This window comes from Balaenoptera borealis, assembly GCF_965194805.1.
Source record: "Balaenoptera borealis genome assembly, chromosome: X".
NCBI classification, from domain to species: Eukaryota; Metazoa; Chordata; class Mammalia; order Artiodactyla; family Balaenopteridae; genus Balaenoptera; species Balaenoptera borealis.
Genome location: NC_138881.1, coordinates 1,351,884 through 1,496,062, shown reverse-complemented (window position 1 = coordinate 1,496,062; position 144,179 = coordinate 1,351,884). Strand labels below are relative to the sequence as shown.

Sequence of the window (144,179 nt, the reverse complement as noted above, 5' to 3'; positions counted from 1 at the left end):
CAGAGCAGTTAGGTCCTAAATTAGTTCCTATTTACGAGGTAAAAAGAAAGGAGAAAACAAAGGAAATGGGGCCAGGAACAGAGCTTGGGATGGATGTCCCACGGCGGCCCATCTTAATCCTAATTTTAAAGTCGGATATTAGGGCCCCTTTCCCACACTTAGCTGCTGACTCTCGGCCTGTAGATCTATGATTTCAAGACATAGAATCACAGAAGGGCGAATTCCTGTAGATCATCTCAGGCAGGACTCGCTGTGGAGGGGAAGAGCCTGACGCTCTTAGAGAGAGACCGGGACTTGGTCCAGGTGAGGGAGGGTGGGTGCCGCTCTCCCGACCCCATACACATAGACACAGTGTTTTTCTGGTACCCCACCTTGCTCTTCTGACAGCCCCCCTGCTTCACAGTCATCCCTGGCATTTTCTTCCTGGCCGTGCCATGCGGCAAGCGGGATCCTACTTCCCCGACCAGGGATCGAACCCGAGCCCCCTGCAGTGGAAGTGCGGAGACCTAACCACTGGACCTCCAGGGAAGTCGGTCCATGGCATTTTTCTCTCTTCCCTTTCAATCTGTCTGCCTTCTGTTCATCCCTCTAATCACTGAACATTGGCTAGGATCTCCCGTACGATGTGGGGAAACTGTAGCGGTGAGAGTGGGCATCTTTTTCCCCAGGATGAAGCAACCCCCTTCTAATCCTAGGTGGCGGAGGGTCACGGATGGATCTTGAATTTTGTCAAAGGCCTTTTCTGCATTTATCAAGATGAGCGAATGGGTTTTTCTTCTCTCGCCTGTTCAGATGGAGAAGTACATTGATTGATGTTCAAATAATGAAGGATCTGGAAATGCCCACTATAAACTCCACTTGGTCAGGATCTGTCATCCTTCTAAAATACTTCTAGATTTGGATTTGCTCATATTTTGTTAAGGATTTTTGTAGCTATGTCCACAAAGCATATCCATCTGTAGTTCACTGTCGTTGTAAGGTCTTGGTGGGGTTTTTTTGTAACCAAGTAATCCTGGCATCTAAATGAACCGTAAAGTGTTTCATACCCTTCCATATATGTTTTGTAGAACTGATACTGTTTCTCCCTTAAACGTCTGAGAGAATTCACCATTAAAGCCATCCACGCCTTCAGTTTTCTTGTTTGGATGTTTTTAACAAAGAATTCAATTTGTTTAATAAATAAAGAATAAAAAAAATAAATATAGAGCAATTCAAGTCATCTATTTCTTCTTGGGTGAGTTTTGGTAATATGTGAAGAACTGCTCCATTTCATGGAAACTGTTGAATATATGAGTCAAGTTTTTTTGTTATTTCCTTATTATCATTTTAATGTCTCTCAGGTCTGTAATGATGTCCTTTCTTTTATTCCCGATGTTTTTATTGTATTATTTCTGTCTCTCTGTCTCTCTATGTGCATCTCTCTGTGTCTCTCTCTCTTATCTATCAATCATCTATCTATATTATATAGAGAGAGAATATATCTATATCTGTATCTATATCCATATCTTGTTTTCCTTGGTCAGCCTGGGTAAAAGTTTCTCAATTGTACTGATGTTTGCAAAGAACTAGCTTTTGCCTTTATTTATTTTCTCTGTTGTCTTTCCTTTTTTTTTTTTTTAATGGAGGAAGGGCAGGTTTTTGGTTTTTTGTTTTGTTTTTATAAATTTATTTATTATTTATTTATTTTTGGCTGCATTGGGTCTTCATTGCTGCACGTGGGCTTCCTCTAGTTGCGGCGAGCGGGGGCTACTCTTCGTTGCGGTGCGTGGGCTTCTCATAGCAGTGGCTTCTCTTGTTGCGGAGCACAGGCTCTAGGCGCACGGGCTTCAGTAGTTGTGGCACGCGGGATCAGTAGTTGTGGCTCGCAGGCTCTAGAGCACAGGCTCAGTAGTTGTCGCACATGGGCTTAGTTGCTCTGTGGCATGTGGGATCTTCCCGGACCAGGGCTCAAACCTGTGTCCCCTGCATTGGCAGGTGGATTCTTAACCACTGCGCCACCAGGGAAGTCCCCCTCTGTTGTCCTTCCCTGTTCGATTTCAATGACTTCTTCTCTCACCTCATTATTTCCTTCTTTCTGATTGTTTTGGGTTTCATTTGATCACCTCTTTCTAATTTCTTAAGGGAGAACCTTAGATGAATGATTTGAGAAGTTTCTTTTTTCTTCTACTATAAGCATTTAATGCCCCAAATTTCAAAGTACTGCTTTAGCTGCATTCCAGAAATGTTTATTATTTTTTTCCTTGAGTTCAAAACATTTTCTAGTTTTCCTTGAGAATTTACCTTTGAGCCATGGTTATTTAGCAGTGTATTATTTAATTCCCAAACATTTGGTCATTTTCTAGCTGTCTTTCAGTGACCTATTTCAAGGTCAACTCCATTTTGGTTAGACAACATATCCTGTGAGATTTAAATTCTGTAACATTATTTAAGGTATGGCTTCTGGTCCAGCAGAGGGTCTGTATTCCATGTGACCCTGAAAAAACATGTCCTCTGCCGTTATTCTGTGAAGTGCTCTGTAAATGTCAACTGGGTCCTCTATATTCTCTCCAATTTCCTGTTTACTTATTCTATTGACTACTGAGAAAGGAGTGTGGAGGTCTCCAGTGATTACTGCAAATTTGTTTGCTTTTCCTTTTTGTTCTATCACTGCTTGCTTTGCATATTTTGGATCCCTACTTTCAGGTGCAGACACAAATAGCATTTTTATGACTCTTGGCAAACTGTTCAGCATTGTGTAATTTTCCTCTATCATGGGTATGCCTCCTTTTTCCAAAGATTCCTCTGTCTGATTCTTAATCTACCCACTCCAGCTTTCTTTTGATTACTGCTTGCATGGTTTATCTTTCTCCATCCTGATACATTATATCTGTTTGTATCTTTCTATTTAAAGTGGGTTTGGGGGACCTTCCCTGCTGGTGCAGTGGTTAAGAATCTGTGTGCCAAGGCAGAACACGGGTTCAAGCCCTGGTCTGGGAAGATCCCACATGCCGCAGAGCAACTAAGCCCGTACGCCACAACTACTGAGCCTGTGCTCTAGAGCCTGCGAGCCACAACTACTGAGCCTGCAAGCCACAACTACTGAAGCCTGTGCACCTAGAGCCCGTGCTCCACAACAAGAGAAGCCACCGCAATGAGAAGCCTGCGCACCGCAACAAAGAGTAGCCCCCGCTCGCCGCAACTAGAGAAAGCCCACGCGCAGCAATGAAGACCCAACACAGCCAAAAGTAAATAAATAAAAATAAATTTCAAAGAAAAATAATAAAGTGGGTTCAGGACTTCCCTGGTGGTCCAGTGGTTAAGACTCCACACTTCCACTTCAGGGGACGTGGGTTTGATCCCTGGTTGGGAAACCAAGATCCCACATGCCGCACAGTGTGGCCAAAAATAAAATAAAATAAAATAAAAATAAAAAATAAAGTGGGTTCCTTTTAGGTGATGGGTCACTGGGTCTTGATTTTTACCCAATGACAATCTTTGTCCTTTCCTTGGTATGTTGACAACATTCACTTCGAATAGCAGCGTGAAGTGGCTTCAAGAAGAGAAGAGGAAAAATACTGGGGCCCCTATATTTTTCACTCCATGAAAAATCCCCCTTTTCTGGCTTTTGTACCCAGAGTTGGGGATCTACTTGGTGTTTGGGGTGCCCTTGACACTGTCACCTTGGTCGTGTAATTTCACAACCGGAGCCGGCCTTGGGGCTGAGCCAGAAGAGGAAAAACAGATTAAAAAACAGAATCTTCGCATCTGTTCTGACTCAGACTCCCTTCTCACAGCTGTCTGTTCAGCTGGGTGGGCTTATCTCTTGGAGTTTTTGCTGCCCATGCCTGCTGCCCACTTTCCACCTATTCAGGGGTGAAACCCAGAATAGAAAGGAGACTAGAAATTCCAAGAAATTCAACCCCACATTATTGACCGTTGTATTAGCTTGCTAGGGTGGCCATAACAAATGCCCACAAACTGTGCAGCTTACCTGATGGAAATTGATTCTCTCTCCGTTCTGGAGACCGGAAGTCTGACGTCAAGGTGTCTACAGGGGTGTTTCCTTCTGGAGGCCCCAGGGGGATCTGAGCCTAGCCCGTCTCCCAGTTCGCCGTATTTGCTGGGGATCGTTGGTGTCCCTCGGCCGGTGGATGCACCACTCCAACCTCTGTCATCCCAGGACTCTCTCCTCTTCTGTTTCCGTGTCCAGATTTTCCCTTTCTTAAAAAGCTTAAGCACCAACCCTACTTCAGTAGGACCTCGTCTTAACTAATAACGTCTACAAAGACCCTATTTCCAAATAAGGTGAGATTCCAGATGGACACGGATATTAGGGAGAAACACTCTTCAACCCGGTGGTGTCATTCCTTAAGTCCTGACTTTCCACCCAATCCAGGGTACTCAGGCCACTGCATTCTGTGTCTTCTCCGATGTTTCCTGGTGTAATCCGTCGAAGAAACAGGCTACTGTGGGCTCTCTCCACTGAGGCCAGTGCTAGGGGTCTCTTCATTCTGCTTTAAAATGGTTTTGAGATTTTATAATAACTTTAAATGGAGTATAATCTATACAAATATTGAATCACTATGTTGTACAACCTGAAAATGATATAATATTGTAAATCACATATGACCCAGCAATCCCACTCCTGGGCATATATCCAGACAAAACTCTAATTCAAAAAGATACATGCACCCCTATGTTCATTGCAGCACTATTCACAATAGCCAGGACATGGAAGCAACCTAAGTGTCCATCAAGAGAGGAATGGATAAAGAAGATGTGGTACATATATACAATGGAATGTTACTCAGCCATAAAAAAGAACAAAATAATGCCATTTGCAGCAACATGGAGGGACCTAGAGATTATCATACTACATGAAATAAGTCAGAGAAAGACAAATATCATATGATATCACTTATATGTGGAACCTATTAAAAAATGATACAAATATTTACAAAACAGAAGCAGACTCATAGACATAGAAAACACAGTTATGGTTACCAAAGGGGAAAGGGGGGGAGGGATAAATTAGGAGTTCGGGATTAACATATACACACTGGTATGTATAAAACAGATAATCAACAAGGACCTACTGTATAGCACAGGGAACTATATTCAATATCTTGTAATAACCTATAAGGGAAAAGAATCTGAAAAAAATATATATGTATAACTGAATCACTTTGCTATACACCTGAAACTAACACAATATTGTAAATCAACTATACCTCAGTAAAAAGTCATTTTGATTTTTCTGGTTGTTAGGCTTCTATTGCCTCAAAAACAACATTTTTATCAGGAGAAAAATAACAGAAGATGTACCATATTTGTACGTTGAATTATAGCAATAAAAGCATAGCAGTGGCATCTCTGCAAGCCAACATAAACGATCCACCAACTCTGCAGACATTCTCAGTGACTTGACCACTATGTGCTGATGAAGAGGCCCTGGCATTCAACAGATGCATCTTTCCACACCCCCACCTCCCCTCCAGCCGGGACAGGTGACCCCAGCAGGTAGAACGTACACAGGGCTGTTTGGATGAGGCTGAATTAACCCTCAGGGCACAGCCTGGGCGTTCTTGTCCTGAACTTTCCGCAGGCAGCACACACACAGTCACCGGGCCACGAAGGGACCTCAGGGCACGGCCCCAGGTGGCCACATACAGTGGCATGTATCTCAGTGTAAACCCAGGTGGCAGAGCTCAGAAACACACAGGAGCCATTTCAGCTTGCCCCCTGCTGCTCCCCGACCCTGGTCAACGGGGCACCCATGGCTGCCTCACCCTGCTGTGGTCCCGCCCCTCCCCTCCATGTTCAAGCCCATCTCCAGGCTTCTGCAAAGATGAGTCACAGCTCCCTCCTGGCCGGGCCCTGACTCGTCCAAGGCTCACCGTCCCCAAAGGGCCCAGGGCTCAGCAGTGGGCCACAGGCACGGCAGCACCCCTAAGCCCAGGAGGGAGAGCAAGACACCCAGGGCCACAGGGAGAACGTGGGCAGCCTGCACGAATCACCCTTCCATTTGGTACCACAGCTGTAAAGGCAGGTGAGCGTGTTGTACGAGCATCACTGCCAGGGCCAGAGGCTATGATTCCTCCTAATGGGGCAGCCTTGTACCTGAGTCTACTCAACCCGCCCCCGATCCTGCACTCACAGGTGCACACACCCTGCACCCAGCTCTCACACACTCACACACACACACTCACGTTATCACACTGCCCACCCCCCAACTCCATAATTACAGCTTTCCTTCCTGTCACCCCAGGCTCGGAACAACTGGATTCTCTGCTCCTGGAGAGGCTTCTCATTAACGATACTACCCATTAGTTATGCTAATACACATTATTGATACAATAAGATTTATTTTACTTCTTCTCAATATTATTTTTTTAATAAATTTATTTATTTGGCTGCATGGGGTCTTTCCCTTTTTTTTTTTTTAATGGAGGAAGGGCAGGTTTTTGTTTGTTTTGTTTTTATAAATTTATTTTTTATTTATTTATTTTTGGCTGCAATGGGTCTTCGTTGCTGCGTGCGGGCTTTCTCTAGTTGCGGCAAGCGGGGGCTACTCTTCATTGCGGTGCGTGGGCTTCTCACTGCTGTGGCTTCTCTTGCTGCAGAGCATGGGCTCTAGGCGCACGGGCTTCAGTAGTTGTGGCACGCGGGCTCAGTCGTTGTGGCACACGGAATTAGTTGCTCCATGGCATGTGGGATCCTCCCGGACCAGGACTCAAACCCCTGTTCCCTGTATTGGCAGATGGATTCTTAACCACTGCACCACCAGAGAAGTTCCATCGATGAATATTATTTTTAACAGAAATAAATCATTTATGTTTATTATGTGAATAATAAATAATATGTAATATGATAATATAAAATTATATGTAAAAGTTAAATAATAGATATTATTATCATTCTGGTAGCAGTGTTATTATTTTTTAAATTTTTATTATAACTGGTCACGGTAGCAGTATATTATTATTATCATCATCATCATGGCTGCACTATTGTTTCTGTCATTATTATCATGGTAGCAGTATAATTACTCCTCCTCCTCTCATGGTGGCAGTATTACTATTATAATATCATGGTAGCACGATTTCCATTATAATATCATGGTGGCAGCATAATTATCACAATATGGTGGACATATTATTATTATTACTATCATGGCAGCTGTGTTAATATTATAGTATCATGGTGTTAGGATTACAATTATAACATCATGATGGCTGTATAACTATTATACTATTGTGGTGGTCATATTTTTATTATTACTATCATGGTAGCTGTATTACTATTATACTATCATGGTGGCCATATTATTACTACTACTATCATGGTAGCAGTATTACTATTATAATATCATGGTGGCCATATCATTATTATTACCATCACGGTAGCTGTGTTAATATTATAATATCATGGTGTCAGGATTACGATTATAACATCATGATGGCTGTATAACTATTATACTATTGTGATAACCATATTACTATTATTACTATCATGGTAGCTGTATTACTATTATACTATCATGGTGGCCATATTATTACTACTACTATCATGGTAGCAGTATTACTATTATAATATCATGGTGGCCATATCATTATTATTACCATCACGGTAGCTGTGTTAATATTATAATATCATGGTGTCAGGATTACGATTGTAACATCATGATGGCTGTATAACTATTATACTATTGTGATGACCATATTACTATTATTACTAGCATGGTAGCTGTATTACTATTACATATTGTGGTGGCCGTATCATTATCATCACCATCATGGTAGCTGTGTTACCATTATGTATCATGGTGGGTGTATCATTATTATTACCATCACGGTAGCTGTATTACCACTGCATATCGTGATGGCCGTATCATTATCACCATCATGGTAGCTGCATTACCATTAAGTATCGTGGTGGCCGTATCACTATTATTACCATCACGGTAGCTGTATTACTTTCCTCCCATGGTAGGAGGATCACTCCCCCTCCTCCCCCTCTCGTGGCAGTGGTATTATCAGCCTCACGGTAGCAGAATGACCATGACTCTCACCGCAGCACCAGCTAATGTTGGTCGAGCTCTCGCCACAGCCTAGACACCGCTGTACATGTTGTATCTGTGATAACTCACTTCACGCTCAGAATCCCAGAGAGGCATTTCTTATCCTCATCCTCCTTTACATATTGAGACGCTGGGGCACAGAGAGGTTAAGGAACTTCCCCAAGGTCCCCCAGCGAGGAGGCGGTGCAGCCGGATCACACCCTGGCATGTTCTTTTCAGAGCTGGCACTAACCCCCCCACCCCGCAGCTTGGATTAACCCAAATAGAGAATCCCGTCCCCCAAACAATCTGGCACCTGCTTTCTTTTCCATCCATCTCCCTATCTTTCTTTTCTTCCACCTGTCCTCACAGCCTCGCCTCCCACTTACTCCTTAATTTATTCCTTTTCTGAAGGGGTAGGTAGATCTTCATCTTCCCAGAACTTCACCCCCTGGAGTCACACCTGTGAATGTAAGTTACTTACCTCTGCAAAGGAGCCTTTGCAGATGTAATGAAGGTCACTACTCTGCTGGCCTCAGGGAGATTGTCCTGGATGACCCAGGTCACCCCCACGTGATCACGTGAGCTCTTGGGATCAGAGCTTTCTACCTACTGAGGGCAGAAGAGGAATTCAATGGTTCAAAGCATGAGAAGGTCTTGACTGCTGTTGCTGGCTTTGAGGATGGAAGGGGCCACGCGGAAAACTTGGGAAGGAACTGAATTCTTCCAACAACCAGTGAACTTAGAGGAGGGTCCTGAAACCCTCATGAAATTACAGTCCCAACCTGTGACTTGATTTCAGCCCCATGAGGCTCTGACCAGAGAACACACATCCTTCCAGACTTCCGATCTACGGAAACTACGAGATAATGAATGGGTTTTTTTAAAGCCGATAAACTTGTAGTTGTTTGTTACACAGCACAGCAAACTGATACAGCCTCTCTGTCCACTAAGCCTGCTCTCGCTTTGCCTCAGACGAACTTAGGCTGCCTTTCCTTCCCTCCTCCGATGTGAATCTCAGCAGAATCGGGGACCACCTTCTTCTGAGATGCTCCCTGTCCTAATTTCCCATCTCTCTCTTCCACAACTCCTTATTCATCCTTCTGGAAGACCCAGTTTCCTCTCTCTGACTTTTAATTTTCTTCATTATTTTTTTAAGATTTATTAATTAATTATTTATTTTCTGCTGTATGGGGTCTTAGTTACGGCACGCAGGATCTTTCACTGCAGCACGCAGGCTTCTCTCTAGTTGTGGCGTGCGGGTTTTCTCTTCTCTAGTTGTGGTGCGTGGGTACCAGAGCGGGTGGGCTCTGTAGTTTGCGGCACACAGCCTCTAGTTGAGGTACACGAGCTCAATAGTTGTGGTGCGGGGGCTTAGTTGCCCCGCGACATGTGGGATCTTACTTAGTTCCTCGACCAGGGATCGAACCCACGTCCCCTGCGTTGCAAGGCGGATTCTTTACCACTGGACCACCAGGGAAGTCCCAATTTTCTTCATTACTTCAGAATGAAGTTCTTACATTTTCCATTCTCCAGCCCTACATCCTCCTCCCTGTCTCTTTACTAGACAATCTCGTCTTTGCTCACTAACCACTCTCCAATGGGCATCTCTACTCAGATGTCTCTCATCTCTACCTCCATATAAACCCAGCATCTTCTCAACAGCTCAGGAAGATGGGTTGAGTCTCCTCAGTGGGTCTCTAAACAACCCCCTGATCCCTTCCTGAACCTGACCTGTCCTGTAATACCTCTTTCAGAAAGTCCCACTGGGTAAACCAGAACCTAGGAGGCAAGACTTCTAGATGCCATCACATTGAGAGGAAAAAGAAGACGATCTTGCTTTCTGGTCTTCTCTTAGGAGGGAGAACACATACCCCAGAAGCCAAACCCGTGGGAGAAACCTTCTCCCATAGGATTGCACAGTTGGGTTGCATGCCCCTTCTTCAAACAATCCCTATCAAGGGACCAGTCCTGGAGGGCAGGTGGAGGCGGTTGTCCTGGGGTATGGGCTCGGGGGGAGGGGAGCAGAGGAAGGCTGAACAAATCAGACATCTCCGAAGAAGGAGCTGGGGTGGGGATTGGGGGGGGGATTCCAAAGGCAACCAGCAACCTTCTGCCCAGACATACAGCTTCATCCGCTACAGAGGGATACTGCTGAAATTAAGTTTCTTTTCTCTAGCAGATGTATCACCAAAACAGAGATTTCTGCATTTACAAAATGAATGTTTCCAAATGCATAACTAATTGGACCCTTTTAAGGCATTTAAGGTTTAACTCTGATTTCCACAAGTCTTTCTTCAGACCTTAATTATAAATGTACACAGCAGGATTTATTTTCAAAACGTCTCATTTTTTTTCTTCATCCAAATATCCAGAAAGTCAAAAACAAACAAACAGAGCTGTGTGCACAGCTTGGATGGTGCCAGCCTCTAAATCAAGTCACTTGTTTGGTTTTAATTAGTGGAAGTCTGGCTTTAGCAGGAAAAACATCGTTTTGGAAAACAACTTCGTTCTGGAGTTGGAAAATTGTCATCCGTTAAGGAGACATAAACGCCTCAAATTTCCCGCATGGAAAAGCACGTTGTGGTAAATTTAGTCTATTTTTATTTCAGCCGATAAAAATGCTATTTATCAAATAGGCATTTGGAAAGTGTGGGAATCATAGCGACAGTTTCAGGAAAGGCAAAAATATTTTGAATTATTATCTCTGATATCTAGTCAGTATATAAAAGAACAGATTGCCATATTTGTGGGTTCTTTGTGCAATAAATTTGATTATATTTGTAGAGATATGTACATATATAAAGAGAAAGCCAATAAATGCACAGATGTGAAGGATGAATTCTAACTTCACAGTAGTCATGACCCCTAAAGAGAGGAGGGGCAAGGGAGGATTGGGGGCTTTAAATATCTTACACACACACACATTCCTATCTCATCCATCCAACTATTAGTGGCAACAGAACATTAAAATTTAACCATCCACTAGGCACCAAAATAGATTTGAAACTTCAAGGGGAGATACACATTGTCCTATGCTTGATTACAAAGAAAAGTATAGGAACTACTTCCCTAACTCTTGATCCCATCTCCCTTTGACAATATGAAAGGATCTAGACAATTTGCTGGAGATTTTCTTAAAATAGAGGTAGTGCTGAGAAACTTTTCCCACCCTAGAAGATGCTTGTTTTCTGTATCAGTCAGCTCTGACTTAAGCTGTGCTGCATAACAAACAGTCCTAGATCACAAAGCCCTACCACAATAAAGAGTTCCTTTTCAGACCTATGAGTCTGTGAGTCAGTGACTGTCGGGTTGATCTAGACTGGGCTCCCACACACACACACACCATGCTGAGCAGAACCCAATGTATCGACTTAGATTCATGTCTGCTCTACATGGTTTCATTATTTTGGAACTAGTGGTTATCCTGGGCATATTTCTGTAATGTTGGAATGTAGGTGGGCAACATCGTACAGAGGGCAACTCAAACCATTTGGGTTTGCAGCATTTTCTGCTGACATCCCATAAGATAAAGCAAAATGGATGCAAACTCCAAAGTCCATGGAGAAGGGAGGTATGTCCTCCCATGAAAGATGAGCCAGGCCAAAGGCAGGAAGGAAGAAAGAACTTGTGGGCAACTCATGCCATCAACCACACCTTCTAACCTGAAGCCTGGTAAGAGGGGACTTACTTCCCATTTCCCTCTTCGGATCCAAACTCCATCCTTTCCTTCCCAACTCTGCACCCTGAGACGCCGATGGACATGGTGTGCATTGCTCAGGGTCTCTGGTCCTCTGGATCCCAGGTGAGTTCAGACAGTGGGAGGCGCTGGCAGGAGATGGGAGGGAGGGACACAAGAGTCTAGGATCGTTTTCCTTGGAAACTTCCCTGTTTGGGTGCTGCCCGTTTAGCTGTGTTCTCCATCAGCTCCATCTGTTGTAGGGCAGCCTCTCTGCCACAGCTCTTGAGCTGAACTCCAGCAGCATCTTGACCTTACTCTCTCTTGACCCACAGGCTCAGGGTGGTAACGGTTTCTCTTCTATGTTGATAGGGTCTGGGAGCCTCTGCATCCTTTAGGACTTTCCTTAACCCTTCCCATTCATCTCTGCAGACTCTTAAAAACCCTAAGTGGACGCACTTTCCATTTTCTGCTAGAACCCTGACTGAGACAATGCACATGCCCTCCACTTGGAAGACATTGTAGACTTGCACCTGGCAACAAAATGTTGATGGTGAGAAGCCAGCCAAGGATCAAACTTGGTGGTGGAACCAGGACAGAAAACAGGGCACATTTGCAGAGTTTCTGAAAATCAGTCCATTCTATTTCATTTTTAGACCCTTACATCCTCTTACCCTATTCTGGAGGGACTGCTGTCCAGACTTCTTTTTCTGGGAATCTCCTTCACCGTCATCTTTGGAATCCCTGTGTGTGTCCCTCAGAGCTGACTGTAGGCAACAGCAAAGCTTTCCCTAGCAGGTTTCCCGGGGAAGCTGTCCCCACCCCCTGCACCAGACTTGGTGCCGGGCCAGTGCAGTCCCGGGGGCGGGGCAAGTTGCAGTCAAGGACTCGGTCCCGCAAGCTGGCCACACTTTTATGTGTCTCTGCATTTCCAGCCCAGGCACCTCTTCCAGACATCTCTCTAATGGGGGACCTTAGACCAGGCATATCCTGGCATCTCTGTCCAGACCACCTTCTCGGGGGGAAGAGGGGAGACCCTGAACACAGTTTTCTCCCCTCTGACTCAATACTCAGCACTCTTCCATCTGGCCCAAGGTATAATATTATAACTATTATAGATAATAAAATATACAGCAGAATATAAGCATAACTATATGGAAAGTGGGAAAATCCTATGTGACCAAATTGCACTGTTACATATTGTTATATAATACAATATATACCGTACATTATTTACATAATATAATTTATTATGTATAATATTACATGTATTATTATAACAATATTATAGCTATTGTATACAATTTAATAATACAGCATAGACTATTGTATCTATATTGCAAGGTGGGAAAAATCCTATGTTTCATACAAATTGCACTATGATATTTGCAAGCACATATCATATCATACATTATATATAACATGTGGCATGTATAATGCTATATATGCCACATGTTTTAGATAATATATAATACAACACATGCACATCTACAAGCAAGGTAAGAAAATAGCTCTACTGTCTACACCGCATATAATATGTATTATACAATGTATACCATATGATATAAAGTATTCTGATATATGTATATTACAGAACGGCAGGCTGCAGAATGCTCTTGCTGGAATGACCTTCAGAAATCACCCTGCTGTTCAGACACACACAAGAGTGAAATCATGCCATTTGCAGCAACACGGATGGACCTACAGATGACCATACTAAGTGAAGTCAGTCAGACAGAGAAAGACAAATACCGTACGATGTCACTTATATGTGGAATCTAAAATATGACACAAATGAACTTATTTCCAAAACAGAAACAGACTCACAGACACAGAAAACAGACTTATGGTTAACAAACGGGAAAAGGGGGGAGGAATAAATTAGGAGTTTGGGATTAACATATACACACGACTATGTATAAAATATATAAACAACAAGGACCTACTGTATAGCACAGGGAAGTCTATTCAATATTTGATAATAACCTATAAGGGAAAAAAATCTGAAAAAAATGAACATAACTGAATCACTTTGCTGTACACCTGAAACAAATCAAATATACTTTAATTTTAGAAAAGGGAAAAAGAAGAAATCACCTTGTTGCCCTCCTTGCCCCGTCTCCTTGCTGAGTCTCTGTCGGTGGGGGTCCCCTGAGACAGACGTGTCTCGGGGCCCCACTGTCGAAGCCAGGGTGACCAGGGCTCGGGCAACAAAGCCTCGTATTCCTGAGGGCTCCTGGGGGCAGCCCCCAAGCTACCAGGACAGACTGTGAGGTGAGGAATGCCCACCTAGCTCAGGGGTTCCTCTTTGCACTTCACCACCCCCTGGGGAGAATTTAGCATTCCTTTGCCCAGCTCCCACCTCAGATCAAATAAATCTGAGTGTCTGGGGCTGAGCCCTGGCATCAGTCATTTTTAAAGCTCCCAGGGGTCTGGGTGTTGAGATTCAGCCAGAGTTGAGAGTCACTGCCCCGGAGTGACAGGCCAGGGTCACACTCGGCCAGTTCACAGCAGTGGTTAAGCACACATTCCAAAGAAAGCAGAACCAAAGAACGCCAGCCCAGGGACATTCTTGCGTGTTCCATGCAAAGAAACCCAAGACTCAGAACCCGAAATGGGTAAATGCAAAGCGGAAGCAGCTCTGTCTGTAAAGCTGGGCAGTTGCAGAAGACAGGACAAAAGGTATTTATATACCTAAGCCCTAGGCAATCTGTGGAACGTGAGTGGCCAGCTCCTGCAGGGACACTGGAAACGCTGAGATCAAAGCAAGGGCCGGAATTCCTGGGAAGGACCTGGATCCACTGTGGGAAGAACAATCACACGTCCACGTAGTGTGAACCTGGACCATTTCTTCCGAGATTTGCTCAGAGGTCAAGAAATGGTGACTCTCTCATGAGACTCACCCCCGGCGTCAGGCGGTACCCAGCCCCAGGCGCCGCCCACCTCCCTTCCCTAACCAGCCAAGGGCAGCAGCATTGGAATTTCCAGATGCAGCCAGCCGGCCCAGGTGAACAAACGTGCGTCTGACGGATGTGAAGGCAGCTCAGCATCTAACTATCATCAGGTCCCCCAGCGCCAGCGCCAGTGCCTTGCGTCCTGTTACGGATAGGTTTATCCAGGCTTGAAATACGTTACAGGCAGAGAGGATGACGCCAGAGCAGCCTCAGGGCCTGCTGAGTCAGGGAGTGGAGACTTCTTTGCAACTTTTTATTTTATATTGGAACATAGCGGATGTACAATGTTGTGTTAGTTTCAGGTGTACAGCAAAGCGATTCAGTTATACAGATAATATGTATCACTTCGTTTTCAAGTTCTTTTCCCCTTTAGGCTGTTGTATAATATCGAGCAGAGTTCCCTGTGCTCTACAGTAGGTCCTTGTTGGTTATCCATTTAAAATATAGCAGTGTGTGCATGTCACTCCCAGTTTTATTAGGGAGTGGAGACTTTATAAAAAGCTCAAAGCACATGGCTGGGGTGTGTGATGCTCCAAGAAAGAATGCAACCCGAATGGGAGGAGAGAGAGGACGCCCCATGGCAAGGGCTCCCTGGACAGAGGTGGAGTAGGGCCGCGACAGAGCTCCACACACGGGGTGGCTTAAACCACACTTACTGTCTCCCAGTCCTGGAGGCTGGAGTCTGAGACCCAGGTGTGGGCAGGGCTGGTTCCTCCTGAGGCCTCTCTGCTTGGTGTGTAGACAGCCGTCTCTTCCCTGTGTCCTCACGGGGTCGTCCCTCTATGTCTGTGTTCTGATCTCCTCCTCTTATAAGGACACCACTCCTATGGGATCAGGGCCCACCCTAGTGACCTCATTTTACCTTCATCCCCTCTTTAAAGACCCCATCTCCAAATACAGTCACATCCAGAGGTCCTCGGGGTCAGGGCGTCAACATATACGTTTGGGGGACACACAATTCACTCCATAACAGGAGGTAACCAGAGAATCCGTTTATACAAACAGCATCCCACGGCTGCGAAAACCAAGCCACGTCCATGGCCCCTGAGCAGTTCTCCCTGCTGAGTCGTCACAATTCCCACCCCCTCATCTCCCTCCCCAGGACGGGGCACAGGTCCATTCCTCAACCAAGCAGTAGCAGCAAATGGAGTCACCACTATCACAGGACAAAACGAAGTCCAGCCCTTCCCAGGGGCTGGGGAGGCGGCCAGCCTCCCCACTAGAACTACCAGGGTTCCAGGGGCAAAGAAAAAGACGCGCAGGTTATTGGCTGGACCCTACCTGTGCCAGCCCCAGAGTAATTTTTACTAAAAGGAGATGAAATGAGGGTCCTTCCCATCTATCCCAGAGAATGCAAGGAAAAAAAAAAAAGAGCCATCCCCCTCGTAGAGATTTTAGAGGCTGACAGTCATTTCAAGTTTCTAAATATAAATTTCAGAGCAGAACTACATTGCAGAAAAGTCAGCCTGTCACCAATGGTCCTTCCTGCTCTATGCTAATCTTTCTTCAGTTCCCAGGGACCCCTTTACAGACCCCACAGCGGCCTCTCAAACTGTCCCCACCTTCACCCCAGCACCCCCCGAGACCTCTCCACTGTCCCTTCTTGGAGAACAGGTGTTCATCCAAACAAAACACACATTTCAATCGAGCACTTAGTAGGTGGCGTGTCTTTTCCAGGAAGGCACACTGCCTGCATCCACGTGGCTTCTGTTCCGGCTGAAGGGTTAACAAGGAATCATACTCGCCACAAACCATAATAATACATTTATTTATTATTTTTTATTGATGCATAGTTGATTTACACTCTATGACTTTCAGGCGTACAACATAGTGATTCAATCTTTTTATAGATTATACTCTGTTTAAAGTTATTACAAAATAGTGGCTCTATTCCCTGTGCTGTGCAATATATCTTTGTAGCTTATTTATTTTATACCTAGTAGTTTGTACCTTACTCCCCTCCCCCTATCTTGCCCCTCCCCCTTCCCTCTCCCCACTGCGAACCACTAGTTTGTTCTCTGTATCTGTGAGTCTGCTTCTGTTTTGTTATATTCACTAGTCTGTTTTATTTTTTAGATTCCTTTTTTTAATTAATTTTTATTGGAGTATGGCTGCTTTACAATATTGTGTTAGTTTCTGCTGTACAGCAAAGTGAATCAGCTGTATGTATACATCTATCCCCTTTTTTGGATTTCCTTCCCATTTAGGTCACCACAGAGCGTTGAGTAGAGTTCCCTGTGCTATGCAGTAGGTTCTCATTAGTTATCTATTTTATATATAGTAGTGTAGAGATGTCAATCCCAATCGCCCAATTCATCCCACCCCCCTTCCCCCCTTGGTATCCATACGTTTGTTCTCTGCGTATGTGTCTCTATTTCTGCTCTGCAAAGAAGTTCATCTGTATCATTTTTTTAGATTCCACATATAAGTGATATCCTATGGTATTTGTCTTTCTCTGTCTGACTTACTTCACTTAGTATGATCATCTCTAGGTCCATCCATGTTGCTGCAAATGGCTTTATTTCCTTCTTCTTATGGCTGAGTAATATTCCATTGTATACATGTACCACATCTTCTTTATCCTTTCCTCTCCTGATGGACACTTAGGTTGCTTCCATGTCTTGGCTACTGTAAATAGTGCTGCTATGAACGTTGGGGGTGCGTGTATCTTTGCAGATTAGGGTTTTCACTTTCTTTGAATAGATGCCCACGAGTGGAACTGCTGTATCATGTGGCAGTTCTACTGCAAATCATAGTGATAAATAGTTAGCACTGAATGAGATCTACCAAGTATCTCACTAGGATTTACTCATTTCATCCTCTTGACAACGTTACACGGTAGGTGTGGTGAACACTCCCACTTTCTATGGGGAAACTGAGGCACAGAGAGGTTAAGTGACTTTCCCAAGGTCACTCAGCTCAGAGTGACCCAACTTTCCCCAGCACCTGAGGTTCAAAATTTTGGAAGCATGACTGATTGCTCTTTCTATAGTTCTTCCTACATCCCCAGAGTTGAGAGGATGGACTGAAGAATGTCCGATCTCCTCATCCTAAAACTATCCAAACTACCCATCAGCACAGAGGGAAAAAGAAACATGCCTCCAGGAAAACGAAAGGGCGTGTGTCCCAGCTGTGCCCTGATACCCACAGTCCTCCTGGGAAGGGCGGCCGCATCTCATTCATTTGTCTGCACCTCCCACTGCAGGTGACTGACCTGCAGGTGGGCCCCTGAGCTGAAGGACGACAATCCACATCTCACAGTGGCCCCCGGCGTCTCCCCCTGTGGCACGCAGAGCAGGACGGATTCTCTCCCTTGCAAATGCTCGACTGTCTTAGTCTGCGTGAGCTGCTGTAACAAAATACCACGAACTGGGGGCTTATCAACAGCACACATGTATTTCCCACAGCTCTGGAGGCTGGAGATCCCGGCGAGGGCTGATTGAGTGTCCGGTGAGCCTGCTTCCTGGCTCCTAGAAGGATGTCTTCTCGCTGTGTCCTCACCTGGCAGAAGGGGCGAGGGAGCTCTCTGGGGTATAAGGTATGTATAAGGACACTAATCCCATCATGGGGGCTCCACCCTCATGACCTCATCACCTCCCAAAGACCCCAACCTCCTAACACCATCGCCTTGCGGAGTTAGGGCTTCAACATCTGAATTTGTGGGGGGATACACGCATGCAGTCCACAGCAAGAACTCTTGAGAGAATCAGAGCATTCAGTGAGGCCAGATGCTCAAAGATCATGAGGTAGAGAAACACATTTGAGGGAATGATGGCCACATACAAGACCCCCCTGCTACAGCCCTCCAGACCCCGCTCCCCCGGAAGCCCGTCACCCACTTCTGCTTCCGCCCTGCACACGTGAACACAACCCATAAACCCCACAAATCTAGGTGCCTCAGGGACCCTCTGCTTCTTCTTTGCAAACGCACCTGATTAAAAATATGCGGAATGACCAGTTGCCCCTCGCAAGATGTCCCAAAATAGCACAGATCTGAGGCTGCCACCCCCCAGCCCCGGGGTGAGGCTATTTTGAGAGTTTTGTTTTGTTTTGTTTTTCCTAACCAGTGCATTTAATGACACATTATCACACCAACTCAACAAGGAGCAATTTCATTGCAAGGGTGGATAATGGAGGTTTGTTGTTATTTTAAGGGCTCTGCATAAGACCCTAAGAGTCTCAGTTTTCAAACATATTTTTGGTGGCTTATTAAAGGGTCAACATCAAAGTGTCTGTGAAGGAGGTAGAAAAATAGATGCTGATGACGAAGGGGGGAGGGGGAGAAGGAGGGAGGGGAAGGAAAAAGAGAGAGAAAGACATGCATGTGTGTGTGTTTTGTGTGTCTGTGTGTGTCTGTATCTCTAAGTTACTATCTGGGAGGACAGAAGATACAAAATCTGAGAACTTAACAAATGTTTACAGAAAGTCATTTAAATTTCACTAATATGAGTTATATATCTATATAGAGAGATATATATTTATAAAACTGAATCACTTTGCTGTACACCTGAAATTAACACAACATTGTAAATCAACCATACTCCAATATAAAATAAAAAGTAAAAAATAAATAAAGAATATCAATGGCATCAAAAATAAATAAATTTCACTAATACGGAAGCTAAGAAGACAACAGTATTTAGATTGTATTTTGTGCCACGGAGGGTGTTATAAGGCTGTTGACTTGCCTCCAGGTTTGGTCTAAAATGTACTGTTTCAATCCAGCTAGAGAAATCTTTCTGGATCACCAAAACCTAATCATGTATTTTAACAGCAATGCTTTTCACCATAAACATTCCTTTTTTTTTTTTTTTTTAAAGGTTTTCTACTATTTTCTTTTCTTTTTTTTTTTTTTTTGGCCACGATGCATGGCTTGAGGAATCTTAGTTCCCCAACCAGGGAGTGAACCCGGCCCCTCGGCAATGAAAACGCAGAGTCCTAACCACTGGACCACCAGGGAATTCCCACAAACCTTCCTTTTTAAAAAAAATTCTCTGTATATTTATTGTTGAGTAACTTATCTTTACAGAATACAGAACAATTAAAGCTGACCAAGTACAACAAACAAGCCTGACGATTATACACAGAGCTTTAACACCAACCATATAATGCAGCCAGCCGTCAACATTCCAAAAACAAAGCATCCAAACTTCCAAGAGTTCTCAAATATCTAACGCCTTTTGCTTACTGTAAATTCAGATGATTCAAGGTTACCATCACTAATGATGCTCTAGAAAAGCAGGATAACTACAGCAATGATTGTCCCTATTATAAATAGTTCCAGATGGCAGACACACATCTCACTTTCACACGCTTCATGGGTGTAAAGATGCTGGGAGAAGGCAGAGCCATTTTCCCTTCGTCCCGACAACAGGGAGGATGGTCCAGCCCCACCCATTCCTGGTTGGATGGAGTCGTAGCACGAGTTTTGAATAGCAAGTTGTGAGTGGACTTCACATGTTTCCCGTTTGAGCTAACCATTCAATGCTAAAGCAAGACCCTCCCGGACACTCTTTTTCTTTCCTCTCATTCAGACTCACAGCTGCCTCGCCAGCCTGAGTGTTGGACAGTCCCGATGACGTGGAGCAGAGCCCCCAGCTGACACCCCGTCAATGGACGTGCAATGTGAACAGGAAGTAAACCCCCATTTGGGACTTCCCTGGCGGTCCAGTGGTTAGGACTCTGTGCTTCCACCACAGGGGGTACGGGTTCGATCCCGGGTCGGGGAACTAAGATCCCACGTGCCATGCAGTGTGGCCAACAAAACATAATAATAATAATAAGCCGTTGCTTTAGACCACGCCGACATTGGTGCTACTTCTTACTGCAGCAAGCGTCTTCCACCCTGACTGATACTGAGCACGTGAGTAGGAGCAGGAAGACCGCCTGGAGGGAGACTGCTACCTGAGTGCACGCAGCACAGAGACAAGAAACACTGTGACAAGTGTTCAGATCGCGTGTAACATGTAGGTGAATGACCAGCGGGTTTGGGGACGTTTGGCCGGAGCAGGTAGCAGAACAGATGTGGTATTATCCACTGCGCCCCTGAGGAGGATTTCCTGAATCCCAACCCTTCATCCTTTGCCCGCACACAAGATTTCACCTCCTCCCCACAAACTTCATACATGGCCCATGTGGAACCCTCTGACACTCTCAGAATGGCCATCATCAAAAAGTCTACAAATAACAAATCCTGGAGAAGGTGTGGAGAAAAGGGAACCCTCTTGCACTGTTGGTGGGAATGTAAATTGATGCAGCCACTATGGAGAACAGTATGGAGGTTCCTTAAAAAACTAAAAATAGAACTACCATATGACCCAGCAATCCCACTCCTGGGCATATATCCAGACAAAACTATAATTCTAAAAGACACATGCACCCAGATGTTCACTGCAGCACTATTTACAACAGCCAGGTCATGGAAGCAACCTAAATGTCCATCGACAGAGGAATGGATAAAGAAGATGTGGTGCATATATACAATGGAATACGACTCAGCCATAAAAAAGAATGAAATAATGCCATTTGCAGCAACATGGATGGACCCAGAGATTATCATACTAAGTGGAGTCAGAGAAAGACAAATAGCATATGATATCACCACATGTGGCATCTAAAAAAATGATACAAATGAAGTTATTTACAAAACAGAAACAGACTCACAGACATAGAAAGCAAACTTAGGGCTACCAAAGGAGAAAGGGAGGAATAAATTAGGAGTTTGGGATTAACATATACACACGACTATATATAAAATAGATAAAGAAGGACCTTCCGTATAGCACAGGGAACTCTACTCAATATTCTGTAATAACCTATAAGGGAAAAGAATCTGAAAAAAAGTGTGTATATATATATGTGTGTGTATATATATATATATATGGCTGAATCACTTTGCAGTACACCTGAAACTAACACAACATTGTAAGTCAGCTCTACTTCAGTATAAAATAAAATTTAAAAAGAAACATGCCGCGTCTGTTTTCACCATTACACACCCCTCTCAGCTGACTGGAGTGAACCCGTTCCCCACAAAGCCCATTTCTCCTCTCTCGGTTCCCCAAGAGCACCCAGCTACTGGTGTCGCGCCCACATCCTTCTGCCCATCTCTCTCCGCTGCCCCTCGTCCCAGGGCTTTCCCTGACCACAGTGCCCGCCAGGTCCCCCCCCTCCTGCCACCAGCACAGGGAACTGGGCGAGCATCCATTCACCTCGTTTCCAGAGGCAAGCTCCGGAGGGGATGGTGTTAGAGCATCACATTTAATTTCTTGGTTTTCCAATTCAATCCATCGATTAAGAACCTGTGCATCATATATGGAATCTAAAAAAAAAAGGTTCTGATGAACCTAGGGGCAGGGCAGGAATAAAGACGCAGATGTAGAGAATGGACTTGAGGACACAGGGAGGGGTAAGGGTAAGCTGGGACGAAGTGAGAGAGTGGCATGGACATATATACACTACCAAATGTAAAATAGATAGCTAGTGGGAAGCAGCCGCATAGCACAGGGAGATCAGCTCGGTGCTTTGTGACGACCTAGAGGGGTGGGATAGGGAGGGTGGGAGGGAGACGCAAGAGGGAGGGGATATGGGGATATATGTATATGTATAGCTGATTCACTTTGTTATACAGCAGAAACTAACACACCATTGTAAAGCAATTATACTCCAATAAAGATATTTTTAAAAAAAGAAAAGAACCTGTGCATATCCCAGCTCAGCTGCCTACCAGCTGTGTGACCTGGGGCAGGTACCGTCACCTCTCTGTGCTTCGGTCCCTTCATCTCCAAGTGGGAATCACCACGGTGGCTTCTACAAGGCAAGGAAGAAAGGAGTAACAAAAATGTTCGTAGCTAGGATGTGCCTTAGATTCACACCTGGAACTCATAACGGCTTAAGAAAGGTGGGTACCATTTTTAATGCCAACCCCAGCTGTTCCTTTTTGACCTTCCCCCCTCTTTCCATCCTCTTTATCACAGCATTTTTGAGAGAATAATTGATACTCATGGCATCACTTCGTTACACAGCATCGATCCCTTCCTGTCTATGCACAGCTTTAATCCCCTCCTCTTTGCCAAAAAAATCATCATTAAGAAAGTCACCTTCTAGTATGGAGAAAAGGGAACCCTCCTACACTGTTGGTGGGAATGTAAGTTGGTGCAACCTCTATGGAGAACAGTACGGAGGTTCCTCAAAAATCTAAAAATAGAGCTACCATATGATCCAGCAATCCCACTCCTGGGCATATATCCAAAGAAAACTCTAATTCAAAAAGATCCATGCACCCCAGTATTCACAGCAGCAGTATTTACAATAGCCAAGACATGGAAGCAACCTAACTGTCCATCGATGGAGAAATGCATAAAGAAGATGTGGTACGTATATACAATGGAATACTACTCAGCCATAAAAAAGAATGAAATAATGTTATTTGCAGCAACATGGATGGACCGAGAGATTATCATACTAAGTGAAGTAAGTCAGACAAAGACAAATATCATATGATGTCACCACATGTGGCATCTAAAAAAAATGATACAAATAAAGTTATTTACAAAACAGAAACAGACTCACAGACAGAGAGAACAGACTTGTGGTTGACAAGGGGAAGGGATGGAGGAGGGATGGATTGGGAGTTTGGGGTGAGCAGATACAAACTATTATATATAGGATGGATATACAACAAGGTCCTACTGTAGAGCCCAGGGAACTCTAGTCAATATCCTGTGATAAACCATCATGGAAATGAATATAAAAAAGAATGTCTGTATATGTATAACTGGGCCACTTTGCTGTACAGTAGAGATTGGCACAATACTGTAAATCAATTCTACTTCAATAAAAAAATGGGCAAAGAACTTGAATAGACATTTCTCCAAATAAAATACACAAATGGCCCATAAGCACAGGAGAGGATGCTAAAAAAGTCAACTTCTCATTTTGGAGCCGGGGTTGCTTCTTTAGTTCTGGTCCATGTGTCACCAACCCCAGCATCTGACGATTCTGACCCCCACCCATCTGCTGAAACTCTTTCCTCTTTCTACTTCCGCGAAGCTCTGCGTCCTGAACGGCCTTCTGATGTTCTCACCACTTCTGTTTCTCGTGTTCCTCACCCTTCCTTTACCCGCCCATTAATTTCAGTTTTCATCTGATGGATTTTAGTTTTCATCTGATGGATTGCACGTTTCCGTGAACATGTGTTCCGCGATCTACGTGCTGCTCTTGGGAGACTCTCATTTGAGGCTCTTAAGCAATCCTCCATTTACCAACTGCGTTTAAATCCAATCTTCCGAGGGAGGGAGACGCAAGAGGGAAGAGATATGGGGGTGTATGTATATGTATAGCTGATTCACTTTGTTATAAAGTGGAAACTAACACACCATTGTAAAGCAATTATACTCCAGTAAAGATGTTAAAAAAAAAAAATCCAATCTGCCCAGGGGCTGCCCTGGCAGAGCAGAGCTCTCCGTCTGGATGTTCTTTAACATCTTAAATCCAACCAATTTAAAGCCGAAACCTCCCCTGCACACTTACCAACCCGTGATCTTTCCCGCGTTCTCTCTGTCACCACAAATGTTGTCAGGCATCCCACCTCCCAAGCTCTGAGCTTTCCGAGTGAGCACAATAAACTCTTCCCACATGTTTAGGAGAAGAGGAAATCCTCTGTCGCCGTGGCAACAAGTCACCACCAGAACCAGGTTTCGACGCTGCGCAATTCATCCGTGTACGTGCTTTGGCAGCTCCCCGACCAGGTGTGCCCTCGCATCGGAACACCAGCCCATCAAGAACACACTTAATGTAATATGCCCACCTCTGCGCGCCAACCCACGAGCCACAGTGTCACCAAACAACTGGCTTCTACAGATGCTGTCCACGCCGTCTTCACTCTGAGAATCCATGCTGTTAACAGATCCCTACTCTGCATCGGGAGCTGGTAGCCGACAAGCCCAACTCCCGGCTCCTGGAGCAGGCGATGCACCTTTCCATCTCAGACGGTGAGTGCGGGACCCACCCCGGTGGACACACACCTTCCACCTCCTCTGGCAGCCACGGCTCACCAAGTCCGGTGTGTCTCCTGTTCCATCCATCCCTGAAGTAGCACCCGCCCCCCCCCCCAGTTCATACCACTGTCTCCCTGCCTCACATCCTGCCCATCCGAGATGGACACAGCGCGAAGACTGGGGTGGGAGACACAAAGTGATGGCCCCATATGATGTGCTTCCTTGAGACGTGCTAAAATCGGGAGGTCTCTGTGGCCCCAAACCGCCAGGTCTCCCTACGCTGCCCCTGAAATTAAGGTCCCCGAGCCAAATAATCCCAGAGACCAGGCACAGGGCCTGCTTGGTGCTGCCAGAGCTTGGAAGGGTCACGCAAACAGGCCAACCACATCCTCCCAGGGGAACATTCATACTGTGGTGCATCCACCCCCAGGTCTCACTGTCCCAAACTGAGACTCTGCCCCCATTAAACACTCTCTCCCCATCCCCCTCCCGCAGCCCCTGGCCCCCACCACCTTACTCTTAGTCTCTATGAATTTGATAACTCCAGGGACCTCCTATACATGGAATCACACAGTATTTGTCTTTTTGTGACTTTCTTTTATCACTGAGCATCACGACCTCAAGGTCCATCCACGCTGTAGCCTGTGTCACAATGTCCTTCCCTCTCATGGCTGCCATATCCCACTGAGTGGATGGACCATATTCTGTTTATCCAGCCATCCATCCATCCATCCAGCCATCCAGCCACCCATGGACACTTGGGTTGCTGCTACGTCTTGGCTGTTGTGAATAGCTCTGCGGTGAACATGGGTGCGCAAGAATCTCTTGGAGACCCTGCTTCTAATTCTTTCCATCTCACTCTTTTGACCTGTTTTCATCAACATAGGACTATCCACTCAGGGCTGTTTAATAATCCAAAGTCACGGCAAACTCTCCTACATTTAATTTTCCTGCAATGCCACCGGCTAGGCAGACAGAGTATTTCAACCAAGCAAGTGACAGACAAGTGACACGGTGCTTCCCTGCCACCAAAGCCTGATGAGAAATGTAGTAATTGCACAGTTCATCCGAATATTAGGATCCCTGCCGGGCCCGGCCCTGCCTGTGTCTAGGTTTGTTAATTACTGAAATCCCTCCGGGTTCCCCTGATGGGCTTCCCCATAACTGAAAACATACAGGGGATCCTGACCACCAGTACCAGGCCCAGGAGTTCACCCATTTTTCTCGGAAAGGCGGCCTTCATGTCTGTGTAGCCAAGAGGGGCGCCCCGGGCAGCCCCGTGCTGATGCCAGCCGCCATCCCACTGCCACACCCGCGGCTGGCTGGAAATGGGAACCTGTCCGGAGGTGGCAGGAGCCGGCCAGCAGGACACAGGGGCCGTGGCCAGCCCGGCTCACAAGCTCTTTTTGCCTGAGTGGTGGTGACGGAAGCCACATGGGTACAGTACTGAGCATTACTTGCGGAGAACCTTGGGTGCACTGATGTTCCCGGGGTCCTGGGGTGTGGGGTGCAGGTTCCTTTGCTGTAGAGCTGAATGTGAAAGGATGGATTTCAGAAGCCCGAGAGCAAGGGCGCAGGGTCTGAGGGCCGTCCCGCTGCAGCTGGCACGGTTGTGCCGCCCCTGAAACGTGCCCCCGACTATTTAAAGGTGCTGAGCATGGGGCCTCACAGGCTGGGGCATCAGACTCGGAAAGGGGGGGGGGGGCGCTGAAGTGCCTCCTGGCTCTCCGCCTGGACGTGCCCAGCCTGCCTCTAGGTCATTCCCGGAAAACACCCCCCGTCAGCCTAACGCTTCTCCTCCCCCAGATGCCAGAGTCACTCACACTTCGCATGTTTGGTATGTTTTGTTCCAGACCGGGAATCTTAAATGAGTCCCCACTCACTGGCCAGCATGGTCCACGGGTGAAGGCTGCCTGCATCACACAGTGGAGAGGAGTCTGGAGTGACCCCTGGGCTGGGTGGGAAGGGAGTTCTGCAATGGATTAGTAATGTCTGCACAGGATGGGAAAAGGGGTGGGCAGCCTGCGTGCCGAACACTTGTTTGGCTGGACGCTGGCACTCACGTGTCCTCTATTAGATTGGTATTTTCTCCACCCTGTACCACCAAGTAGAGAAGAGTCTGGAGTGACCCCTGGGCTGGGTGGGAAGGGAGTTCTGCAATGGATTAGTAATGTCTGCACAGGATGGGAAAAGGGGTGGGCAGCCTGCGTGCCGAACACTTGTTTGGCTGGATGCTGGCACTCACGTGTCCTCTATTAGATTGGCATTTTCTCTGCCCTATATCACCGAGTGGAGAAGAGTCTGGAGTGACCCTTGGGCTGGGCAGGAAGTTCTGCAATGGATTAGTAATGTCTGCACAGGATGGGAAAAGGGGTGGGCAGCCTGTATGCTGAATGCTGGTTTGGCTGGACGCTGACACTCATGTTTCCTTTATTAGATTAGCATTTTCTCTGCTCTGTTTTATCTACCTAGTGGCAAACCACAGATATCAGTGCAATAGGAGAGCTTGGACTCAGGGCTCCTCCCATGACAAGACCCCAAACTGCAAACTCAAGGGGATTTCCTGGCCAAAAGGTCCACCCTCTGGACGTGGTCATCCCTCACCACGAAGACACGGGTCTTGAACCTGGCAGACCTTGAAGTGAAAATTCCTCCAGCATGAATACCAGGACTGGCCCCTAAGATCTTGCTGCCATGTCCTGGGTCCTCAGACAGGAACAATTCTGGCCTCAGGTAAACACACCCAAAGATGCACAGAGGCACCGGATAAAATAAGCCTTTGAATTCATCCAAGGCCCTAAATCAGATCTGCTGGGGTGGGGGTGGGAGTTCCTAATGTAGGGCAGAAAACATGTGACATCCGTCCACGGGCCAACTTGTGCAAACCAACCAGGGTGTCCTGATCCTGCAGTTCCCAAACACTGTGCCAAGGCACCCCCAGCTACCACAGGGAACTCACAGAGGTGCTGGGCTTGTTTTAAATTTTCAAGGGAAACCCAGCAGAATCTGTCCAAGCATTATTATGCCATCTGGGGCCCAGATAATTGGTCGATAGAAATATTGAGTACTTCTCTTGGCTCCATGGGAGCCGTGAAAAAAAGGCCAAGGCACCAAGGGTAACATGAACAGAGGAAGGGTGGGAATCTCTGTGTTAATCTGCACCTATGACGTCCTGGGTTAGACAATTGATGACCTTTGCATCAGGCTACCTCCAGAGCAGTGCTTTTCAAGTTGCTTCTGGGAGACACTGGCGCCCCCGAAAGGTGCCTTGGACTCACGGCAGGAAGGGGAGAAAAGAAGGCGCCATGCTTGTCTTCCAACACCATCAGATCCATGCCACGCGAATGTGATGCCCCAGGGGGGTCCATGGTCCTGAGAATCCACTGGCAGCCCCTTGAGGACAGATTCCTGTCCTTACAGATGGGAAAATACACAAGAGGTGCTGGGGAAAAAACCACCTACTGATCCAATAATTAGACCAGAAATGGATGCCAACCTGTGGTCCCAAATGCTAGGACACCCATCATAACCCAGTGCAGAAACTTCTGCAAAAGAAACAAAGAAATGCCCGTCCGAGAGCGGATCACAAATTCTGGTCACGCAGGTGGCTCCGGGGACAGTGTGTTTAATCCGGGAACATCTCAATATTGAAACTTCTCAACTGTAAAAGAATTAAGGCCCTGAAATGATTGGTTCCGATGAAAGAAATGTCACCGACACTAAGGGTTACTTTAATGGCCTGCCTCTGCCCTGGAGCTTTGCCCGATTCCTCAATTAAAGAGGGTTTTGCATTTTTCCCTGAGTCACTCCCTCTGCTTTGTCCAGAAAATATTGCACGAATACTGCACCATGCCCCCTGGTTGGAGCAAAGTGTCTGGTCTTTGCTATCGACTGGCAGTTCTCAAATGGGGCGATTTTATTCCCCAAGGGACATCTGGCAATGCCTGGAGACATTTATTACAACTCAGAGGTGGGGAGAGATGCTGCTGGCATGTGGCGGGTGGAGACCAGGGAAGCTGCTCCACAGCCCGCAGTGCCCAGGACGCCCCGCATCAGAGGGTCCTCCAGCCCCAGATGCCAGTCGTGCTGAGGTGGAGAAACCCTGACCGAGCGTGGAGACGTAATATCAATCATCTGTCTCTCTATCCACCCATCCATCCATCTATTTGTCTACCTATGGCTGTGGTTTGCAACCTGGGATGACTTGGTCCCCCAGGGGGACATATGACAATGTCTGGGGACGTTTCTGGTTGTCACTGGGGGGAGGGGAGCTCCTGGCATGTGGCGGGTGGAGACCAGGGAAGCTGCTCCACACCCCGCAGTGCCCAGGACGCCCCGCATCAGAGGGTCCTCCAGCCCCAGGTGTCAGTCGTGCTGAGGTGGAGAAAACCTCCTACATAAAATGTTAACCTGTGAAACGGTGAACAGCAAGCTCCGGAGGAGAGCGCCCAGAGCCTGACCCTTCTCTGGCCTAAACCCCAAAATCAGCTTTGAAACTCTCGTCTTCAGATTCTGAGCAGACCCTGGAACCATCACTCTCTAGGTCAGTAAAACATCTGCCAAGGTCCTGATATCAGGCACGACCCTGAAAAGTCAAAACTGTGGTCACTCAAAGTGCAAGTGGGGGGACTTCCCTGGCGGTCCAGTGGTTAAGACCATGTGCTTCCACTGCAGGGGGCGTGGGTTCCATCCCTGGTTGGGGAAGTTTTGCATGCCGTGAGGTACAGCCAAAAAAAAAAAAAAAGTGCAAGTGGGTGACTGGAAATGACAGAGTCATAAACCCCTGGAAAAGACCACATAGAGAGTGTGGCAAGAAGACAAGAAAGTCTTCCTCGAGGTTCAGAAACAGAAAGTCCAATGGAAATATTTATCCTCCCCTGTGGCGGTTTGGATGAGGGAAGGTGATGGCCTCGGGAGATGATGCTTGGCTGGGGGCAGGGGACCACGGGGAAAGGTCCTACCCTGAAATTCACCCTCACTGCCAGTCGGAGGAGGAGTAGGGACTTGTATGAGTTTCCTGGAGCTGCCACAGCCGTAACCCCAAACCAGATGGCTTATGGCAACAGGCAACCATCCTCCCCCATCCTGGGGACCAGACGTCTGAGGTCAAGGTGTCCCAGGGCCGCGCTCCCTCCGGAGGCTCCAGGGGAGGGTCCTTCCTGCCTCTTCCAGCTTCTGGGGGCTCCAGGCGTCCCTGGGCTCGTGGCCCCATCCCTCCCATCTCTGCCTCCTTCTTCACGGGGCTTCTCCTCTGTGTCTGTGTCTCTCCTCTTCTGTGTCTTAGAAGGACCCTCATCCAGGAGGACCTCAACTCAGGCCCCTCAATGCATCACATCTGCAAAGACCTTTTGTCCAAATAAGGTCCTGTTCTGAGGTCAAGGTGTCCCAGGGCTGCGCTCCCTCCAGAGGCTCCAGGGGAGGGTCCTTCCTGCCTCTTCCAGCTTCTGGGGGCTCCAGGCGTCCCTGGGCTCGTGGCTGCCTCCCTCCTGTCTCTGCTCCCCTAAAGCCGCCGACACTTGGAAATCAGACTTCTGGTCTGCAGAGCTGAGAGAGCATAAATCTCTGTTGTTTTAAGGTCCCCGGTTTGTGGACATTCGTTATGTCAGGACATGGATACACTGGGAGAAGGTTTGTGATGCTGCCTGATCCTCACTGTTCTGAGCCTGGAAACAAAACGCATCGTCAGCTTGCCTTTTTCGGTCTCTTCCGGGCTCTGCATCCCCGCCTGAGTGACTCCCGGGGCCTCTAGCCGCCGGGACGCCGTGCCTCGCAGCCTGTCCTGCACCCTTGGTGACCACCCCCGAGGCCCACCGCCCGCCTGAGTCTGGGCTTGAAGACGCAGGGGAAAGGACCGAATGAAAGAAGTTCCAGCAAAGGCAGCGGTGTGTCGGCACCTCCCGCAAATAGGGGAGGACAGACAGTGAAGTGCCGTTGGCGTGACTGCCCGCAGGGTCTCTCCCCTTCCCCGTGGCTGCTTCTTCCTGTAAGTCGGCTCCATTCCCCGCAGTAATTGCGCCCCGTCCATCAGGGGACACAGAGGCCCTCTACCCACCGCCAGGGAGAAAGGACTGCTGGTCCTTCTGTGTCCACTTCTCTGGACTCTAGTCCCCAGTTGTTTAATCAAACATGAGCCTAGATGTCACCGTTGGACGTACTGTGTAGACGTGATGGATATCTACAAGCAGCCGGCTTCATGTAAAGGACGGCACCCTTCATGGGGCGGCTGGCCCTCGTCCAATCAGTCGAAGGCATTCAGAGCAAAGACGGAGGTTCCCCAGAGGAAAAAGGAATTCTATCCCCAGACCACAGCCTCCGCCTGAGTGTCCAGCCTGCCCACCCGCCCTGCAGGTTCTCAGACCTGCCAGCCCCCATCACTACGTTAGCCAATTCCTTGAGATAAACATCTTAATAAATCTCTTACTGCAGCCAGGAGGCGAATCAGTCGTGGAGATCTAATGCACAGTATAGTGAATGCAGACAGCAATGTTGTATTAGAAACACCACACTTGCTAAGGGCCCTGATCTTAATCATTCCCACCACAAAAAGGAAATGGTAATTATGGGACGTCGTAGAGGGATTGACTGTTGCTACAATGGTAATTATGTTACGATAAATAAATGAAACCAATCAACATGTATGCCTTAAATTTACACAATGTTATATGTCCATGTAGGTAAATTCAAAAATAAATAAATCTCTATATAGTGCTATATAAAATATATTGTGTATTACATATTATATATGTGTATATATATATGTATTATAGGTTGTAAATATAGATACTATAGTCGTTTGATATATAGTACATATCTGTATACACTATGTATATAACCAGTATATTTATATGTATGTACGTGTGTATGTATATATATAACGAGACCGGGGTTCTGTTTTGCTGGCAGAACACTGACTAATACAAACCTCACTCAGGAAAATTGCCAAAAATCTCTGGTCCAGCCTGAGTAATCAGCCCATTGTTTCTCCCAGAATTTCTCAGCCTCAGCAGAACTGACACTTGGGGCTGGAGGACTCTCTGATGTGAAGCGTCCTGGGCCCTGTGGGGTGCGGAGCAGCTCCCCTGGTCTCCACCGGCCAGGTGCCAGGAGCTCCCCTCCCCCATAGCTGTCACAGCTAGAATGTCTCCAGACATTGCTATTTGTCCCCTGGGGGCAAAGTCATCTCTTGTTATTTGTCCCCTGGGGGCAAAGTCATCTCTGGTTTGGAACCACTGCCACAGACAGACAGATAGAGAATTGATAGCCTGATAAATGGGCAGATGCATGATCGATAGAGATGAGAGATGAATGATGGCTAGATGATGGATAGACAGATACACAGATAGATAGACGATAAAGTCTCTGATGCTAAGTCAGGGCTCTAAGGCTCGGCCCTACTGGCATCTGAGGCTGGGTGACTCTCTGATGAGGGGCGTCCTGGGCCCTGTGGGGTGTGGAGCAGCTTCCTTGGTCTCCACCCACCACGTGCCAGGAGCACCCCCTCCCCGAGTTGTGACAAACAGGCCCCCAGACATCGCCAAGTGTCCCCTGGGGGGCAGAATCACCCCAGATTGGGAACGAGCGGTTTAAGCTCATCTGTTTGTGCAGGGATTTCGTTGGTCCTGCTGGGAGAATCTCCTCCTCCTTTAGGGATAAGCCGGGATGGGATGCTGGAGGGAAATCTAAATACATACCTAATCCGTTGCTTCTGTGGCAAGCCCATCACCCAGTACGACCTAACTGATATTTATAACACTTGGCACCAACAAGCGCAGAATAATTTTCAAGTGCCCACAAAACATTCATCAGAATCAACCGATTCTGAACCACAAAGCAAAAGCCAACATATTTTAAAGAAGTGCAATTCTGCAGTATATGTTCTCTGACCACAATGGAACTAAACTGGTAATCAGTAACAGAAAGTTACGTAAAATCTGCCAGTATTGGTAAGTTAAACAGCACATTTCAAAATAACCCACAGACCAAAGGGGAGTGGGAGGGGAAACTGGAAAATATTTTGAATTGGATAAAAATGCAAACACAGCACAAGAAAATTTGTGGGGTGCAGCTTAGACAGTGTTTAAAGGAGTGTTTGCAGTCCTCATTGCTTGTAGGAGGAAAGAAGAGGGGTTTTGAATCAATAGTTTATGCTCTTACCTTAAGAAAGTGAAGAAAACCATAGTAAACACAAAGCAAGTATCAACAGAAGCAAGGAAACAGTAAAGAGTGTAAATCAGTGAAATTGAAAGCAGAAAATCAATAGAGATAATCAACTGAATCATACACTGGTTCTCTGAGCAATCAGTAAAATTGACAAACCTCTAGCTAAGTAGATCCAGGAAATAAAAGAGAGAAAAATAACATACCAGGTATGAAGGATGGACATCCCTCAGACATGATGGATTATATTAAAAGATTAATAAGAAAACATTATAAACAAATTCATGCTCACCAACTTCACTACTTAGATAAATATATCCAAATTCCTCAAAATACACAAATGGCCAAAGTTCACTCAAGAAGAAATGAATAACTCTCATATATCTACTAAAGGAATTACATTTATGGTTAAATGCTTCAGACAAAAAACTCTCCAAACACAGATGGCTTCACAGGCAAATTCTACCAAATATTTAAGGAGGTAAAAAAGAAAAAAATCTCTATTCGGTATAAACACTCCCAGAAAATAGAAGTACAGGAAATACTTCTCAATTCATTATGCTAAGAGTTTTGGCGTATTTGCCGTTGACGAACTTTTGCCAAGAGTTTTAATTGCTCGTAATGTCTTAGTCTGTTTTTCAAAATTTTAATCAGAGTAATGCTGGCCTCATCAGATGTTTAAAAAGCAAAATCATCAGTATGAAGAGAAAAATTTCCATGAGCAAGGGTAGAAGGAAGCAGGACTTTCTCCCAGAAATGGGATATTGGTTCAACATTTGAGATAAATCAAGGTAGTTCACCATGACAACAGAAGAAAATGTTAAAAGTCTATGATCTCAGTAGATGCAAGAAAAGACATCTGGCAAATGCCAACATTCATTTCTGTTTAAAAAAAAAAAAAAAAAAACTCTTCTCAAATTAGGAATAGAGAAAACGTCTGAAACCTATAAAGAGCATCTACCAGAACTGACAGCTATAATCCTTCATGGTGAAGGATTGCTTCCCTCATCCAAATGAACATCCTACAGTGAAACTAGGGAAGACAAAGAAAGAGAATGCAGACTGCAAGGAAGAAAGCAAACTTTATTTAAAAAAATGACTGTCTACATGGAAAACCTCAAAGTGCCTAGAAAAAGCCTATTGAAAGATGTAATGTGAGCTTGGCAAGAATGTGTCACAAAACAAGATCAATTTACAAAAGTCAATGGTATTTTTTATAGACTATCAGTGAACGATTAAAGTTTTTAAAAATACTATTTAGGGTAAAAAAGATGTGAGATATATACATGTATGTATCATATATGTCATATATATATATATTTACACACACACACACACACACACACAGAGTGGAATACTACTCAGCCATAAAAAGAATAAAATAATGCCATTTGCAGCAACATGGATGGACCTAGAGATTATCATACTAAGTGAAGTCAGAGAAAGACAAATAATACCATATGACATCAGGTATATGTGGAATCTAAAATATGATACAAATGAACTGATTTACAAAACAGAAATAGAGTCACAGACAAAGAAAATAAACTTATGGTCACCAAAGGGGAAGCAGGGGAGAGATAAATTAGGAGTTTGTGATTGACAGATACACACTACTCTATATAAAATAAACAACCAGGGCCTACTGTAGAGCACAGGGAAGTAATCTATAAGTAATCTATAAATTCAATTCAAACTCAATCAAAGTCCTAGCAGGTATTTTTGTAGAAATAGATACACTGACCTGACTGTAAAATTAATATGGAAACTCAAAGGATTCAGAATAGCCCAAACAGTCATATAAAAGAAGAAGCAAGTTGGAGGAATTACACTTGATGATGTGAAGACTGACGATAAAGCTACAGGAATCAAAACAGTGTGGGACTAACATCAGGGTGGACATGAATTAACAAGAGAAGAGGCCGTCTGAAAACACACCATGCTTGTACGGTAAATTGCAGGGCAAAGACACCAAGGTAATTCAAAGGAGGAAGGATCATCTTTTTAACAAATGGTGCTAGAACCCTGGGACTATCCGTCTGCAGAAACAGGAACATGCGTCTATACCTCACCTCAGCAGAAGATTAACTCAAAACAGCTTATAGACCTATGGGTAAATCCTAAATGTGTAAAACCTGCACAGGAAAAACAGGAAAAGATCTTTGTGACCCTGGGTTAGGCAAATACTTATTAGGCAGGACACCAAAATACATGGTCCATAGAAGAAAAAACTGGTGATAATTTGGACTTCATCAAAATTAAAATCTTCTATGCTTTGAGAAGCAGACTCACAGATACAGATACCAAACTAGTGGTTACCGGTCGGGGGAGGGGCAAGACGGGGGAGGGGATTAAGAGGTACAAACTACTACATATAAAATAAATAAGTTAAGAGATATATTGTATAACCCAGGAAATAGAGCCAATATTTTTACAATAACTATAAATGGAGTATAACCTTTACAAATGGTGAATGATTATACTGCACATCTGTAACTTATAATTGTATAGCAAGTGTACTGCAATTAAAAAATGAAAAGAAGGGCTTCCCTGGTGGCACAGTGGTTGAGAATCTGCCTGCCAATGCAGGGGACATGGGTTCGAGCCCTGGTCTGGGAGGATCCCACATGCCGCGGAGCAACTAGGCCCGTGAGCCACAACTACTGAGCCTGCGCGTCTGGAGCCTGTGCTCCGCAACAAGAGAGGCCGCGATAGTGAGAGGCCTGCGCATCGCGATGAAGAGTGGCCCCCACTTGCCGCAACTAGAGAAAGCCCTCGCACAGAAACGAAGACCCAACACAGCCAAAAATAAATAAATAAATTTTTTTTAAAAAATGAAAAGAAAAAAATTAAAATCTTCTATGCTTTGAAAAACACAATTAAGAAAATGAAAAGACATGGCCTAGACTGAAAAATAAAAATTTAAACACACAGCTGATTTTATGCATATATGAATCCATCCTATAATCTATACAAATAGAAATATATACATATATATACATCTTAACATCTATTCATCTGAATATAGGTTTACATAGGATAAGAGACAATATAAAAGTCTATAAATGATAACAGACTAGGATATACACCAAGTCTCCCCAGTTCAGTGATAAAACAAAACATTGCTTTTAAAGATTTCCCCGTATACATCACCACTTCATCAAAGAAGAGACGCACAAAGATGACAAATGAGCTCATGAAAAGAGGCCTGAAGGTGGAAGGGTAGGAAAAGTAACTTTCCCTCTACCCTTCTAGGTTCTTGGTTGAGACCCTTCTGCCCCATAACAAAAAAGACAGATTAACAGGAGAAAAGCGAATGTAATTACGTACGGGAGCCCCGCTAATCCATGACCCCGGCACTAGAGGAGGGAGCTTTTATATTTTTATATAGTTTTAAGAAACGATACATTTGTGAAGAATTAAGACAAAAAGGCTAGGAGTGTATAATGGTGCCAAAGTAACAAACTTTGTGCCCACAGCACTCTCAGCCCTAAATTCCCTGCGTCTGGTGATGAAAATTGGTGGGACTGATCAACCACGAGGACAGGAGAGCATTTGGGGGTGATGGATGGATTCTGTAGGTTGGTCATGGTGCGTGTTATACCACTGTATACATGTGTGGTCGAAATGCACAGAACTAGGCATCTAAGAACTGGAGAATTTTACCATCTTTCAATAAACCCGATTTAAGAAAAAGTAAAAGCTCAGAGATCTCACTGAACATTTTAGACAAGCAAACATGCTTTGGATTTTAGCCCCTCACTGGCTGAAGGGATAAGGTGCGTCCAAGACAAGCAACGCTCCTGAATTCTGAATTTCGAGCGATGGCTTCACAGTGGGATTCCAGTAGAAAGCAATTCCTTTATACAGACAAGGACCTCCAGACACGTTTAAAAGTACACGAACAGGTGATGGGATGGTTCCCGGCAAAACTATGATTGAAAAGATTAAAATGTATCTATCACTCTTGCAAACACCTTTGAAAGTATGAAGAAGGAAGAAATGAAGTGTCTATGTATCAATTATCAGCAGATGAAAAGATTTTGGAAACCAGCTTTGCATGATAATAGGAAAGAAATGCAGTTGCTCCAAGCAAGGACCTTCATCAATGAAAAATACCTTGAATTACGCTCCCATAGGAATAAAACAGATGTGTCAGAGCTTATAGGAAACAGTTACTTATGTTTTCACATCCAAGTAAACATGAAAACTGCACCATTTGGGGCACTGTTGTTGGTGTGTGTGTGTGTGTGTGTGTGTGTGTCACCCCAAAGCAGCACTCCGCGTGTACAATACCCTCACGCTCCCCTCGCCCCAGAAGGAAGAAGCAAGGCTGACATCCAGGCTGGCTCAGGCTTGGCTGGGGACCAGAGGCTCGGAAAGGGAGCTGAGGGTCTCAGGGGACCCCAGCCAGGTCCCCAGGATGGAGGATCCCTCATGGGAGGCACAACCCCAGGTGGTACGTGACTTGATATGATTGCCCCCATCATCCCGTTCCTTTAATTCCCACACTTGGGCAGCTGAGCTCTCTGGGAGAACCTCTGTGTGCACATAGAGATCTCTTATAATGGATGTGCGTTTGTACATCCGAGTCACGCACCCACATGTAGAGAGCTGTGCTCTATGGAAATGACAGCTGTGTCAACACCGCTGGCTTAGGATCAGGTCCCAGCCTCCGCGTTGTGAAATACCAAACTTCTCCAAGTTCCTGACTGGCTTATTTATTTTATAACTGGACGGGGATCTCCTATACAGCTTTAGGATTGTGGTCAATAAGATTGTAATCATTTTGTACGGGAACTGCTGGTGACTAGACCCATCATGGGGATCATTTCATAACATAGGCAAATGTCCAGTCACTGTGTAGTATGGCTGAAGCTAACATAACATAATACGTCAACTCTATTCAAATTTTAAAAACTTCTTGATCACCCTTGATTTGCTTTGGTACATTTTAACTGTCAAACATCCCACCCCATAATGTTGCAAATGCTGAAAGACCCTGAGGCTGGGGAATGCAAGGGTGAACGTCACAGGTGCAAAGCCCGCCGACCAAGGAACAGATGCCCACAGGTGTCTGGCTGGAAACCAATAATGTGGTAAGACCATTATATTGTATTTCTTCTGCAGGAACACAAGCTTTTCAAACCATCCTTCTTTGTCTATGCTGTGTCGGTTAACTTCTTCAGAAAAAGTTTACACACACTCTAACCGGAAGAGTTAGAAGCGGAAAGTCAGACACTGAGAAGAAACCTTTTTTTTCCCTCAAATGTCACGTTTAGACCTATGTCTTCTATAACTGAGGGAACACCGGTAAGGGGCAAATGGTGCCCCACTGGGACCCTCTCACTCTTTTTTCAAACTGTATTTTTTTGAGTAGAGTTGATTTACAATGTTGTGTTAATTTCTGCTGTACAGCAAAGTGATTCAATTATACATACATATATAAGTATAAACATGTATATACATATACATTCTTTTTCATATTCTTTTCCATTATGGTTTATCACAGGATATTGAATATGGTTCCCTGTGCTGTACAGTAGGACCTTGTTGTTTATCCATCCTGTATATACTAGTTTGCATCTGCTAATCCCAAACTCCTAACCCTTCCCTCCTCCACCCCCTCCCCCTTTGGCAACCACAAGTCTGTTCTCTTTGTCTGTGAGTCTGTTTCTGTTCTGTATAAGTTCATCTGTGTCATATTTTAGAGTCCACATATAAGTGACATCATATGGTATTTGTCTTTCTCTGCCTGACTTACGTCACTTAGTACGATAACTTCCAGGTCCATCCATGTTGCTGCAAATGGCATTACTTCATTCCTTTTTTATGGCTGACTAGTATCCCATTGTGTATATGGACCACGTCTTCTTCATCCATTCCTCTGTCGCTGGACACTGAGGTTGCTTCCACGTCTTGGCTGCTGTAAATACTGGGACGCGTGGATCCCTCTCACTCTTTAGATGACGAGATTCGCCTCTCAAATTTGGGGGCTACAGTTAAGAAAAACCTTCTTGCCCCAAATGGGTTTCGACCATCATCTTCCAGAATCTGTTTCTGCAAATATATTGTGTGCATGTGTGTGTCTGGTTTAATGGACATCACTGGCAATTAACTCTCAAAGGTGGAAAGACCCCAAAATGGATATATTTGGAAACACTTAATGTACTTAAATGTGCTGTAAGAATTAACCATTCAAGTCCTTCCCCCATGAAAGAAATATTCCATTTTATATGCTGTCTGCCACTTGGTTCTAAATTCCCACGCATTTCTGACATGAGTAGCATAACCTCTTTTTATTCCTCGGGATAACAGGTTTATCTGAGTGCATCTCTCTCTCAGCTCTGTGCCTTTCAGCAAAAGCTTTCCGAACCTGAAAGGCGTACTTGTGTTTTAAAACAGCATTTTTTAAAGACTCGATCATTAAAGGAAAGAGCCTTTCTACCTGACAACCCAGAGGTGTGTTGCAATCATCCTAACAGCCAATTTGCGGAAGAGTTTCTACGCCTGTGCCACCAGGTGATGTTAGCAGCTGGGTTCAGAGGCTTCTGTTACATCCACTGTAAACAGCTAATGCCCCAGACTGGGCAGTTTCGTGTCTATCCCCAAAGAAGCCGATGCCGTGTCTGACTGTCTCCCTTATGTTTTCTTTGGAAACAAGCTGATTTTGAAATCCAACAATTAACCGTCACTTACAAAGGAAAACAAGGAAGGGGGTGTGTTTGCAAGGGTCCTTATAGAAGTGTGTCCCTTGGCTAAGTAGATGGTGAAGTTACAGTAGGTTCAGAGGGGGAGGAGGCAAGTGGGGGTCCCATTCAACATCATTCTCAGGAACCCCCATTCCATGGGGACCTCTGCAGAGCTTCTCCACCCTGGCTATAGAAGAGACATCTCCCAGGAAGTTATTAACAGTCCCAGGGGTACCATCCTCAGAGATCTGGATTGAACAGGTCCCACCAGGTGGTTCCCAAGTGAATCGTACGTGTCTACTTGATGGCCACGGGAGTCTCAGACAGCTGGTGAAACGTGATTCTGGGTGTGTCTGGGTGGGTGTTTCTGGATGAGATGAGCATTTGAATTGGTGGGCTGAACAAAGCAGATTGCTCTCCCCAGGGTGGGTGGGCCTCGTCTAATCAGGTGAAGGTCTGTCTAGCACGGAAACGCAGACCTTCCTCAAGTGAGAGAGAACTCCTCCTGCCTGACTGCTTAGCTGGGACATCAGTCTCCTCCCGCCTGCGGACCTGAATGGGAACGTCGGCTCTTCCTGGGTCTCCAGCTTGCTGCCTCACCTGCAGATCTTGGGATTTTTCAGCCTCCAAGGCCCCATGAGCCAATTTCTTATAATAAATATCTATCAATCATCTGTCTATCTACCTACCTACCTACCTACCTATCCATCCACCCACCCACCCACCCACCTGTCTAAATCTTATCAATCTAGGTATCTACCTATTTACCTGTCTACCTATTTATCTACCTGTTTGTCCATCTATCTATCCATCCACCCATCTAACTATCTTATCTATCTATCAATCTAGGTATCTACCCATCTACCTATCTTATCTATCATCTATCTGTCCATCTATTATCTATCATCTATCATCCATCCATTCTTCTTTTTATCTACCTATCCATCTATTATCTATCCATCCATCAATAGTCTCATATATCTTTTATCTATCCATCCATCCATTCATCCATCTATCAATCATCTATCTACCTACCTACCAATCTTCTATCAGCTATCTACATATCTAATCTATGTATCTATCTATATCATCTATGTATCTAATCTATGTATCTACCACTTATCATTATTATCTGTCATCATGTATCCTCAATCTATCTAATTTATATATATCTATGCATCTACTTTCTCTCTGTGTATATACATACACACATACACACACTCACACTCGCAAACGCACACACCATCCCTCAACAAATTCTCATGTTAATTTTAGAACACATGTGAGAAGAAAATCCTTATTTGCTCCTGAAACCAGAAGTCCCTGTGCGACGGTGTTTCACAAACACAAACTTCAGATCCCCGATCACATCACACCAGCAGCATCCGCCCGGGCAGCGTGAACTCCGCAAGAGAGAGTCCCAGCCTCAGGCCGGGTCCTGGAGGTGCAATCCACCCAGAAAAGAGCATCGGCTGGGGGGCGGGCTCCGCACTTGTGCCCACCAATACAATTAAGCAGCCAGGGCTGCTCAGGTCAGCAAGAAGCAGATCACTGCCTGGCCCTGGGGGGTCCCATCAGGACCACCCTTTGATTGGATTCATTGCCCTGGGGCGTCTGTGCACGGGCTTGGAATTAAAGTGTATTTAGCTACCAGAGTTCTGCAAACGCCAAATGCAGGGAAGCCCCAGCCCGAGCAGCCCCCTGCACGGGGGACGTTTCTGGTTCGTGCAGAAATACTCCAGTCCCCCGCCGGGCTGAGTGCACTTTGTAGCCCCTGGTGCACTGAGGGCTCTGTGCTCCCCTCCCACGCTCAGCCGTGAGCCAGCGGTCCTTCCCCCACCCCTACACTGGGCTCAGCCTTATTCATCCCTGTCCTCCCCTCCCACGCTCAGCCGTGAGCCAGCGGTCCTCCCCCCACCCCGACACTGGGCTCAGCCTTATTCATCCCTGTGGGGCACCCAGAGCCCCAGCTGTGCTCAAGCAAACAGAACCCAAGCATCCGTCCAGACACTGAGTCCCCTTCAGGGGATCCCGGCCAGGACCGCGGATCTGCCCTCACACGGAGGTGAACGCAGGGGACGCCTCTCTGAGGAGATCTTGGGAGCCCCCCTAAACCCTCTGCACCAGGCAGTTCCCCCACACACAATTTGACCACGACAGAGTGAATGTTTCAGGAAGGCACCGTGGTCTCACAGAATCAGGTTCTTAAATACACGTCCTCCTGGGAGAGGTCACCCCTGACGCTGTCATAAGGGCTTGAGACTTTTAACGAAAGCAGGTGTCATCATAGCAGTTTCTCCTGTCGGGCGACCAGAAGCCAGAACATGTGATGGACCATCCCTGTGAGGGACACGTGTGTCCTGTGTGGACTCCCGAGTGGGTCCCCCGAGGGCAGGCCATGGAGAACGTCACCGTGAATTCAACAGCTGATGAGGGTCCCAGATATATGGGAAGGAGAGGGGTGTGTGGACTCACCTCCAGGGACTGCCCAGCTGTGCCCAGAATCTGACCAATGAGGAGAACCCCCATCCCCCCACATCCCAAAAGATGGGTTAGAAACTCATGAAACTGGTCCACGATGGCCTCGCCATGTCAGATCGCTAACCCCCTCACCCACTAGGATGGGTAATCCAAAAAATGGAAACTAGCAAGTTGACCAGGATCTGGAGAGATGGGGACTCTTGTACAACCATTGGTGTGAATGTAAAGGGTGGTGCCAATGTGGAAACAGTTTGGCACTTCGACTCGATTTTGAAACCCAGCAATTCTACTCCCAGATATAGACCCAAAAGAAAGGAAAATTAGGGTTCAAACAAAAATACATGCCTGAATGCTCACAGCAGCACTAGTCACAATCGCCAAAAGGTGGAAGCAGCTCAAGTGTCCATCAAGGGATGATGGATAAACAGAAGGTCCATCCACACAGTGGAATATCACTCAGCCATGAAAAGGAGTGAAGCTGTGACACAGGCTACAACATGAACGGACCTTGAATACACGATGCTCAGTGAGAGAAGCCAGACACAGAAGGACACACGGACACACAGTGTGTGATTCCATTGACAGGAAACGTCCAGAATAGGCAAATCCAGAGAGACACAAAGCGGGTTCACTGTGGCCAAGGGGAGGGGGGTGGAGGGAATTGCAAATGATTGTTAAATGGGCACATGGTTTCCATCTGGGGGGATGAAAATATTCTGGAACTCAACGATGGGGATGGTGGTACCACATTGAGAATATTCTCAATATCACTAATGGTAAATGCTATGTGATGTGTATTTTACCATAATTTAAAACTAAATTTAAAAATAAATAAAACCCTAACCCCCAGGCTCAATGTCGCTAAGGTTAGGTAAGCAGGAGGGCAGGGTCATCATAACCAGTGCATTTCTATGTGTTGTTTTAAACACAATTTTAGCATCAAACACTGTGTATCCCATTTAATGATAATGCTTGAGGATTTCTAGCAGTTTCCATGAAGTTTCCATTTAGAAAATCGTGGTCAATTCTTGGCCCTACACCTGTCCTTCTCTGCAGGTCAACCCAAAAGGAATCCAGGCACATGGCACCTCCTGATGGCGGGAGAGCCTAACTGCAGGCACATTTCCACGTTCAGATCGATAGCTCACCCAAGACTCTCCTACAGTGAGGTCTCAAACGTCTGCAACAAGGGTGCAATAGGAAGGGGATTTTTAAAAGCAGGGCACTTTTTGGGCACCCTGAAAACAAAGCTTAAAAACAGGATTGCTGGGTGCACTCAGCAACAGACATACCTCGTTTTATTGTGCTTCACAGATATTGCATTTTTTTTTTTTTTTTTTACAGATTGAAGGTTTGTGGCAACCCTGCATCCAGCAAGTCTATCGGCACCATCTTTCCAACAGCCTTTGCTCACTTCGTATCTGTGTCACGTTCTCGTAATTCTCTCAGTATTTCAAACTTTTTCATCACGATTATATTTGTTATGGTATCTGTTTATCAGTGATCTTTGATTTTACACCTATGACGTGCTGAAGGCGCAGAGAATGGTGAGCATTTTTTAGCAATAAAGTATTTTTAAGTTAAGGCACGTACATATCTTTTTATAGAGATAATGCTATTGCACGCTTAATAGCATACAGCCTAGTGTAAACATAACTTTTATATGCAGTGGGAAAACAAAACATTCATGTGATACTGCGATATACTGCTGTGGTCTGGAACCGAGCCTGCAATAATCGCAGAGGTATGACTGTATGTTAAGCATCCAGACCGACGTTTATTATCGAAGAGCTAAGGTTTGCTTCTACTGCAAGTGAAATAAAATAATGATATCAAGTCAGACTGACTTTCCTCCACTCCAACTAATAACACGCCCTCATTATGCATACAGGCTATGGATCTAGGCTCTTAATCCTGGCCTATACTTTGGGGAAAACAATGAGAGAAACTTACTCTTTTTTTTTTTTTCCAACCAAATACCAGGAAAGAATGAAGATCTCAGGAATTTCAATGAGAATGAGCTGCCTCGCTCTGTTTTCATTCATATGAGGATAATGATGACGATGATTATGCTTCCAGAGGGAGAACAGAGTTCCTATCTCATGAAAACAGGTGTTCTCAGGATTTTCTGTTTTACTTTCTTTTTATAACACCCCCCCCTCACTTTTCTTCTTTCACTGTCAGTAAACAAAGCACAGAAAACAGCAGCACCTTTGTTAACAAAGTCTGTGCAATGAGATGGGACATTTCTGAAAATCCACCTTTCGTGTCCCCTATTGCAAAGAAGTAATTGTGATGCATTTCGACAAAACGCATAGTTCATTTTCATTCCTGCCTATGACGTGGCGTGCGTGAAGGAAAAGTTCATACATCTGAACTTCTCACGGAGGTGTGTCTTAGGTCAAAGGCACTTGAACCCTTTTGAAAGCGTTGACTCAGGTAATGAGTCCTATGATGGCATAACTCACATGGGTAAAGCGTGTTCAAGTTGACAAAGCACTGGTGTAAGCTTTGCCTCGTTGGAACTGTTCAACGGGAATCATCATCCAATACTTGTACAGGTGAGAAACCAAAGCTCGGAGAGGTCCAAGGCTTCCTGCGCCCCACCCTGACCCAAGGTCCTACAGCTTGTTCAACCCAGATGCTGTTCAGGAAAATCATACAGCTTTACAGTTTTTTTTGGTTTTTTTTAATTTTTATTTTATATTGGAGTATAGTTGATTAACAATGTTGGGTTAGTTTCAGGTGTACTGCAAAGTGAATCAGTTATACATACACATGCATTCATTCTTTTTCAGGTTCTTTTCCCTTATGGGTTATTACAGAGTATTGGGTGTAGTTCCCTGTGCTCTACAGTAGGTCCTATTAGTCATCTATTTTATATATAGTAGTGTGTATGTTAATCCCAATCTCCTAATTTATCTCTCCCCCTTTCCCCTTTGGTAACCATAATGTGTTTTCGAAATCTGTGAGTCTGTTTCCATTTTGTATACAGATTCATTTGTATCATGTTTTTAGATTCCACATATAAGGGATATATGGTATTTGTCTTTCTCTGTCTGACTTACTTCACTTAGTATGATCATCTCCAGGTCCATCCATGTTGCTGCAAATGGACAGCCCTGCAGTTGATAGAATTACTGGTGCTGACACATTTCCTGTGTTCAATGAACCCTTAAGGCAGCAGTGCCTCCTGAATTCAGCCCGGCTACGAGTCATCCGAGTGCCACGCCGCCACAGGGAGTGTGGCCCCGCCGTCCACTCAGAACTCGCCATCGATGCCAGCCCGGGGAACGACGCTGGTCAACATTCACAGAGAAAACTCTCTGCTCAAAGGCTCATTCTGCCTCTGGCGGGTGGCTGACTTCAGAGTGTTGACGCAGTGACCTTTCTGACTGTTTAGTTTTTTACTTAATGGTTGGACTCTCCAGAGGTGGCGTTTTGAATGCCGGGCCTCAGGATGGGATGCTTACGTGTCCGTTACACTCAATGCGTCAGCACTTTGTGATACATAAACGCCACCACCTGGAAGAACTCCAGAGCCCAGTTCAAGTTCCCAGTGCCTCTTTTTTTCCTCCTGATAGAGCCGGAAATGGTGTCTCTGGGTGGTCACAGAGAACACTCTATCCAGGGACAGTTCCATCACTTGTGTCTGTATGGACTCACTAATTAAGGGAGAGCTTCAGTATAAATGTGAATCAATACTAGACGCCTACGGGGTCTTCCCCTGAACCTGCTTAGACCCGTGTAGGTTTTGACTCTGCCATATTTGATGGATAGGACGAAAGGTCCCTAAGGGAGAGGGGACCCTAGTCTCCAGCATTTGTTCCATTCTGGCGGCACGTATAGGACGGCTCACTGCCAGCAGGGTTACGGCGTCAGGAGCCCAGGATTTCTTGGTCTCACAGAACAGTAGTGGAGGACCATGGCTCATGCTGTGTGGGCAAATGTCTCCGATCTGCCCACTGTGGGCACCTCTGGTCCCCCCGCTTTCAATGGTGGATATACAGGTCCATGTCAACAAACCACCTTGCATGAGCGTCCTAGGGTGGGTGTAGCAAAGCTCTGCAAACTGGGTGGCTTAGAGCAACAGGACGTTTATTGTCTCACAGCCCTGGAGCACTCAAGTCTGTAACGTGTCATCAGGGTCCGAGGGAAGGTCCTTTCTTCTCTTCCAGCTTCTGGTGGCCCCAGGCAATCCCTGGATTTCCTTAACATGTAGATACATCTCTCCCCTCTCTACCTCCCTTGTGACATGGCCATCTTCTCCCTGCCTGTGTCCAGATTTCCCCCTTTTATATGGACAAGGGTCCTAACTGGATTAGGGGCCAACCCTACTCTACTAGGACCTCCTCTTAACAAACGACATCTGCAATGACTCTATTTCCAAATTTGGAGATACTGGGGGTTAGGACTTCAACGTATCTTTTTGGGGGGACAATTCAACCCAGAACACACTGCAAACCATGCATCATCTTGTAGCGGGGGTCTGCCGCGGTCACTCCCTCTCTCACATCAGGAGGTGCCGGCTTGAATGATGTCATTTTGAGCGTTCTCTCCAGAATGGAGAATATTCTGCAGAATTAGGCTTAGAAGAGCTTCTGAAAGAGGGGTATGCAGTGAAGAATTGACTTTGCCCCCCCCCAGACGTTTACCTTCTCCCCACCTCTTGGAAGGTCACCTCTGAGCCCTTGGGATGTCCTGCTTGATAAGAGTGTCATTGTTTACATGGGGGCCTTGGGTCACTGCAGAGAGTCTATTCTACAACGTGATATACAGCGGGGGCCCTGGGTGATGTGGTCTCAGCTTGACCTCTGGAGGGGCTGGAGGCTAAGGTCAGCTATGTGGGTGGACAACCATTTCTACATAACCAACCCCCCAATAAAAAGGCTGGACGCCAAGGCTTCGGTAAGCTTCCCTGGCTGACAATGCTCCGTGAATGTCGGCACGATTAATCGCTCCAAGGCCACCAAGCAGAGGTGTGGTTAGTTAGCAACGTGGAACCGTTTTATGGCTTCTGGAGACAGGACTAATTAGCATCCTTGTAGGGCTAATGTCAGCAGGGAGATGATACAGCACTGGGGATCAAAAACAAGCTCAGGGTCCCATGACACAAGCTCCATCTGGAAGCAAAAAGTGTTCCTCCACTTTGATGAGCCCATGTGTAGATGGGGACATGTCCTATTCACTTCTCTGCTTCAAGGTCATTTATTAAGGTTTTACACTGATTGTAAAATGGGGGGAAATTGTATTATATCATTTAGAAAATATCGACCTCATTCTGTGAAGGCAAAATAAATTGCTTCATCAAAGAGAGACAGAAGAACAAAAAAATGAAAGAACCCTTAGCGAATCCAGCAGCCCCATCATCTGTGTAAATACGACCTTCGTCAGGCATCCACCACTTCGTCTGCTTTATGATCTTTTATGTTCTAGCTGAAGCCCTCCATGGCACCCTTTGGAATTGTTTCCATAAATCACGCAGGCACCGCTGGGGGTTAGAAATTGCATCGTAAACTATGGCACTCTTCATTATGCTAATCAACGCCCCGACCTCATAGTTTGGAAGCACTTCTGGTGATTCTCAAGGATTTCAAGCTGACACATGCCTGCAGAAAGGTTGATCAAAATGTCCTTGGGACAAAAACCTTGACAGGAGCTTTTATAACCAGTGTTAAGAGCATTGGGTGAAATATATTAATGTACGGTGATGGATTAACTTCACTGAGTTTCCAGCACAGCAAACGTTTTCAACTAAGATGGCTTTTTAAATGGTTCCCCAAGTAATTAAAGACCTGGCATCAACGGTGTCATTATCAACAATTGTTTCTGAGTGAACAAGGAATCGTTATGGAAAGCGGATGTGCAGGTGTATTGCCAACCCTATTCACTGAATGGCAACCTCTTTTTTCTTTAAAATTTTTATTGAAATAGGGTTGGGATAGTTGATTTACAGTGTTGTGTTAGTTTCAGGTGTATAGCAAAGTGATTCATTTATGTGTATACATACATATTCTTTTTCACATTCTTTTGCATTATAGGTTATTACAAGATATTGAATATAGTTCCCTGTGCTATACAGTAGGTCCTTGATGTTTATCTATTTTACACATAGTAGTCTGTATCTGTTAATCCCTAACTCCTAATTCATCCTTCTCCCCTCCTTTTCCCTGTGGTAACCACACGTGTGTTCTCTGCCCGTGACTCTGTTTCTGTTCTGTAGGTAAGTTCATTTGTATCATATTTTAGATTCCATGTATAAATGATATCATTTGATATGTGTCTTTTTCTGTCTGACTTACTTCACTTAGTATGATCATCTCTAGGTCCACCCATGTTGCTGCAAATGGCATTATTTCATTCTTCTTTATGGCTGAGTAGTATTCCATTGTATATATGTACCACAACTTCTTTATCCATTCATCTGTTGATGGACACTTAGGTTGCTTCCATGTCCTGGCTATTGTAACTAGTGCTGCTATGAACACCGGGGTGCATGTTATCTTTTTGAATTATAGTTTTGTTCAGATACATGCCCAGGAGTGGGATTGCTGGGTCGTATGGCAGCTCTATCTTTAGTTTTTTAAGGAACTTCCATACTCTTCTCCATAGTGGCTGCACCAACTTACATTCCCACCAACACTGTGGGAGGTTCACTGTCAACCTCTCTTGACAAGACCCCTTCTATCCAAAAGCATTCACAGCACCATGGAGCTAGCAATGACATCAAGATGTGATCTGCTACAGCTCTCGGCCTTGGCAACTCTGAACACATTCATTAAAGGAAGTTGCTTTAGTGCAGTATTCAGAAAGATCCAACTATTACTGAAACCCCATATGTAGCTGAATTAAGGTAAACATTCCTGTGCTATTTTGCATTTTCTCCTGGGCTGTCCTCTGTGGAGAGAACATTCTCTACACAAGGTGCGTCAAGCCCTCTTGTTCCTTTTAAACAAGTCTTGAAGACTCACCCAAGTCTCTCCACTGAACCCTACAAGTGGCCACAAATGTCCCTCCTTCACATCATGGCTTTAATAGTTCACCTTTGACTGGCACTTGTATTAGTCTCCTAGGCTGGCTGTAACAAATTATCATAAGTGAGGGGGCTCAAAATAAGAGATTCAGTTTCTACCGGTTCTGCAGACCAGACGTCTGAAGTCGAGGGGTTGTCAGGGTTTCTTCCTCTTGGAGACTCCAGGGGACACTGTTCCAGCCTCTCTCCCAGCTCATGGTGTCTGCTGGAGACCCTCGGTCCTCTTTGGCTTATAGAAGCATCATCTCCATCCTCACAGGGCTTCTCCTGTGTGTATCTCTGTGTCTCTTCTCTTCTTCCAAGGACGCCCATCATTGGATTAAAACCCACCCTACTCCATTATGGCTTCATCTTTTGTTTGTTTAGTATACGTCACCTCTTGAGTTTATTCTGGTATTTCCAATTCAAATATAGTACTGTGTGATATTACCAAACTTTTTCTAGATTACATCTTTCTGCTTTTCTACCCCAAGAATCTTGATTCCCATAAGCACACAGCATGGCCTAATTGGAATATCCCATAATTTCTCATTTGCTGGATTCAATACTACACACATAATATAGATATAATAGTGTTATGACCTCATCTTAACTTGGCAAATTACGGCTGCAAAGATCTTATTTCCAAACAAGGTCCCATTCACAGCTCACCAAGGGTTAGACTTGAACATAACATTTTGGGAAACACGTCCTAGATTGGGGTCCCTCAAAAACAGACATGGGAACTCACTCGGACGCCAGTACGTTTTTTGGGACGTGACTGCAGGAAGCAGAAACGAGGGAGTAGGGCGAGCCGTACGGGGAAACACAAGCTCCAACAGCAGGCGTGCTACAGGTGCTGGCTACTCTTATGAGCAACGGGCGTTCCATCTTGCTGGGGACCCACCGGGGGACCACAGCCCTTCTGAAGGATGGAGAGGCTGCGGACCTTTCTCCACCAACTCCTGTTCTCCCACTGAACTGATGGAATTAACTCCCCAGCGCTGACCTACCCCCTGTGCCTCCAAGAGAAGCCCATTTGAATGTATCTACCTTCACCCAGGACTCCCAGACACTAAAAACCATGAGGATTTGGGACCTAGCACCAGAGGTAGAGCAGGGGCCATGTATCAAGTCAACCCCCCGGGCTCAAGAAAGGCTGAGATTTAACATCCAAGACCCAGAATCCCACCACCTGGATGGGTGGTGGGCACAGCCGCCCAGGAAAGCGTAACTAGGAAGGCGTAAGAATCTGGTCTCAGGCATCCACTGGACCTACAGCCCAAGCCTGCCTTGTTCTGGCTGTGTGGCCTTCCAGTACCTTTGTTTTCTTATTCATGGAACAGGTATAAATATTCCTTGGAGGAACAGTGATTTCAAACTAGCTTCCTTTCCTCAGAGCTTAAAGAGATCCAGCCCTGGCTCTTCTGGGGACACAGAAGGTCATGTCATTGAGGTCCTCCTCCAAGCTCTCTAATCTGACTCAAACTCACATTTACCCTACTAGGTTGGGGCGTCCTCCAGACCACCCTCAGGCTCTATGATTCACTAGAGGGACGCACTGGACCCAAAGGTTGTTATACTCGTGGTTATGGTTTGTTACAGTAACAGGAGGCACAGCAAAGTCAACAAAGAGAAAGTGTGCAGGGGGTGAGGTCCAGTGGGACCCAGACGTAAGCGCTGAGGGTCTTCTCCCCATGAAGTCCTGCAGAACATGCTTAATTCCCCCAGCAATGATGTGACAACACACATGGGAGGTTATGGCAACCACAGGAAGCTCCCCTGAGCCTGGGTGTCTCGTGTGCAGTTATTTCGGGGCGGGGGGTGGTCTTTCACTAGGCAAAGAGTTATTTGGGGGGGGCGGGGTCTGTCACTCAGCAAACAGTACATATGTGACTGACCTCAATTACAGACACTCAAGACCCCCAGAAGAGGACTTCCCTGGTGGCACAGGGGTTAAGAATCCACCTGCCAGTGCAGGGGACATGGGTTCGAACCCTAGTCCAGGAAGATCCCACATGCCATGGAGCAACTAAGCCTGTGCGCCACAACTACTGAGCCTGCACTCTAGAGCCCGCGAGCCACCACAACTACTGAGCCCACGTGCCTAGAGCCTGCAAGCCACAACTACTGAAGCCCATGCGCCTAAAGTCCGTGCTCCGCAACAAGAGAAGCCACTGCAATGAAAAGCCCACGCACCGCAATGAGAAGCCCACGCTTGCCTCTACTAGAGAAAGCCCGCGCGCAGCAATGAAGACCCAACGCAGCCAAAATAAAGAAAATTAATTCAAAAAAATGAGTTATCATTTAAAAAAAAAAGAAATGACAGATTTCTGATTTATACGTAGGGAAGCCGCCTTCTTTGAACAACTTGAGATTTATTTACAGAAGAACCAAGAGTAAATTCAGTTTAAGGGGAAAAAACAGGACAAAAGAAAAGTGATAAAGACGAACCAACAAAATTGCTCTGGCACTGAAAATCAATTGTAACTAAATTGTTCCTGTCTTACCAAAAGGAGGAACTAACTCACTTCTATGAAAGATCACTTTTAAAGCAAACGTCGTTTCAGATAAAGACAAATACTGTTTGATATCACTTATATGTGGAATCTAAAAAATTAACAAACTAGTGAATATAACAAAAAAGAAGCAGACTCACAGATACAGAGAACAAACTAGTGGTTTCCAGTGGGGAGAGGGAAGGGGGGAGGGGCAACATAGGGGTAGGGGATTTTTAAAAAGGGTTATTATGAGATTATATGAAAGCACGTGTATGAAACTTTTGAAAACTGTAAAGCATTACAGAATTTAAAGAATCTTTCACTCAATAAAATATTTTTTAAATAAAATGCATATGAAAGATAAAGTAGTGACAACATTGTAAATTATACTTCAATTTTTAAAACATGAAAAAAAACAGGAAAAAATAAAGTGGACGTCACTCATAGGCCCTTGGGTTGTTTGGTGAGCTGGTAAATGAAGAATGGGTCGTATAATTACATTGGGAAAAGGATTCTGTCCCTCGCTGATTTCACACACATTACGGACAGCTGTGTAAAGAAGGTGAGAGGTATGTAAACCGCCACACAGGGCATGTGGAGAGCACACACGTTAACGAGAGGTGCCAGTTCAAAGCCGTCGTGGAGGAACGTTTCTGACATCTTACAGTTCTTGTAGAACAGAAAATGGATGGAGACCTTCCCAACAGTGACAACAATCCTAAGACAGTGGCCACACACGGTCAATAAGGAGTGATGATACTTGAAGGAACATTTCTTTTTTTTTTAAATTTCTTAATTAATTTATTTATTTTTGGTTGCATTGGGTCTTCATTGCTATGCGCGCGCTTTCTCTAGGTGCGGTGAGCGGGGGCTACTCTTTGTTGCGGTGCACGGGCTTCTCATTGCAGTGGCTTCTCTTGTTGCAGAGCACGGGCTCTAGGTGCGCGGGCTTCAGTAGTTGTGGCACACAGGCTCTAGAACACAGGCTCCGTAGTTGTGGCACGTGGGCTCAGTAGTTGTGGCTCATGGGCTCTAGAGCACAGGCTCAGTAGTTGTGGCGCACGGGCTTAGTTGCTCCGCGGCATGTGGGATCTTCCCGGACCAGGGCTCGAACCCGTGTCCCCTGCGTTGGCCGGTGGATTCTTAACCACTGCGCCACCAGGGAAGTCCCTGAAGGAACATTTCTAAACTCTCACGTCATAAACAAACAATCAGCGAGGCTGGAGGAATGACTGTCTATAGATCAAATGCGTTTTCCCATGAAGAGAAGATCACAGAGCACGCCACCAGAAATGGTAGGGACACAATGACGGTATCGAGCAGCTGTTTAATAAAAACAGTACCTTTCTGGATGCTTGGGAATAGTTGTCAGCTTTTCAAAAGTTGAAGTGTCTTATTTTATTCTAAAGAGGAAATTCCCTTTCATCCCAAAATTTGTGTCTGTAATGTTCTGTTCTTTCGGTAAAAAGGCTCCCTGAATGATATCAACGTCTTGCCTCTTCCATGGAAGAACTTTGCCTGAGTGCCCGGTGCCTAGAAACACAGAAGGTTCGAACGTCCCCCACTTTTCTGTGCTCGGGAAATGGCTTTTTGCAAAGAACCCCTTTCCCCATAGGATTAAGACTCAAGAATAACCACCCCGTAGGCGGGGCCCCCAACCCTGCAAATTCCCATTCTGTGCCAAACTCTTTATGAGCTACACTCCATTTCTGGGGCTTGCAGTCAAGAACCAGATCTTCTCCTGAACCAGCACCCTGTACATGGGATTCTGACTTGTTTCCGATGATTTGCAAATAAATCCTTTTTTGCAAGATCCCTTTACACGACTGTTTGTGTGTGTGTGTGTGTGTGTGTGTGTGTGTCTTCCAGCTGTTGGCCAGAGTCTTAGCAATTGAACTAGGACTCAACGGATTCGTGCGTTTTTTGTTTTGGTTTGTTTTTTGTTTTTTCTTAATTTTTGGCTGTGTTGGGTCTTCGTTTCTGTGTGAGGGCTTTCTCCAGTTGCGGTGAGTGGGGGTCACTCTTCATCGCGGTGCGCGGGCCTCTCACTATCGCGGCCTCTCTCGTTGCGGAGCACAGGCTCCAGATGCACAGGCTCAATAATTGTGGCTCACGGGCCTAGCTGCTCCGCGGCATGTGGGATCCTCCCAGACCAGGGCTTGAACCCGTGTCCCCTGCATTAGCAGGCGGATTCTCAACCACTGCGCCACCAGAGAAGCCCTCGTGTGTTTTTAATTTCACTGAAATTCCACCCCGAATGGAGAATACTTTTTCCTCATTCCCTCGAACCCGTGTGCATTATGACTCTTCTTCATGTGTTTGCCAAACTGTTCACAAACATAACAAGCAAGTCTATCAGCACCACTTTTCCAACAGCATTTGCTCACCGTTTCTCATTCTTATTCTGTTGACCGCAGGCTGTGGAAGACAGGTGTAAGGGGAAAACATTTGTTTTTTAGCAACAGAAGAAAAAGGGTTGTTTTTGAATGAAAAAGTGCGACAGCGCTGTGTCTCTAGAAGATTCTTCCCAGATCTCAGACAGCGCGTGGCCGTGCATCCAGACACTGTCCCTGGAGGCCACACCTCCCACGGCTGCCCCCCCAGGAGCCCGTAAGTAGGGACCAGAAGGCAGGTGCGTTCCTGGGAGCAGCAGGACCCCCTCGACCTCGGCTCTGGGGCCGCCTGGCAACCTCGGACGCTTGTCCACAAACAGCCCTGCCGAACTGACCTTCCTGCCCCATCTCCAAGGCGAGAGCTCCTGAGCAATCATTTCCTCTTCCCGATGACCCTTCCCAGGTTCACACCCACATGATGGCTCCTCAGGCAGCCCCTGCAGGCCCCTCCCCGTTCTCCCACATGGGCCCCATCCACAGTTAACCTGTCGTGCCGTCTGCTTCTCGCAGGACCCGTGGGACATATGCATCGTCTAAGATTCCCCTGTGGGGGCTGACCTGGTGGCGCAGTGGTTAGGAATCTGCCTGCCAGTGCAGGGGACACGGGTTCCAGCCCTGGTCTGGGAAGGTCCCACATGCCCGCAGAGCAACTAAGCCCCTGAGCCACAACTACTGAGCCTGCGCTCTAGAGCCCGCGAGCCACAACTACTGAGCCTGCAAGCCACAACTACTGAAGCCCACGTGCCATAAATACTGAGCCCGTGAGCCACAACTACTGAGCCCGTGCGCCACAACTACTGAAGCCTGCGCTCTAGCGCCCGTGAGCCACAACTACTGAGCCCACGTGCCACAACTACTGAGCCTGTGTGCCACACCTACTGAACCCGTGCGCCACAACTACTGAAGCCTGCACGCCTAGAACCCGTGCTCCGCAACAAGAGAAGCCACCGCAGTGAGAAGCCCGTGCACCACAACGAAGAGTAGCCCCCACTCGCCTCAACTAGAGAAAGCCCGTGTGCAGCAACAAAGACCCAACGCAGCCAAACATAAATAAATAAAATAAATAAATTAAAAAGACAAAGATTCCACTGTGCCGACTGCTCTACTAAACGTGAAATCGCACTGGCGGCAGGCGGCGCCCCGAGCCATCCCTCCCTGCGCTGGTGCTGGCCGCGTCACCTGTCGCCCCCCACACCCAGCCTGCTGCCAGCCCCTCGCGCAGCAGGAATGGGCTGAGCCAGGCGTCACGGTCTGGGGAGTGGAGTCCAGCTCAGCACCGGCGGCCTCTGCCCGGGTCCTGACTTGCCTTGTGGGGCTCAGTTCCTACCCACCCTTCATACCCTTCGGCTGGACCGCATCCTCCGTGGGGAAGCCCCCAGCCCTTTCAGATGACTTGATGGAATTCTACCAGTTTCAAAATGCACAAAATCGTGTCAAAAGGGATCTCAATCAAATGCCGATCCTTTACGTGGGCATTTATCTGAGCTTCTCTTACAACAGGTGACGTCGGGGACCAGGAGGGGGTCTCAGTTCCTGTATGTGTGACTTTGGGCAAGGGGACCTCTGCTTCCTGCCCCCCTCAAGTGTGTCGTATGGGTAGTGGGGCTGGGTTTGGGGGGGGGGCACCGGGAAACAGGATGGGAGTGTTTCCGACCAATCATTTTCTCTTTCCCCAGCATCCTTCTCCACATGGTCCCCCCACCTAGACAGGAAGGTACGCCCACCCCACAACCTGGCAACCCCACCTCTGGGTGGACGCCCCACAGAAATCCCAACCCAAGCACAGCCAAGGGCACGGACCAGAGCCCCGCGAGCTGCCTCAGTCACCCGTTCAGCAGGTGGGAGAATTCCTAAACGACCCTCAGCAGCGGAGTGGATAAATCAATCAGGAATCCCCATCACCAACGGTGACAACAAACCAGCTATGGTGACACACAGAGACTTGGAGGAATCTCAAAAAAGCAACGCTGACCAGGAGAAGCCAGCTTCCACCACCCCAAGAAGAAAAAAAATTACGATGTATTTATATAAAGCACAAAAATGCCCAAAACCATCAGTGGGTAGCAGTGAGAGCAGGGCGGCGGCAGGGACCTTCCACCAGCGTGAGTAGGACCACAGACGGAGTCGGTCAGCTCTGGTCTCCGTCTCGGAGCTGCTGCGTTTGTGGGTCGCTTCTGTCTGTGGACAGAAGACAGAAAATAATATCCCATTTTGGTGGCTCTGGCACCACTTAAACGAGTGCTCCCTTATATTTACGAGAACAATTTGCACAGCAGAACTTTAAAAAAGGGGGTATGTTAGTCTAAGTCCTCCCAAATGCAGACACCGAGATGGAATATTATTTCCCCTATTTCCAGCTAATTTCCACCATTAACTGTATGTGCTCCCCGGACCCGAGGACGTTCTCTGCACATGTTGCATGCTGATAACAAGTCATGAAAGAGCTCTCCAGGCAGCTCCCACCAATGGGTTATCACTGGTTTGCGAAATAAAGGAAGGACAGCTCCTGCATCCAAGGAGAAGATGACCCTAGTGGGCAACTAAATAAATGAAGCCAGAGACCAGCGTGATCCTATACGCGAGGGGGCTTGGCCCCGTCCCGCCTTCTACATCCACTGCCGCAGTGACCCCTCATCTGACGTCTACGTGGCCCCGAGAAGAAAGCCCACCCGCACTGCGTCTCCTCCAGCGCCTGCGGTGGACTTGACTGTGTACTTGGCGCTGGGTCCACTCAGGGGGGGACCAGAGTGGCTGGGCTGGCAGGACGCAGAGCAGAGGCGGACGAAGCATCAAGGCTCATTCTGCAGCCACCACCCAACAACAGCCACCCAACCTGAGACCCCTCCAGGTCCCCCGACGTCACCTGTTCTAACAGAAGCTCAGGTAAATGGCCACGTAAAGCATCGGCATTTGACTGAGATCCCTTTTGACAATAGCATTTATCACCAGGGCAGACACACCACACACACACACACACACACACACACACACACACACACACACACACACACACACACACACACACACACACACACACACACACCACGCGCATCTGTTGTGGCAGTTAGTAAATTCTATACTCTTATGTAGGATATTTTGACTCAAGGTTGGGGGTTGCCCCCTCCCCAAAATACTGCAGGAAAAGTCACTCTTCGATATAGATGCAGTGACTCAATTTATACCTGTCACATATTTCTACCAGTTCCTTTTGCCCAAAGACGTCATTAAAAGTAAATTGGGGGCTTCCCTGGTGGCGCAGTGGTTGAGAGTCTGCCTGCTAATGCAGGGGACGCGGGTTCGAGCCCTGGTCTGGGAAGATCCTACATGCCGCGGAGCAGCTGGGCCCGTGAGCCACAACTACTGAGCCTGCGCGTCTGGAGCCTGTGCTCCACAACAAGAGAGGCCACGATAGTGAGAGGCCCGCACACCGCGATGAAGAGTGGCCCCCGCTCGCCGCAACTAGAGAAAGCCCTCGCACAGAAACGAAGACCCAGCACAGCCATAAATAAATAAATAAAAAATAAATAAATAATTTAAAAAAAAAACAAACTAAATTGAAGGCGCCCATGTGCTATGACCTTAAGATTTGGCGATGCCCAAATTCTTCCTTGGCAGCGTGGAACTGCCACCAGTCTGAAAGCCGGGTCCCCCAGCCCTGACACGGGGTGGGGGGGGGGGCGGCCTGTCGGCTGGCATCACGGGGTGACCCTTGGACCGGGGCCAGGCTCACCGTGACCTCTGGGAACAGAGAAGCGTGTCTGCACACCGGGAAGAGATGCCATCTGACAGATGCCACAACTGCCCCCGACAAACACGCTGAACCTCCACATCTGACATTTCCAGGAGGGAAACAGAACCGGTCGAGCTGGCCGCACCCCCCAGAGCAGCTCTGAAGGTCTTAGCTGCCTGACTGGCAGACGGTGACTCAAGGTTTCCAACAACACAATCTATTTGCAGGGCTGCAAAGACACGGGTAAAAAGCTGAGCCCTACATCAGTATTAAAGCTGCCCCTCAGCCAGCCACGTGCGTGTTTAACTGCCCCTGAAGATGCGGAATCAGGATAATCCTTCAGCCCAGTCCCTGAATTCCAGGGGAAACCGTCATGCTTCCTTTACATGCCCGAAGCCTCAGGGACCACAGGCTCTCAGCCAAAAAGCCTGACGCTGGAACCTCAGCTCTGCTGTGCACTCTTCCAAGGTCACACAGCTAGTGATGAAACTCCAAGCCTCAGTCTGCACACCTGCAACCCTGGAGGGTCACAGCGTACCCACGATGGAGAGGTGGTAAAATTAGACAAGGCAATGCACCAAAATGAAACTCTTGGGATGGCCCTTTACGCCATGCAAGAGCTTGGTCAGCTACCGCTGTCATTCTTTTAGTTATTAACGAGAAGAGCTCGGCCACCAGCTCCCCAAGCCAGTCTGAAGTGCAAAATCCAGGGGCGTCTGGCATCCAAGTTCTGTCCACAAAGAGAATCAGCATCTCAGAATGATACTGGATACAACGGGGGGTCAACAGAAATTGGGACCACCCTTGCCTCTCCCCCTCTGTACCCCACGGCCTCCCTTCTCTTTAGCTCTTAGGACGTCAGGGCCCAGCCACCGAGATTGCTTGCCATGGCACCCACGAGGCCTGCCCCCTGGTGGCCGCCCCTGGGAGCTGCTTCCCTTTGATCACCTTTTCTGCTCAACCTTCCATCAGAAAGTACAGGTGTCTGGGGCTGCCAATACAAACAGCCAGCATGAAAGCATCCTGGAACGAGCTGCTTAACCTAATCCCCTCCAAAGCAGATGCTTTTCTTGCCCATGTGGCAAGACCCTGGGTCTCTCGGTGGGATGTTTTCCAACTGGAATTCTTGGAGGGGCCCTCAAGTCCCAGTGGTTTTCAGCTCCGATCTCTCTTGTCACATTCAACTTCAAAGTGGTCACGCGTGCGGCACCCCCAGAACACTCTGAACATCACCCCACCAGGGGGGTGGCTTTGCTCTGTCCACTCTGCTTCTAGACCACTCGAAGCGGAATGGTTGGGAAACACAAGTAAAATTGAGCTGTTGCCACCTTATGTAAATATCTTTGATACAAACGGCAATGGATTAGGTTAACCACCGCACGCAGAAATGCAAGTAGAAAGAGCAATGGAACCCAAAGTCCATTTTCTTTGTATTCCTGCACAAAGGGGCCCTTTCATCCTGTAAATACACAGCTGAGCAATACAGCCCAGGGGAAAGTGAACAACTGATGGAGGTATGGGTCACGATAGGCTAGGTGATGCTGCGGTAACAAACAGCCCTGGAATCTCAGGGGCTCACATACACTCAGGCTACCTGCCCATCAGTGGGGCTCCCGGTCTTCTGAGGACCAGGACCCAGGGTGATGGAGCAGCTCAGTTCTACAACATTGCCAGTCTCAGAGGGGAGAGAGAAAGAGAACAAGAGACACAGGGAACCAGAAGCCAGCTCACTGAACTTCAGAAACAACACACTTCATTTCTACCCAAGTTCAGGTGGTGCCTGAGGTCAACTCAGTGGAAGCCTGTGATCTTCCGCCACCGGGGCAGCTATATTTGTAAGTGATCACAGAATCTACCGTAAGAAGAAAACAAAAGAGTAATACTCTAGTACTCACTGTATCCGCCGACAGAAAGTAAAAGATGGGAGCTCCTAGGACGAATCCAGGAACACAAGCAAGGTGGCATCAGAAATTAATGGGCTCTGCACCCCAATGTTCACTGCAGCACTATTTACAATAGCCAAGACATGGAAACAACATAAATGTCCATCGACAGATGAATGGATAAAAAGGATGTGGTACATATATACAATGGAATATTACTCAGCCATAAAACAGAATGAAATAATGCCATTTGCAGCAACATGGATGGACCTAGAGATTGTCATACTAAGTGAAGTAAGTCAGACACAGAAAGACAAATATCATATGACACCACTTATATATGAAATCTAAAATATGGCACAGGGACTTCCCTGGTGGCTCAGTGGTTAAGAATCTGCCTGCCAATGCAGGGGACACGGGTTTGAGCCCTGGTCCGGGAGGATCCCACATGCTGCGGAGCAACTGACCCCGTGCGCCACAACTACTGAGCCTGCGCTCTAGAGCCCCCGAGCCACAACTACTGAGCCCACGCACCACAACTACTGAAGCCCGTGTGCCTAGAACCCGTGCTCCACAACAAGAGAAGCCACTGCAATGAGAAGCCCACGCACCACAACAAACAGTAGCCCCCGCTCGCCGCAACTAGTGAAAGCCCACAGGCAGCAATGAAGACCGAATGCAGCCAAAAAATAAATTTATAAAAAAAATAAATAAAATATGACACAAATGAACTTAGCTACACAACAGAAACAGACTCACAGATATAGAGAACAGACCTGTGGCTGCCAAGGGGGAGGAGAGAGGAGGGGTGGATTGGGAGTTTGGGATTAGCAGATGTAAACTATTATATATAGGATGGATAGACAACAAGGTCCTACTGTTTAGCACAGGGAACTATATTCAATATCCTGAGATAAACCATAATGGAAAAGAATATAAAAGGGAATGTATATATATACATATATATGTATAACTGAGTCACTCTGCTGTACAGCAGAAATTAACACAACATTGTAAATCAACTATACTTCAAGAATAAAAAAGAAAAACAAAGAAATTAACGGGCTCTTCATCAAGAATTTTCAAGGGTAGCTTTGTACCAGGAGAGGGCTATGAAAATTCAATCACTGGCTTCTACGGGGTTTGGGGGCAATAAAAATATTCCACTCCACATAGGACATAACATCCAAGGTCATCAATGTGTTTCCAAAGAATTCCCCACCACAGTTCCATGATAAAGAAACAACAGTCGCATAGGGAGAGTGGGAGGGAGGGAGACGCAAGAGGGAAGAGATATGGGGACATAAGTATAGCTGATTCACTTTGTTATAAAGCAGAAACTGACACACCATTGTAAAGCAATTATACTCTAATAAAGATGTTCAAAAAAATTCTTTTAATTAAAAAAATTTTTAAAAAAAGATCAATAGTCGCTAAACCCAACAGAGATCAATAGTATGTATGAGGAAACATCCCTCCTCAAAATCCCAAGTTGTTAACAATTTTAATGCCCCATATTTTAATTCTTTTCTACTAAAACGTCAGGAGGAACATGAATGTTTAATTAAACCAGCCTCATAAAAACTCCTCGAACTTTTTATATCCTTAGTCAAGAAATTCGTAGCTTAAAGACACGTGCTTGAAATTGATGACATTCACTTAAGGGAGAGTGGGTTCCCTGCCAATGAGCACCTTTAAACAGAAATATAAAATAATTGAGGTCCCGAATGCCAACCACACCCTCAAAATCTCCAACTGAGCTTTGGTACAGGGCTTTAAAGGAGTATATGACTTCCCTGGGGGCCACCATAACAAAGTACCCCAGAGTGGGTGGGCTTAAATAACAGACATTTATGTCTCCCAGTCCTGGAGGCTGGAAATTCAAAATCAAGGTATCTGCAGGGCTGGTTCCTCCTGAGGCCTCTCTCCCGGGCGTGTAGACGGCTGTCTCTTCCCTGTGTCCTCACAGGGTCAATCCTCTGTGTGTGTGTGTGTCCTAATCTCTTCTTATAAGGACACCAGTCCTATGGGATCAGGTCCCACCCTAATTTTAACTCAATCACCTCTTTAAAGACCCCACCTGCAAATACAGCCACATTCTGAGGTCCTGGAGGTTAGGACTTCAATATATGGATTTGGGCGGGGAACACATTTCAGCCCCAGGAGCCCCATAATGAGAGCATGTCACTGCAGAAAACCTACAAAACATGCAGAGCTGTTTCTGCCCCCTTCCCGCTGCCCTACAGTTCGTTGTCCTTAGTGACTCTCCCACACTGGCCCCCATTTTCTTCTGGCCTCCGGCCCCTTTAGAAGGCGTCAAGGGAGACCCTGAGTGTGAGTTTCGAAGACAAAACTGTCTGGGATGTTTGCATTGTCAGAGGTGGTTCCTGTACCCTCTTGAAAGGGAAAGACAAGTCCCCAGCATTTTTGTAAAGATCACACCGGGATTTACACAGAACTCCAAGCAGAGTTCCAGACGCCCGGGAGGCATGCACAAAAGGCAGCGACAACCAGGGACTCCTAAAGGTTAACACTTTATGAACAAATATTGACTTTCTCCCCAAGCCAGTGCCCTGCGTCAGCTCAGCGCATGCGATTCTCCCAAACACTAAATCAACACAGCCCTTGGTCAGCCTCGGATGAAACATCGGCACCTGCTCTGAGCACACAGAGGAGATGGCAGCAGCTGGTAAGCAGGATGTGGTCCTGAGAAGGCAGAGCTGGTCAGCGGTCAGCAGGGACCTGTGTTGTCCATCCCGCTGCAAGGGCAGCTCTGAGCCACTCGCGAAGGAAAGGACAGGAAGATGAACTCCGGGGAGGGATGGGGAGGTGCTGGCCAGAGGGTTTGAGAGAACTGACTCTTGTCTTTCCAGACAAAGGTGGTGCCCCCCAAAATATGCCCACATCCTAACCCCCAAACATGTGAATGGAACCTCATTTGGAAACAGGGTCTTTGCAGATGTGATGCAGTGAAGGGTCTGAGATGAGGTCCTCCTGGATGAAGTGGCCCTACATCCAATGACAGGGTCCTTCTAAGAGACAGAAGAGGAGAGACACAGACACAGAGGTGAAGCCCTGGGAAGACAGAGGCAGAGATGGGAGGGATGGGGCCCCAAGCCCAGGAACGCCTGGAGCCCCCAGAAGCTGGAAGAGGCGGGAAGGACCCTCCCCTGGAGCCTGGGGAGGGAGCGCAGCCCCGGGACACCTTGACCTCAGACGTCTGGTTTCCAGGACTGGGGAGGACGGATGCCTGTGGTTTGAAGCCTCCTGGTTTGGCTTATTTGCTCTGGCCACCCCAGGACACTCCTGCACGCTCCGTGTTGGTGGACTTTCTTGTCTTGTCCTGTTCTTTCTCTCATTATTGGGAAATCACTGTGACTATCATCGACATAAGTGCTTTTGAGGGCGTGCAGGATCTCCAAGCGGAAGAGTAAAACAAGCCATTTTAACAGTCATTTTGGCAAACCTGTTCTCGAATTTCATCCTTTTGCACACTTATGGACGTTCTCTGCAGGTTCCTATGGCTTCCGTAGCTCTGTGTTAGTTTCCTGCGGCCGCTGTAACAAACTACCACAAACTCAGCAGCTTAGAACACACGTGTGTCTTATACTCAGTGGAAGTGAGGAGTCTGATGTGGGTCTCATGGGGCTAAAATCCAGGTGTGGGCAGGGCTGGACCTTCTGGAGGCCCCAGGGGAGATCAGGTCCTCGCTTGTTCCAGCTTCTAGAGGCGCCTGCATCCTTGGCTGGTGGACACATCACTCTGACCTCTGCTTCCATTGTCACATCTGCTTCTCTGATGCTGACCCTCCTGGGTCCCTCTTATAAGGACCCTTGTGATGACATTCGGGGCCACCCCGATAATCAAGGGTCGTCTCCCATCTCAGGCTGCTTCTTCCCCCACATATGCAAAGTCCTTTTTTTCTTTACAAGGTAACCTATTCTCACGTTCTGGGGATTCGGATGTGGACATCCTCCTGGTGGGGCGCGTCATTCTGCCCAGTGTAACGTCTGTACATTTCTTTGCAACTGAATCATTCCAGGTCCTCATCATAACAATAGCAAGCTAGTGGGCCACTTAGTCTGTAAGGGACGGTTTTCTTAAAGCATCACCCTTTCTGCAATGGAACTGATATACCGTGTTTAGGAGGGAGAAGACAGAGTAAATATGAAATCATTTTTATTCATCTGTATTTGCATTTAATACTGTGACATTTTATATACTGTCTTTATTTGTCTATATTTGCATTTAATACTGTGACATCTTACTGCCTTTGTATTTGCATTTAATATTGTGACATTTTATATATTTTCTTTGTATTTGCATTTAATGTTGTGACATTTTACATACTGTCTTTGTCTATATTTGCACTTAATATTGTGACATCTTACATACTGTCTTTGTCTGTATTTGCATGTAATATCAAGACATTTTATATATTTTCTTTGTATTTGCATTTAATGTTGTGACATTTTACATACTGTCTTTGTCTATATTTGCATTTAATATTGTGACATTTTACATACTGTCTTTGTCTATATTTACATTTAATATTGTGACATTTTATATATTTTCTTTGTATTTGCATTGAATGTTGTGACATTTTATATATTGTCTTTGTCTATATTTGCATTTAATATTGTAACATTTTATATATTTTCTTCGTATTTTCATTTAATATTGTGATATTTTATATATTTTCTTTGTCTATATCTTCACTTAATACTGTGACATTTTATACTCGACTCACCCATTACCAGCACATTTCATTTATTTTTATATCAAAAACACTACAAATTTGTAAATAAATGCTAAATAATTCAAAACAATATGTCTCTTTTTTAATTCTTAAAGAAATGAGATATTTTCTTCCTTTTTGAGCTTTCTGGCTATATCCTGAACAAGTTCCCTGGCAAAAAAAAAATACTTAAATTTCTTCTTTGAAATAAACCCACTCATGCCTGTTCCTAGAAATCTGAAGAAAGAACTGCTAGTGTGTGAAGAACTTCCATCTGAAAGAGAATGCACACGATGGCGGCTTCCTCTCTTTCTCTGGGACAGACTTTGGCTGTTTAGGGGGCTTCAAGCGGGGTCCCCATGAATCCAGGAGGGGCGAGGCTTCTGTCTGTCCCGCCAGCTCTGTCCCAGGGCATCCCCGTGGGCTGCCGCCCCTGCCTGGGTGTCTCAGGAAAAAGCATCCATCAGGCAAGTTCGTGGAATGTTTCCCGGGAGGAAGGTGGAGTCCTGAGCTGGCAAGGCAGAGGATGGGACCCAGAGCCAGACAGGCCTCGTCTCGGGAGAAGGGTCTTTCCTTACTCCTCATGCCTTTGCCTAAGGATCCGGTGATGGCGGAGGAGAACAGAGAACCAATGACAGGGAGGAGGGGGGATCTGCCTGTGCCCCTGTCAGCTCTGTGACATTGAGATGACCTTGAATGAGGGAAGATGCACATCCCCATGGCCCTCTGCACCTCCTGTTATTCTAGGCTCCAGAACATCAAGATTGGAATAATAACCATAAAGCATCCTCAGCGAGTAGATTTGCATTTTAACTGCAACGACGGAGGCCAACCTGAGAAATTATGGGAAAGCACGCGCCCGGCAACAAGGTGGCTTTGAGTGGAGTGAGCTGATAAATGGACAGATGTCAACAGTTATTGTTTCCTTTTTCTCAACAATGGAAACATTTGATTCATAAGCAAAGGCTCTGTCATTGCATCCATCTCTGCCTCTCTGCAGGGAAGCGTTTGTGATACGGTGAACAGAACCGGAAACAGTAACTATTTTTGCTCTTGTTGCGTCTTCGCTCGTCTGAAAGGTACACTCGGTAGAAATACCCAGGGAGTCCTTTGGGAGTCCACCTTTCATAGAATAAAACAGTCCACCTGGAAACTTAGGGACCAACTGAAGAGATTTGGAGGACACTTAATTACACAGCAGGATAACCCATCAAGGGGCTCATTATCTGTGGTCAGAAGAGGAAACCACGTGGGTCGTTGGTATAAAATAATGACAGTTGTCTCTCAGAGTATGTACGTGTCACCTCCACATAAGTGTTCCTCTCCCCTTCAAAGGGCATATCAAACACATGCTCCTCGGGACCTGGGTTGGCCCAGACCTCATCCTTTTCCTGATGCCTTGGGGTGAAAGAAATGTTCTGTAAAACAAGAATCACCTTCTTTTTTCATACTCTTTTCCATGATGGTTTATCGCAGGACATTGAATATAGTTCCCTGTGCTCTACAGCAGGACCTTGTTGTTCATCCATCCTATATAGATAATAGTTTGCATCCGCTAATCGCAAACTCCCACTCCATCCCTCCCCCACCTCCCCTCCCCCTCAGCAATCACAAGTCTGTTGTCTCTGTCTGTGAGTCTGTTTCTGCTTCATAGATAAGTCCATTTATGCCATATTTTAGAATCCACACATAAGGGATATCATATGGTATTTGTTTTTCTCTGCCTTACTTCACTTCATATGATCATCTCTAATCGCAAAGAACCAGCTTCTGACTGAGGCAGCACATGACTGCAAGTTCACACACAGAGGACCCCATTCCATCCACACACTAGAGGCAGCAGAAAGAACAGGCAAAACGAGCTAATTTGGGGGCTGGGATTCCTAGATTTCTTGCATGCTTCTTCAACAGCACAGGGGGGAAGGGGGCTCCCCCAACCCAAAACGTTCCCCCAAAGCAGACCCTCCGACAAGGAGTAGGGGACAAGGAATTTGAGAGGTGGTCCAAAGAAGCGTGTTTTTTTGGGGGGGGGGCGCTTCTCTATTTATACATCATGTTACTCTCAATACCTCTGGCCACCACGTCGACCAATTCTCAACCAAATTTCAAGACACCAGCTGGGTGTCCTACCAAGCAACTCAGTCCAGATACTATCGTAGGGGGAGTGTCTGATGCCACAGGTTGAGGACTCGGCCCCACAAAACTGCCCCCACTTCAGACGCCCATCCAAAAGTCCCAGCACGTCACCTGTGCTCCTCACCGACCAGGTGTGCGTCGGAGGTTCCCATGATCTCATTTCCAGGTTCCGTAATCTGCTAGAGGGGCTCAGAGAACTCAGAAAAACAGTGCACTTGTTGGAGTACAGGTCTGTTACAGAATGACGCAACTCGGGAGCAGCCCCACGGAAGCTGTGCGTGGGAACCTGTTCACCGACCCGGAAGCTCGCTGACACCCACAGTTCAGGGATTTTTACGAAGGCTTCGAACTGTCGACTGAAAAAAATGCACAACCTAAAGATCGAGAATTATGTTTTATTCGGTGACCTTCCTGAGGACTTAGGCCTGAGAGGCAGCCTCTCACAGCTCTGAGGGACGGTTCCAAAGAGGTCAGGCAGAAGCCCGGCTATATAGGAGTTTTGCTGGAAGAAAAAAAACACGTCGTTGAACATCAAAAGACTACTGCTAATTACAAAACAAAGACGTCTCAAGTGAATGAATTTAGCGCTTTTCTATGTATGGGAAGATGCAAGAGCCTGGGCTCATCCAAATCATTCCTGTGATGTGCACCTTAGCCACCTAGGGCCAGGATCCTGTTTTTCTCCAACCTGAGTGCCCCCAGGGTGCACCGCTGGGGGCGGCTGCAGTCGTCGAGGGCTCGTCGTCCTCAACATCCTCTGTTTACTGATACGGCAGGTGTGAATGGAAAATGTCACCTGCCATATCAACAAACAAAGGATGCTGCCGCCATCAAGCCGTCCGCCGCTGCCTTGGCCCTGGAAGGTGAGCCCGGCGGGGACTCAGGATGGGGACACACAGGATGCCCAGACTCTTGCATCTTTCCACACAAAGAACAGCATTAAATTCATTACCTTGAGGTGCCTGATCTCTTTAACTAACAGTAATCTTCTGACGTTCAGACTCCCCGGGTTTTTTCGTTGCAGAAACTCTGATACATCCAGGCTCCTCCTGGACCTCTTTGCAGCCGTCCCTCCCAGCTATCCGAGAAGCTGTCTCCTGGGCTTAAGTCCTCAGTCTTCTCCACCAAATAAAACATAATTCTCAACTTTTAGGCTGTGCCTTTTTTTTTTTTTTTCCCAGTCGACACAGGTGACCTTTTTTGTCCACAGTACAGTAGGCATGACTGATTAAATTATTGTCGGCGGGGGGGGGGGGGGGGGGGTTAAACTCAACCCCCAGCCCCTCCCTTCTCCCCAGATGACGGTCAGGGGGCTGGCCTGAAAGTTCCAACTCTCTAGTCAGGGTTGGTCTCCATGGCAACGAGCGCCATCCTGAGGCCATCCAGGAGCCACCGGTTAGCCTACAAAAGACCTTATGGCTTCGGAGATTCCAAGGGTTTTCGGTGTCGTGTGCCAGAAGACAGGGGCAGAGGCTAAATGCATATATTTCTTATTATGTCACTGGAGTGGGGAGGGGCTTGCCCTTCTGGGGCTCACCAGTCCCTCTGGGGGTGGCTTCTGGAGCACACCCAGAATTTTCGCCCTGCAGGAGGACAAAGCAGGGTCCTTCGTCTCACCCTCCTGTTCCTCCTGGGTGTTCACCCGATGCTATTATGTCCCAGACTCTTGCTTCACCGCGCATGAGTTTAAACGGGTCGGAGGGACACAGGAACCCACAGCCCCAGTGGAAACTGTCTGCAGACGGCGTTTCAGGATACGGGCAGGGCAGTACATCCTCCTGACAGAGTCCCAGCGCTCTGGAAGAAACCTCACTCTTACAAATGACAGCCAAGAAAAAAGTCAGCAAAATTAAAGAGAGCCATCATCGAAAAAGAGATCAGATTTGTGGTCGCCAGAGGTGGAGGAATTGGATGATTGTTAAGACATATAAGATGTTCAGTTGTAAGCCCTAGGAATGTAAGGTACAACATGATAAATGTAATTAACACTGCTCTGTGTTATGGATGCAAGTTGTTAAGAAAGTATATCCTAAGAGTTCTCATCACAAGGAAAACAATTCCTATTGCTTTCATTCTGTATCTATACGGGATGACAGATGTTTACTAAACTTATTGTGATCATTTCATGATGTAGGTACTCAAATCATTATGCCGTGCACCTTCAACTTATGCAGTGCTGTGTGCCCAGTAGAGCTCGATAAAACTGGAAGGAAAATAACTGTTAATTAAATCTTTATTTATAAAAAGGCAATCCTATGTTTGCTTAGGTGATTCTTCTTTATGTATTCTTATGGGAAAACGACCAACTTCTAAGTTCCCATGCAATCATCAATGCAGAACAGCAAAAATGAAAGAGTTTCTCGCTGTTATTCTATTTTAGTATCTATCTTTGGCCAAACTACCATAAATACAAACTACAAAGTGCAAAAAAAAATAGAGTGCCATCGAAGTCAGGACACCAGTGACGGCGTGTTTGCTGGAGAAAGATAAAATCTCATGCTAAGAGCAACGATGAACTTTGGATAAAATAGAGAAATGTGTGTTGAAGGCACTGAGCTGGAACCAGCAAAAGCAGAAGCTGGTGGAGGAAGGGACCTTGGGGGAGAGGAATCACAAGGGTGAGACTGATATCCATCTACACTGCTGTCTGAGGGCAGCCCCCCGCCGTGGTCCACAGCTTCTGGGGGTCGGAGGTCAGGAAGCAAGGGACGGTCTTGCTGAGCGGCTTAGCGTGGGTGGAAACTGAGGAAGTAAAAGAAAAGAAAGGAACCGTGGAACACCAACATTTGCAGAACAAATTTCTGCTCACATCGTGGCCGACTCCCCCGTCACACGTTGTAGCGGGTGGGGACACAGCTGCAAAGACCCCGGGGCGTGCAGTCTGCGGCGGGGCATGCGGCCTGAAGCGGGGTGTGCGGCGTGAAGCGGGGCGTGCGGTCTGAAGCGGGAGCTGGAGTCTGAAGTCAGCAGCCGGCATTTCTGCACCTGCTCCCTGACGGCCAATAGAGTCTGCAGTTCTCACCCTCCCGTCAGACGGGCTTGACGGACATCGGAGACTTTCCGCGGAGCCCCCGGAATGACCAGGCCTGAGGAGTAAGGGCCACGACCCAGGTCGAGAGAATACGCCCCAGGACAAAGGGCAAAACGAAGATCAATCCACCCACAGAAACCCACAACCAGGTGTCTTCAAGCTCAAGGGGATGCTGCATCCGCTTCTTGAAACAAAACTAAGTACTCTTCAGAAGAAGATGACATAATAAAAGTCCCCAATACACTGTCCACAGTTTCACTTATATGTTTAACCTCTATTATCCACGTACCTACCTAACATCTATGTATCTACCTATCACTTTTCTCTCTGTCCATCCATCTATCTGTCCATCTATCTATCCATCTATCTACCTATATGTACATCAATATCTATCTATATCTATGTATCTACCTACCTACCTATCATCTCTGCCCCCCCTCAAAGAGGCTTAGCTAAAAAGCTTAAAAAACAAAACAGTAACAATAACATGTACGTTTCTCAGTGGAACCACAGAACAGAGACCCAGGCACTCAAGAAGCAGATCCCATATCAAGCACACAGCACTTACATCATCTGGGTTCTTTACAAAGTATACACCCTACACTTTGAGATCAGATGCAAAATTGCAGAGACACATGCATATGCAATTCCATGAAATCCAGGACATCAGACTCTGGGTCCTAAGAGTGGAGACTGGAGAAGGTGACTGAAGTGGACACATCAGAAAGGGGGGAGGGGGAGGGGAAGGAAGGCAAGGGAAATATGATGACGAGGAATGCACTGAAAAGGCAGAACATTTCATGAACTGGCCCCCGCCTGTGCCGCCCCCCAAAAAGGCATTAGGAAGCAGTGCATAGAAAAAGATGCGCTTATTTTAGTTTTGAAGGCTCCACCATTTATTCAACCAAGAAAGAGAAAGCTGACCACATAATCCAGCAATCCCACTCCTGGGCATATACCCAAACAAAACTCTACTTCAAAAAGATACATGCACCCCAATGTTCACAGCAGCACTATTCACGACAGCCAAAACATGGAAGCACCTAACGTCTATCGACAGAGGGATGGATAAAGAAGATGTGGTACATATATACAATGGAATACTACTCAGCCATAAAAAAGAATGAAGAAATAATGCCATTTGCAGCAACATGGATGGACCTAGGGATTATCATACTAAGTGAAGTAAGCCAGACAGAGAAAGACAAATACCCTATGATACCACTTATATGTGGAATCTAAAAAAAGACACAAGTGAACTTATTTACAAAACAGAAATAGACTCACAGGCATAAAAAGCAAACTTATGGTTACCTAAGGGGAAGCGGGGGAGGGATAAATTAGGAATTTGGAATTAACAGATACACACTACTGTATATAAAATAGATAAACAACAAGGACCTACTGTATAACAGAATGATATTCAATATCTTGTAATAACCTATAATGGAAAATAATCTGAAAAAGAATATATAAATGATATATATAAATAATATACATATTATATATACAACACATGTATAAAATCACTTTTGCTGTACACCTGAAACTGACACAACATTGTAAATCAACTATACTTCAATAAAAAAGTTTAAAAATTTTTTTAAATAATTAAATTCAATTTTAAAATAAAGAACACAGGTCCTTAATTCACTTGGCCCCTCGCACCAGAAGTGAGAGGAACAGAGGGAGAGTTTCTATCTCCCTCTCCGGGAGGCTTCCAAAAACACACCTTGGTCCACACCAAGAAAGGAATGGAATACTTCATTAAATAGAAATGTGAAGTGAAGAGATCCGATGTAGACACATTTTCATCAGCCCCTGCAACATCTGAAAATCTCACCTCTACCCCACACGTCATAATCTATAAGGGAAAAGAATCTGGAAAAAATACATATATATGTATGTAAATATAACTGAATTACTTCGCTGTACACCTGAAAGTAACACAATATTGTAAATCAACTACACTTCAATTTAAAAAAATTTTAAAAACAATGGCAAAGGGGGCAGATCAAGTCATTAGAAGGCTTTGTTTCTGCGCGTTGCATCCGAGTGACTGACGGAGGGTCCCCTTCCTGTCCAGGGTTCCACAGACCCCCGCGCTCTCATCTTTCTCCGTGCTGGTATTATTACTAGTCGCCCTAAAGGGTAACATCGACACTTGAACTTACTTTGTGGCCAGATGTTCTGCTGGGCACATAACTCACGAACGCCCCAGAATGAGGGTATCTGCATCCCGTTTGTACAGGTAAGCAGTGAAAAAAAGCTCGCTGCTAAGCAGGGTCAGGATTAGGGTGAGGAGAGCAAGGCACTGCCCTCAGGCAGAAAATTGAAGATAACACCAAAAAACAAAACAAAACAAAAAAACCAGAAAGCAAGATAAATACTGTCTAGTGCAAGATTTTTAAAAATCAAAATGAATACAAACATCGCATAAAATATCAGCATTTTGGATCCAGGCAGGAGTCCCTCACCCCCGGGACTCTGGTCCTGAGTGGGAGAACCAGGGTGTCCAAGCTTCTTTACCTCAGGCAACAGGGTGGAATCACCAATGGGTCTAAGGTTACAAACTGGTATTTGAGGACTACAAACGGGTAGTATCAGCTCTTTCCCAAGTCCTCAAAGCCCCCCAGCAGAGGTCAAGTGGCAGCCTGGTGAGAACATCACATCAATGGAATCACACAATGGAATGAGGACCAATGAACCAGTGAACTACGGATGGCAGGGCTGGGTCGACCAGATGGATGCACCAGATGGCCCCTCTGGGAAACTCCTGCCACGCCCAAGGGGCACAGTGACCACCCACAGGGTGGGGGCACAGGGCACGGGGACAACCCACAGCAGCCGTCTGCTGGCCTCCACCCTCGGGACAGTGTCTGGAACCCAGGACAGAGAGGGACACATCGGATACTCCCCCACAGGGCAGTGCACCCTGGGGGCCCACCCTGGAAGCCCACCGTCCTCCACCCCGTGTGGTTCCAGGGAAAGGGCTCCTGGAGCCCTGGCATCCACTACCTCGCCCTCCTTGGCGGTCCCACCAGCCTCCAAGGGCCCTACGATGAAATGCTGTCCCAATCAATCCCTATTAAACCGAAAAAAGAACCCATCTCCTTGTGGTATATATATACACATACACACACACACACACACACACACACACACACACACACACACACAAATGGAATACTATTCAGCCATGAAAAAGAATAAAATAATGCCATTTGCAGCAACATGGATGCAGCTAGAGATTATCATACTAAGTGAAGTAAGTCAGAGAAGAACCAATACTGTATGATATCACTCATATGTGGAATCTAAAATACAAGTCAAATGAACTTAGCTACCAAAAAAAAAAAAGACTCACAAATATAGAGAACAGACATGTGGTTGCCAAGGCGGGGCGGGGGGGACGGATGGATTGGGAGTTTCAGGTTAGTAGATGCAAACTATTATATATAGGATGGATAAGCAACAAGGAGAAAGGCAAATATCATATGATATCACTTATTTGTGAAATCTAAAATATGACACAAATGAACTTATTTACAAAACAGGAAGAGACTCACAGACATAGAACACAAACTTACGGTTACCAAAGGGGAAGGGGGGGAGGGGTAAATTAGGAGTTTGGGATTAAGAGATACAAACTACTATATGTAAAATAGATTAACAAAAAGGACCTACTGTATAGCACAGGGAACAATACCCAATATTTTGTAATAACCTATAATGGAAAAGACTCTAAAAAAGAATATATATATACACAGATATATATATATGTACATATGTATAACTGAATCACTTTGCTGTATACCTGAAATGAACAAAACACTGTAAAACAACTATACTTCAATTTAAAAAAAATCCTCTCTAGTCAAAAATAAGTGAACACCCTCAGAACTAAACCTTCTTTCACTGAATTCTGCCGAGCAATAAAGTTCTGATGTTCTGACTTACAGATACTTCTTTCGGTGAACTGGTTATACAGCAACCAGCTTCTAGCTGCTAGTTGACCTTGACGATCATTCAAGAACAGTCCGTCATCTACCCACAAGGAGCCAAAAGCCAGAGAATAATATAACCATCCGACGAGTCATTATCACAAAGAATCACTATCACAACTCTCTGACGGTTCGCCGTGAATCCCCCAGAAACAATCCATCACAGCGATGGACGAATAAATCATTTCACTCCAGCTTTCAGATCACGGATATTTTTACAAAGACATGCAGGTTGTAGGTTTCCATAAAACGTTCACGGGTTTTCGTTCAACGCCTGGTGAGACTCAAGTTTAATCAGTGCGCATTTGTACCAAAAAATGGAATCGTGCGTTTAGCAGAGAAGAAATAGAATAAGTGTGTGGTTCATGTTTTAATTCAGGATCCCAAGGCTCTGCTCAGGCCCAGGTCTATTCACCAACAGAATAAAATTCCTCTTCAAGACACGCGCGGTCTCCAGTTTAGGACACTCTGCCGGCTAATCCTCGTGCACAAGAATAAAGTCCTTGGGGACGAGAGAGTGGCCACAGTGCGATAAAAACCATGCAAAGCATGGGGCCCTGGTGGCTTTAGGACCTCGTAAACCCTCCTGCCCCCAACCGCCCCCCACCCCGAGACTGAGCCCTGCGTCACCAGCAACACCGTGCACGGTGCTGGTTTATGGGCGCGCGGTCCTACGGCATCTGTTTACGGGCCTCCTGGTCTCCCAGGAGGTGAGACCGTTTTGCTCTTGGCATCCTACCGAGGACGGTAGGATGCTGAATCCCAGAGAATGCTGAATCTCAGCCACCTCAGCCACGTGTGTCCTCACTCCCTGAACTTCGATGACCCCGCACGGTAGGAAACAGGGCTGACAGAGCCGACGAAAGGCATACTCGCCCCGCTAAGTCAAGCTTTATGGTCACAGAGAGACAACCGGCCCGGGGAACACAGCCACATGGGGTGCGGGGGTATAAGAGCCTGCAGTGAGAGAGCCTGCAGTGAGGGAGCTCACAGGGACACGCGAGACAGACACACACACAGACACACGGATGCAGGAATAAATACAGACACACAGATACATACGCAAAGACACACACAGATGCAGGACAAAAGAAGATGCACCCAGACGCAGGAATAAATATAGATGCACACGGGCGTACACACACACACACAGACGCAGGAATAAATATAGATGCACACGGGCGTACACACACACACACAGACGCAGCAATAAATATAGATGCACACGGGCGTACACACACACACACACAGACGCAGCAATAAATATAGGTGCACACGGGCGTACACACACACACACACAGATGCAGCAATAAATATAGGTGCACACGGGCGTACACACACAGACACACAGACGCAGCAATAAACAGGCACACACAGACATACAACTGCAGAGACACACACAGATGCGGGACAAAGACGCACATACATGTAAACTTATACAGACACAGCTATACACACACAAACACAGACACATATGCAGACACACATAAACCTGGATACACACATGCACACACACACAGCCTCAGGGACCACACAGGCTTTCACGACAAAGTAGGAGGACCCGATGCCTCGAAGAGGAGGAGGATTTGCTCAGAAGCCTGGACTCTCCCTGCCGTCTGGGGCGACGTGCAGGTGACAAAGCCCCTCAGCAACCCCCCCACCCCCCACAGCGACTTTGTCACACGGGAAGAAAACGTATCCCTGAGTTTCCTGGTGTTCCAGGAGCCACGACTGCACCGTGCACACAGTAGGTCCTCCGCCGTGTCCGCTGGAAGCAAAGCCTGCGAGCTAGCCAGGAAATACGACCCGGCGCCTCTGAGGCTGAGCGAACTCCAGGCAACGCGGAAGGAAGGAAGTAAAACCCAGACCGCCGTGAATCCCAACACGCCCTCACGGCTCCCCTACTATAGGGGAAACGGAGACCCTCCCCAAAGAGGCGTAGGAAAAAAGACGCAAGATGCCAAATGAGGTGCGTGAAGAACGGCACCTGGTCCTGAGTTTCTCCTGGACGCCCAAGAATCTCCAGGACCAGAGTCCCAGGACACCCCCACCCCCCGCTTTTTCTCGATTCCTCCAATGCGCAAGGCGTTGGCTTCACCAGGAACACGCCCAGAGCCTTCTGCGAACAACGTGCCTCTTTCTTCCAGGGTCCAAGTGCCCCCAACCCTGAACTAGCAGCCCTCTGCATGTCACGGCCACGGTGGTTAAGGGGACCCGCGTCCCGGCGAGGGTGCAGGGGCTGCTTCTCAAACGCAGACCCTTCCAGAGGAGGGGAGCTTCCTCAATCCACGTCCGATGGATTTTACCCAAAACACGTCCAATCGCAGCGTTTGGTGCGAGGGGCTGGCCATTTAAAATGGGAGAGGGTCTCACCTGCACCGCACAAAATGCGTGAATACTCTCTACTCCCTTACAGGGAGAACCAAGGCTTTAGAGGCAAAAGTTTCCACGTGTTTTAACTCACTCCGAGCGTTTAAATCGTGGAAATTCACCCAAATAAAACGTGTATCACATGTTGCTTGCTGGAGGGCGTTCTTGGTGGAATTGTGTCCCACCACCAAAGTGTTAAGTTGACGTCCTAGCCTGGTACCTCAGAATGGGACCTTATTAGGAAACGGGGTCTTTGCAGATGAGATGAAGGGAAGGGTCTGAGATGAGGTCCTCCTGGAGGAGGGTGGCCCTACATCCAATGACAGGTCTAAGAGACAGAAGAGGAGAGACCCAGACACAGAGGAGAAGCCCCGAGAAGACAGAGGCAGAGACGGGAGGGAGGCGGCCACAAGCCCAGGGACGCCTGGAGCCCCCAGAAGCTGGAAGAGGCGGGAAGGACCCTCCCCTGGAGCCTCCGGAGGGACCGCAGCCCTGGGACACCTTGACCTCAGACGTCTGGTCTCCAGGACTGGAGGAGGATGAATTCCTGTGGTTTTAACCCACCTGATTTGTGGTCATTTATTACAACGACCCCAGGAAACCAATTTACGGTGCAAAGAAAGCAAAGCACCCATGTTACTGTACTTAACGTGAGAATCAACAAATGCAAAATTAAATTTCAGAGACACACTTGTCTTGACCAACAGGAGCATGGGTCACACCATGTATTTACAGATGCTATGACGGTCTGCCTTGCAAAGCTCAACGGGTCCGCTCTTACGTGGTAGGGCAAACCGTTTAGCCCCAAAATATTTTAGTCGCTTTTCTACGTCAAACATAAGTAATAAGAAAACATTCTGAAGGTCTTGAAGCAACAGGACACAGAGTATAAACCCAGAGATGCACGCCGTGGGAGATCGTTTCCACCGGCCTCAAAGCATGTTCATTATATCAGGAACCACCCTTCACCTGCGGCCCCTCCTCGGTCAGCAGGACAGGTGAAGGAATTTGTCCTTTTTTCTAACAGCCTTAGAAAACCACGGAGGGTTTAAGCACGTACGGACATGATCTCACTGTGGCTTCAGACAATTCTCTGACCACAGAGAGAAGGCTGGCTTACGGGGAAAAGGCCAAGAGCAGAGAGGTCAGCGCCAGGAGAAGGTGTTCGCTCCAAAGGAGTAGAAAAATTAATAATAATAATAATTCTTAAAGGAAAACCGTGTCTCTACTCAGAGCACTTCCGACACCCAACGTGTGGGCTTTCCGCACCCAGCAAGCCTCCGGTTCTCCTGGGACACAGCTGGGTGGCCTCCACTCCACCTCTGACAGGCGCCCGCGTGCGCGCAGACCTCCCGGGGTAAAGGCTCGGCCCCCCAGGGCGGCTCCCACGTCACCACCAAGCGCAGGGACTGGGGCCCCAGGCCGCCCACGCTTGCGTCCCCCAAGGCTACACACGGAGGGTCCCCGCGACGCCCTCCTCAGAGAACTCAGGCACCACGTGGCTGACTCACCCGTTTATCGCAAAGGGACGGACAGCCAGAGAGAGCGGTGGACGGCGAGGCCCGGGAGGGCCCCGAGCGCCGGAGCTCCTGTCTCCGTGGAGTCTCGGGCGCGTCACTCTCCCAACGTGCGGACCGGTTCCCCGACCCGGAAGCTCTCGGAACCCCGCTACGCAGGGTTTTCACGGGGCTGCCGCCAGGCACGACGGTCCGAAGCCTCGCGCCTCGGGAGCCGCTCGAGCCCCGCCCCCTCTGCGCTGCGTGACGCCTGGGGGCGGGGCTGAACGGCCCACCCTCTCGTCACGTGGCTGGTTCCTCGGGGCAACCGGCCCGCGCCTCCCAGGGCTACGCCTCCGCGCAGACTCAGGCGCGGCGGGGCTCGTTCCGAGGGTCGCAGGAGGCTCCTCGCGCCTGCGTCACTCGGGGAGCTCCTAGGGTTTCGGGAGCTGTGCGCCAGGAACCGGGAGATCGCCCTGCATTAGGATGCGCCCTAAACCCAATAATAAGCGTCCTTATACGTAGAATATTATACTGTATAGTATGAATTATATATAATTTTATATATGATTATAATTTTAATTATACGTAAATTACAACATATGAGACACACATATGCAATATAATTATAGATTGTACACATTATATACATTTATAAACGATATGATACATATTATATATAAACAGGTAAAGTGTTACCTGTATGTTATAATCATATGGAATTATACTTACATAGCTATAATTATAGGTGATTAAAGATGATTATTATAATATATAATAGATATATGATTATATGGCTATAAATAATATGGTGTATTATATTTATATTTTAATATATATTAATTAATATTCATGCTACATATTTAATTTACATATTTAATTTTATTCCTTATATAATATAAAATATATTAAATGTATATTATACATTATACATAAAATGTATACTCTACATTATATGTATATATTATAATTATATTAATAAAATAATATATATTATTTCCATGTATATAATTATGTTACAATACATAGTAAGTTTATATGTAATTTATATAAATAAATTATAATATAATTAATATAATATAAATATATAATAATATATAATATGATTGCCATACAATATACACAGTATAATATGTATAATCATATACAGTACAATATATAAGGTAATAATATATATCATTGTATACAGTATAATATAATAGAGTGCAACCTATAACAGTATAAGAATACAATGAATATTATATTTTATATATTTACATGAATATAATTTATAGACAAATCATACATTACATTTAAGTTTTCATGGATCTTATACAATTTGTAGTTAACATATCATGCACAATGGAGAAGCAAACATATTATTTGAGACCCCGATGCATAATTTTCTTTAACACACTCCATGGGGTTTCAGCAAGACGTGGGATAGGATTCAAAAACTGGGGAAGAAAGGTGGCGTCTCCCCAGGCACTTTCTGGTCCCTCATGCGATGCCTGGGACGTGAGCACGGTGGTGGTGAAGGTTGCGCGGTTGGCGCCCAAGTTGCAGGGAGTGTGGACTCCGGGAGCCACAGCCCCTGGGCTCAGTGCAGCAACTCCTGCAAGTAAGGACGGCCCCTCTCTCCTCCCCCAGGCAGCCCCTGACCTGTGACCCCTCACCTCTCCCAATCCCCCAGACCCCTGCCCATCTCCTGACCCCCGTCTCCCCTCCTTCCTCCTACCGACCCCACTCCTCCCAGGGCCCAACCTGCCCTTCCCTCCTCATCCTGGAACCAGCTCTGCCCAGGACAGCAACCCCACCACTCACCCAACTCCTGCCGGACGGGGCCTGCGTCCTGATTCCCACCCCATCCACACACACCTCTGTCTTCTTTCCCACGTCCTTTCCCCAGCTGTATCCGTAGGGCTCTCCAGAGAAACAGATCCAATGGGATGTGTGGATGGAAAGAAGATAGGTAGATAACAGATGGATAGATGATAGATAGATAAATGATAGATAGATGTTAGAGATGATAGATGGAGATGATAGATAGATGGAGATGATAGAAAGGATAGATAGATAGATGATCGATAGATGATAGATAGATGATAGATAGATAGATAGAGAGGATAGATATACATATAGATATAGATACATATAGATAGATAGCCATGATATATTCTCCCTCCACTTTTGTTCTATTCAGACCTTCAACTGATTAGACGAGGCCCACCCACCCTGGGGAAGACCACCTGCTTCACTCAGTCCACTGATTCACATGCCCATCTCATCCAGAGACACCCTCCCAGACACACCCAGAATCACATTTGACCAGCTGTCTGGGCCCCTGTGAGCTATAAAGCTAAGTTGACGCATCGAATTAACCATCACAGCTGGTGAGCGGCAGCAATACCCGTGTGGAGGGGGAGAAACAGAGTGGCCCCTCCAGGTCTCTCTGCAGAGCCAGCCAGGAGAGGCTCGTGGCTCTGCGGCTCTTCTTGGGAACATCAGCCTGCAAGGCGAGGTCAGGGCGCTCACACCCTCCTGTCTCGACAGGATCTGCGAGCCCCCCATGCAGACATCGTCCCAAGCTGGCAGGAAGGTGAGGAAGCCTCTGTCGTTCCTCTCTCCGTGTGGCCTGTTCCAAACGCCTGTCGGTAATAAATCCCCATCAAAAGGAAAGAAGCCATTGCATCTGGGCACTTTGATGAAAACCCATTTTCCTCGCAGGGACTCATCCAGACTATATCAATGTGCAGAATTCAAAAGAAATCATTCTCCTTTCCCTCGGAGAGATGCAGCCTAGGGAAACAAAGACCTACAGGGTCAGCTCCTGGGGTCCCTTCCTATTTACTTCACTCCTCAGAAATCCTTAGAATCCTTAGAATTCCTATAAACAAGGGGTCGCGTTTGCAGGTGAATTGGGACTATCTTGCCTGGCTGGTATTCATACGGTAATGGAGGATTTTCTTCCCGCTAAATAAAGCACATCTGATGCAAACCATCCCTGTTCCTTCCGCTTCGTTTGTCCTCGGATGTTTCTGGAATCTAACCCGGGTTTGTAGGCAAGATTGAGGTGAAGACGATAGTTACCCCTGGTGACCCCCAACCGGATAATCCAGGAAGATGTCATCTTGAGATCTTTCAATTCATCCCATGTGCAGAGACCCTGTTTCCAAACACGGTCACATTCACAGGTTCTGGAGATAAGGATGTGAGCACGCTTGGGGGGACCCCCATTGAACCCAGGCCATGCTAGTATTGCCATATTGTAACCACATAATCGATCAATGAATTTGGGTTGTCCACAGCAACCCAAACGGCCAGCACACAAGATGGACAACCCTTCCTCCAAAGACCCAGAATGGAAATTAATCTCAGAAACACACCTGCCCCTGAATTTATACCTTCCTGGAAGTGACAAGCTCGTGACTGCACGAAACCTCCGTATAAGCAGGTACGGCGAGACACTCATTTTCTGCTTATTTTTATAAATTCCCAGACCTAGGTCGGAGGTAATAGATTTCCTTTTCCTCAGCATCTCTGTATATAAATAACCTTGCTTATTCAGGGGTAAAAATAGCAGCCTGGATGGGATCGTTCAAACAGAAACAGCGAAGGAGAAGAAAATGAAATATGCAGACTCCAAAGGTTAAAAACTGTGGGGGAAAAACCTGAAAGAGCACATACGCAGTCACAAAAGAAACAGTGTGACAAGAAGTGTCTGCTCTGGAAGTAAGCATGCGGGAGAACAGGAAGCACTCAGGTGCGCTGGGGGCTCATGAACCAACACAGGTAGATGCAGGGGGTCTCCTCCACCCCATCATTGCCTCCCTCACCTGGGGAAGGTCGTCTGGACCATCCAGGCTCTCTGTAAACCAGGGATTGGATATGGATTTGGACGCTGCATCAAGGTTCCCAAGACCCCCCAGGATTGACAGACAACTGTCTGGAAGGACTCAGGCTCATTACCAGGTGGAACTCATGGTCATGGTTTAGTCCCATGAACGGATACACAGCAAAATCAGCGAAGGGAAAGCTGTGCGGGGTGGATCCTGGGGGGAACGAGGTGCAAGCTTCCAGGGTCCTGTCCCTGTGGAGTCGCACGGGATGCACTGAAGTCCTCAAGCGACGAGTCGTGACCACGCGTGTGAGATGCTGTCGCCAGGGAATTTTAACTGAATATAGTAGCGCTCAAACACTGTGACTGTGCCCCCAGGGGACACTTGGCAATGTCTGCGGACATTTTTGGTTTTCACCACTGGGGAGGCGGAGCTCCTGGCACCTGGCGGGTGGAGACCAGGAAAGCTGCTCCTCACCCCACAGGGCCCGGGACGCCCCTCATCAGAGGGTCCTCCAGCCCCACATGTCAGCAGTGCTGAGGCTGAGAAACCCTGACCTAGCATGAGAGACTCTATCTATCATCTATTATCTATCTGTCTATCTATCTATCTATCATCTCATGTATCTATCCGTCCATCCATCCATCCATCCTGTCTTATCTACCCATATATCCTCTCTCTATATATAATCTATCCATCCATCCATGTCTATGTATCTATATATCTATCCATCCATCCATAACCTCTCTCTCCCCACCCATTTATCCATATATCTATCCATCTATCTATTCATCCATCTATCCATCCATATCTATCTATCTATCTGTCTATCTATCTATCATCTCATGTATCTATCCATCCATCCATCCATCCATCCATCCTGTCTTATCTACCCACATATCCTCTCTCTATATATAATCTATCTATCCATCCATCCATGTCTATGTATCTATATATCTATCCATCCATCCATCACCTCTCTCTCTCCCCACCCATTTATCCATATATCTATCCATCTATCTATTCATCCATCTATCCACCTACCTACCTATCTATCTATCTCAGTGGTTCATAACTGGGGATGACTTGGCCACCCAGAAGGACACTTGACAATGTCTGGGGACATTTTTGGTTGTTACAACTTTGGGGAGGATCCTACTGGCTTGTGGTGGGTGGAGACCAGGGAAGCTGCTCCACAGCCCACAGGACCCAGCACGCCCCACATCAGAGGGTCCTCCAGCCCCAATGTCAGTCGTGCTGAGGCTGAGACACCCTGTCTAGCATGAGAGACTTCCTATCTATCTATCCATCCATCCATCCATCTATCGATCTGTCTATGGCTGTGGTTCTAAACCAGGGATGACTTTGCCCCCAGGGGACATATGACAATGTCCAGAGACGTCTTTGGTGTCACACTGGAGGGAGGGGAGCTCCTGGCACCTGGCGGGTGGAGACCAGGGAAGCTGCTCCACACCCCGCAGGGCCCGGGACGCCCCACATCAGAGGGTCATCCAGCCCCAGACATCAGCCGTTAAAACTGCTCTAAGGAAGTCCTGCCACCATGAATTTTCAAAACATTCTTTGCTCTCAGTCTTTCCCAGACTTGGTACCAACGACATCTGGCACCTGAAAGGCTGCACATGCCCGGCTTGTCAGGAAAAGACTTTTAACGGGAAAACGCAGAGGTGGGTGGGAATGTGAAATTGGAAGAGGATGGCTGAGTTCAGGGGGAAGACGGTTTACAACTCAGACACGGAAAGGCCAGGAGGAAAGCGAGGAACAGAACGGAAAGCTCAGGGGAGCAGGTGCGCCGGGAAGTGGGCAGCGTGGATTCGTGTATTAATCCAAAGCAGGAAGCGAGGCTGCAGGGCGCCTCCCGGGGCAGCTGAGATGTTGGTCTGCGACGCCTCACGGGGAAGCCAGGGCTCACCTGGTCCAGCCTCACCTGCTCAGGAAGTCTCGTTAAAGTTGCTGAAAACGAACATGGGGGGCGTGAGCCACGGGCAACAGAAGCCAGAGCCGAGGAGGCAGGAAACACAGGCTGTGGGGAATCCAAGGTTGTCAACGGAGCCCCCCAAGGGGATCAAAAAGAGCCTCCCCGCCTCCTGCTCAGTTAGACACACACGACCGTCTCCTCCCCTTTCATCTGTCCCTTCATGGTCAGCAAATGTCATGGCCTTTGAAAAGCACAGGACCTGCCCTCCGTGGACCCCGTGTGGCCGTCCCCCAGGGAATGACCCACAAAGGGCCAAGCAAGAAGATGCCCTGAGTATCGCTCTCCGAATTCCCTCCTCCACCCTGCCCCCCCCCCCAGCCCCAGGCAGCCACTGACCTGCTTCCCGTCACTATGGCATTGATTGCATCGTTTAGAACTTTCTAAGCATGGGATTTCCAGACATTTACATTTTCCTAGAAATGGAACGACACCGTGTGTTCTTTGGGGTTCTGGCTGCTTTTAATCTGCATCATTATTTGGAGATTCTTTCACCTTGCTGCTTCTTACACTTTCGTGCCAGGGTATTTTTTTTTTTTTTTTGCTTTTGCTTTCTTTTTTTTTGAACGGCCCATTTCAATAAATCAAAGAGGTAGATTCCTAGAATGCATCCCCCCATCAATTCCACACAGTTAATCCCACACATTTTTAACTGTAAAAAATAAAATACTGTACTAAAAGAGATTGGAAGCTACGTTTATACTTTTATAAAGGAAGGCTTTTCTAAACATAATGGACAGAGGTAGGACACGGTGAACAGAGATTGGATGATTTGCTTTGCCATCAAATTAAAAATGGCAAATCAAAAAAACTTAAGTGGGAGGGATAAGTTGGGAGATTAGTATTGACGTATACACATGACTATATATAACACAGATAACTAATAAGAACCTACTGTATAGCACAGGGACCTCTACTCAATGCTCTGTAATGACCTATATGGGAAAAGAACCTAAAAAAAGAGTGAATACATGTATATGTATAACTGATTCACTTTGCTGTACACCTGAAACTAACACAGCACTGTAAATCAACTATACTGCAATAAAAAAATTTTTTAAATAAGTTAGGGACTTCCCTCGTGGCACAGTGGTTAAGAATCCGTCTGCCAATGCAGGGGACACGGGTTCGAGCCCTGGCCTGGGAAGATCCCACATGCCGCGGAGCAACTAAGCCCATGCGCCACAGCTACTGAGCCTGCACTCTAGAGCCCGGGAGCCACAACTACTGAGTCCACGTGCCACAACTACTGACATCTGTGTGCCTAGAGCCCGTGCTCTGCAACAAGAGAAGCCACCGCAATGAGAATCTGCGCACCACAAGGAAGAGTAGCCCCCACTCGCCACAACTAGAGAAAGCCCGCGTGCAGCAACGAAGACCCAACGCAGCCAAACATAAATAAATAAATAAATAAATATTTTTTTAAAAAAGGTTAAAAAAAACTTAAGTGGCAAATTACAAACTGACTGGAAACGGGCAAAGCAGGCAAACAGGCTTTTTGTACAAACACAGAGTCATCACGCTTTGCACGCAGGCCAGGACTCATATTTTTCCAGCTGAAACCCACCCTCCTTCAAGTATTTATCAATAGGTAAAGTGCCTCAGAAACACACAGTAATTAGCCCTGCGTGGAGGGTAACGGAGGCTTTTCTGATCCTTTCTTCCTTTCCCTACATCCTGATGTCTTCCACAGGGCCTGTCTTCACTTTTGCTGTTTGAAGCCACTTGTGTTATTTCCGCGAGAGCCTCGTTCCTTGTCAGCGGAGACTCTGCTCTCCGGCAGCCCCGGGACCTGGCTGTCACGTCCAGCCAGCCTCCTCCGGGCACGATTTGGATGGTTTCCGGAGTACCGAGCGCTGTGTGTGGAGCACCTGCTCGGGAGGTGGGCAGCCGGGATGGGGGTGGGGTGTCTCTGCACGTGAAAACGCACCTGGGGAAAGGTGACTGCTAGCAGCGGCCGGCGGTCCAAGGCTGTGGTTTCCGCTTTCTTTTTCTTTTTTAATTAATTAATTTATTTATTTATTTATTTATTTTTGGCTGCGTTGGGTCTTCACTGCTGCGCGCGGGCTTTCTCTAGTTGTAGCGAGTGGGGGCTTCTCTTGTTGCGGAGCACGGGCTCTAGGTGCGCGGGCTTCAGTAGTTGTGGCACACGGACTCAGTAGTTGTGGCTCGCGGGCTCTAGAGCGCAGGCTCAGTAGTTGTGGCGCACGGGCTTAGCTGCTCCGCGGCATGTGGGATCTTCCCGGACCAGGGCTCGAACTCGTGCCCCCTGCGTTGGCAGGCGGATTCTTAACCACTGCGCCACCAGGGAAGTCCCTGTGGTTTCCTCTTGGTGCAGCCTGGTCCCCGGTACACGACAGGGAAAAGTCCAGCAAGGCTGCATGTAGCCCGGGGCCTAAATGATGCAGATAAAGAGGAGGGGGCGGGGGCATGGGGGTCGGGCGGGCAGCCCTACTCAGCTGGCATGGGGAGAGGACCCCCGCTCGGGAAGCAGCACTTAACCCAAAAGCCAGCGTCGGCACGAACAAGCCACACGGGGGTGTGCTCTGGGCGGAAGGGATCCAAATCCTATTATTTTTACAAATCCTCCCGGTTTCCCAAAGTTCTTAGAATAAGCAGTGTCACGTTTATCGTCATACAAATGACCTGTCACCTTTTACTTCAAAAAGCATAAAAAGCGATAAAAGCCGAAAGGGAGTTGATTCTTTTCACAGGACAAATTAAGCAGAAGAGGCCAACGCATCCGACGGAAGCCAAGGCAAGGTCGAGGAACTGGGAATTCATCTGAGGAAAAAAATACCTGGGGCCGATAATCCCGTAAAAAGTTAACTCTGCTAGTTATGGCAGAAACGCAAATGAGACTTCACATGTCATAAAGACTAATGCGGACTCTTCGGTGCAATGGTCCCTCCGACTTGACTGGCACAGTCTTTCTGGGTGGAAGTTTGTCCACATACATGAGTCTTGGGTCCTCAGAGCTGAGTCGGAAATCAGTATTTTAGAGTTATTCCTCAAGCCCATATGGATCAAACCAGTGTCACTGTCGGTGGCTTTCTGGGACCGGCACACTCTGTATGATTTATCATCTGCCTGTGGGATGAACAGTCTCAGCCCTGAATCATCCCCAGCGACCACACCTGAGGGTTCCACATCCCCTCCTGGGGCCCAGCCTGGGGTCTGGCTTGGAACCCGTTTACTGAATGAATCAATCAATCCATCAATGATTCAATGAGTGAGGACATCCATAGGTTATTTACAGTGAAAAGAGTCAGAAATGACCTAAATGTCCTACCAAAAGAGAAGCAATTCAATGTACTTACACAGCCATCAAAAATCACATGGTTAAGGAAAGTTTCAGAATGTGGAGGAAAGACCCTAATAAAATACTAAACAGACATGATCAGTCTATTTTTAAATGTTTGCTGCCTAGCAAAGAAATACACCAATTATAACTAGTGGTCATCACCAAGAAGTGCAATTTTTAAGCATACTATCTTTTTCCTAACTCTTATTGATAATCCCCAATTTTTGTTTTAAATTATAAAGAAAAAAACCATGCACTTTCAAAGCGGCTTTGTAGTTTCTTGCATTAAGTAACTGAAATTTATCTGACGCCTACGTTACACAAGAACTGGCCTTGACATCTCCGCATGTCCTGTCCCCGGGGGCCCCAGGTGGGCCAGGCAGCGGGCAGCCTGGGTGGGTGTGCCCTGCACCTCGCTCCCACATGTCTGGCTCCGTTGCTATGTCAGCTGTCCCGTCTGAGGCTCTTTTTCCTCTCTCTGCCCCCTCTCATCCATAACTTCAGCCACGCCAGACAACTTCCCCGCCGGAAACGTTTCCTCCCGTCTACGCCAAGGCCATGTGCTGCCTAGGCTCTCCCTCCTCGCCCATTCCACCTAGAAGCAGCGGGGGACTCAGCTTCCCCCCAGGTAATGAGCCAGGAGGACCTGATTTTCTGAGGTTGGGAGCGGGGGGAGGGTGGACCTTGTGTCCGCCCCTCATTTATTGTCTCTCCAGGGGAGCACTGATGTTTATTTCCTTCCTGGAAAACCATGCTTTCAACAAAACATTTCTACTAGTGCCTTCCCATCCAAAGGACCAAAATATTCCCCAGGGTTACACAGTACCGCTTCACAAGCCGTCCCTCTGGTGCTGGACCAACTCCATGGAAACCAGAAGCTGAATCCCTCTGTCCACAGCCTTTTATCTCCTTTCCATACACACTTGACATTAGGTTTGGGGGCCGTAGACTTTAAATAAAAGCTGGAGTTGTCTGTCTTAGCCGCAGGACCCCGTTTTCCCCGCTCCAGAATTTTCATTATCCCCTTCCACCTAAGCTCAAATGGGGACGCAGAGCCCAGGCTGGCTTGATTTGGAAAAACAAAGAACTGTGACATGTCCCTTAAAACAGTCCACACATCACCCCTCTTCCACGTAGCAATCGGGTGACTTCCGGTCATGCCATGACCGTCAGACCCCAGCCCCACCACCAGCACCCCCAGGCTCAAAGCTCAGGGCTGAAGCTCACTTCCAGCAAGTCAGTGACAGTCTGTGCCTCGGTTTCCCCATCTGTAAGGTGAGGATAAGGATGCCTGCCTTGGGGGGAGGTTGATAATGAAAATAATGAATAAAATATGGAAAGCATGCAGGAGGGTGCCCTGCACAGACTAGCACTTTAAAAAATATTATTAATCATTATTAGAATAATTCTATAATCCCAAGGGGGAAAATTGCTTCCTGAGATTACACATCTCATTATGTGTTTAGCCAGACATAGAGAACAGACTTATAGTTGCCAAGGCGGGTGTGGTGGGGAGGGAAGGATTGGGAATTTGGGGTCAGCAGATGCAAACTATTATATATAGGATGGATATACAACAAGGTCCTACTGTACAGCACAGGGCACTCTACTCAATATCCTGTGATAAAACATCATGGAAAGGAATATAAAGAAATATATCAGGTGTTCTGAACCCTGTGTTATTAAAAACCAAAAAAAAACCAAGAAAGCAAGAAGAGAGAAATAAACAGAACAGGGAGAGAGGGGAAGGAAGGAAGGAAGGAAGGAAGGAAGGAAGGAAGGAAGGAAGAAGAAAAAGAAAGAAAGAGAGAAAGTTGAGTGAGGATTGGCAAACTCCATTGAAGAATGTAGGGGAAATTCATACCCAATTTAGGAAGATTTATACTCAAAAATTTTTTTTAATTCAGACTTTAATTCAGTCGTGTGGAATACCTCTTTCCATGGCCACCTGGAATAAATGAGGTGTCTCTGTAGTTGGGGGAAAAAAAATGCACAGAGATGCCAAGTATTTGAATAAATTGTAACATTGTAAAAAAAAAATTGTGTTTAGAACACATAGGTTGCCTATACTTATAGACAGACCACAGAATAAGCTTTCAGATTATACAGAGACAGCAATGTGGTCAGGGGTTAAAGACACAGATATAGTCCTATCATCCCGGACACACACAGGTGTAGACACACACGCAGGGTCATAAATACAGACCCGGAGATATCTACAGACGGGCGCCATCCTTGGATTATGTATCATAGAACCAGGTATAAACAGATGCTGTATAATTACAGAAGTAATACATGTAGTCACACACTGGTCCGGTCTCCACGTAAAACAGCAGGACAATTACTAGAAGTCATAAGTCAGACACGAGTAGATGGGAAGCCACTTCCGACCCAGAATCCCCGGCAGAGCGATCGCCCCGAGCGCCACAACCAGGCATCTTTCTTGGGGAACTGCACCAGTTTGACATTCAATCCCCCCCCACCCCCCACCCCGGCGCAAAGGCGCCGAGATGCTCTGGGAGGTTACCTCCCGAGAGGTACCTGGCCAGCCCGGAGCACCTGTGTGTTTCCCACTGTGCCGCCTCCCCAGCGATGCCCAGGTGCTTTAAGTGGCACGGTCATCATCGTTGGAAAAGCCGCTCGGGTCTCCTCCCATGGTGGGGGGAAGGAGGGGGGCCCCCCCCGCAGGCCAACCTCCTTCTGTGGATGACGAGGACCACCTTCCGGCCCCCGCCGCCCACGCTAAGGGTCGTGATGCGTCCTCGAGGCGGATTCCACCGGGCCAGGGTGTCCGAATGCCCTCACATGACACATCCACTGATGGAAAATGTAACCATCGCAAGCCCAGGAAGAGGGTTGCCGGGTAGAAGCAGCAGCGAGGCCAAGGCACAGGTGACAGGTTTCCATCACGTTCGCCGAGGCACAGGTGACAGGTCTCCATCACGTTCGCCGAGGCACAGGTGACAGGTCTCCATCACGTTCGCCGAGGCGCAGGTGACAGGTCTCCATCACGTTCGCCGAGGCGCAGGTGACAGGTCTCCATCACGTTCGCCGAGGCGCAGGTGACAGGTCTCCATCACGTTCGCCGAGGCGCAGGTGACAGGTTTCCATCACGTTCGCCGAGGCGCAGGTGACAGATTTCCATCACGTTCGCTGAAGCACAGGTGACAGATTTCCATCACGTTCGCTGAAACGAGCCAGGGAGCCGACCCCATGTCCCTCCCTCTACGGACGCTCCCGTGCTGTGCTTTGTGGCCCAATTCTCGACGCCACCGAACGAATTCTCCGGAAATTGTCACGCCCGGAAATCTCAGGTAAGCAGCTCAGTGGAGAGGAAAGGAAAGACAGGGGCGGGGACACAGGGAAGCCTCCTCCTGGCTAACCGGGGTTGTGCTGTCTCAGCACAGACGTGTTAAAGGGGCCGGGGAGGCTGTCAGCACGGCAGGCCTCACCAGGGGAACATCTGTTTGCAGACACTCATCGAAGCCTTCCCTCCGTGATGACTTTCTAGGGACCACGGGTCGACCGAGCAGGTGGACGGGATGATGGGGCAGGAGCGCCCCCTGCTGTCCGTCGGGACACCTGCTCGCTCCCACCTGGGACGCGGCTTCCGGGACAGGGCACCTGTGTCCCCCAGCCCCCCGCCACCCCTACCTGCGCAGGTTCCTCTCACCTAGCGGGGTGGGGTCACCTGCTTTCAGGTCTCGCAGGGGCTCAGCTCCTCAGGGCAGCTCAGCGACCCCCGCTACCTTGTCTGTGGCCCCTTCCCCACTGCTAGGACCCCCTCCTCACTCCAGGTGCCCTCCCCTGGGGGCCCTGAGCCAGCCTCCCTGGGGGACAGGGGTTCACAGGCACTTGTCTCCCCCTGTGCTCTGGCTGCAGAGGGGAGACTGGACGTGCTCTGCCCCACGAGGGCGTTCCCCACCCCCATCTGCAGGTACGCCCACCTGGAGCCCACCTCACACCTGCTAAGGAGGGGAAACTCCAGGGGCCAGACGGGGTCACCCACCCTCATGCCACCCTTCCGCGCTCCTGCTGCTTCTCCCAAGGCAGGTAGCAGGAATCCCAGCTTCCGCTCCCGGGGGGGGCGGGGGGGGGGGTGGAACTGTCTGTCCCCTGTTCTCGGTCCTCTGTCTGCACAGGTTACCCGCCTGTCCTCCAAAGCCAGCAGCTTCCTTCTCTGGCCTGGGTCATCGCGTCTGCACTGAGGGGAATGTGCCTACAGTCCTTTATAGGGGATTTGTTTTCATGATGGAGAAAAGACACAACATCAAAGTGACCATTGTTAAGTGTACAGCTCAGTGGTCTTGAGTATATTCACGTTGTACAACCTTCCCCGGCGTCATCTCCAGAACTCTTTCATCTGCCCAGACTGAAACTGTCACCATTAAACACCCACTCCCCAGCCCCAGGCACCCACCCTCCTCCTCTGTCTCTATGGATTTGACTCCACTAGGGACCTCACATAAGTGGAAGCCTACAGGACTTGTCCTTCTGTGACTGCCTTGTGTCACTGAGCCTCACGTCCTCAAGGTCCATCCACGTTGTGGCCTGCGGCAGAATTTCCCTCCTTTTTTAGGACTGAGTAATATTCCACTGTGTGGATGGACCACATTCTGTGTGTCCATCACCCATGCATGAACATTTACATTTACGGACGTTTACAGTCCATGTTTTGGCCGTTGTGAATAACGCTGCAGTGAACATGGGTGTGCAAATACCTCTCTGAGTTTCTGCTCTCAATTCTTTTGGGTAAATACTCAAAGGCTGCATTTTATGGTAGTTTGGTGTTTAACTATTTGAGAAACCTCCATTCTGTTCTCTGAGGCAGCAACACCATTTTACATTCTCACCAGCATTGCACAAGTGTTCACGTTTCTCTATATCCTCACCAACACTTGTTATTTTCTGGGGTCTTTTCTGATAGTAGCCATCCTGAGAGATGTGAACCTGTTTATGATTAATTTTGGAATCTATTTTCCCAACTGAAGTCTCCTATACTAATTAGGTTTTGATTTGCTGGTAGCTTAATGACTTGGGTGGCGGGTCAGGTATCTGGAGGATGGTTTTACTATTAATGACAAATTTTTAAAGCAATTTCTACTTTTCCAAAGCTAACCATTCTGTAGCCATGTCCATCTATAAGCATCATGAAGATCACTTATTATTCTAAAAAGTAAAATAATGTTCATAGCTGCACTATTTACAATAGCCAGGACATGGAAGCCACCTAAATGCCCATCGACAGAAGAAGAGATAAATAAAGAAGATGTGGTACATATACACAATGGAATATGACTCAGCCATAAACAAGAATGAAATCATGCCATTTGCAGCAACGTGGATGGACCTAGAGACTGTCATACTAGGTGAAGTCAGTCACACAAAGAAAAATATCATATGATGTCACTTATCTGTGGAATCTAAAATATGGCACAGGGACTTCCCTGGCGGTCCAGCGGTTAAGACTCCGCACTCCCAATGCAGGCAGCCTGGTGTTCGATCCCTGGTCGGGGAACTAGATCCTGCATGCCGCAACTAAAGATCCCGTGTGCCGCAACTAAGACCTGGCGCAGCCAAATAAATACATAAATAAATATATATATATATATATATATTTTAAAAACCCTACTATACAGATTTACATTTGTTAAGGAATCACATTAGAAAATTTAAAATAAACGGTGCCAAGGTATTGTCTAGCTGATGATGGCCCTTTGAAATTCTGACAACGTCCAAATAATATCCGTTTGTACAGCCTGGCACTGAAGAAGCTACTTGCTTCCTTCCTACATGGGTCAGCGTCTTGGAGATCATAGACGAGACATTCCTACAGCGTGGGCTCGGCCAAGGGGAATCCCCAAGGGAGGGGGGTGCACCCCCCCCACCCCCAGGTCTCGAAGACCAAGGGAAAGAGCTGCTCAGTTTGGGGAGAAGAACCCAGGAAAACCCTGCTAGGCAGCAGCCCCTTCTCACGCACTGGCCGACGCCCCCTCCCCGAAATCAGGCAGTTACAGAGCCAGGTAGGTGTCAATCACATGGGCACAGGGCAGCCCAGAGATGAATCCCAGTGGATCTGGAGGACCCCGTAAGCCATCTCCGGCACAGTTTCATCACCAGCGTCTCCACGGGCCAGGGGTTGGGGGTGACAGTCCCACCCTGGTGCATAGTTCCAAACAGGACAGTCTCTGCTCCTTCGCAAGCGTCTCCCTGCATGCATTTGCACAAGCCCGGCAAGTCCATTTTTGCACACTCGGCCCCAGGGGTCCCATGAGATCCTAGGCGTGAAAGCTTTGTAAAAGAGGAGCGTTTTGGGTGTGCCTACTGCCGTCTCCCTTCAATACCGTATTTCCCTTCAATGCTTTTCCCATAGACACGGTCGTTCTGCAGGAGTGAAAAAAGCCAGAAAGGCCAATTTTTGTTTTAATTTTTAAAAAATATTTATTTATTTATGTGGCCGCGCTGGGTCTTAGTTTGCGGCAGGCGGGATCGTCACCGCGGCGTGTGGGATCCAGTTCCCTGACCAGGGATCGAACCCGAGGCCCCTGCATTGGGAGCCCGGAGTCTAAACCACTGGACTGCCAGGGAAGTCCCTTTTTTAAATTTTTAAAATGACTTTTTATTGGAGTATAGTTACTTTCCAGTGCTGTGTTAGCTTCTGCTGTAAGGAACCGTTAACTTACATGGATGGATGCATTCGGCCCCTGCACACAAAGGGGTTCTACTTTGTGCAGACTTGGGGCCCCAAGTCTGGAGGATGCAGGAGGAATTGCAATGACCCAGGCAGCGGCAAACACGTTCTTTGGGAAATGTTCATCAGTTCAGCATACATCGTCGTCCCCCGTGGAAGCTAACACGTCAGAGAAACAAAAGAGAAGGGGTATTCGTTTTCTGTGACAACCTTGTACAAGAACTGTGTTGTTGTTTTTTTTTTTTAATCCAAAGGATTCATGCCGTGCTGTGTGTTTCAGCAGCTTTTCTTCTAAACAAGCTGACCGGGACCTTCCATATCACCGCTGACCACGCAAATTCTTCACTGGGGCAGAAAACCTCCAGAAAGAGGTGGTGTTTCCGGCAATGGCTCGAGGGCCCTGCTGCGAGAGATGCAGCCGGCCCTACTGTACGTTTATATCCACCCGGCCCAGGGTGTCTCTCCGCGGGACAGGGTGCTGGCGGGGGGCAGTGTCCCCTCCCTTAGAACCTGGAGAATGATGCCTTTTATTCTTACTTTGTAATCGCCCTTCACGGGGGAAAATGATGAAAAGGTACTTGTTTTCGTGAAACCTAACATTTTCGGAGGCAAAGGCGTAAAGTGGGGGCGTCTTCTCCGTTTAGGGCCACCCCAGCCTCCTCTGGTCCGTGGAGCCAACGTCCATTAAACCGCCCAACAGCGCCATCTGCTGGCAGACAGGCATCCCGGTCCTGCCCCAAGTGGTCCAGCGTCGCCGTGGCAACAGGAGGACGTCTGCCTCCAAGGCTCCAGGCTGTCCTGAGAGGTATTTGCGAAGAAGCCAGAGCAGGTGATTCCTGGCGCCCTGGAGGGTCCTCCCTGCTGAGTCCACACGGCCCCTCCCCAGGCCACGGAGCTGGACCAACGCTGGGGAGCACAGTCTGGGACCAGCAGCTGGCTTTCCATCATCTTCTGAAGAAGGTCCTCTTTCTCTTCCTACCCCCACGAAGACAGCGTGACCCTCCCAGAGCCCTCGGCTCGGGAGGACTCTTAAGAAATCAACGCACCCCTAAGAGCCAGTCCTGTCGTGACAGCCACGAGGATCGGGGAAGCTGCAGCGTGACCACATCCTGACCCAGTCTCTCGAGCCCGGCACCGTGGGCATCGGGGGCTGCTGGGCCCCTCTCGGATGTGGGGCACCCTGTGCGCTGTGGCGTGTTGCGCAGCAACACTGGTACCCAGTCACCAGCGGCCAGCAGCATCCTTCAGTCCAGCGTGACAGCCCAAGACGACTGAGACACTGCCGGGTGTGCCCCCAGCCGGGGGCGGGGGGCAAGATCACCCCAGCTGAGAGGCATTGGTTGGACGTATTCAAAGAATCACAGGGCATTTAAGACAAACTTTAGAGATTACCCAGTCCCGTCTGTTAAATTTGAAGGGTGAGGGTGCAGAGAAGGTAGGTGACGTGCCCGAGGTCAGCTTCCTGCTGGGTAGAAATTCCAGACCTGCAAAGCCATGCTCCTCCTGCTTCCGAGGGCTGCCCCTGGCTTCAGCATCATCGATGGCGTCCCTTGCAGAGTTCTGGCCATCCAGAGAAATATGCAAAGCGGCAGGTGCTGCGTTTGGATCTCGGAGACAAGGCGGGTGAGGGGCAGGGTGACCGTGGATGCTGTGGGCAGCGGCCCCGGTGCCAGGTCCCTCCCGGGCGTGGCTTCACCCAGGAAACATGGCGGCTTTATTTATTTTTGTAATTTTTTTTTTTAAAAAAAGAGCATAAATCAGCTCTCCTAAAAGAGCTGGGGAGAAATATGCGTGAGGGGGTCAGATTACAAGCTGGACTTCTCTGCATGTACCTTTCATCAGCATTTGGTTTTTGAATCATGCAAATGTGTTAGTCATCCAAGAATTAACACATAAAAAGCAAAGGCAAGCCCTAAACACTGGAAGCAAACCAAAGGCCATGAGAAGGCTGTGATTCGATTGGCAACATCACCTCCGGGCGACAACCATAGTTTCTGTGACCGTGGAGGCACCAATTCGTGGATATTCTAAACAGAAGAACTGCAGACAAGACACAGCACCGCCTGGCAGTTCCCTTGTTTGTAGTAACCTTGGTTTTGCTCCTTTGGAATGACGTCATGCACACAGCAGGACAAGGCAAGCAAGTAGTATTGATGATCTCAGGAACAAGGCTCCAGGTGTAGGACGCCACACGCGGACAAAGTTATACAAACTGAGTAACTGCCCGGTAATGCCCCTATGGATGGAAATGTGAATAATTCAGCATGTTCAATCCATTTCCTAGCTGTCTCCACGGAAGGGGTCTAGAAACACTGCCCTCCCAGCAATGGCAACTCCGCCTCTAAAACTGATTCCCCACTAACAGAACCACAGTTTCTGGGGAAAATGGATGATCCTGGAGAGGGAGAAGCAATTCAAAAGCCTGAGACGTGGTGATGTCCCAAAAGCAAGGAAACCTTCAGCGCTCGGCTGGGACTGTGAACATATCACACACAGAGGCTGTGCCCACGTCCTCATGGACCCTCAGGATGATGACCTCACAGGATACTGTCCCCCTCACACACAGAGGCTGTGCCCACGTCCTCATGGACCCTCAGGATGGTGACCTCACAGGATACTGTCCCCCTCGCACACAGAGGCTGTGCCCACGTCCTCATGGACCCTCAGGATGGTGACCTCACAGGATACTGTCCCCCTCGCACACAGAGGCTGTGCCCACGTCCTCATGGACCCTCAGGATGGTGACCTCACAGGATACTGTCCCCCTCGCACACAGAGGCTGTGCCCACGTCCTCATGGACCCTCAGGATGGTGACCTCACAGGATACTGTCCCCCTCACACACAGCGGCTACCTCCATCTTTCATTGCGATACGCTGCAGAATGGTTATCAATGCCATTTTTTGTCGGTTTTAATTACTGATGCGGAAAGAGATCCATTGGGTTGGATGACGCCCCTTACCCGTGACATGAACTCAGTCCCCGGCATCCCAAGGAGAGCCTGCCAACCCCGCCCCGAGTTGCCAGCACAGCGACACGCAGCCCTACCTTTTACCTGCCTTGCAGGCTTGGTAGATTCTCCCCAGCAGGTGTGAACACTTCTCACCCGTCCAGTCATGCAGGGCCCTGGCCAGGATGCACAGATCCGGCTCTGGAAGGCGGTCTTTAAAGAAATCTCCTGTAACCCAGGGCGAGTGCCCTGGGGTCAGCCTGCATCTCAATCCCATTGTACCACACCAACACCCAGCGGGGAAAGGCCACCTGTATGGACCGAGCTTTCCCCAGATCTTCCCAGCTGGTGACCTTTCAACCAGACCCTGAACAAAAAGAAATCTCAGTGAAGACAGGACCATTCTGAACGATGTTTGGGGGCCCCTTTCCCTCCATCAGATCTGGACAATGGTTTTATTTTTATTTTTTTTCCGAAGGTCCCGTGTAAACAGACAGCATCCTTTAAGCCATGGATTTCAGGAGGTCCCAGGCAATGCATCAGAAGCTCCATTCCGATGAGTCAAACTGGGCCAGCAAGGTCCATATGTGTTTCCCTGACTGAATAAAAATGCCGAAGAGAGACTCTTACCTGTAGGTGGTGGCCAGCACTCAACTCTCCTACCATTTTTCCTGCAAGAAGTATCATTGTGGGAAGAGAGCTTGGATAGTCCTGAGCCGTACAGGGTTACCTCAGCTGACCTGTGTGGTCCAGACTCTGCAAATTCACGGGAATTGGGGAGGATGTCTTGGATGACACAGAGGCTATCCCCTGGCTCTCTTCCTTGTGCTGAGTATCCCAGGAAATATGGACCCCAGAATACTCTCCCATGAGATAGGGCACGGAGAAGGAGGTTCCTCCAAATGGATTTTCTTCCACTCAATGAAGAAAGACAGGGGTTTTTCTTAGAAAACTACGGCCCAAGGGCCAAATTCGGTCAGGCGTCCATTTGCCTACAGCCTGGAGAGAATGCAGACCCAGGAATGAAGGTCGACATGCCTGCACCTTCTACCAGCTGCCCTTGGGGACCAATCGCAGACACCCAACCTCAACGGGGTAACAGCACATAATAAAGTAGTATTTCACTTAATTCCCCCAACCTCCAAAGTTTGCTTCTTCACCCATTTTCCAAATGAGGCACCAAAGTAACACTGATCGTGTATCTCCAAGAAGTAAGAGGAAGACTCCCCAGGGGTGGGATTAGGGTTAAGATCAGGATGAGGCACTGCCTGTGCACACAAAATTTAAGGGGCCCCAAAACTGGGTCATTGAGATTCGATATATTTTAATACAATGGTTTTAGAAATCAACATTAAGGACTTCCCTGGTGGCGCAGTGGTTAAGAATCCGCCTGCCGAAAAGTTTTATGGACCTCTGACCACCACAGCAACAGTCAGCTCTACCCACCACCAGAGCCTCCCATCAAGCCTCTTAGACAGCCTCAACCACCAGAGGGCAGACAGCAGAAGCAAGAAAAACTACAATCCTGCAGCCTGTGGAACAAAAACCACATTCACAGAAAGACAGACAAGATGAAAAGGCAGAGGGCTATATACCAGATGAAGGAACAAGAGAAAACCCCAGAAAAACAACTAAATGAAGTGGACATAGGCAACCTTCCAGAAAAAGAATTCAGAATAATGATAGTGAAGATGATCCAGGACCTCGGAATAAGAATGGAGGCAAACATTGAGAAGATGCAAGAAATGATTAACAAAGACCTAGAAGAATTAAAGAACAAACAAACAGAGATGACCAATACAATAACTGAAATGAAAACTCCACTAGAAGGAATCAAGAGCAGAATAACTGAGGCAGAAGAACGGATAAGTGACCTGGAAGACAGAATGGTGGAATTCACTGCTGCGGAACAGACTAAAGATAAAAGAATGAAGAGAAATGAAGACAACCTAAGAGACCTCTGGGACAACATTAAACGCAACAACATTCACATTATAGGGGTCCCAGAAGGAGAAGAGAGAGAGAAAGGACCAGAGAAAATATTTGAAGAGATTATAGTCGAAAACTTCCCTAACATGGGAAAGGAAATAGCCACCCAAGTCCAGGCAGTGCAGAGAGTCCCATACAGGATAAACCCAAGGAGAAACACGCCGAGACACATAGTAATCAAAGTGGCAAAAATTAAAGACAAAGAAAAATTATTGAAAGCAGCAAGGGAAAAACGACAAATAACATACAAGGGAACTCCCATAAGGTCAACAGCTGATTTCCCAGCAGAAACTCTACAAGCCAGAAGGGAGTGGCATGATATACTTAAAGTGATGAAAGGGAAGAACCTACAACCAAGATTACTCTACCCGGCAAGGATCTCATTTAGATTTGATGGAGAAATCAAAAGCTTTACAGACAAGCAAAAGCTAAGAGAATTCAGCACCACCAAATCAGCTCTACAACAAATGCTAAAGGAACTTCTCTAAGTGGGAAGCACAAGAGAAGAAAAGGACCTACAAAAACAAACCCAAAACAATTAAGAAAATGGTCATAGGAACATACATATCGATAATTACCTTAAACGTGAATGGATTAAATGCTCCAACCAAAAGACACAGGCTTGCTGAATGGATACAAAAACAAGACCCATTTATATGCTGTCTACAAGAGACCCACTTTAGACCTAGGGACACATACAGACTGAAAGTGAGGGGATGGAAAAAGATACTCCATGCAAATGGAAATCAAAAGAAAGCTGGAGTAGCTATACTCATATCAGATAAAATAGACTTTAAAATAAAGAACGTTACAAGAGACAAGGAAGGACACTACATAATGATCAAGGGATCAATCCAAGAAGAAGATATAACAATTATGAATATATATGCACCCAACATAGGAGCACCTCAATACATAAGGCAACTGCTAACAGCTATAAAAGAGGAAATTGACAGTAACACAATCATAGTGGGAGACTTTAACACCTCACTTACACCAATGGACAGATCATCCAAACTGAAAATAAATAAGGAAACAGAAGCTTTGAATGACACAATAGACCAGATAGATTTAATTGATATTTATAGGACATTCCATCCAAAAACAGCAGATTACACGTTCTTCTCAAGTGCGCACAGAACATTCTCCAGGATAGATCACATCTTGGGTCACAAATCAAGCCTCAGTAAATTTAAGAAAATTGAAATCATATCAAGCATCTTTTCTGACCACAACACTATGAGATTAGAAATGAATTACAGGGAAAAAAACGTAAAAAACACAAACACATGGAGGCTAAACAATATATTACTAAATAACCAAGAGATCACTGAAGAAATCAAAGAGGAAATCAAAAAATACCTAGAGACAAATGACAATGAAAACACGACGACCCAAAACCTACGGGATGCAGCAAAAGCAGTTCTAAGAGGGAAGTTTATAGCTATACAAGCCTACCTCAAGAAACAAGAAAAATCTCAAGTAAACAATCTAACCTTACACTGAAAGAAACTAGAGAAAGAAGAACAAACAAAACCAAAAGTTAGCAGAAGGAAAGAAATCATAAAGATCAGAGCAGAAATAAATGAAATAGAAACAAAGAAAACAATAGCAAAGATCAATAAAACTAAAAGCTGGTTCTTTGAGAAGATAAACAAAATTGATAACCCATTAGCCAGACTCAACAAGAAAAAGAGGGAGAGGACTAAAATCAATAAAATCAGAAATGAAAAAGGAGAAGTTACAACAGACAGTGCAGAAATACAAAGCAACATAAGAGACTACTACAAGCAACTCTATGCCAATAAAATGGACAACCTGGAAGAAATGGACAAATTCTTAGAAAGGTATAACCTTCCAAGACTGAACCAGGAAGAAATAGAAAATATGAACAGACCAATCACGAGTAATGAAATTGAAACTGTGATTAAAAATCTCCCAACGAACAGAAGTCCAGGACCAGATGGCTTCACAGGTGAATTCTATCAAACATTTAGAGAAGAGCTAACACCTACCCTTCTCAAACTCTTCCAAAAAATTGCAGAGGAAGGAACACTCCCAAACTCATTCTATGAGGCCACCATCACCCTGATACCAAAACCAGACAAAGACACTACAGAAAAAGAAAATTACAGACCAATATCACTGATGAATATAGATGCAAAAATCCTCAACAAAATACTAGCAAACAGAATCCAACAACACATTAGACGGATCATACACCACGATCAAGTGGGATTTATCCCAGGGATTCAAGGATTCTTCAATAGATGCAAATCAATCAATGTGATACACCATATTAACTAATTGAAGAATAAAAACCATATGATCATCTCAATAGATGCAGAAAAAGCTTTTGACAAAATTCAACACCCATTTATGATAAAAACTCTCCAGAAAGTGGGCATAGAGGGTACCTACCTCAACATAATAAAGGCCGTATATGACAAACCCACAGCAAACATCATTCTCAATGGTGAAAAACTGAAAGCATTTCCTCTAAGATCAGGAACAAGACAAGGATGTCCACTCTCACCACTATTATTCAACATAGTTCTGGAAGTCCTAGCCACGGCAATCAGAGAAGAAAAAGAAATAAAAGGAATACAAATTGGAAAAGAAGAAGTAAAACTGTCACTGTTTGCAGATGACATGATACTATACATAGAGAATCCTAAAACTGCCACCAGAAAACTGCTAGAGCTAATTAATGAATTTGGTAAAGTTGCAGGATACAAAGTTAATGCACAGAAATCTCTTGCATTCCTATACACTAATGATGAAAAATCTGAAAGAGAAATTAAGGAAACACTCCCATTTACCACTGCAACAAAAAGAATAAAATACCTAGGAGTAAACCTACCTAGGGAGACAAAAGACCTGTATGCAGAAAACTATAAGACACAGATGAAAGAAATTAAAGATGATACCAACAGATGGAGAGATATACCATGTTATTGGAATGGAAAGCTCAATACTGTGAAAATGACTATACTACCCAAAGCAATCTATAGATTCAATGCAATCCCTATCAAATTACCAATGGCATTTTTTACGGAACTAGAACAAATCATCTTAAAATTTGTATGGAGACACAAAAGACCCCAAATAGCCAAAGCAATCTTGAGGGAAAAAAACGGAGCTGGAGGAATCAGACTCCCTGACTTCAGACTATACTACAAAGCTACAGTAAACAAGACAATATGGTACTGGCACAAAAACAGAAACATAGATCAATGGAACAAGATAGAAAGCCCAGAGATAAACCCACACGCATATGGTCAACTAATCTATGACATAGGAGGCAAGAATATACAATGGAGAAAAGACAGTCTCTTCAATAAGTGGTGCTAGGAAAACTGGACAGCTACATGTAAAAGAATGAAATTAAAACACTCGCTAACACCATACACAAAAATAAACTCAAAATGGATTCGAGACCTAAATGTAAGACTGGACACTATAAAACGCTTAGAGGAAAACATAGGAAGACCACTCTTTGACATAAATCACAGCAAGATCTTTTTTGATCCACCTCCTAGAGTAATGGAAATAAAAACAAAAATAAACAAATGGGACCTAATGAAACTTTGAAGCTTTTGCACAGCAAAGGAAACCATAAACAAGACGAAAAGACAACCCTCAGAATGGGAGAAAATATTTGCAAACGAATCAACGGACAAAGGATTAATCTCCAAAATATATAAACAGCTCATTCAGCTCAATATTAAAGAAACAAACACCCCAATCCAAAAATGGGCAGAAGGCCTAAATAGACATTTCTCCAAAGAAGACATACAGACGGCCACGAAGCACATGAAAAGATGCTCAACATCACTAATTATTAGAGAAATGCAAATCAAAACTACAATGAGGTATCACCTCACACCAGTTAGAATGGGCATCATCAGAAAATATACAAAAAACAAATGCTGGAGAGGGTGTGGAGAAAAGGGAACCCTCCTGCACTGTTGGTGGGAATGTAAATTGATACAGCCACTATGGAGAACAATATGGAGGTTCCTTAAAAAACTAAAAATAGAATTACCATATGACCCAGCAATCCCACTACTGGGCATATACCCAGAGAAAACCGTAATTCAAAAAGACACATGCACCCGAATGTTCATTGCAGCACTATTTACAATAGCCAGGTCATGGAAGCAACCTAAATGCCCATCGACAGACGAATGGATAAAGAAGTTGTGGTACATATATACAATGGAATATTACTCAGCCATAAAAAGGAACGAAATTGAGTCATTTGTTGAGACGTGGATGGATCTAGAGACTGTCATACAGAGTGAAGTAAGTCAGAAAGAGAAAAACAAATATCGTATATTAACACATGTATGTGGAACCTAGAAAAATGGTACAGATGAACCTGTTTGCAGGGCAGAAGTTGAGACACAGATGTAGAGAACAAACGTATGGACACCAAGGGGGGAAAACTGCAGTGGGGTGGGGATGGTGGTGTGCTGAATTGGGCGATTGGGATTGACATGTATACAGTGATGTTTATAAAATTGATGGCTGATTAAAAAAAAAAAAAAACTGGAAAAAAAAACAAAACGAATCCGCCTGCCAATGCAGGGGACACGGGTTCGAGCCCTGAGCCGGAAAGATCCCACATGCCACGGAGCAACTAAGCCCATGCGCCACAACTACTGAGCCTGCGCTCTAGGGCCTGCGAGCCACAACTACTGAGCCCATGCACCACAACTACTGAAGCCCGCGCGCCTAGAGCCCGTGCTCCACAACAAGAGAAGCCACTGCAGTGAGAAGCCTGCAGACCACGACGAAGAGTAGCCCCCGCTCGCCGCAACTAAAGAAAGCCCGCTCGCCACAACTAAAGAAAGCCCGCGCGCAGCAACGAAGACCCAACGCAGCCAAAAATAAATAAAAATTAAAAAGAATTTTTTAAAAATCAGCGTTAAGCCCCCCACACCCCCCAACAAATTCCTGATGGTCAAAATTTCAGAATTTTAAATATTTATTTTTATTTATTTATTCATTTAGGCTGCACCAGGTCTTAGTTGCAGCACGCAGGATCTTTAGTTGCGGCATGCGGACTTCTTAGTTGCAGTGTGCATGCGGGGTCTAGTTCCCCGACCAGGGATCGAACCTGGGCCCCCTGCATTGGGACTGTGGAGCCTTACCCACTGGACCACCAGGGACGTCCCCAAATTTCAGAATTTTAAATAAAGATGGTATCCAGCCCTTCAAGGACACGATTCAGCACGTTCTTGTCACCTTGAAATCAGCCTATGAGATCCAGAGTTGTTCAAAAGGAGATGATCCTTCGTCTGGATCAGTCAACATTTCGGGAGTGTCTACCCCACATCTGGCCCCAGATGCAATGCTGATGGCCTGTCCCATGAGATGCCATGAACTTGGCGGTGATTTGTTGTTTTTAAAGATCTTTTGATGTAGACCATTATTAAACTGTTTATTGAATTTGTTACAATATTGCTTCTGTTTTATGTTTTGGTTTTTTGGCCGTGAGGCATATGGGATCTTAGCTCCTTGACCAGGGATCGAACCTGCACCCTCTGCATTGGAAGATGAAGTCTTAACCACTGGACCGCCAGGGAAGTCCCGTGGAGGTGATTTAAAAAATAATAATAATAGCGAGGGACTTCCCTGGTGGTCCAGTGGTTAAGACTGCACACTTCCACTGCAGTGGGCACAGGTTCAATCCCTGGTCAGGGAGCTAAGATCCCACAAGCCGTATGGTGTAGCCAAAAACAATAATAATAATCATAGTGAATTTACAGCAGATCTAAGAGTGGACGGAAATAATATCCCCAGCTGGTGTTTTTCTTCTGAGCGAGCAGAAAAAAAGAACCACGAAAGGCCAGTTTCCTCCATAAATGGAGGTACAGGGCGTCTGCTGGTTAGACCGTAGTTCCTGGGACAGCCCATCTCTGGGAGCCGCACCCTACGTTTCCAAAGCAAGAGGACGTCCCTTCCAGCTCTTGGCAAAGCTGCTGTAGTCTCTGAGCCTTGGAAAGCCTGAGAAGCTTCTCAAGCTTCTGAGTCAGGAACTGACCCCTGATCCTAACTTCAACCCATGTCATTTACTGTCATTCATAAATGACCTGGATTTAGATGCCTGTGTGGGTGCCCTGAAATGGCCGTAAGAAATGGCCACAGACCAGGAAATCCATCCTCTCCCATCCTGGAGACCAGACGTCAGAGGTCAAGGTGTCCCAGGGCCGCGCTCCCTCCAGAGGCTCCAGGGGAGGGTCCTTCCCGCCTCTTCCAGCTTCTGGGGGCTCCAGGCGTCCCTGGGCTTGTGGCCGCCTCCCTCCCGTCTCTGCCTTCGTCTTCACGGGGCTTCTCCTCTGTGTCTGGGTCTCTCCTCTTCTGTGTCTTAGAAGGACCCTGTCATTGGTTGTAGGGCCACCCTCCTCCAGGAGGACCTCGTCTCATATCCTTCACTTCGTCACATCTGCAAGGACCCTATTTCCTAATAAGGTCCCATTCACAAATTCTAGGTGGACATGAATTTGGACGGGACACTGTTGAACCCAGTACAATACTCAAGAAAGAATTAATTGCAAGAAAACAACATACCCTCCCAGAGTTTTCCATGTGTCATGACTCACAGTTCTAGGCTGAGGGGGAGTATATTTGGAGTGTGGAGGAACCCACTCTGACCATCCAACGCCGCCTTATCCCACGCCCCCCCATGACACATCCATTTCCCCGTGGACACAGACAGCACTTGGAAACCCACCTTCACAGAAGCCGATCCGTTCATCCTCCGGGAATGAGAAGTGCCTCTTTGTCATCTGGACCACGTCTAGTGACCTGAGACCCCGGGTACAGAGACATGCACGCCTTGGCCAGAGCCCCGGAACCACCTGCAAGCGGACACAGGACGTGACAGCGTGGGGACCTGGGTGGTACCCACACTCTGGTCTCCATAGTTACAGGCTCACCTACAAGCCCTGGAATCTAGGGGGTCTTCCTGGTTGGGCCGACCCGCACGCCAGCCTTCCACACAGACTCTGACCTGACTGTGTCCTCTCGTGCCGGGGCATCTGTCCACCCGAAGACAGACAACAGCCAAGCAGAGGAAGCCCTGGGCAAATGCTGGAGTGAGATATGCCCATGGGTCCCTGTGGGGGACATTTCCAGGGGACGCCCCAGTGAGAAACAAGGGGGACCCTCCCAGACGCCAGCGGCTTGCACGTCCCAGGTCCTGGAGACCCTCCTGTCTTGTGTTTTCATGCCCAGCTACCCCCAAGGCAGAGCAATTGCAAGTCTGCTCTTGCTTAGAGGAACGTGCTACCAGCCAACATGGCAAAGACACCCCTTGTGCACCAGAGATGATTTTCTGAAGCCTCACATCCCTATCCGAAGGGGGACCCGTGCTTTCCGTCCTCCTCTATGGGAAGGCAGCGCTGGGTCGGGGAGGGAGCCGCAGGGTTTCCCGAAACCAGACCAAGGGGCGGCGCTCACTGCTGCTGTTTCGACCTCAACGGAGCCCCACCTCCTTATCCCGTAAGACAGGGAGGAGGACCACCCACCCAGTCCTGCGTCTGTTCTACGAGCCGCCAGCGTCCAATGTCCAGACACGGCCGGCCATCCTTCTCATCTCCATCAGCATCACAGCATAAGGTCCCCAAGGGAGGAGTGACATCTGTCCCCCAGTAAACTCTCCTGACCCTTGCAGGCTCACACGGTATTTTCCTCCACCAGGAAGGCAGCATGAGAAGACTCTGCTCTCGGAGATTCAGCAGACCACCCTCCAACCCCGCCCAGAGGGTTCTGACTGTGGCCCACACGGAGACCCACGTCTGTGTCCCACGCCCTCGTCCTTGGAGCCGTTGCTAGTTGGCTACAGTAAGGAGCTGCGGCCACGACAGACTCCGGGAAGTGAAAGGAAGCTGTTCCCCGCTGTCCTAACTGGGATTTCCATCTTCCTCCTTCACGGGGTCACTGGGAACTGTTCAAACCAGGGGTGTCCTTGTGCACTGTGGGTGGAGATGTAAACTGCTGCAGCCACTACTGAGAACAGTATGGAGGTTCCTCAGAAAACTACACAACAGAGCTGCCGTATGAACTGGCAATTCCACTCTTGGGCATATATCAGGAGAAGACCATAATCTGAAAAGATCCCAAGATGCACCCCCAATGTTCACTGCAGCACTGTTTCCCTGCAGGACATGGAAGCAACCTAAATGTCCACTGACAGAGGAATGGATAAAGAAGATGTGGTGCATATATACAATGGAATATTACTCAGCCATAAAAAAGAATGAAATAACGCCATTTGCAGCAACATGGATGGGCCTAGAGATGATCATACTAAGTGAAGTAAGTCAGAGACAAATATCATATGATATCACTTCTAAGTGGAATCTAAAATCTGACACAAATGAACTTATGTATGAAACAGAAAGAGACCCACAGACATAGAGAACAGACTTGTGGTTGCTAAGGGGGGGGGGTGGCAAGGGATAAATGAGGAGTTTGGGATTCACAGATACACACAGTACTCTATACAAAACAGACAAACAACGAGGACCTACTGTAGAGCACAGGGACCTATATTCAGTATCCTGTAACAACCTATAAGGGAAAAGAATCTGAAAAAGAATATATATAAATATGTATGCATAAAACGGAATCGCTCTGCTGTACACCTGGAACTAACACAACAGTGTAAATCAACTAGACTTCAATTTTATAAAACCGAGGATTCATACGCTCCCCACACCGAGTTCCAAACCCAGCTCCAGGTACGGGGCAGACACTCACCTCCGAGGTCACAGACGCGCGGGAAGGGTGACAGCCACTACCCTCGGCCCTCCGAGCCTCCACTCGTCCTGCAGGCCCCGCACGGCTTGCGGCCTCTCGCCCTGGGACCTGGCGTGGGAAGGCGCGCCGGTGAGAACCGTGCAGAATTCGGGGCGGGCATCGTGAGCGCCGACACGGGGACCCCTGTGCCGAGTCCCGCGGGTACAATGGCAGGCTCTGCGTCTGTGGATCGGAACCCGAGCTGCTGGAGGTGGGTGAGACCCGGGGTGTCGGGGGCCCCGGGTCAACGCCCCACACACAGACAAACACCTGGCTCCGGGGCCCGGGAGTACGGCCGGAAGGAGGGGATCCTCCGCTAGGGGCCCCGGCGGGAGGCCGCCTCTGTTGCAGCCAAAAAAGAGAAATGAGACTCTCCTTTTCTGGTAAACAAGGAAAATCAGGAAACAATGAACAGTCTAGGAAACCAGCCTCATCAGGCCTGAAAGAATTAAGCAGTCTTGGTTATTCTTCAGCTGTTGCTACTAGCAGACACTTGCAGCTAGATGTGTCCCGCACAAAGTTAATTACACTCTGACTCCGTATGAACTACACTCGCACCTGGCGTTCCTCTCCCCCTACCCTCCCTCGCAACATTCTTCAGTTCAGAAAGGAGGTCACGGGCGGATAACCTCAGGAACACCAGGCCTGGCCGCTGAGCCACCTGACGCCAGCTTTGGCAGTGAATTTGCAGAAGAAAAGAAAGGCAAGACCGGCCTTATCGCCTACCCCAGACCACGAGCCCCAGCGGTAAAACCCTCTCCCCATTGCCCAGGTGGGGGGCACAGTCCTTGAGGCACTAGCCTCTGCCACGAGCCCCAGCTGTAAACCCTCTCCCTGTTTCCCAGGAGGGGGGCACAGTCCTTGAGACACTAGCCTGCTGCCACGAACCCCAGCGGTAAAACCCTCTCCCCGTTGCCCAGGTGGGGGGCACAAGTCCTTGAGGCACTAGCCTGCCGTGTTCCCTCTCTGCCTGGCAAAGCGTACAGCGATTCTCTCTTTTCCTCCAAAACTCTGTCTCCCTATTTCCATCTGGCATCGGTGCCCAGAGAGCCAAGATTTCTGGCATCATTTCCATCGTAAGAGCAGGTCAGAGTCAGGGAAATCCAGGGCGTGTCCCCCGCCCCACAGGGCGGAGGGCAAGGCGACCTGGGCCCCTTTGCAAGTCCAGGAGGGAGTCCACACACGCGGGGGCCAGGCCTCCAAAGGGGGGGGATTCGCGGAGGTGGGGAAGAGACTGTGGGGCGGGGCGGGGGGTCTTGGGAGGGGGCGGAGAAGGATTCAAGGATGTTGGGTAGGTGAGGAGGGCCTGGGGGTCCCTCTCTCCTCTGGCCCCTCTGCGGAGTCTGCTGTGTGGGTTTGGTCTCCGTGTAGGAAGTGCGGGGAAGGGAGTGAAGGGGGGAGAAAGGTAGGAGGGGAGGGGGGGAGGGGAGGACAGGCGCCAGCTTGTAGAGGACCCTCAGCTACACCCCCATCCTTTGTGCTTTTCCTGCTGCACCTGTGAGCAGCGCCAAGCACTGCAAATAGTCACGAAGTCATCACCATCTCACAACGTTTACACCAGCGCTTCATGCAAAACCCCAGGCCTGCGTCTTTCTACAGAAAGCCACAAAAAAAAAAAAAGAAAGAAAAAAGTATTCCCTGCATCACTCCAGCCAAATCAAAACAAGGCCTTGTTTTTCTGCTTTAAAATGAAGATTAAAATATTGGCATCGACACAGGGAATTGATCCACACAAACATCAGAACTGCCAAATCTGGGGTTTTTTTTAAATTTTAAATTAAATATCAACTTCCTTCTGTTTTGCTCTATTTGGACACACTTCCTCAGCCCTGTATTTCTTTTAAAAATAAGCGTGACTCTGCCGTGAGGTATCACCTCACACCGGTCAGAATGGCCATCATTAAAAAGTCTGCAGACAGTAAGTGCCGGAGAGGGTGTGGAGAGAAGGGAGCCCTCCTGCACTGTTGGTGGGAATGTAAGTTGGTGCAGCCACTATGGAGAACAGTATGGAGGTTCCTCAAAAAACTAAAAATAGAGCTACCATATGACCCAGCAATCCCACTCCTGGGCATATATCCAGATAAAACTCTCATTCAAAAAGATACATGCATTCCGGTGTTCATAGCAGCACTATTCACAATAGCCAAGACATGGAAACAACCTAAATATCCATCGACAGATGAACAGATAAAGAAGATGTGGCACATATATACAATGGAATATTACTCAGCCATAAAAAAGAATGAAATAATGCCATTTGCAGAAACATGGATGGACCTAGAGATGATCAGGTAAGTGAAGTAAGTCAGAGAAAGACAAATACCATATGATATCACTCATATGTGGAATCTAAAATCTGACACAAATGAACTTATCTATGAAACAGAAACAGACTCACAGACACAGAGAACAGACTAGTGGTTGCCAGGGGGAGGGGGTAGGGGAGGGAAGGGTTGGAAGGTCAGGATTAGCAGATGCAGCCTCGTATATACAGGATGGATACACAACAAGGTCCTACTGTAGAGCACAGGGAACTATACACAATATCCTGGGATAAACCATCATGGAAAAGAATATTAGGGGCTTCCCTGGTGGCGCAGTGGTTGAGAGTCTGCCTGCCAATGCAGGGGACGCGGGTTCGAGCCCTGGTCTGGGAGGATCCCACGTGCCGCGGAGCAACTGGGCCCGTGAGCCACAACTGCTGAGCCTGCGCGTCTGGAGCCTGTGCTCCGCAACAAGAGAGGCCGCGATGGTGAGAGGCCCGCGCACCGCGATGAAGAGTGGCCCCCGCTTGCCGCAACTGGAGAAAGCCCTCGCACAGAAACGAAGACCCAACGCAGCCAAAAATAAATAAATAAATAAATTAATTAATTAAAAAAAAAAAAAGACTATGTCTCCGTGGGCATAATTAAAGCTTTATCAAAAATAAATTAATTTTAAAAAAAGAATATTAAAGATTGTATATATGTGTATAACTGAGTCGCTTGCTGTACAGCAGACAGTAACACAACACTGTCAATCAACTACACTTCAATAAAATTTTAAAATATAATAAGCATAACCCTATCAGAGCAGGTGCTTGGGACTTCCCTGGCGGTCCAGTGGTTAAGACTCCTGCACTTCTACTGCAGGGGGCTCGGGTTCAACCCCCGGTTGGGGAGCTAAGATCCCACATGCCGTGCAGCGAGGCCAAAAAAAAAAAAAAAAAAAAGGTGCTTGGCGTGACCTGTAGATGGCAGTGAAGAGCTCCTCGGAGGGAACCCCAAAGGCCTTCAGATACTGGTTCTTCTGGTCTCTGAAAACGGGGCGGGCATCACTCGGGTTCTGAGACTTTACTGCTCATTAGTTACCGCACACTGGCGCTCACAGACCCCATCCTTACATCGCAGACAGAACAAACAGGAAACAAGTAACCCAAGACACTCACGAATTCCTTTCTAGTTTGCAAAAAGTAACTGCACATTCAGAGCTGCAGGTTACCCGTGTAGCAGGCCTCTCTGATGTGAGGAAAGAAGAAACGAACGACAGTCTAAAGAGAGTGTAAAGATGACGTGAAATGGGGCGACGCCTCGGTCCAGGAGGACGCAGCCCCTGGCACCTGGGGATGGGACCCTCCTTGCAGATGGAGGGCCAGTGGGTCTACCTACAGCTTTCTCCTGCTCCCCTGAGGCGGGGGGGCCGGATTTCTGGGTCCTCCTGGGCCCCGCTGCCCAGCTCCCTGATGTACAGGTGTGCTGTCCCCCTTCCATCCTGGATCTAGTCTGGCCGCAATCAGCCCCCTGCACCTTCCACGGATATGAGGTGACCCAGCCTTCGGTCAGGTGAGGCATCTCCTTCCCACCTGACCTTCGGGAGACGCTGATGAAAAATACACAGCAGCAGAAATCCGTGCCTACGCGTGGGACCCAGACACACCAGCACGAGGCAGAAGGAAGAAGACTGTTCCTCTCCACTGCTCCAAAACCAGGCTCCTTTTGCACATGGGACAAAGCACTGAAGTCCCTCGGACCGACTCCAGAGGGTCCAGCCAGAGCTGCGGAGACGTGGAGGCGCTGCTGGTTACCTGCACCCTCGGGCAGTGTCCACTGGGCCGTGTCCAGCTCGTGCTGTGCTTGCTTTGCTGCTCACGGCTTCTTTCTTTAACTGAACGGGCCCAAAGGTCAAAAACTCAGGGGACGTCCCCTTAAAATCGAGACACCCTGCTTCTCCTAAAACACAAAGCTCGGAAGCTGGGGCAGCTGTCACCCCACGGCCGCGCGGGAACAACTGGTGTGAGCTGACGGGGGGCTGGCCCTTTAGATGGGCGTCCATGCTCTGCGGTGCCACTGCCCCTACTGGGCCCTCTTGTCTGCTTGTGACACGAGACCCCTGACACTCTGGTCTCCCTCAGAGACTTACTGAGAGTCCCCTTGGCTCCAAGCTGTGGGCCCGACCCTGATGCGCTTTACACACCAGCCCTGGACCACCTGCAGACGCTCAGAACAGCATCGACACTACGTGCGCGGTGAGTCTCACGTGGCTGTGACTTTGGAAGAGAGATGTGAAGTCAAACAACGATGATAAGCGTGAATCTGATGACCTGTATCTTTTCCAAAACCAGTGGCAGAACTGGGTCCCCGGGTTCTCACAGCTAAGCTACCGGAGGCTCAAGATGGGGTTTAAGTTAAAGTAATTAAGAAAGAAAATGTAGAGCCACGGTTCTCAACAATGTCAATGTCTTCAGTTGGTTGTCACAACTGGGGGGAGGGGAGCTCCTGGCACGTGGCGGGTGGAGACCAGGGAAGCTGCCCCACACCCCACAGGGCCCGGGACGCCCCACATCAGAGAGTCCTCCAGCCCCAGATGTCAGTCGTGCTGAGGCTGAGAAACCCTGACCTAGCATCAGAGATTCTATCAGTCACCTATTATAATTCTATTATCTATCATTTATTATCTATCTATTCAGCCAGGGTTCCCCAACCCCTGGGCCGCGGACCGGTACCGGTCCACAGCCTGTTAGGAACCGGGCCGCACAGCAGGAGGTGACCAGTGGGCAAACGAGCGAAGCTTCATCTGTCTCCCCACCGCTCCCCACGGCTCGCATTACCGTCTGAACTATCCCGCCATCGCTTGCATTACTGCCCGAATTATCCTGCCACCCCCCTCGCCCCATCCGTGGAAAAACTGTCATCCATGAAACCGGTCCCTGGTGTCAGAAAGGTTGGGGACTGCTGTATTCATCTATCTCTCTATCATCTATCTAGACCCACCTATCAATATTCATCATCTTCTATCAATATTTGTCAATAATGTCTATCCATCATCATCTATCTCTCAAACTATCCGTATTACCTATCAATCATCTGTCAATATCTATCATCTATTGATCACTATCTATCAGTACTTATCTATCAGCATTTATCTAATAATATTTATCTATCAACAACATCTACCTATAGATTCACGTATCTATAGATCCATCTATCTACCTATCATCTATCCACACCTATCAATAGCTATCATTTTATCAATATCTATCAATATCTATCAATCACCTATCAAACTATCCATATTATCTATCGATCATCTATCATCTATAATGTATCACTACTTATCTATCAGTATTTATCTAATAATATTGATCTATCAATAGCTGTCACTTATCTATAGCTCTATCCACCTGTCTCTACCGTAGTGATTCCCAATTACAACTGATTTTGCCCCCAGGAGACACTTGTCAATGTCTGGGGACATTGTTGGTTGTCGCACTGGGGGGAGGGGAGCTCCTGGCACGTGGCGGGTGGAGACCAGGGAAGCTGCCCCGCACCCCGCAGGGCCCGGGACGCCCCGCCTCAGAGTCCTCCAGCCCCAGGTGCCAGCGGGGGGGACGCCCCGCCTCAGAGTCCTCCAGCCCCAGGTGCCAGCGGGGGGGACGCCCCGCCTCAGAGTCCTCCAGCCCCAGGTGCCAGCGGGGGGGACGCCCCGCCTCAGAGTCCTCCAGCCCCAGGTGCCAGCGGGGGGGACGCCCCGCCTCAGAGTCCTCCAGCCCCAGGTGCCAGCGGGGGGGACGCCCCGCCTCAGAGTCCTCCAGCCCCAGGTGCCAGCGGGGGGAGGCCCCGCCTCAGAGTCCTCCAGCCCCAGGTGCCAGTCGTGCTGAGGCTGAGACGCCCGGTGTGGAGCACGCCGATCACACAGAGAGCAGCACGCAGGGTTTTCCACCCGCATGTTCCAGATTATCCTCCTGCTTTGCCCTGGGGCAGCCCTACTTCCCCTGGAGACTCCCCAAGCAAAAGGATTCTCATCACGACATCATTAGATTAATCCCGTCGGTCGACACCAGGTGACTTCACACATCTGCTCCGGATTCCCAAAGCTAATGCTGTCGCGTTTGGTTCCACGAGAAACCCGGCATTTCGATTCCTCGGAGGCCCTGCAACCAGCCCCCAGGCAGCCCTGGGGCTCAGGAGCGCCACCGACACCGCACCCACCTGACAGCCGCGGCCAGGTGGCCCCAGCACAGGTAGGGGGTCCTGGTCGTGTGCAGCAGCATGTCCCGCTGGGACTTGGGGCTGGCTCTGGCCAGGTAGGTGCTGGCGAGCTCTGTGCTTTCATACACAGCTGAAAACACACAGAACAGAGGGAAAAAAAACCCCAAATGCGTTAGATACCGAGGCATCGCCGACATGCCGACACCAGCATTGGCAACATCCTGCGCGAAGCGCGATTCCTGCCTGGGACCATGGAAATCCCAACAGCTGGACCCTCGTCCTGAAGGACCGGCTGACCTGTGGGCAGCAGACGCACCTGCTGGGTTCAGCTTTGGCAAATCCCACGGGGCGATCCGGTGGAGCGGGTGGAAACAGCCAACGAGCCCGAGGGAAATGTATATTACGGTCTGCGGACCTTTAAATAACAACTGGTTTTAAAATGGACATATGGGGGCAACAGCCCGACTCGTGCAGAGGAAACAAAATCAGGGGAGAAAGGGGCGCTTTTGGGGTGAGCTCAGCTGTGCAGCAGGGACCCGAGCCTGGTGGGGCCGTCATCTTCCCCACAAGGTGCAGGAGGCCCACAGCCCCCGGGGCAGACGGCACCGTGCTCCCCGGCTGGACCCTAAGCCACTCCATCCCTCCAGCCCCCGACAAGGGGGGACGGCCCTGGGCATCTCGGGGCCACATGTCCGAAAGGCTCGTCCGGTGCCTGAGCCCGTCCCGGGGGCCCAGCTGCGGTGCTTGGGGTCCAGCGTGGTCCTGTTCTTGTTCATGGCGTCCCTCCTAGGACAGGAGCGGCTTGTCCTGCTCATGAGGAGGAAGGATCTAGCCTTTCATTGCTTCTGCACAATGTGTACCTGCCCAATGTTTGCGGGTCTCCACGGGGACCCCAGAGGCAGAGCCGGAGTGGACGCTGCCGTCACGGGGCTTCCTAGCCTGCGCGCTTGCCCAGATGCTCACCTGCCTGGGCCGCGTGTCAACGGGGACCACAGGCTCCTCCCATCCCCAGATGCTTCCCACAGAACGTCCAGCATCTTCCACGGCTGTGTCCTGGCCGGGTTTCAGCATGGGCTGGGCATTCAGGGGCAGTGCTGCAGTGGGGGCCGGGAGGGGGACCTGCAAAGCTTGTTCACGTGGTGTGGCTGGCACCTGCTTGATTTCCAAGCCGGGCTATCTGAGCGCTGTCAACCCCTCAGATGATGTCTTCCTGTTCAAGTTAACTCGCCCCCACTGTTTGCACCCCAGAAACCCAACAGGTACACAAGTCCTTGCTGCAAGAAAAAAGCCCACCACCCACCCCTCCCACCTCCAGGCCACCCACTCTTGTTCTATCAAGCGATAGTCCCTACACTTTGCAATTTCACGGATTGACAAAACTCTAAAGAACCATCTGGATGACCGACATAGTGTTGACAATTTTGAATTTTGCAAAGGAAGGACATTAAAAACAAAAAAAAACCCACCTACCATCACCACCTTCCATAAGAGAAAAGCAGCTTCAACACCAAAATAATATACTCTCATCATAAACGGCAACCCCTGAATTGAATCAATTCAGCTTGATGGAAAATTACTCCCTAGAGATTTTTTTTTCACATTTGTATCTTGTTCCTTGGATACTTCATTGGGGTTCCAGTGCATACACCAGCCTGAGGAAACCTCTAGATCGGGAGTTGGTAAATGACATCCCACATTTGCTCTCTGGTTTTGGCCCTCTGCCTGTTTTTGTCAATAAAGTTTTATTGGAACCCTGGCCCACCACCTGTGTTGTCAATAAAGTTTTATTGGAACCCTGGCCCACCACCTGTTTTATCAATAAAGTTTTATTGGAACCCTGGCCCACCACCTGTTTTGTCAATAAAGTTTTATTGGAACCCTGGTCCACCACCTGTTTTGTCAATAAAGTTTTATTGGAACCCTGGCCCACCACCTGTTTTGTCAATAAAGTTTTATTGGAACCCTGGCCCACCATCTGTGTTGTCAATAAAGTTTTATTAGAACCCTGGCCCACCACCTGTTTTGTCAATAAAGTTTTATTGGAACCCTGGCCCACCACCTGTTTTATCAATAAAGTTTTATTAGAACCCCGTTCCACCACCTGTTTTGTTAATAAAGTTTTATTGGAACCCTGGCCCACCACCTGTTTTGTCAATAAAGTTTTATTGGAACCCTGGCCCACCACCTGTTTTATCAATAAAGTTTTATTAGAACCCCATTCCACCACCTGTTTTGTTAATAAAGTTTTATTGGAACCCTGGCCCACCACCTGTTTTGTCAATAAAGTTTTATTGGAACCCTGGCCCGCCACCTGTTTTATCAATAAAGTTTTACTAGAACCCTGTTCCACCACCTGTTTTGTTAATAAAGTTTTCTTGGAACCCTGGCCTACCACCTGTGTTGTCAATGAAGTTTTATTGGCACTCAGCCCCGCCCATTTGTCTCCAGCTGCTTGGGTGCGCCAAAGGCAGAGATGGGTGGCAGCTGCAGAGACCACACGGCCAGCCCACAAGGCTGAGAGTACTTACTCTCTGGCCCTTTACAGAAAAAAAAAATGTGCTGAGGGTACACCTTTAAAATGCCTCCTTCAAAATAGCCAGGATGCTTACCTTTTTCTCTCCTCACTTCCACTTGAAGCAGCTTCAGGGACACACAGGCATCCAGCAGTAGCTCTGTCCCTCGGGAGCTGACGCCCAGACGTGCAGCCACTGCCGCCGAGCCCAGGGCCTCCGGGGCCTCGGCCAGAAGGTCAAAGACTCCCAGCTCACAGGCGGCGAAGAGAACCTCGGGGCAATGGCAGAAACCAGACTCAGCTTTAATTCTCTTAAGAACCACGCTCAGACGCACACACCGTGGGAAGGGAGCGTGCATCTGGAAGTGCTCAGGAAAACAGGGCAGTTCCTCAAAAAATTCAGCATAGGATGACCATAGGATCTAGCAATTCCACTGCTGGGTGTAGACCCAAAAGAACCAAAAGTAGGGAGCCGAACAGATAGCGTGGACACCCGTGTGTTCACGTGAAGCATTCTTCATAATGGCCAAAAGGTGGATGCCACCCAGGTGTCCACTGATGGATGGATGGATAAACAAAATACAGTGTAAAAACAATGGAATATGACTCAGTCTTAGAAAAGATGGGAATTCTGATCCAGGTACAATGTGGATGAACCTTGAGGACATGACGCTGAGTGAGAGAAGCCAGACACAGAAGGACACGTATCGGGGTTCCCTAGAAGAGTCAAATTCACAGAAAGTAGATGGTGGGTCCAGGGGCTCGGGGAGGGGGAGTCAGTGTTTAATGGGGACAAAGTTTGGGAAGATGAGAAAGTTCTGGACATGATGGTGGGGATGGTTGCCCAACAATATAAATGGACTTGATGCCAATGAACTGTGCCCTTAAAAATGGTTGAAATGGTAAATTTTATAGTATGTCTATTTTACCACAACAAAAACATTTTTTAAATGATGCTTCCACCTTGCACCCAAGAAGAGACTGCTCCTGCTGTTTGAGGGGTTGAGCCCTAATCCTGCCCCATGGAGAGGATGGATTGGTCCCCAGGGAGGGTGGGCGCCAGGACCCGGTGGGGGCTGCCCCCCTAGAGGCAGGGGCCAAGGGGGTCATTCATGGGCTGGCCAGCCGGGCAGGAGCAAAGGTGTGGGAGCCTGGGAGGTCCAGGCGTCTGCAGCAGCTGCCCCCGCCCTGTCCGTCCACAGAAGCTCTTCACGGAACCCGCCCGGAACAGCATCAGGCTGCAGAAAGAACAGCAGGAGCCTGTCCTGGGAAATGCACGCCCCCCGTGAGGGACTCCGAGGTCCCCAAAGGGGACGCCTGAGGGATAGCGAGGGGCACATGCAACCACGGGAAACCACCCGTGAGTTTTCAGAATCCTATAATCCTCTCTCTGTCCCTCGCTAGTCACAGTGATCACCTGGGAGCAGAAATTCGGGGGATGGGGGACAGACAGGGCCTTCTGCCTTTTCATTCTGGACCCTTCCTTCTGCATTGTTTTCATTTTCCAAACAAGGAAATATACGCATTCCTTTTTTTTTCCTTAAGGTGTCAGCGGTGTTCCCTACCTGCTGGTGTCAAGAGTCTTAAGATGGTTTCTCTTTTCCTCTCTCCATCTAAAGAAGTGAATAGGGTGCCTCCAAATAATACATAAAGGGTAAAAAAAATGATTAAACCATCAATGCATTTTTTTCCCTTGCACACATGGTTTGGGATAATACTGGCCATGAGAGGTGGATCCATAAACACCCCACGAGGAGAGACAATTTTTTTTCTTTTTTTCTTTTCCAGAATTGTACCCTAGATTTCGGGTACAATTTTTATTTTTATTTTTTTGAAGTAGAATGGCTTTACAATGTCGTGTTAGTTTCAGGTGTACAGCAAAGTGATTCAGTTACATATAAAAGAATACAGGTATACATGCTTTTTCAGATTCTTTTCCCATATAGATTACAAAATATTGAGTATAGCTCCCTGCGCTGTACAGTAGGTCCTTGTTGTTTATCTAGTCTTTTTCATTTTTAAAAATTAAAAAAAAATTTTACTGGAGTAGAGTTGGTTTACAGCGTTGTCTTAGTTTCAGGTGTGCAGTGGAGAGATGGTTTCTTGAGACAATGTGTTTCCCACACTTACTATGAGGCTTGTTTTAACAGCATAAAAATAAGACCTGTGTCTATGTTAACTAGGGAAGTTGCTGCTTCCCGACCCACGATTACACTGGAAAGCCCTCCAAATGCGTGTGGGAGAGGGGAGTGTAATACTATTGTGTTAATTCCTAATTCTGTTATTAAGGTTCTAGTAACTGTTATTCTATTAAGGCAGCAGCACTACCGATGTTTGGGGCTGGATCATCCTCTGATGTGGGGTGTCCAGGGCACTGTGGGGTGTGGACCAGCTTCCCTGGTCTCCACCCACCAGATGTCAGGAGCTCCCCCTCCCCCCACCCCAGCTGTGACAAGCAAACATGTCCCCAGACATTGACAAGTGTGCCCCCGGGGGCACAGTCCCCATTTGAGAACCATTATATTAAAATAAAGTTCCATCAACGGCTCACTCTACGAAGATTATATTTTATATTAACTCTCGTTAAGATTGTATCCATGGGGCTTCCCTGGTGGCGCAGTGGTTGAGAATCTGCCCGCCAATGCAGGGGACACGGGTTCGAGCCCTGGTCTGGGAAGATCCCACATGCCGCGGAGCAGCTGGGCCCGTGAGCCACAACTACTGAGCCTGCGCGTCTGGAGCCTGTGCTCCGCAACGGGAGAGGCCGCGACGGTGAGAGGCCCGCGCACTGCGATGAAGAGTGGCCCCCGCTTGCTGCAACTAGAGAAAGCCCTCGCACAGAAACGAAGACCCAACACAGCCAAAAATAAATAAATAAATTAATTTAAAAAAAAAAACAAACAAAGATTGTATCCACTCCTATTCCCTTAAGGTTGCATTAACTCTTATTTTATTAAGATTGTATCTACTCTTCTTAAGGTACTATTGGCTGTTATCCTATTAAGGTCGCATGAAGTCTTACTGCATTAAGGCTGCACTAAGTTGTATCCTATTAAGATGGTATTAGCTCTTGTAGTGAGGTTGTATTAACTCCTGGTATAGTAAATGGCAATCACTCCTGTTCTATTGAGATGTTATTAACTCTCATTCCATGAAGGTTGTATTCAGATTTTTTCTATTAAGGTTTTATTAAGTCTCGTTCTACTAAGGATGTGTTGAGGTGTATTCTCTGAAGATGGTACTAGTTCTTCTTCTGTTAAAGTTGTGTTGATTCTCGCTCTGTGAGGTTTGCATTACCTCTTACCCTGTTATGATTGTATGAGCTCCCGTATTAAGGTTGTAGTCACTCTTTGTGTATGAAGATTTTATGAATTCTTATTCTATGTGGTTGTAGTACGTTTTATTCTCTTAACGTTGGATGAACCTCTTGTCTGGATGAACCTCTTGTCGTATTGAGATTCTATTAACTCTTGTCCTATTAACGGTTGTATTGTTTTATCTGATTAAGACGGTGTTAGCTTTTATGTAGTGAGGTTGTATTAACTCTTATTATAGTAAAGCTGTAATCACGCTTCTATTGAGAGGTTATTGACTTATTCTTTTAAGGCTGCATTCAGCTTTATTCTACAGAGATTTTATTAACTCTCTCATTCTGTTCAGGTTGTATTAAGTTTTATTCTAGTACAATTGCATCTGCGCTGGTTCTGTTACGGGTGACAGCACATGGCACGAAACTGCGTGCACCAAAGCGACTTTCCTCCCAAGATTTACAAGCCACCGAACGCCCTCTGAGCACGCAGCTGGCACCGAGTAAAGAGCGGGCAGCCCCAGCCGGCTGGGGACGGGATGGGAGCACAGCCAGGTCGCGTGTTCAAGCCAGGGGAAGGCAGCAAGTTACTCTGTTCTCTGCAAGGTCCTCTTCCCTGTATCTCAGTGGCGCTAAGATAGGCGTCGTGGCCCTCGGGGGTCCCCGGGTAGCATTGGGGGATCCGGGGCTTGGATGGGAAAGACGCTTCGCTCCCCTTTTCGGTCCACCCTTCCTGAATCTGAGCACCCGCCTCGAGGACAAAGTCCGCCCAGACCACGCACGTGTGACCACGTGGCCAGGAGGAGCCACACCATCCTCAGGTGCACGACAGCGGCCGCAGAGACCGTGGGACCCTGCCGGCGGGCAGTGCCCTCCCCGATGCCGGGGGTCTGCATGGACCACCAGCTGCAGACAGCGCCCCGTCTTGCTGCCGCAGACCCGCACACCCCTCCCCTCCCGCCAGCATGGCCAAGCTCGGGGCATCTCTAGGCCCCGAGGACAGTCAGCTGCCACGTGGTGAGGCTGGAGGCTCACTCGAGAGAGCCTGGAGGGATCCTGCTCTCCCGGAGACAGACCCAGCCTCGCCCTCAAGCAAGCGGAGACTGGCTTTTGCCCCTACCCGCCGCCCAGCAGCTCTGCACACGGCGACCTTCACCACCTGGACCCCAAAGCGAGGACGGACTGGGTTCCCAGTGCATCCGGCCGAAGGCCAGCATCCGCCGCTCACACCCTCATTCAACACACCCGCCACCCCTGTCTCTCTACAGCGTAAAGTCCAACTCTAACTTCCCTCCACTTCTCATTGAAGCAAAAATTCAAGTAGCACAAGAATCACCTTTAACCATTTTAGACTAAACAGCTCAGGGGCGTTTAGCACATTCACAATGTTGTGTAACCACCACCTCTCTCTGGTTCCAGAACCTTCTCACTCCCCCCAAAGGAGACCCCGTCCCCATGAGCCGTCACTCCCCATCCCCCTCCCCCAGGCCCTGGCACCACAAACCCACTCTCTGTCTGTCTGATTTGCCTGTCCTGGACGTCTCCTATAAACAGAGTCACACACCCTGTGACCTTCTGTGTCTGGCACTTTCACTGCACGTAACATTCATTCAGCCACGAGAAGGGATGAAACACTCACGTCCACTACATCGTGGGTGAACCTTTCAAAGCTGCCTCGATTTTAAACGCATCACCTTGTGTTTAGGGTGTAGCAGACAAGCACCCGTATTCCTCGACCACAGAGTGCTTGAAATAAGTTGCTACCTGTATTCCAATAACCACCATCTCCTTTGTAATCTTATCTAGCTCAGGTTAAGCTTTCATGAACACCATTCTGAGACGCAGTCCATGGGGGTCAACAGATCCCCAGAAGGGCCCCAGGCCCCGAGGGCCAAGCTTCTGCACATAGTCTTGTCCAGAGTTCCAGGACATTCTCACCCCCACCCCCCAGAGGAGACCAAACAATCCAGGTGGCGGCCTCAGGCTGTCTGCCCGCCCACCCGCTAGCTCTCAGAGCTTCCTACCTGGGAGACCATGAAGGCACTGGAATATTCCTTCAGGAGACGGTAGCCCTCCTCCCCAGGGGGAACCCATCTTCCTTCCAGGCCAGCCTGGCTTGGAGGACCCAATCGTCCTGGCTTCGGGAATCACGGGTCTGTGAGCAAGCTGAGGGGACGGCCAGGGGCTCAGTGCTGATGCCACAAGCTCTTTGCTGGAGGCCCGGGAGTGAGCCCAAGATGGATTATTCTAGAAAATTCCATCAGCTTGATTAAGGGGATGACAAAGCTTATGGGGACCGCCGGGGTTTCTGCTCACTCCTTCTGTCCCTGATGAGCACACAGCCCTAAAATCACCTGCACCCCCAGCCCCTGCCCGCCCTTGCACCATCAGCTGTGGAACTGGTCCCAAACCCATATGCCCACTAATCCCTGGCGTTGATGACTCATTGGATGGATTGAACAGGCTCTGGGCCCTTCATATGGGGAGAGAGGGGGTGTATGAATTTTCTGGTGCAGCTGTAACAAATGACCACAAGCTGGGGGGCTGTAAACCACAAACATTCATCCTCACCTAGTCCTGGAGACCAGACGTCTGAGGTCAAGGTGTCCCAGGGCCGCGCTCCCTCCAGAGGCTCCAGGGGAGGGTCCTTCCCGCCTCTTCCAGCTTCTGGGGGCTCCAGGCGTCCCTGGGCTTGTGGCCGCCTCCCTCCCGTCTCTGCCTCTGTCTTCCCGGGGCTTCTCCTCTGTGTCTGGGTCTCTCCTCTTCTGTCTCTTAGAAGGACCCTGTCATTGGATGTAGGGCCACCCTCATCCAGATGACCTCATCTCAGACCCTTCACTTCATCATATCTGCAAACACCCCTTTTCCAAATAAGGTCCCGTTCCTGGGTTCTGGGGATTAGGACAAGGACATATGTTTTGGGGGGGCCATCATTTAATCTGCTACACCAGGGTGATCAGTTATTGCCACTGGAGGCGTTTCAATCACCAATGAACCATGGTGAGCCATGCTAATCCCAGAGGAAGCCCAGAACCCGCCCTGAACCGGGTCCTGCCACGGCCCAGCCCCGCTGGGGAGCTGCTCCCCAACTTTTCCAGCCATTTCTAACGCTCAGGTTTAAACCCTCAGAGCCCAGATGGGGGCTGCAGCTTTCCCCCGCACCTGCCCCTGCCGTGGTGGCCCTCCTGCCTTTTTCAACCCTGGATCCCAGCAAGCAGGACCTCAGTGCCAGCTGACCATGCCACGGTGGACACAGCCTGAAGGCGAGAGCGATGGGGGACCCCTCGGAGGGACCCACAGGAGGGCAGAGGGACTGGCCATCGAGACCATTTGCTTGATTAAAACGCAAGTAGCCCTTTCTCAGCCAAATCCCCCTTGGCTGCAGGATCAATGCGGGATCTTCACTTAAGGGGATTAGTCTAGTAATGAGATTGAGCGATGAGAAGAACCAGGACACACGCAGAGACTGAACCTATGAAATTCAAGGTCGGGGCTTGGATTTACTCTTCCAGGGGCAGGAAGTGTTCCCGACCAGGGGTCTTGGCCTCCTTAAGCAATAGAAATTGACCAGAGGCCAGACAAGAAATTCAGGCAAAGCTTTACTGCGGTCCCTGCTGCAGCAGCGGGGGAGCGAGAACAGGTAACAGGTGCCCTGGCCCCGCTCCCCGAGGAGGGGGGAGCTGGTTCCTTATACGGGGTGAGGGTAGGGGTGTGTCCAGGGGTCGGGCTGGAGGGGAGGCGGCTTAGGTGGGCTGCCCACCCCTTAGGTGGTGTCGTGTGCAGGGGGCATGCGCAGTGCCTTGCTTTTGCTCCTGGCTCTTCAGAGGTCACAGTTGGTTTTTGGTCTTTTTATCTTTTGTCCAGATTGGCTCCAGCTGCGCATGCACGCAGTTATTTTTAGTCCCTTATAGTTTCTTTGTATTTCGCTGCTCCAGGAGAGGTGTGTCCAGGGGCAAGCCCTGCCGCAAAGGGTCCCGGGTCCCGGCCCGTCTCAGAAGGACTTGGAGGCCACGAGAGCCCCAGGGGGCCTGGCCGTGCCGAGCTGCCTATCGGAGCAGCATCTGTGCCGCGCAACCGGGCCCTGAACGGCCCCCGTTTCTACCAGAAGAAGGAAGACGGCATCCTGACAGAAGGCTACTCTCATCGGCCAGAAAAGAAGTTATGTTGACGAGTGCTCTTTAAAAATGAGCCTAGGGGCTTCCCTGGCAGTGCAGTGGTTAAGAAGACTCCGCGCCTCCACGGCAGGGTGTGTGGGTTCGATCCCCGGTTGGGGAACTAAGATGCCACGTGCCGCGCAGCGAGGCCAAAGAAAATAAAAGCAAAAAGCACACAGATATCCGCTGGAGAGATTGCGGGTTTGGTTCCAGGCCACCCCAGTAAAACAAATATTGTAAGTCATAGTAATAACATCAAAAACCATAGACACCGTAACAAATAATTTAAAGGTTTGAAATGCTGCGAGAACGACCAAAATGTGACACAGAGACACAAAGTGAGCAAATGATGTTGGAAAAATGGCGCTGATAGACTTGCTCGACGCAGGGGGGGCCCCAAACCTTCCATTTCTAAAAAGCCCACCACCTGTAAAGTGCAGTAAAGCAAAGCATGACGAAACAAGGTCTGCCCATCCGTGGAAACTTAGGAAGCACCAGAGCACGAAAGTAGCCTCAGGTGATCGCACGCACAGGCTGCAGGAAAATGCACGGCCTGCTCGGGGCCGCGTGGCCTCCCTGCCTCTGTCTCCGGGGGGCCCTGCACGTCAGTGTTGAGGACACACACGAGCAGGGCAGAGGCGGATATGCCCACCGCTCCTCTGCTTCCAGCACGGCAGCTTGCAAACAGCCTCTTCCGCTTTCACTGCAAACAGCCGTACGCGTTTTAAGAACATCTCTAAATCATACGAGCCAGTAAAACGCTGACTGGTCAAGATCCATGCGCCCCTACGTTCACAGCAGCACTATTCACAGTAGCCAAGACACGGAAGCCACCTAAGTGTCCATCGGCAGAGGAATGGATAAAGAAGATGTGGCACAGATACACAATGGAATACGACTCAGCTATAAAAAAGAATGAAATCATGCTATTTGCAGCAATGTGGTGGACCTAGAGATGATCCTACTGAGTGAAGCAAGCCAGCCCGAGAAAGAGAAATGTCATATAATGTCACTTATACGTGGAATCTAAAATATGACACAAACACCTACGAAACAGAAACAAACTCACAGACATAGAGAATAGACTTGTGATCGCCAAGGGCGAGGGGGTGGGGGAGGGATGGATCGGGAGTTTGGGGTTAGTAGATGCAAACTATGACATTTAGGATGGATCAACAAGGTCCTACTGTAGAGCACAGGGGACTATATTCAATATCCCGGGATAAACCATCATGGAAAAGAATATGAAAAAGAATACATATACACGTATAACTGAAACACTTTGCTGTGCAGCAGAAATTAACATATTGTAAATCAACTCTACCTCCATAAAATAAATGTTTTTTTAAAATCTCTAACTTAAACGTAGGCACAAATGTATAATGTCTCTGAAGAATGCTTTCACGCCTGCCCAGAGAACATCACAGGGAGTTTAATTGATGGAGAGAAATCCCCTTTCCTGGAGAGAAAAATCTATACTGTGATTCCCAACACGGCTGCTGCGGTAGAAACGTGGGATCTCCCCAAAGTTAACCCGTGAATCGCGGGCACTTTTGTAAAAAGGTCTAAGGAAGCTTAGGGGGTGAATCCACGGACTTGGAGCCTCTGATGATTTCAGCATCGAGACACCTCGTTCTCGAGACGCTTACCCTCACATCTGGCGACAGGCTCTGACCTCAGGAACCACAGTAGGATTTAAGGAAACAGAGAAGGAGCAGGACCCTTTACCTGCCCAAATCCTCCACCTTGATTGCATGTGGGAGCCGCCTGGGGGAGGGGCCTTTCCTGGGCTGGCTTGGACCCCCGAATCAGGAAATCAGGCTTTCGGCTTTTTAAACACTCCCAGGGCTGACGTGCAAGGAAGATGGAAAATCAGAGATTCAACATGATCTAGTCATTAGGTGAGAAATGGTTGAATCAATTCCAAAATGTACCTTCAAAAACCCCAAACACTTAACATCTCTGAAATTGGGATGTTGCACTGGGTTGAAGACTGTCCCCCTAAAATTCCTGGAACCTCAGAAAAGACCTTATTTGGAAAAGCAGTCTTTGCGTGTGTGATGCAGTGAAGGGTCTGAGATGTGGTCCTCCTGGAGGAGGGTGGCCCTACATCCAGTGACAGGGTCCTTCTAAGAGACAGAAGAGGAGAGACACAGACACAGAGGAGAAGCCCCGTGAAGACAGAGGCAGAGACGGGAGCGAGGCGGCCACAAGCCCAGGGACGCCTGGAGCCCCCAGAAGCTGGAAGAGGCGGGAAGGACCCTCCCCCGGAGCCTCTGGAGGGACCTCGGCCCTGGGACACCTTGACCCTCACATGCCTGGCCTCCAGGACTGGGGAAGGATGACTGTTTGTTACTTTAAGCCCCCAGCTTGTGGCCATCTGTCACAGACGCCCCAGGAAACCCATACAGACTTCTCACCAGTAGCGGCGAGTCACGGCTCAGGGGCGGACGGCAGGGTTCCTGTTTCAGAGGTGCACGCCTAACTCTGCGCCTTGCAGCGGGTGGGGTCCAAGGCTGAGGAGATACTCAGCTGGTGTAAGGACGATGCACGAGCAGGAGAGACGCCCCGGGCTGTGAGCCGCGTGGGCCTAAGCCTGGAGAGGCGGAAGCATGGCGGGTGGGCGGGGCCTCACCATCCTCTGCTCCGCCCCGCGGCCCAGGAGGGCGGGGCTGGCCGACGTCTGGGGAGCTGTACACCCTCCAGCCCCGGAACCAAACCAGCCTTCTAAACCTTTTCAAAGATCGAGGCGCCCAGGGACTTGTAGCCGAGTAGGACCCTCTGGGGCCTTCCCGGGACAGACCCCTCCCCCATGCCCTCTGCCGTAGCTCCTCCCTAAAGTACTTACATAACAGTATCTGAGGCAGGTTCCCGGAGTTGTTTTGCAGATGCTAAAACCACCACCAGGTGGAAGAAATGAACTACCTGATGATCATGAGCACGCAGCCCCCAGACCTACTGGCACCTAAGGACTGATGACGTTAACCCCTGTGACCCCGTCCTGGTACCTCACCGTCAGTCAATCAGAGAATCGTGCAGGAGCTGATCACACATCCTGGGACACGCCTACCGCACTTTGCCTTTAAAAATGCTTTGCCGAAACCCTTCGGGGAGTTTGGGTTTTTTGAGCACCAGCCCTGTTCTCCTTGCTGGGCCCTGCAATAAAGCTGCACTTTCCTTCACCACAGGGGTGAAGGAGATTGGCTTTACTGCGCACAGGTGAGCGGACCCGAGTTTGGTTCCGTTACAGAGTTAGACCAAGAACCCGGGAAAGGAGAAATCAAAGAAAAAGCCAAAACACTATATTCTTAGGTTTTTATTCGTGTAAAGTGCACATAACATAAAACTGACCATTTTAACCATTTAAAGTAAACAGCTCAGAAGCATTTAGGACTTTCACAGTGTTGTGCAAACATCACCTCTGTCAAACATTCCCATCCCCCCAAGGAGACCCCGTCCCCATGAAAAGTCACTCCCCCTCCCCCTCCCCCAGTCCCTGACAACCATGAATCTCCTTTCTTGTCTCTATGGATTTGCGTGTTCTGGACGTTTCCTATCAACGGAATTACACACTGTGTGTCCTTCTGGGTCCGCTTCTCTCACTGAGCATCGTGTGTTCAAGGTCCATCCACGTGGTAGCCTGTGTCAGAGCTTCACTCCTTTTCATGGCTGCATAATATTCCACAGTGTGGGTGGACCCCAGGCTGTGTATCCATCCATCCATCCATCCATCCGTCCATCCATCCATCCATCCATCCATCCATGGACACTTGGGTTGTTTCCACATTTATCGACGTTGTAAATACTGCTGTTATGAATATCCCTGTACAAGCTTTTCTTAGATGACTGTTTTCAGTTCCTCTGGGTGTACACTTAGCGGTGGGATGACGGGGTCCCACGGTACGTCTCTGTTTAAGTTTTTAGGAAACTGCTAAACTGCTTCCCACAGCAGCTGCCCTATTTACATTCCCACCAACAGTGCAAACGGACCCAATTTCTCCACATCCTCGTCAGTGTTTATTTCCCTTTTATTATTACTATCAGTGATGATGATTAGTAGAGTAGTAGTACTGCGTTCTAGTGGGTTCTGGTTTTTTTAATTGAGCAATTTGTTTTCTTTTTAGTTTGGAGCCTGGGGCCGCAGGACGATTTAACTTGCTGCCCTAAAGCAAGGGGGAACGTGATTGGAGAAGGGTGAGTTCAGACGTACTCGGAGACCACCTGGTATTCGTTACTTGCAGCTCCTGTAATACCTCCGACTGGGGGCTTATAAACAAAACACATTTATTCCTCACGGTCCCGGAGGCTGGACGTCCGAGATCCCGGTGAGGGCAGATTTAGCATCTGGTGAGGACCCTCCTCCTGGTTCCTAGATGGACGTCTTCTCGCTGTGTCCTCACACGGAGGAAGGGGCCAGGGAGCTCTCTGGGGTCTCTTTTCTAAGGACACTAATCCCATCCACGGGGGCTCCACCCTCATGACCTCGTCACCTCCCAGAAGCCCCACCTCCTGACACCATCGCCTTGGGGGTAAGGGCCCCCCCCAACACGTCTGAATTTGGGGGGACGCAAACGTTCCGTCTACAGCGCCTGGGTGCGAGCGTTCTGACGGGGCGGTGAGGGTGGTGGGAGTGTGAGGGCAGTGCCTGAGTTGCCGGGCGGGAGAGAAGACCCTCCTGCAGGGGTTTTATGGACGAGAGCAGAGATGGGGGCACTCAGGCTGAAGCGGGTGTGGGGAGACACGTACACAGCTTGGGGGTGGAGACGTCAGCCTGTCCGCGGGCTGACTGGAGGGGCCTGATGTGAGAGGGGGGTGCGTATGGCACCCGGGAAGGCCTGCCCGGAGGAGGGGGCTGGGCCTCAGGCACGCCATGTGCGCGTGGGCAGCGGGGCAGGTGGGAGGGGCGGGAAGGGACGCTCCGCGGAGCGCACCCCCTCCTCCGACACTGCATCAGCATCACCTGGAAAACACCTGTTACAGGTGCTCCATCCGCCCCCCCACACCTGCCGGGTGGGATCCTGCCTTTTCCTCTCACCCCGAGGTGAGTCCAGAACACCTGCAAGTCTGAAACCAGACCGCCATCCTGGGGCAGGGGTCTTTCAGGGACCCCCCTACGCGCTTTTTTAAAAAAAATATCATCTAAATGCAAATGCAAATGGTGCAATGTTTGGCATATAATAGACATTTTTCAAATTTGCTGCATTCTTTGGAGTGTGTCTGATAGAATCTAAACACCCTAGCGATTTAATAACTATATCCATCCACTTAAAACCCCACAAAATAACAGTGTGTTTAAAATAATAATGTTATATGGTTTCCTTTTCTAGTTCTATCCACATTCTCAACTCACTTTTCTCCCCGCCAGGATTCTGGGCTCTATTTTTTGTGCTTAGAAATGTACCTGGTCATCCCATCATACTTGTGAAGTAAGATGTCTATACACGAGGTGACGGAGGTTAACTAGCTTTTTGTGGTGATCGTTTTGCAGTATACACAAATATCCAACCAATATGTCAATTATATCTCAATAAAACTAGAAAAAATAAAACATATAAATCGAAATTGTATGAGAATTTACGTTTTGTGTGTTTTTTACTGTTAACAGAAGGTTTTATGTGTTTTATGTGCTCTGACTCATCACGAGCAGGTGTATAAATGAGAACTTTGCAAATGTTAAGTATTAACTGACGTTCGATCGGAAATGCGTCCTCTAAACGAGGGAGACAGGGCTTCCTCTCATGACGGCTCAGGACGAACTTTTTCCCGGTTCTCCTTGTGTCTGGGGGAACCTGGTTCATGCACTCGATGGGAGCAGAAACATGGACAGAAGGGTGTCATTTCCTTTTTAACAATCTCCCAGCAGACACCTCCGGGAGGCCCTTCTTCCGTTCCGCTGTCCCCGTGTCACTCCCAGACCCACCTCTCCAGGTGACACTGGGACCCTAGAAGCCGTGTCATCTTGGGGCGCAGAGCCCAAGTACGAGGAAGGAGGAGGCACGGTGCCTCCGTGGGGGCCGGGAGAGGGAGGAGAAAGGGGACGCTGGAGCCACTCTCCCAGGACGATCAGTTACAAGAACAAGTTTAGAGCGAAGCCGAGGACTCAGAAATGGACCCGATCCCCTTCAAACGGTGTGTGCGTCAAGGACCCCGTGAGCTGGCATGAAACCCCAGGTGGGAGATTACAGGGCAAAGACAGGAATTGGGGAATCGAGCAAGACGGCAGCCTAGGTGACTCGGGTGAGTCGGAGGGGTTTCTGCCGTATGTGCTGAGCGGGGATAGGCCTGGAGGGCAAGGAATGGTCACGGTGATGACAACCTCCTCTACGGCAGTACTTTAAAGATCCAGGGAAATAAGCAACCATACAACGAAAGCAGGTCAAAAATCCCTTTGTATCGATAGTTGCCTGTTAGATTCAGGGTTTGCAGGAGTGAAGATGGCAGTGAAAGGGGGTGAATCAACTGCCCGACACCACGTTAATCTCGTTCTTCCCTGAGAGCTCTGCGCCTTTTGTCATTTCCCAATCTCTCCTCCAATGCAGGTTGCTAGGTTCCAGAGGACACAAGAGCCACAGTCAAGTCCCAAATCCCAGACCACCTGGTGACCCCCAGGCCCTTAGGTCTGGAGAACATCTCCACCGGGTGAAACTGTGATAAATTGGGGGTGGTTTTTGTTTACCCACAATGAGATAATGATCCCACTCGGCTAGAAAGAGGCTCAGGACAAAATGCTATGAGACAGACAGACAGAAAAGGAGGAGCAAACCTCCCATTCATTCACCCCAGAAGTTGGCAGGACAACGCTTCTAGGGTGGAAACCTTCTGTTTCCTCAATAAACGTGTTCCTTAGTCACAGCGCCCTTGGTTACAATCTAGTCACCTTAGAACTAAGAAAAATCCTGGTTTGTGAAGATAAAATCTAATCAGTTAACAGACGTGTTTCAATTAATCTCTATTTTTTATCGCTAACAACTCCTACAGAAAACAAGAGAACTTTTAGAAAATAAATGAAAGCACAATTGTCCCTCGGTATCTACGGGGATCGGTTCCAGGACCCACCGCCGGTACCAAAATTCGCCGATGCTGAAGTCCCAGAGTCCACCTCCTGTATCCATGGTTCCGCACACACGGATTCAACCAACCGCGGATGGTAAACATAGTATTCAACCTGCGGTTCACTGAATCCGTGGATGTGGAACCCCTGGATAAGGGTTGGTTGCACTGGTAACCTGGGAAATCCCACCCTAAGTCATAAGGATGATAAGTGTCTTAAAGCCAAGATGAGTCCAAACGACCAGGATCCCACACGGGCAGTAGGGGTGCTCTTCACCGGGTCCCCACGCAAATCACTGCCGTCGGCCTCACAGAAGAGGGGCTGTTGGGTGAAACGGTTCTAAGCCAGGCTCCCGAATCCTCATTCTTAGTCACGCTGCCTCTAAAAGTATCTGCTGTGTCACAACAAAAGACTACTGTCCTCTCCTCTGCAGAGCTTGGCTTGAAAAGAGAGATCATGGCTTACGCCAAAACCTTCTTCTTCCCTGACACCCTTGGATGCTGTGTGTGTGTCTAGGAGACACATACATGTAACGGACATCTCTTTCCATCAAATTCCTTTCCTCCCCATTTACCACCAAACAGACTTCAGGACAAGGAAAATTATCAAGGTACAGAAGGGCACTGCAAACGACCAAGGAGCCAGTTCTCCAAGGAGACGTGACAATCCTTAACTTGTACGCAACTAACAACACAGCGTCAAACACAAAAGGCAGAAACGGAAAAGCCTTTGAGGAGAAAAAGATGCATCTGCTGCTACGGTTGGAGATGTCAATGCCATCCCCCTCTCAGGAACTGACAGATCCAACAGGTGGAGGACCGGTCAGTAAGGGACGATTGGCCTGGGCAGCATTTATCACGCCTCCGCCTTCTGCCGCGTAGCTCAGTGGTGTTGGAGGTGGAAGATGCATGATCAGTGGAACAGGTTTAGAATTCAGATGCCTGACTCTCGTCCACAGCGATACCTCCCCTACCTCAGAGATGCCCCCTGATCTGACTCTCCCTCACTTCAGAGAAACCTCCTCTGACCTCACGGAGTTCTCCCTTGACTTCAGAGACCTCCCCTACATACACACACAACGCCACGTGGCCTGCTCCTCATTCCTGTACTTGCTCCTTCAAGATCCCCATGTTTCAGGGGGCCTGTCTCACCCAGCAACATATCCTGGGCACCCAGAGTGACACCCAGTTCCCCGACCTTCTCAGAGCTGCTGATGGGGCAAAAAACACTCCATGCCAGGCTGCAGGAATCCTGACACAGCTGCCCGTGTGCATCTCCGAGAGGCATCTCCAATCACTGGGCATCTGAGCACGTCCTGCACCCACACCTCGGCTGGTGACAGACCAGACCAATGCCAGCGCAGAAAAGGAAAGTGGAAGTCTGTTGTGCCGGCCTGAGATTTTGACGATGATGTGACTAGGGTGGAAAAGGCATATAATTGCCCTCCACGTGCTGATAAGATCTGGGTTTGACTTAAACACAGACAGACGGAGGGATCACTTGCAGCTCGGGGTCCCAACAGGGGCACTGACACCTACCTGCTACATCAACTCAAGGTGAGAAGAGAACCACTTTCTTTAAATCTTTTTTTTTTTTTTTAATGGCACTGTAGCTTTAAAGACTGCTTCTGTGAACTTGCTAAACTTTTATGTTCCTGGTACACAAATCAAATGAGTCCCAGGACGCGTGTTCTCCTCCAGGGGGTTATTTTACAATAGTCACAGCATGTGAAATGAATCTTTAGAAATCGGCGATTTCAAATATGCCAAATTACGCTCAGGTCAGTGAAGTAGCCCAAAGAACTTAAGAAAGAAAACACATAAGTATGGGAAACATTAGTTCATTGGAAAAGGATTTTATTTCACCATAAAAACGCAAACTGGAATAAACACCATCTCTCCTAAGGCGGACGATACAGCTATTTTTAAGGATTTCTGAGCTTCACTCAGAGAAGCCAACGATTATAAAATTTAACATGTTTGCAGCATTAAATCTGAAACGTTCCAAGTAAAAATAATTTAGCAAAACGGTTTCTTAAAAAAAACCACACAGGCTAACCTTGACTAGGAACCAAAACTAACTTTCATCAACCTTTTTTTTTTTTTTTACGCTGAATTCCTTGAATTTGTAAAAAAGTGAGTGTCTGGGACCCTCCGCACCACTTCCGCACCTGCCCACACCTAGAAAGATGGCACATCTGAGTTTCCGTGTTGCAGAACGTACAGCTTCCCCGCCGATGACTTATATGCACCAGAGCCATTTTCCTTTGGCATCCCACCCAAACTCTGTTCCCAATCCGTTGAACTTACAAATGAGGGAAAAAACCAAAAAACAAAAAAACACCCGCAGGGCGAGACTTCCTCGTTTCCACGCCCCGTGGGGCTGCGGCCGCCACACTGGACAGTCCGTCCCCGAGACGCGACAGGCGGCTCCCGTGAAGTGAGTACGAGAGGCGTCTCCGAGCAGGTGCAGGGATTCGGCGCTGCCAGCCTGTGTGCCCGGGGCGGGGTGGTCTGCAATTCTCACGGCGGGCGGCCTACGTGCTCCTCCTGATTCAGAGAGGGCTGCTGACGTTAAAGCTATTGGATCAACAGTTTTAAGGGAAACGAAAGCTCGTGACCGGGGACGATGCCTCTGAACTAGACCCACGGCCACGAAGGAGAGGAGGCTGGAGGCGCTGCCTTCCTCACCAGGGGGCTCCCTGGGTGTGCTGGGGGGGGGGGGGCGTGGGGGGCGTGGGGGCAGCGAGTTGCAGGACGTGCGCTCCCCCGTCCTGGTCCTCCGGGACGGCTGCCTGGGCCCTCCGTGCATTACCTGTTCCAGGTGCTGCGGTGCCGGCTGGGGGAGCCCGAGCGCGACCTCTCGCTGCGCCGGTGGCGGCTGCGCTTCCTGCCCGAGCTGCCCCTGCGGTCCCGGTCCCGGCTCCTCTCCCGCCGGCCGTGCCGGTCTCCGCTGTGGGACCTCCGCGACCGGCCGTGCTCGTGCTCGTGCTCGCGCTCGCGCTCGGGGCTGGCGCTGCGCCGGCGGGGGCTGCCGTCCTGGTGCGAGCGCTTCCGGTGCGGCCGCCGCTCCTTGTGCGGCCTCGCGTCCTCCCGGCTGCCCGCCCGCCGCGGCCGGCTGCGCTCCCGCTTGGGCCTGTCGTCGCTGCCCCGGTCCCCGCTGGCCCGGCCGCGGCCCCCGCTGGGCTCGCGGTTGCACTTGTCTTGCTCGGAGCGCGCGTCCTTCCTGGGCGCGCTCTGCTCGCAGGCGGCGGGCGCGGCCTTCGGCTGCTGGTTGTTGTCGGGGATGCAGGCGAGGACGCCGGGGCACCTCTTCTCGGCGGGGCCGGAGGGGCCGTCGTCGGCGGCGACCCGGCGAGCCTGCTGCCCCTCCTTGCTCGCGGCCTCCTCCTCCGCGGCGCTCCCGTTCACGCTCTGGGCGGGGCCGGGGCCGGGGGCGGGGCCGGCGGCCGGCGGCCGGGGCGGGGCCTCCCGGGGGCCGCAGGGCGGGGGCGGGGCGGCGCCCGCGCAGCCGGCCGACACGGTGTGCAGCATGTCCAGCACGGGCTGCAGCAGGTGGGCGTGCGAGGCGCCCGGCTCGGCGGGCGCGCGGGGCCCGTCCGCCTTCTTGCTGAGCAAGATGCTGAGCAGGCGCTCCCGCAGCTCGCGCTCCCGGCGCTGCAGGCCCAGCGCGCGCTCCTTCTCCTCCTCCACGCGCCGCAGCTCCGCCTCCTGCAGCCGCCGGCGCTCCTCCTGCTGCTGCAGCCGCAGCGTCTCCTCCTGCTGCTCCTGCGCCCGCAGCTTCACGGCCTGCGGGACAGAGGGGGCCGCGCCTGAGCTGGGCTCTGAGCCCGCACGGACGCTCCGAGGCCGCGCGGCTCTGCAGGCGGACGGCCTGGGGGGCCTGGGGGACCGGGCCGGCGGGCGGGCGGGTGGCCGGCTGGAGCCTGGCCCACCCCACCTGACCTGACCACGCCCGCGCGTCCTGCCCAGCCGGGAGAGGAAAGCCCTGGCCAAGCTCCTCGCCGCAGCCCCGGGGCGGGCCTTCTGCGCGGGCCGGGCCCCTCCGGCTGGCGGACGGGGCCTGCTGTCGGTGCGAAGGTCGCCGGCCACGGGGAGCTGAGATTACGGCGCGGAGGCGCGGGGCCGGGCCTGCTCAGGGTCTTCAATATTCACCATGAAACAAGAACACGCTGCCACAGGTCTCAGCGCGCCCGCCACGCTCCTTCCCGCGGACTGATCACAACTGTAACCAGACAACAGGTTAGGGTCGCCCCGCGCCTCACTCCGCGGCCCGCCTGAGCACCACGAGCGCCCAGCAAGGTCCGTCCACGCCCCCGGCCCGGCTCACGGGAGTTACCGGCCTGGCCTCCAGCAGGAGCAGCGGGGGGAACCGGGAGGGCCGTCCGCACAGCGCCGCTGAGACCCGTCAGCTCTGCAGCTGCGGACCGAGGGGGCACGGCCCGGCTCCAGGCGCCTGGCTTCCCGGGGCCCCGGCGAGGACCGCGCATCTTCCGGCCTCCGCCCCGACCCCCGGCAGGCGGTACCTTGGCGCGGCTCAGCAGCTCGGTGACGAGCCGGAGCGACTGCAGATTGCGCTGGGCCAGCAGCAGCTTGCGCTCCTCCAGCCGGATCTTCTCCTGCAGCTTCCGCTGCGCCTCCGCCTGCAGCTTCTCCAGCTGCTTCTGGCTGCGGCGCAGCTCGCGGTCCCGCTGCTTCTGCTCGCGCCTGCGCAGCTTCTCCTCCCGCTTCCTCTCGCGCTCCTGCGCCTCCAGCTCCTTCTGCTTCCTGCGCGAGCGACACACACGGGGCTCCGTGAGGCCCGCGGGCCGCGCGGGGAAGGGGGCCCCGGGACGGCGATCGCGGGACTCATCATCTCAGCGCTTTATCCCCGGAGAAAGCTCAGCCGCATCCGAGGACCCGAGGAGCGCGGGGCACAAGGGGTGAGAGTTTCCGGCGCCGTCCGAGGGAGAGTCTCGCTGATTGCGACCCCAGCCCGGAAACGTGAAGAAAGGGACGGACGGCCGGGGAGGACGCGTCGGAAGCTGAGTTTTGAACAAGATGCACCGGGCTGGTGGAGGGGCGACGACAGACGGACGGGGAAAGGGCTGCAGCAGCGGCGCGGAGCGCGGGGAGACGACGCCCCTCCGCCGGCCGCACGCACCCCGAGCACAGAGCCAGCGTGCTGGACCGGCCCCAGTCCCAGTGGCAGCGGAGACACCCGGCCCGGGCTTTCACACCCCGGGAACCCGTGGGCCCTGAGCGGGAGGGAATCAGCAACGTACACGGCCGCAGGAAGGTTCCGGAAGCAGCGAGCTAAGGGCAAGACCAAACACGAGAGACTGTACTGCATGGCCTTTCATAGGAAGTGGTAGAAACGACAAAGGCAAGGGGACGCAAACCCGACCCGGTCTGCCCTGGGGTGTCCCCCGATCAAGGGGTCCCGAGAGCACGCACTGGGGACACCCTGCGAGGTCACTGCATACACACGCCCTGGAGACAGCGACTGTTCCATGAACACCCCCGCACCACACCCACCAGCCTAGACCCTAACAACATCCTTTCCTCCTTCGGAAATGAGAATGCCACCGAAAGCAGGATGGCTCCAGACCCCCAGGGAAGGTCTGAAGACCAACGGATGTCTCCACTCGGCACACCCGCATCTCCCTCGAGCTTTAAAGTTCGCCGAGTCGCCGGTGGGGCCGGCACAGCAGAGAGGCGAGGTCGCTCTGGGCAGGACCAGACACAGAAGAGACCCCTGAGGCCAGGAGGCAGACCGTCTGCAGAAGAGCCGACATCACTCCCAGGGCGCCAGGCCCGGACGAGGAGGCGGGAGGACCCAAGCTCACCCGGACACGGAGGAGGGGGGCGGGCTGGGCACCGAGGCCGGGCTAACGCGGGGAAGCAGGACAGCTCGAGGGTGCCGGTGTCCAGGAGGCCACACACACCTGAAGGTCTCCCGCAGCAGGTGTCCGTCAAGAGCTGCGGGTCCTAGCGGCCTCACGGGCCTCAAGTGACCACAGCCCTCAAGCGTGGAGCTCATGGCCCACGACCTGCCACGACCAGGAACGTGACCGCTGCTGGCCGGCTGCACTCCGTTCCTTATGAACACCAGAGGACCCAGACACGCCCGCCCGTGATGGGGCGCAGACGCCGAGGCTCCGCCCCACAGCCCTGCCCACCAGAGCGCACCCTGGGCGCCTCCCGGGCCCACAGCTCGTCCCAGGCCAGGCCTGCCCCCTCCGCGGCCACAGCCGGGGCGCCGCCCTGCGGCTGTGTGCCCGGGTCCTCGCCAGGACGTATCCTGCTCTCTGTCCTCAAAGGCCACTCTCAGCCCCGGGTCCCCGCCCGCTTTTCCTGCCATTAAGGTCAAGCAAACTGCCTTTAACGAGACCTCAGAGCTGCTGTCAGGAAGGCCGTGGGGTAACTTCTACGCCCCCCAGCTCGGGGGCCTGTGGTCACGGTCTAGCCTGGAAGAGGCAGGACAAGGCCCGTTTGGGACAAGGGCGAGTGGGTGGTCCGCACGCCACTGGCGCTTCCCGGTTCTGCCTGAGGGGGCCGTGCTGGCGCCGCGGCCCGGTTCAGTGCGCGATCCAAACCGTCCCTGCCAAGGGCCGCCTCCTGAGGACAGCCACGCCGCGAGCACGGCCTACACTCCCCGGGCGCCCGTTCCTCTCTCTGCACCGACGGCCTCACTCCGGGGCTCCTGGCCCCCGACCAACGGCCACACGCTCGCCCCTGCCCAGCCACCCCCGCCTCCCCGCGGGAGCCACGTGGGGCTGAGCGGAGAACAGCGGCGGCGTGCGGACCCGCCACCCTGGAGCTGGGTTCCGGTGCAGACAAAGGAACTGCTACCCGCCGAGACATCTCCGCATCTGTGTTACTGCTATCGGTGAAGAAGGGAAAACAAAACAGGAACCCGACAGCCGGGGCAAGAGCTAAGTCAATTCAGCCAACAGGTAAACAGACTGGTGAGCAATGAACTGCCCAGATCACGCACGCCTAAGACTGAACAACACTCTGCAAAACACACGAAACCTTGACTGTAACACACACACACACACACACACACACACACACGCTGGAAAGAAACAACAAGCGCACAGCAGCCGTGATGGACCAAGAAGAATCTCTCCTTGTTTTCCAAAATGCAGGTAGTATCGTTGGTCAGGTTGCTTTTATAAGTCACAAAGTAAAAGATAAAAGGGGGAAAGGTCGTCCCCCGAGTTTGCCTTTAGACGCGTGAACCTCAGTTACTCTACAGACCTACTATATGAGGCTTTTTTGTTAAAACCCGCGAGCGTCATCAGCTCTATACTTCACTTAAAAGCAGCTTCAGCCTGAACGCAAAAACCTGCAGAACAGCCAAGATTCCGTGCCTGTGTCGGCAGGACCCGCGCATGGCGCTCAGGGAGGCTCGGAGGGAAAGGCCCGTGCGGGGAACGGGGCAGGGGCCACGCGGGAGGCGGGCGGCGATCTCCGGGGAGGGGGCGGGGGGCGCACCTGCCCGCGGGGTCTCCGGCTGCCGCCCGCGCCCGAGCCCGCAGATGCGCCCACGCCCGCAGACGCGCCCGCAGACGCGCGCACAGACGCGCCCCCGCGCACAGATGCCACACAGAGGCACCCACGCCCGCAGATGCGCACAGATGCGCCCGAGCCCGCAGATGCGCACACAGACGCGCCCGCAGACGCGCACACAGACGCGCCCCCGCGCACAGCTGCCACACAGAGGCACCCACGCCCGCAGATGCGCACAGATGCGCGCACAGATGCGCACACAGACGCGCCCGAGCCCGCAGACGCATGCGCACACGGCGGCCGGGCGGGCGCTCCCGGGGCGGGGCGGGGCGGGGCGAGGCCCGGCCCGGCCCGGGCAGGACGCACCTCTCCTCGGCCCTCTGCCTCTCCTCCGCCTCCTTCTCCCGGCGCTTCTGCTCCTCCCGCTGCTGCTCCAGCTCCTGAAGCTTCTGCCGCTCGAGCTGCCGTTTCTTGATGGAGGCGTCGCTCAGGTGTTTGGTCGAATCGAAAGAAACCTTCCGAGGGAGAACGGGGCGGGTTGGGGCGGGTTGGGGCGGGGTCGGGCGACCCGAGAGCCTCCCTGACGGTGGCAGCCCCGCCCGCCCGCGTGAGGCCGGCTCCCCCAGACCCACCGCAGGGAAGGGGCTCCCGGACGCCCTCCCGCTGAGTGCCCGCGGGCCCCGAGCCTCACAGCGCTCGGGACCCGACTCCTCCCGAGGGAAGGGGACCACAAACCAGAGGGACACCCCCGCACCCGTGCCACTGCTCCGGGTCACTCCTCCTCCCGGGAAGCCCCGCGTCCGGCCCCGCAGCCAAGCGGCCGCGCCTCCACCGCCCAGGCGCCCGAGCCGCCCGGCACGAGGCACAGCGCACGGCCGTAAAAGGGCCGTCGCCTCGTCTCAGGGACGTGTGGGGGCCTGCGGTGCGCCGGCCGGGCCCGGCTGGAGCTCCTTCCAGGGCGTGCCCGCCCGTCCCCCCCCCGCGGCCACGGGAAGACGCTGGGCTCCCTCACGCCTCCCTGAAGACGCAGCTTCCGTGAGAAGAACGGGGCCGCCCGCTCCCCTCCCCGCGCCTGACGTCCTGCAGGACGCGGGCCTGCCGCTGGGGCCTATCCCCCGGGACCCCGCCCGCGCCCCCGGGGCCCCGCGCGCACCTTGATGTTGCAGGCCACGGCCTTGCCGTCCTCGCCCTTGTACATGAGCTTCATGCCGCGCAGGGCGCTCATGGCCTGGATGAAGCCCGCGTACTCGCGGTACTGCACGTAGGCCTCGAAGTTCAGGTGGCCCCCGAAGCTGAAGGTGTGGAAGTTGCGGCCCGTCATCTCCTCGCGGTAGGGGTCCAGCATGGGGATGTCCACGTTGCGGATCTCCCCGAAGCGCTCGAACACCCGCACCAGCACCCCCTCGCTGGGCTTCTCGGAGCCCGACGCCTTCGGGGCGAACCACTTACAGGGCAGCCCCTCCAGGTGGATGGTGTCGGGCCGCTCGCCCGGCAGCGTCTCGTTCATGTCCTTGGCGTCCCGGAAGAAGGAGTCCCAGTCGTGGCGGGTGGGGAAGTCGATCTTGAACTCGGCGGCGCGCACCTTGAGGATGTCGGAGAAGCCGCTGAGCTTGATGGTCTTGCCGTCCAGGCAGGCCAGGAAGGACCTGACCAGGCTCTTGTTCTCCACCTCGCCCTCGAAGCGGATGAAGTCCATGGTGCTCTTGGAGATGCGCAGCGTGGAGAACTGGTGGTTGTGCACCATGCCCTTCAGGCGCTCCATCACCTCCCAGTTGGAGATGGACTTGCCCGGCTGCTTCAGCTGCGGGAGCGCCACGCTGATGGTCATCTTCGTGATGGGCTTCAGGTACAGGCCGTAGGGAGGGCACAGCTCCACCGCCTCGGACGTGTCGTGCACGATGGTAGCCGCAGCCATAGCCGGGACCTCAGGCCTGAAAAACACGCGCGCGAGGGGTCAGGGCCGGGCACCGGGGCGAGGTGTCCCAGGCTGGCCGGTGCCGCGGGCCCAGCGCAGGGAGGCAAGTCTGCTCTCTGTACGTCAGGCACACGGGCCTCTACGTAGGGAAAGGCCCTCAGCCCGAGACGCTGGCGCTTTTAATGAGATTACACTAAAGCAGGGGAGAAAACGGGCCGACAAAACGTTTAGGCACAGCTAGCAGCCCGACTCCTCCAGCAGCGCTACCTGCCCCCAGTACCCAGAGGCAGCTCTCCTGGGGCCAGGGCGGCGGGAGCCCAGCTCGGCGGGGTCGGTCGCTGCCCTCAGCGTACACGGGGCAGGCCGGCTCCACGCGCCACCTCCACCAGAAGGTGCAGACACCTCACGGGGGAGGGAAGGGACGGCCCAGGACAGGCATCTGGGAGGCTCTGTGGAGGAGGCGGCCCTGTGTTTCCACGGAAGAAACAGGAAGGAAGTTTCAGGCTGAAAAAAACAGCCAAGGGCCATCGACTTCAATTTCCCCACTGTGGGCAGAGGCACCCTCTCTGTGCCCAAATAAAGCATAAAAGTGACAGGGCCTTTCGGAAACCGGGGGGGGGGGGGCCTCCTCCCCCAGCTCTTCCCTCCTGGTGGGACAAGTGCCTGCTTCCAGAAAGCCAGGCCGCAGCAGTGCTGAGCCTGACCCAGACCCACGGACACCAAGCCCTACAGGTGGCGGCCTCAGCCGGTCTGCCCGCCCACCCGCTAGCTCTCGGAGCTCCCTCCCCAGATCCAGGAGGAACCCAAGGGGTGCGGGCCTCCCAGCTGGAGGGAAGAGCCACGTGGCAGGGTCAGGGGCACCGCAGAGGGACTCTGGCCTGGGCTGAGACCTGTGACTCCCCCCTCCACAAGACCCCAAAGACCGCAGGGAGGGCCCAAACCAGAGCCCTGGGACACCCACCCCACCTCCCCCGCCTGCCTGCCGGGAGCCCTGGTACTCCCAGCTTCCCTGGTCGCCTGGCTTCTCCTGCATCCTGGGCGCGACCCCCAGCCCCTTCGCTGCCCTGATACCACCAGCTGCCCCTACGCGGTCCCCAGGACCTCCAGCCCCTCCAACTGCCCCCCCGTCCCCCAGTTCCCGCCTTCCCTGTCTCGGGCCGCTGCCTGTGGTCCCGGACACCCCCGCCAACCCCATTAACCTCGGAACCCCCAGCCCCCCGGCCCCGCCTCCTTACCTCTCTGGCACCGGCCCTGCCCTCCCCCCCGCCCCCCCCCCGGGGACCAGTGGCCTCCTGGGAACGCCCGTCTCCCTGGCCGCCTTTGGCTCCTCTCCCAGCCCCCGGTGTCCTCGGCCCCAAGATCCCCGCAGACCTCGGCCCCTGCTACCTCGTCACCCCAGGTCCCCCGCCCCCGGCTCCTCACAGACCTCGGCCCTCGATTCCCCGACTCCAGGTCCCCAGGCCTACGACCCCCGCCCCCTGGCCGCCCGCAGACTCCCGACCTCTGGGTCCCCCGCCCCTGGGTCCCCGTTCCCGAGAGCTCCGCAGACCCCGGCCCTCTGATACCACGGACACTGGGTCCCCGCCCCCAGACCCCCGCCCGGCTCGCGGGCGGAGGCGGCTGCGGACGGCGCTCACCGGCGCGGGGTTCCGCTTGCGTCCCAGGCCGCCGCCGCCCTGGCCCCAGCTCTCCGCGGGCCCCCGACGACCCTGGCAGGCGCGGCCTCCCCGCCCGGCGTCGCGACCGTCCACCGGAGGCACCCCCAACGCGACCCGCCGCCGCCGCCGTCGCCCGCCCCTGTGACGCATCTCCGCTTCCGGCGCCGGGGCCCGCGGAAGCGGCCGCGCGGCGGCTCCCTGTTTCTCCTCCAGGCCCTGGTCCCGCCCCCAGAGGCGGGACTTCCGGAGACGAGGGGGTGGTGCCGGCCGGGGCCTCCCCTCCCCCCTCCCGGGCTTTGCACTGCTCATGCGCGAGCCCACCCCGCCCCCAGGCCGCTACCTGTGTTCAGGTCCAGGCGGAGGCCGCACCTGGGGCAGGAGTGTGAGGCCACCTGACTTAGGACCGGGACCAGGTGTTTGGGCCTAAATTACTATTATAATTATGCATCGCACATAATATATAGTATAATTTCATTATAAACTATTATCTAATTACATATTGATTATTGTATTATAGGAATTGATTCGTTGCATAACGTTATTATATTATAAGGTAATTACATCTACATATGTAATACAATGTTAGTGTAAACATATATTATTTTTACATTTTGAATGTTTTACATTTTAACATTTATTTTTCTATAATATTTATTTTTAATAATATCTGAAAATGACACAAATTACATACCGATTATTTTTAATTACTTGACATATACTTTATGTATTTTATCATTTTAAGGTGAAGCCTAATAATATCTAAAATTTAACTGTAAATAAGTAATAATATGCTTTAGGCGTTATACATAACATATTTCATATGTAATGAACTTTTGCATAACTTTACATGTTACATATATTTTATGCACAATAATATACATATAATTTTATGATATAAATTAACAAATGACAATTTATTAAGCTCCCACTTTATGCCAGGCGCTGCACAAGTCATGTGATTCTGAGGCCCCAAATATGTCACAAGTCCCCACATTGAAAATTCAGGGTTGGGGGCTTCCCTGGTGGTGCAGTGGTTAAGAATCCGCCTGCCAATGCAAGGAAAACGGGTTCGAGCCCTGACCTGGGAAGATCCCACATGCGGCGGAGCAACTAAGCCCGTGCGCCACAGCTACTGAGCCTGCGCTCTAGAGCCCGTGAGTCACAACTACTGAGCCTGCGCTCTAGAGCCCATGAGCCGCAATTACTGAGCCCGCGCGCCACAACTACTGAAGTCCGCGCGCCTAGAGCCAGTGCGCAGCAACGAAGACCCAACACAGCCAAAAATAAAAATAAATAAGTAAATAAATTTATTTTTAAAAAAAAACCCAGGGTCGGAGAACAAGAGCACAGACCCTCTGTTTTTCAACACGGAAAGTGCCAAAGCATTTGCTTCAGAAGGGGCGAGGGTGGGTAACTCCACCCTATGTCAGGTGGAGTTTTGAAAAGAGGCTCCTGGGTATTTGCTGGGTATCTGCTATGGGTGAGATATGTAGTCGAATTAAATGCTACCCATATAGTCAAATATGATCATGACATCCACCTGACAAGGAGGAAACGGAGGCTCCAGGGTCCCCCAAGGTAAGAGGGTCCCTCTTTGAACACAGGCAGGCTTCTCAGTGGGGTATATGCATCTTTTCTGTTTTCTTTTGTCTTCTTCTTCTGGAGAACATAAAGGTGTTTGGTGTTCCCTTGAAAGCCGTTCTCCCAAAGGCTGCTTGCATGTGGATGGCTTGCTTATTTCCCTGGAGAACTGTTAAATTTGGAAACTGCTTCTCCGCTGTGTTCTACCAAGCAATTTGCAAAGTGAATTAAGAAATGAGGTATTCACTTCTTTGGAAGCGGCAAGACTAAGAGAGGATTGTAATAATTTGGGAAATGTTCAAGGAAAATCCTTTTACAATTTTGAGCAAAACGTTCCTTCAGGGGATATACCCCAGAAACAAAGAAACAAAGTTCCCAATTACCTGTAGCCCTAATCCTTTGTCCTGGCGTGATATATGCGTGGGTATATAAATCACTCTCGTTGAGCGTGACGGGGACGGGGGATCGGATGAGATCTCGCTCCCAGGATTATATGGCAATGGTGAAGGAATTGTGTGGTTGTAATTAAAGTCTATAATCCACTGATTCAAGCTAATGGAAGGAGAGATTATTCTGGATGGGCCTGACCTAATCAGGTGTCGGAGTCAGGGCTAAGCCGTCGGAGAGCTTTGAAACAACAGAGGAACTGCCTGCTTGCCTCGAGGAAGCAAACTGCCTGGTGGAAAAAGACCACTTGGCCGGGATTGGCAGGTGGCTTCTGGGAGATGACGGTCTTAATGCTCCAACACAAGAAACTGAAATTCTTCCAACAAGCACTGAGCTTTGAAGAGAGCCCCAAGCCCCCAGTGCGACCCCTAGCCCTGGCTGACAGCTTAATTTCAGCCCGGTGAACCCTTGAGCAGAGGACGCCATTAGTCCCTGCCTGGACTCCTGACTTAGGGAAACTGGGAGATGATAAACATGTGTTGTTTACAGCCTCTGCGTTTGGAGCCCTTTGTTACCCAGCCATATGTGACTGCTACATCTGGAATAAACATATGGATCCTCAGCCCTCCTTAATCACAGAAAAACATGCCTCTTTACCCCACACAGAAAATGACCTCCTCTCGTGCTTAAATAAGCAGTGATTTTCTTATCATCACTCGATTCAGTTTTTAGGACTGCTGTAACACATTACCCCAGACAGCACAGAAATGTACCCCCTTCAGACCAGAAGTCTGAAACCAAGG

At 49.2% G+C, this 144,179-nt stretch overlaps 3 protein-coding genes and 1 long non-coding RNA gene across 5 annotated transcripts; all 4 read right to left on the bottom strand.

Moving 5' to 3' along the window:
* Nucleotides 1-67,408: 67,408 nt before the first annotated feature.
* LOC309619998 lies at nucleotides 67,409-77,886 on the bottom strand. Its single transcript, XR_014239358.1, has 3 exons — nucleotides 77,309-77,886; nucleotides 71,156-71,304; nucleotides 67,409-69,134 (listed from the first exon to the last, which is right to left on the bottom strand). It is a non-coding gene; the product is annotated as an uncharacterized lncRNA (long non-coding RNA).
* A 2,196-nt stretch (nucleotides 77,887-80,082) lies between these two features.
* On the bottom strand, nucleotides 80,083-125,597 carry ASMT (acetylserotonin O-methyltransferase). Its single transcript, XM_082377804.1, has 11 exons — nucleotides 121,159-125,597; nucleotides 115,925-116,099; nucleotides 113,316-113,445; nucleotides 110,745-110,881; nucleotides 109,972-110,183; nucleotides 106,810-107,190; nucleotides 104,780-104,906; nucleotides 96,147-96,276; nucleotides 93,092-95,335; nucleotides 82,152-89,595; nucleotides 80,083-81,934 (listed from the first exon to the last, which is right to left on the bottom strand). The coding sequence occupies exons 1-9, from the start codon at nucleotides 121,168-121,170 to the stop codon at nucleotides 95,215-95,217; spliced, it is 1,425 nt and encodes a 474-aa protein (XP_082233930.1). The 5' UTR covers nucleotides 121,171-125,597; the 3' UTR covers nucleotides 80,083-81,934; nucleotides 82,152-89,595; nucleotides 93,092-95,214.
* A 7,146-nt stretch (nucleotides 125,598-132,743) lies between these two features.
* On the bottom strand, nucleotides 132,744-141,625 carry AKAP17A (A-kinase anchoring protein 17A). 2 transcript variants are annotated; one of them, XM_082375700.1, is made up of 6 exons: nucleotides 141,388-141,625; nucleotides 138,989-139,766; nucleotides 138,202-138,350; nucleotides 134,865-135,105; nucleotides 133,154-134,127; nucleotides 132,744-132,918 (listed from the first exon to the last, which is right to left on the bottom strand). In XM_082375700.1, the coding sequence occupies exons 2-6, from the start codon at nucleotides 139,748-139,750 to the stop codon at nucleotides 132,894-132,896; spliced, it is 2,151 nt and encodes a 716-aa protein (XP_082231826.1). In that variant the 5' UTR covers nucleotides 139,751-139,766; nucleotides 141,388-141,625; the 3' UTR covers nucleotides 132,744-132,893. The 2 variants fall into 2 exon arrangements, with proteins under 2 accessions (XP_082231826.1, XP_082231827.1); XM_082375701.1 differs by lacking the exon at nucleotides 132,744-132,918 and having other exon boundaries at nucleotides 133,006-134,127; nucleotides 141,388-141,624.
* LOC309620922 (uncharacterized protein) lies at nucleotides 135,112-137,184 on the bottom strand (the record flags this gene model as incomplete). The annotated part of the gene is made up of 3 exons (XM_082377788.1): nucleotides 135,112-135,633; nucleotides 135,975-136,308; nucleotides 137,173-137,184. The coding sequence occupies 3 exons, from the start codon at nucleotides 137,182-137,184 to the stop codon at nucleotides 135,203-135,205; spliced, it is 777 nt and encodes a 258-aa protein (XP_082233914.1). The 3' UTR covers nucleotides 135,112-135,202.
* Nucleotides 141,626-144,179: the final 2,554 nt, after the last annotated feature.

Bases quoted from the DNA above. Each gene is read 5' to 3' on its own strand.
- AKAP17A (XM_082375700.1), bottom strand. From the start codon at position 139,750: ATGGCTGCGGCTACCATCGTGCACGACACGTCCGAGGCGGTGGAGCTG. The intron at 135,106-138,201 runs GTGCGTCCTGCC...TCGCTCGCGCAG, and splicing joins AGGCAGAGGGCCGAGGAGAG to GAAGCAGAAGGAGCTGGAGG. The intron at 134,128-134,864 runs GTACCGCCTGCC...TCTGTCCCGCAG, and splicing joins AGCTGCTGAGCCGCGCCAAG to GCCGTGAAGCTGCGGGCGCA.
- ASMT (XM_082377804.1), bottom strand. The intron at 104,907-106,809 runs GTGAGTGTCTGC...GTCCGCTTGCAG, and splicing joins GCGCGTCTGTGACCTCGGAG to GTGGTTCCGGGGCTCTGGCC. The intron at 96,277-104,779 runs GTGGGTTTCCAA...CCTGGGTTACAG, and splicing joins ACGGATCGGCTTCTGTGAAG to GAGATTTCTTTAAAGACCGC.